Source organism: Ornithorhynchus anatinus, chromosome 1 (genome assembly GCF_004115215.2).
Source record: "Ornithorhynchus anatinus isolate Pmale09 chromosome 1, mOrnAna1.pri.v4, whole genome shotgun sequence".
NCBI lineage: Eukaryota > Metazoa > Chordata > Mammalia > Monotremata > Ornithorhynchidae > Ornithorhynchus > Ornithorhynchus anatinus.
Window position 1 is genome coordinate 32,885,700 of NC_041728.1, and position 142,340 is coordinate 33,028,039.

Below are 142,340 nucleotides of genomic sequence, written 5' to 3' on the forward strand. Positions count from 1 at the left end.
GTTTACCTCACCAGTAAAATGGGGATTGAGGCTGTAAGACCAATGTGGGACATGAACTGTGTCCAATCTGATTACCTTGTATCTACCTCGGAGCGTAGAATAGTGCCTGGCACACAATAAGGGCTTAACAAATACCATTAAAAAAAAGAAAGAAACCAAAAAATTTGCTATGTTGTATTCTCCCAAATGCTTTGTACAGTGCTCTGCATGCAGTAAGTGCTCAGTAAATATGACTGATTGATAATACCCAGGACCAAAGTTGATACAAGGTAATCAGGTCAGACACAGTTCCTGAGCCACTTGGGGCTAGCAGTCTAAAGAGGAGGGAGAATGGATATTTCACCCTCATTTTGCATATGAGGAAGTTGAGGCCCAGAGAAATTAAGGTAACTGCCTGAGTCTACAAAGCACACAAGTGACAGAGGCAGGACTAGAACTTAGGTCCCCTGACTCCTGGGTTCAGGCTTCTTCTGCTAGGTCTTCCTGCTACTCAGAGGTGATCCAGTTGTGGGTGAGTACTTCCCAAGGGTCCTAGGAGCAGCAGCAGTAATGGTATTTATTAAACCCTTACTGTATGCAGAGGACTGTGCTAAGTGCTGGGAAAGAACAAGCAGGTGGGAGTTAGAGAGGGACTGTGTCTCTCCAGGGGCTCACAGTCTATGAATGCAGGTTGGGTAGAGGACTGGAGGCAGACACATCAGAAATAATGAATCAGTCACTTGTATTTACTGAGCACTTATGCAGAGCACTCTACTAAGCACTTAGGAGAGTAAAATATAACAGAGTTGGTAGACACATTCCCTGCCCACAGGGAGCTTACAATCTGGAGGGGGAGACAGACACTAATATAAAAAAATTATGGATAAGACAAATGTGCTGTGGACCTGAGGGATGGGTGAATTAAGGGAGCAAATCCAAGAGCAAGAGTGACATAGAAGGGAATGGAGGAAGAGGAAATGATGGTTTAGGGAAGGCTTCTTGAAGGAGATGTGCCTTTAATAAGGCTTTGAAGGTGGGGAGAGTGATCGACTGTCCTTGGTGTTATGCTTGACTCCTCTCTCTTATTCAATCCTTGTATTCAATCCATTCCTAAGTCCTATCAGTTCCACCTTCAAACACATTGCTAATTTCTGCTTCCTCCTCTCCATCCAAGCAGCTACAATGTTTATTCAAGTACTTATCCTATCCCTCCTTGATTACTGTAACATCCTCCTTGCTGACCTCCCTGCCTCCTGTCTCTCCCCACTCCAGTCCATACTTCACTCTGCTGCCCACATTTTCCTACAAAATTATTCCAACCATGTTTCTCCACTCTTCAAGAAACTCCTGTGGTTGCCCATCCACTTCCGCATCAAATAAAAATTCCTCACCATTGGCTTTGAAGCACTCAATTACCTTGCCCCCCTTCCTCACCTCGCTACTCCTCTACTACAATCCAGCCTGCACACTGCACTTCTCTAATGCCAACCTTCTCACTCTACCTTGATGTTGTCTATCTTGCCGCTGACTTCTTGCCCAAATCCTGCCTCTCGCCTGGAATGCCTTCCCTCCTCATGTCTAACTGACAATTACTCTTCCTTCAAGGCCTTATTAAGGGCACATCTCCTCCATGAGGCATTTCCTGACTGAGCCCTCCCACTCCCTTTGCTCATCTCCACCTCACAGACCCACAGCACTTATGTACATTCTATGATTTATTTATATTAATGTCTGTCTCCCGCTGGACTGTAAGTTCCATTTAGACAGGGAATGTGTCTGTTTATTGCTGTATTGTACTCTCTCAAGTGCTTAGTATAGTGCTTTGCACACAAAAAGCTCAATAAATATGATCGAATGAATGAAAGAATATGAAGTGGGAAGGTGTTTCAGGCCAGAGGCAGGATGTGGTTGAGAAGTCAATCACGGGATAGACGAGATTGAAGTAGAGTGAGTAAGTTGGTATTGTAGGAGCAAAGTGTGTGGGTTGGGTTGTAGTAGGAGAGCAGTGAGGTAAAGTAGGAGGCCATGAGCTGATTGCTTTAAAGCTGTCAATAAGGAGTTTCTGTTTGATGCAGAGGTGGGTGGAGAACCCCAGGAGGTTTCTTGAGGAGTGGTGAAACATGGACTGAATGTAGAAAAATGATTGGGGCAGCGGAGTGAAGAATGGACTGGAGTCAGGAGAGGCAGGAGGCGGTGAAATAATAAAACAGCATAAGAGACAAGGAGAAATACACACCTTGCAAAATAGAAACTAAAGGCAGTAGGGAGCTGAGGCACAACTCCATGAGGCTTTTCCTGACCGAACCCTCCTTTCCTCTTCTCCCACTCCCTTCTGCATCACCCTGACTCAGAATGGGGCAGAATTTAAGGTTATCTGTAATTCAGAGTCCAGGGCATACCCAAAGCCACAGCAAAGGCTATCTGGAGGATATTTGAGACTTCATGCTGCAGGTGGTGTTCTGGTTCCACAGGGTCAGTGAAAAGCAGGACAGGATGGGGGTCTCCTCGATGATGCAGAAGTGAGCCAGCTTGGCTGGCACACCCAATTCACTTGGGCACAGTGGGAGCATAAATGGACCAAGAGCGGGTAGATACCAGTTGTTCATTTGGCTACCGAGTGAAGAGGGTCTATGGATGCCCAGCAGTGGCTCTTAAACCCAACCTGGCATGTGCAGAGCAAGCTGGGACAGGCAGAGAGCTCTTCAGCTATGATCCCTGGAGACCGAGATTGCAGCAGGGGATGAAGCGAAAATTACCAGATGTTTCACTTCGCTTTTCCCGCTTGGCTCACATTGCCTCACTCCCATTAATCCCCTCTGGAACTTCAATTAGTCGATCACATTTATTATGCTCCTACTGTGTGCAGAGCACTGTATTAAGAGCCTGGGAGAGTACAACATAACAGACACATCCCCTGCCCACAACAAGCTTACAGTCTAGAATGGGAGATATTAATAGAAATAAATAAATCACTGGTAAGAACATAAATGCTGTGGGACTGAGGATGGGAGGATTGATAAAGGGAGCAAATAAGGATGATGCAGAAGGGAATGGGAGGAAAGGAAATGAGGGTTTAGTCAGGGAAGGCTTTTTGGAAGCGATACCAGACAGTAATGAAAGCATGTGTCAACCATGAAAGATTTTCAGCTGGGTGCCTGGACTCCTTTAGAAATACAGTGCTTAATTCTCCTCGTGGTACAAGTAGTACGACTGGGCCTTGGTTTTCTTATCTGTAAAATGGTCATTTGATACCTGTTCTCTCTCCTACTTAGTCTGAGAGTCCCATGTAGGACAGGGACTGTGTCCGATCTGATTATCTCTCGTCTGCCCCGGTTTTTAGTCTTGGTACCCAGTAAGTCCTAACAGACACCACAACTATGATGATGGTCATCTTTCAGTAAATTTTCCAGACTGATTTTAAAGATGCCTTTGAGCCTGGAGGTCCCTTTTGGTACAGCCTCCAGACTTATGTTTCTGAGGAGTTTCAAGCTCCTAAGCTCTGACATTTTTAATAGTATTTGTTAAGCACCTACTATGTGCCAAGCACTTTCTTAATGCTGTGGTAGATACCAGGTAATCAGGTTGGACACAGTCCCTGCTTTACATGAAGCTCACAGACTCACAGATGAAGTAAGTGAGGCACTGAGAAGTGAAGTGATTTGGCCAAGATCCCACTGCAGATGAGGCCTTCCCAGACTGAGCCCCACCTTTTCCTCTGTTCCTCCTCCTCTCCCATCACCCCTACTCCCTTGTGTATATTTGTACATATTTATTATTCTATTTTATTAATGATGTGTATATACCCATAATTTTATTTATCTATTTTGATGGTATTGATGCCTGTCTCCTTATTTTGTTTTGTTGTCTGCCTCCCCCTTCTAGATATGAGCCCTTGGTTGGGTAGGGATTGTCTCTATCTGTTGCCAAACTGTACTTTCTGAGCACTTAGTACAGTACTCTACACACAGTAAGCGCTCCATAAATACGATTGAATAAAGTAGTGGAGCCAGGATTAGAACCCAGGTTCTTCTGACTCCCAGGCCTGGACTCTATTCACTAGACCACACTGCTGCTTCTGCTTCTCATGGCTGACGCTTCTCCCCACCACCTGTCGCTTTCCTGGTGTAATTATTTGAAGCAGAGAATTTGTAGAATTTCCAGACACCAAGTTAATTAAATTGGTTTTTAATTTATCAGTGAAAATACTGTAAAAATATAATGTAGGAGAGTTTATCGCCCGGCCAAGGTCAGAAGGAACCATGGGAAACGTTTTACTCGGGAAGCGTCTACCCAGACCAAGCCAGGTGTTCATTTAAGTTGCACAGCTAACCAGAACTTTAGAGGGAAGAACCCAACTACCCTGTTTTGCAATCAGAATAGGCATCTCGGTCATGCAGTGCAAGCTTAGCATGTCTATCTGACCTTCCTAACCTGATGTTGTTTTCAATTACTTGCTTGATCAGTGGTATTCATTGGGTGCTTACTCTGTGCTGTGCACTGAACTGGGTGCTTAGGGGAGTACAGCTGAGCTTGGTAGGCACGATCCCTGCCCTCCAGAAGCTTCCAGTCTAGAGGGGGAGTTGACAGTTTAGACAGAACCAGTTTCTGTATCACAAGAAAATGCCTTAGGAATTTGATGCAAGACGTGGGTGAAAGCTGCACAGTGCATGCACAGAAATTCTGGAGGTTCCCGGGACTATGGGCTAGTTGGGGGCTGGCCAGCAACTCTGGTTCATAACGTTGGTATTTGTTAAGCGCTTACTATGTGCAAAGCACTGTTCTAAGCGCTGGGGTAGATACAGGATAATCAGATTGTCCCATGTGAGGCTCACAGTCTTAATCTCCATTTTACCGATGAGGGACCTGAGGCCCAGAGAAGTGAAGTGACTTGCCCACAGTCACACAGCTGACAAGTGGCAGAGCCGGGAGTCGAACCCTTGACCTCTGACTCCCAAGCCCGGGCTCTTTCCACTGAGCCACACTGCTTCTTGGTTCATAATGGCCTCACCCCAACGGGGGGGCATGGGAAGGGAGCAGCTAAGATGATGAATAGGGAATTTCTTGCTGGAGTTCAATAGGAACAATTATCTCCTCAGAATTGCCAACAAGGATGGAGATGGATAGTGGGCCCAATGGGTGTCACAGAGGAGCCAGGGCACTTCCTGGTGTCTTGTATGGTAACTGTATGATGTAGCATGAGACTGACTGGAAATTCCCCACCCTGGTGCTGCCTCACTCCCACTATCCCCACCAGCCTTTAAGGAACAACACAACACAAGAAGACACATGGAGGCCCTCAGCCACCCTGGCAGCGGGCGAGACTGTGGATGACAAGGTTTAGCTGAAACACATACTTGGAAATCAAATGCAGTCAAAGGAAATATCCTCAGATCTGATTACTGAAGAAAGAACAAATTCTTCCCCTTATCCCAAAGTCCCGAGGAAGAACAGAAAAAAACAAAATTGGAGTTAGAGCATCTTCATTTGGAAAAGAACTCAAGGCTCCGTGGAGGCAGTTTGGCCAAGGGGAAGAGTATGAGGCTGGGAGATCTGGATTCTAAATCAGGTTCTGCTCCAGGCCTGCTGTGTGACCTGAGTTTAGTCACCAAACCTCTCTGGGTCTCAATCTCTTCATCATTAAAGTGGGGATAGAGTACGTCCTCCCCCTCCCTCTCAGACTGAGGGTCCTGGGTTGGATGGGACTGTGTCTGATTCAATTACCTTGTGTTTAAGCTAACATCATCATCGACCATGATATTTATTGAGCATTTATAGTGTGTAGAGCAATAATAATAATGAAGATGATGATATTTGTTAAGTGCTTACTATGTGCCGGGCACCAAACTAGGCTCTGGGGTGGATATAAGCAAATAGACTGGGACACAGTCCCTGTCCCAAATGGGGCTCAGAGTCTCAATCCTAATTTTACGGATTAGGTACCTTAGGCCAGGAGAAATGAGGTGATTTGCCCAAGGTCACACAGCAGACAAGTAGCAGATCTGGGATTAGAGCCCATGACCTCTGGACTCCCAGGCCTGTGTTCTATCCACTACATCACTCTACTGTACAGAAGCACTGTACTAAGTACTTGGGGGAGTACAATACAACGGAGTTAGCAGACACATTCCTTGCCCCTCAACGAGCTTACAGTCTAGAGGTGGAGACCAACATTAATATGAATAATTTTTAATATATAATTTTATGTGCATATATAAGAGCTGTAGCACCGATCACACAGTGAACCCTTAACGAATATCCTAATGAATTCATGAATGCTCTGAATTTCTCCCCCATTTCCTTCCTTAGACTGGCTGGGTCCTAGAGTTGATGTGTGTCCAGAGACGTGAATGACGGAGTCGAGGGTCACTTCCTAGTGCCGAGCAGTCGGAATTCAGATAGAACATGGGCTTTGGGGGCTTGGGCAGGAGAGGGGGGGCTCTCACATTGGGAATTCTGAGGGGTGCAGGATGGGGAAATGCTTAGAAACTCAACCCTCTGTCTTTTGCTGAGTCCTACTAAAGTCAGGATACTTGGATTTATTACTGGTATTGGATAGAGCTTTGTGGTCCTCCTACTGGTGTTAATTTTAATGATGGCCATTTGCTCATGGGGAGAGCCTACTGGTTCTCCACTGGTGTTGGCCTTAATGGTGGCCCTTGGCTCCTGAAGAGAGCCGGGCGGTCCTCTTCCTGTGTTAGCCTTAATGGCGGCCCTTGGCTCATGGAGGGAGACTGAAGGTCTGCTGCTGGTGTTGGCCTTAACAGTGGCTCTCCGCTAATGGAGCGGATTAAATGGGTGGTTTTCTACTGGTGCTGGCCTTAATGGTGGTCCTTGGCTCTGTCGGTGTCAGCCTAAATTGTGGCCTTCCACTCATGGAGGGAGACGACGGTTTGCCCCTGGGCTTAACTTTAATGGTGGTTCTTGGCTGGTGGAGAGAGCCTGTTGGTCCTCTACTGGTGTTAGCCCTAATGGAGGCCCTCCACTCACGGAGAGTGTCTGGTGGTCTATTGGTGTGAGCCTTAATGGTGGCCCTCTGCTCATAGAGGGAGATGAGGGTCTACTATTAGAGTTGGCCTTAATGGCGGCTCTCTACTGACAGAGAGAAACTGGTAGTTGGCTACCAGTGTTAGCCTTAATGGTGGCCCTACTTTCACGGAGAGAGCCTGGTGATCCTTTATGGGTGTTAGTCTTAATTATGGTCCTCTATTTATGGGGATAATCTTGCACCCTTCTACTGGTTTTAATTTTTTGGATGGCCCTCTGCTAATGAAAAGGCAACTAGGTGGTCTTCTACTGACATTACCCCTAAAGGTGGCTCTCCATGCGTGGACAGAGACCCTCTAGTAGATTGTAAGCTCCTTGTGAGCAGGGATGATGCCTATCTACTCTACTGTACTCTCCAAAGTGCTCATTCCAGTGCTCTGCACACGATAAAAGCTCACTAGCATTAGTCCTAATGATGGTCTCCCACTAATGGAGAGAATTAGTTAGGATTAATAGGCTTCAATATGTCCCTTTTCTACACTTCAGAGAGCCTTGGTACTGGGGATAATGAGCCGGCTAGTAGCCACTGTTGCTGTTGTTGGACATTTGTGGTGAGCTGGCACTGCCCAGATAGCTTGTTGAGTGCCTGGAGTGGGGAAAATTGGATGGGGACATCAGGAGGTGAGGAAGTGGGGAAGCAGGGAGACATGGAACCAGGGCACATTCCAATGACTGAAGAAGCAGTGTGGCCTACTGGCTAGGGCACAGACTTGTGAGTCAAAAGGCCCTGGGTTCTAATCCCTGCTCTGCCACTTGTCTCCTCTGGGACCTTCGGCAAATCACTTCACTTCTCTGAACTTCAGTTATTTAATCTGTAAAATGTAGATTAAAACTGGGAGCTCCATGTGTGACATGGACTGAAGTCTCCAAGGATCAGAGTGGGCAGAGAGAAGGAGAGAAGGAAGGTGAGAAAGGGGTCAAGGTGGTTGAAGAAGTCGGAGGTGGGACCGGGAGGGCGGTAGATGACGGCGACAAGTAACTGGAGTGGGTGGTAGAGGCGAATGATATGGGCTTCGAAGGAGGGGAAGGAGAGGGAGGGGGGAGGAGGGATAGTGCGGAAGCGGCAACGGGGCGAGAGGAGGAAGCCGACGCCTCCTCCCTTACCGGTGAGTCTGGGGGAGTGGGAGAAGGCGAGGCCTCCGCCGGAGAGAGCAGCGGCGGAGACCGTGTCTTCGGGAGAGAGCCACGTTTCCGAAAGGGCGAGGAGGAGGAGAGAGCGGGAGAGGAAAAGGTCATGGATGAAAGGTAGCTTGCCTGTAATAGAGCGGGGGTTCCAGAGGCCACACTTGAAGCTGTGGGTGCAAGGGGAGGAGGGGGGAAGGGCGGGGGGAGGGGAGGGTTTGGATGGGAAGGAGGTGGCGGGGCCCTGGACGAGGAGAGGGGGATGAGGGGTGGCGGTGGGACAAGAGGACTGGGATGGGGCGTGGGTGGGGAAGAGAGAAGGGGGGAGGGGGTGAAGAGGGGGTTTGGTGGGGGGAAGAGTAGGGGGAGGGGGAAGAGGGGTAGCGCTGGTAAAGTGGGGTTCTAGGGCGGGAGAGAGGAGGGGGGGAGGAGACAGAGGAGAGAGCGGGAAAGAGCTGAGCGAGAGAGGGGAAGGGGAAGGGGAGGATAGGAAGGGGCGGGAGGGGGGACATGGCGAGGCCAGAGAGGTGGGTGGCAGCACTGACAACAATAAACAGTAATAAACGAAATCGGTAATATAGCAACATGATACAATATGATACAATACAGTAGTGCTAATATAGCAACATGATACAGTATGATACAATATAGTCGTGTTAATAAAAGGGGTGATGATCAGGGTCGGGGGTAGACTCGATTAAGGGGCGACCTGATCAGATTCAAAGTCTGACGACAATAAACAATAAAAAGCGCGATCGCAAATATAGCAACATGCTACAGTAAGGCACACTACAATAGTGTTAATAAGCAGGCGATGACCAGGGTCGGGGGACGAGCCGACCCTACCCGATCAGACTCCAAGTCAAGCGGCCAGCGGCCGAGAGAGTCCCAGAGCTCATGACCAAATAACCCTCAGGGGGGGCCCTGAGGTTGTCCGGGGTGGGTGGCGGCCGTAGGCGGCGGCTAAGGTAAGGTAACATGGTGAGAACAAGGACGTCGTCGCCCGGGGCGGGGGCGGGAGAGATGAATCACCTCAAGAGGGAAGAGGGAGTGAGGCCTTCCCAAAATGGCCGCCTCAGGCAGAGTGGGGGCTTCCCAAAATGGCCGCCTCGGGCGGAGTGGGGGAGCGGTTGGGGAGCACAATGTCCCCGGGCCCGAGCAGGGGGACACAATGTCCCCCGAGGACACAATGTCCTTGGGGCCGAGAAGGGGAGCACAATGTCCCCAGGATCGAGAAGGGGAGCACAATGTCCCCGGGCCCGAGTGGGGGGGGGGCGGTGGACTGGAAGCTGGTGGCTGGGGGTCTGTGCTGCCGCCCGCCTGCTATCCCTCCTCGACTCTGCCGACCTCCTCCTCCACCATACCGCGCCCACTCACCGACTCTCGATCTCGTCATCTCCTACCGCTGCACTATCTCCTCCCTCACCGACTCTGAAATCCCTCTCTCTGACCATAACCTTCTCACCTGCCTCATCTCTCACACTCCCTCCCCCTGCAAATCTTCGCTACTGCCCCACAGAGACCTCCACTCTCGATCCCATCCGGACTTGTCCTAGGTAAAACAGCCAACAAGTGGCAGAGCAGGGATAAGAAACCAGATCCTTCTGACTCCCAGGCCCATGCACTATCCACTTGCCTGCTGTGTGACCTTGGGCAAGTCAGTACATTTTTATACCTCATTTCCCTCATCTATCAAATGAGGATGACATGAGATTAAGGAGGAGGCAGAGAGGATGGGGAACAGGGTGAGGATGAAGGGAGGGGGTGCCCCTGATGAAGCGGGAGGCTTCACTGGCCACAGCAACATGGAGACTTTTGAGGGGAGGGCATTGGACCTCTGGGAGACAGGTCAGCTTGGCAGGCAGCAGTCAGAAAGTGGGCAACTAACTGTATTTGTCAGCGACTTTGGGAAGATCGGTTGGTCAAGAAGGAGAAGAGAGAACAACCCCCATCTCTATGAGCAAAAAATGTCCCAAGGTCACATGAGCTGAAATCTCTATAGCCTCACCTGTACGTCTGCTCTTTTTAGCTGTGCTCCTGAGCACCAGTAAAATCTCTCCATCAGTAACAGCACAGCCTAGTAGGTAGAGAATCAGTGTAGTCTAGTGGATAGAGAACAGGCATGGGAGTCGGAAGGACCTGGCACTGGGGTAGATTCAAACTACCAAGTTGGACACACTACATGTCCCAAATGGGGTTCACAGTCCCCAAATTACAGATGAGGTAACTGAGGCACAGAGAAGGTAAGTGACTTCCCCAAGGTCCCGCAGCAGACCAGTGGCAAGGCTGGGACTAGAACCCAGGTCTTTCCGACTCCCAGGCCCGTGTTCCGTCCACTAGGCCATGCAGCTGCTTAGAACAGTGCTTGGCATGTAGTAAGAGCTTAACAAACACCATCATTATTATTACTAGTTGAGCAGATAATATTAGTTATTAGTAATGTCACCTCTGATTCTAGATTGTAAGCTCGTACACTAACTACTCTGTGAGCTCGTTACGGTCAGAGAACGTGTCTGCTAATTCCGTTGGATTGTACTTTCCCAAGTGCTTAGTACAGTGCTCTGCACATAGAAAGTCCTCAATACATTCCACTGACTGACTGACAGTACAATTTAGACACCTCCCTCATGGGCTTGGAGGGGACGATTCTGCACAGAATAATCTTTTTCCAGGAGACCCCTGGCTTGGGTTGGAATTGGGGTCCGACCAATTCCCTGAAAACAGTTCTCGTCCCCGTGTGCTGGGTTGAGATTCACGCGATAGAACCAGGACCTACTGGCGGGTGGCACATGAGGCTTGGAAAAGGCCGGCAAGGCGCAATCTTAGCCAGTTCCTCCAGAATCCAACAAGGATCAATCAGTCATTTGTATTCATTGAATGCTTACAGTGTGCAGAGCACTGTGCTAAGCGCTTGGGAGAGTGCAGTGCAACAAAGTTGGTAAACATGTTCCCTGCCCACAACGACCATATAGTCTAGAGAGGGAGGCAGTCCATCAGTCAGTAGGATTTACTGAGCATTTACTAAGTGCCGAGCACTGTCCTAAGCACTTGGGAGAGTAAAATATAAACAACTTGGTAGACATGTTCCTTGCCCACAATGAACTTCCAGTCTAGAGAGGAAGTCAGTCAACCGTATTTATTGAGTGCTTACTGTGCAGAACACTGTGCTAAGTTCTTGGGAGAGGATGATGTAACTGAGTTGGTAAACACGTTCCTTGCCCACAAGGAGCTTACAGTCCAGAGGGGGAGACAGACATTAAAGTAAATTATGGATATACACATAATCCATCAATGGAATTCATTGAGCACTTACCGTGTATTGAGTACCCTATTAAGTCCTTGGGAGCAAACCATACAACAGAATTAACAGACACGTTTCCTGCCCAAGGCACCTCCAATCTAGTAGACATCAGTGTAAAGAAATAATTTCTAATATTCAATTTTAAAAAGTACTGTGGGGTGAGGGTTGGGGTGAATAAAGTCCTCTAGACAGTACAGGATCGTGAATTTCTGAATCACAGTTTTGCCCGAATTTCAACCTGGCACTCCAAATTAATGAGTCAAAGCTTGAGGAGGCAGAGACAGGGGAATTCATTCATTCATTCAATCGTTTTTTTTGAGAGCTTACTTGTGGGCAGAGCACTGTACTAAGCACTTGGAAAGTACAGTTCGGCAACAGATAGAGACAATCCCTACCCGACAACGGGCTCACCGTCTAGAAGAGAGAGATAGACAACAAAACAAAAGACAAACAACAAGCAAATGAGTCTCCCTCCTCCTCTGATAGGGTTTTTGGCAATTGAAAAGTCTGGCTTGCCAGGGTGATGCAAGTTTAGAAATCCCCAGATATGGAGAGCGTCAGTCCAAATAGAGTCGCCAAGGGCATGGAAGTCAGAAGGGCCTGGGTTCTAATCCCAGCATTGCCACTTGTCTGCTGCCGTTTGACCTTAGGTAAGTTACTTCACTTCTCTGGGCCTCAGTTCCCTCATCTGGAAAATGGGGATGAAGACTGTGAGCCCCATAGGGGATGGGGACTGAGTCCAACCCGATTAGCTTGGATCTACCCCAGAGCTCAGTACAGTGCCTGGCATAGTAAGTGATCAGCTTTGTTTCTGCCTCAGTGCCTAGTACAGTGCCTGGCTCAGTGTGAGTGCTTAGCAAATACCAGTGAAAACTAAAAAGGAAAAGGAAAGGGTCAGAGAACTGGTGAAAGTGACTGCAAGGCCCAGCTTCTGGCTTCTCAGCAGCGGAAAGCCCTGCCTTTCTGAAGTGTGCAGTTGGCTCATCGCTAAACACCGGATTCAATCGAATACCCTTAGGCATATTGCTTCCAGGGGTCGCAGGTGAGCCGGACATATTGTCTCTAAGCGAAGAACAAAATGTTGACCCCCTCCCCCGCTGCTCCGCGGGGGTCCGGGTGAGAAGTGTTCTAAGAACATAAGACAGTGGGACTGTAATTGGTCCGGAAGAAGCTGGAAGTAATGCTCAACCAGCAGCAGAGTAGAAAGACTGGGGGGAAGTGCCTGTGGCTGCTGCTCCTCGCCCTGCTGGGTAAGGGCAACCGAGTCCACCAGGGCCGAGGAGACCATCCGAGGGGTTTCCTGTGCTGCTCTCAGCCCCTAATTGGCTGCTCGCTAGTCTCCGAAGGGAAGGAAGGCAGGGGGACTGCTTGGGAGGAAGACCTTTTGGCCTGGGAATGCCCGGGCCAGACACTTAAGGCCCTGAACAACTGGACTGATGATCCCGTGGGAGGAAATTCTCAAGATCCCTAGGTTGAGGGCTTCAATAGTGTCAGAGATCTCATTGTCCCTGGGTTGAGGGCTTAACAGAAGCAGGATCCTTTGCACTTGATGTTTCTCTGTATGTTCAGAAATCCTTTCTGTGATACTGAATATTGTGGTTTGTTAATAATAATAATAGTAATAACAATAATAATGGTATTTGTTAAGTGCTTACTATGTGCCAGGCACTGTACTAGAAACAAAATCATCAGGTACAGTTCCTGTCCCACCTGGGGCTCACGGGCTCAATCTCCATTTTATAGATGAGATAACTAAGGCACAGAAAAGTGAAGTGACTTGTCCAAGGTCACACAGCAGGCACGTGGAGGATCTGGGATTAGAACCCATGACCTTCTGATCCCCTAGGCCATGAGGGTTGTTTGGTCTGTAAATCTGAGTCATGAACTGCCCCCCATCACCGACCGTTCCTGTCCCAAATTGACTCTCATCAGGACGGATCAGTCTCCCATCCAATGCCACCTTCACTGGCCTTTTCCCTTTGTGATCTTGCCTTTGTGCAGTGTGTTCATGTTCACTATGGTATTTGCACCACGTGCTCTGGTAGGCACTGGGGTAGGTAGTACACCTGGCATAATCAGATGGAAACAGCTACTTTCAAGTGTGGCCTCTGGAACCCCCGCTCTATTACAGGCAAGCTACCTTTCATCCATGACCTTTTCCTCTCCCGCTCTCTCCTCCTCCTCGCCCTTTCGGAAACGTGGCTCTCTCCCGAAGACACGGTCTCCGCCGCCGCTCTCTCCAGCGGAGGCCTCTCCTTCTCCCACTCCCCCAGACTCACCGGTAAGGGAGGAGGCGTCGGCTTCCTCCTCTCGCCCCGATGCCGCTTCCGCACTATCCCTCCTCCCCCCTCCCTCTCCTTTCCCTCCTTCGAAGCCCATATCATTCGCCTCTACCACCCACTCCAGTTACTTGTCGCCGTCATCTACCGCCCTCCCGGTCCCACCTCCGACTTCTTCAACCACCTTGACCCCTTTCTCACCTTCCTTCTCTCCTTCTCTCTGCCCACTCTGATCCTCGGAGACTTCAACATCCATACGGATGTACCCGATGACTCCTCTGCCGCCCGCCTGCTATCCCTCCTCGACTCTGCCGACCTCCTCCTCCACCATACCGCGCCCACTCACCGACTCGGTCACACCCTCGATCTCGTCATCTCCTACCGCTGCACTATCTCCTCACTCACCAACTCTGAAATCCCTCTCTCTGACCATAACCTTCTCACCTGCCTCATCTCTCACACTCCCTCCCCCTGCAAATCTTCGCTACTGCCCCACAGAGACCTCCGCTCTCTCGATCCCATCCGTCTTTCCAATAGCATCTCGCCTCACCTTGCCGCCCTGTCCTCTCTTCCCACTCTCGACGAGCGGGTCTCCGCTCTCAACTCCACCCTCTCTACTCATCTCGACTCTCTCGCCCCCCTTTCCCTCCGCCGCTCTCGCTCCACTAACCCACAGCCCTGGATCACCTCCTCCGTCCGCCTCCTACGCTCCTATGCTCGAGCTGCTGAGCGCTGCTGGCGAAAGTCCAAGCACCAAGCCGACCTCACACACTTCAAATTTCTCCTTTCCTGCCTTAACTCTGCCCTCTCCTCCGCCAGGCAAAGCTTCTTCTCCTCCCTCATCGACACCCATGCCCGTCACCCCCGCCGATTGTTCCGGACCTTTAACTCTCTCCTTAGGCCCCCTGTTCCTCCCCTCCCCCATCTCTCACCCCTAATGATCTGGCCACCTATTTCCTCACGAAAATCAACACGATCAGGTCTGAGCTCCCCAAAGTCACCCCTCCGCCTCTCCCCTCCCCCCCAACAACCCCCTCCCCTACTTTCCCATCCTTCCCTGCAGTATCCTCAGAGGCGATCTCCTCCCTCCTCGCAAGTGCCACCCCCTCCACCTGCGCCTCGGACCCCATTCCCTCTCACCTTCTTAAAACCATCGCCCCTGCCCTCCTCCCTTCCTTAACTTCTATTTTTAACCACTCAATCTCCAAGGGCTCCTTCCCCTCTGCCTTCAAACATGCCCATGTCTCCCCCATCCTAAAAAACCCCGCTCTTGACCCCACTTCCCCCTCCAGTTATCGTCCTATCTCCCTTTTCTAGACCCCCTCCAATCTGGCTTCCGTCCCCTCCACTCTACCGAGACTGCTCTCTCTAAGGTCACCCATGACCTCCTTCTTGCCAAATCCAATGGCTCCTACTCCATTCTGATCCTCCTTGACCTCTCTGCTGCCTTTGACACTGTCGACCATCCCCTCCTCCTCCATACCTTATCTCACCTTGGCTTCACGGACTCTGTCCTCTCCTGGTTCTCCTCTTACCTCTCTGGCCGATCATTCTCGGTCTCCTACGCTGGAGCCTCCTCCCCCTCCCATCCTTTAACTGTTGGAGTTCCTCAAGGGTCAGTTCTTGGCCCTCTTCTGTTCTCCATTTACACTCACTCCCTCGGTGAACTCATCCGCTCTCACGGCTTTGACTACCATCTCTACGCAGATGACACGCAGATCTACATCTCCGCCCCTGTCCTCTCCCCCTCCCTTCAGGCTCGCATCTCCTCCCGCCTCCGGGACGTCTCCACCTGGATGTCGGCCCGCCACCTAAAACTCAACATGAGTAAGACTGAGCTCCTCATCTTCCCTCCCAAACCCGGTCCGCTCCCAGACTTCTCCATCACTGTGGATGGCACGACCATCCTTCCCGTCCCGCAGGCCCGCAATCTCGGTGTCATCCTTGACTCGTCCCTCTCATTCACCCCACACATCCTATCCATTACCAAGACCTGCCGGTTTCACCTCTACAATATCGCCAAGATCCGCCCTTTCCTCTCCACCCAAACGGCTACCTTACTGTTACGGGCTCTCGTTATATCCCGGCTAGACTACTGTGTCAGCCTTCTCTCTGACCTCCCTTCCTCCTCTCTCGCCCCGCTCCGGTCTATTCTTCACTCCGCTGCCCGGCTCATCTTCCTGCAGAAACGATCTGGGCATGTCACTCCCCTTCTTAAACAACTCCAGTGGTTGCCTATCGACCTCCGCTCCAAACAAAAACTCCTCACTCTAGGCTTCAAGGCTCTCCATCACCTTGCCCCTTCCTACCTCTCCTCCCTTCTCTCTTTCTACCGCCCACCCCGCACGCTCCGCTCCTCTGCCGCCCACCTCCTCGCCGTCCCTCGGTCTCGCCTATCCCGCCGTCGACCCCTGGGTCACGTCCTCCCGCGGTCCTGGAACGCCCTCCCTCCTCACCTCCGCCAAACTGATTCTCTTTCCCTCTTCAAAACCTTACTTAAAAATCACCTCCTCCAAGAGGCGTTCCCAGACTGAGCTCCTCTTCCCTCTCTACTCCCTCTGCCATTCCCCCTTTACCTCTCTGCAGCTAAAGCCTCATTTTCCCCTTTTCCCTCTGCTCCTCCACCTCTCCCTTCCCATCCCCACAGCACTGTACTCGTCCGCTCAACTGTATATATTTTCGTTACCCTATTTATTTTGTTAATGAATTGTACATCGCCTTGATTCTATTTAGTTGCCATCGTTTTTACGAGATGTTCTTCCCCTTGACGCAGTTTATTGCCATTGTTCTTGTCTGTCCGTCTCCCCCGATTAGACTGTAAGCCTGTCAAACGGCAGGGACTGTCTCTATCTGTTGCCGACTTGTTCATCCCAAGCGCTTAGTACAGTGCTGTGCACATAGTAAGCGCTCATTAAATACTATTGAATGAATTGAATGAGTATCTATTGAATGCTTACTGTGTGCAGAACAACACTACATTAACCGCTTGGGAGAGGACAATATAACAGCAGACACATTCCCTGCCCACAGTGAACTTACAGTCGAGAAGCGTAGACAGACATTAACAGAAATAAATAAATGACAGATATGGCTTCACAGACTCCATCCTCTCCCAGTTCTCCTCTTATGTTTCTGGCCGTTCATTCTTGGTCTCCTTTGTGGGCTCCTCCTCCCCCATCCCATCCACTAACTGTAGGGGGTCCTCAAGGGTCAGTTCTTGGCCCTATTCTGTTCTCCACTACACTCACTCCCACTACACTCACTCCCTTGGTGAACTCACTCGCTCCCACGGCTTCAACTATCATCTCTACACAGATCTACATCTGCATCTACATTTGCCCAAATCTACATGTAGATCAGATCTACATTTGCCCAAATCTACATCTCCCCTGTTCTCTCCCCTTCCCTCCAGGCTCATATCTCTTCCTGCCTCCAGTATGTCTCCACCTGGATGTCTGCCCACCATCTAAAACTCAACGTGCCTAAAACTGAGCTTTTATCTTCCCTTCCAAACCCTGTCCTCTCCCTGACTTCCCTGTCACTGTGGATGGCACGACCATCCTTCCCAACTCACAGGCCCGCCATCTTGGTGTCGTCCTTGACTCTGCTCTCTCATTCACCCCACACATCTAATCCATCACCAACACCTGCCGGTCTCACCTTCACAGTATCACCAAGATCCGCCCTTTCTTCTCCATCCAAACTGCTATTGTGCTGGTACAAGCTCTCATAATAGCCCGACTGGATTATTGTGTCAGCCTCCTCTCTGATCTCCCTTCCTCCTGTCTCTCCCCACTCCAGTCTATTCTTCATTCCGCTGATTGGATCATCTTCCTACAGAAACGCTCTGGGCAGGTCACTCCTCTCCTCAAAAACCTCCAGTGGTTGCCTATCAACCTTCACATAACACAAAAACTCCTCTCTCGGCTACAAAGCTTTCCATCACCTTGCCCCCTCCTTCCTCACCTCCCTTTTCTCTTTCTTCTGCCCACCCCGTGCACTCCGCTCCTCTGACGCTCACCTCCTCACGGTCCCTCGTTCGCGCCTGTCCCGCTGTCGACCCCTGGCCCACGTCCTACCGCTGTCCTGGAATCCCTCCCTCCTCACATCCACCAAACTAACTCTCTTCCTCTCTTCAAAGACCTACTGAGAGCTTCGCAACCTTTGCCTTGCAGGTTTGTCCCTGATCCGTTTTCATTCCAGGTTGGGCTCCCACCCTTTTGCCTTGAAGGTTTGGCCAAGAACCCTTTTCATTCCAGTATGCACCTCGCAGCCTTTATGTCAGGTTTGGCCCCGAACCCTTTTCATTCCATTTTGACCCAGCAGCCTTTGCCTTGCAGGTTGATACCTGAACCCTTTTCTTTCCAGTTTGGACCCCGCAGCCTTTGCCTTGCAGGTTTGCACCCCCAGGAATGGGGTTGCAGGTTTGGCCCCGAAACTTTTTTGTTCCAGTTTGGACCCTGCAGCCTGTGCCTTGCAGGTTGGCCCCCCCCAGACTTTGCCTTGCAGAATTGAACCTGAACCATTTTCATTACAGTCTAGGCCCCGGAGCCTTTGCCTTGCAGGTTTGGCTCTGAATCCTTTGGTTTCCAGTTTTGGCCCCAAAGCTTGTGCCTTGTAGGTTTGTCCCAAAACCTCTTTGGTCCAGTTTGGGCCCCCCAACCTTTGCCTTGTGGGTTTAGCCCCGAATCCTTTTGTTTCCAGTTTGGGCCCCACAGCCTTTGCCTTGCAGGTTTGGCCCCGAATGCTTTTCATTCAGGTTTGGGCCGCGCAGGCTTTGTCTTGTAGGTTGGGCCCTGAAACTCTTTTGTTCCAGTTTGGGACCCTCAGCTTTTGCCTTGGAGGTTTGGCTGCAAACCCTTTCGATCCAGTTTGGGCCACCTTGGTCTCATCTTGCAGGTGTGAGCCGGAACCTTTTCGTTCCAGTTTGGCCTCGCAGCCTTTGCCTTGCAGGTTTGTCCCCAAACCGTTTTCATTCCAGGTTGCCCCCCCCCACCCCGTCCCCCCTGCTTTGGCCTTGAAGGTTTGGCCCCGAACCCTTTTCGTTCCAGTATGGGCCCCTCAGTCTTTGCCTTGCAGGTTGGGCCATGAAACTTCTTTGTTTCAGTTTGGGCCCCCCAGCCTTTGCCTTGCAGGTTTGTCCCCAACCCCATTTCTTTCCAGTTTGGGGCTCCGCTGCCTTTGCATTACAGGTTTGACCCCGGACCCTTTTCATTCCAGTCAGGGGACCCGCAGTCTTTGCCTTGCAGGTTTGGCCCTGAAATGTTTTTATTCCAGTTTGGGCCCTCCAGGCTTTGCATTGCAGGTTTGGCCCCGAATCCTTTTCGTTCCAGTTGGGCCCCCCCGGCTTTTGTCTTGCACCTTTTGCCCCGAACCCTTTTCGTTCCAGTTTGGGCCCCCTCACTCTTGTCTTGCAGATTTGAGCTGTAACCCTGTCATTCCAGTTTGGGCCTCACAGCCTTTGCCTTGCAGGTTTGTCCCCGATCCGTTTTCCTTCCAGGTTGGGCCCCCACCCTTTGGCCTCGAAGGTTTGGCCAAGAACCCTTTTCATTCCAGTATGCATCCCACAGCCTTTGCCTTGCAGGTTTGGCCCTGAACCCTTTTTGTTCCAGTTTGGGCACTGCAGCCTGTGCCTTGCAGGTTGCCCCCCGCAGACTTTGCATTGCAGGTTTGAACCCGAACCCTTTTTGTTATAGTCTGGGCCCCGGAGTCTTTGCCTTGTAGATTTGGCCCCGAACCCTTTTGGTTCCACTTTGGGCCACACAGCTTTTACCTAGCATGTTTGGCCCTGAACCCTTTCCGTTCCAGTTTGGGCTCCGCAGTCTTTACCTAGCAGGTTTGGCCCCGAACCCTTTTTGTTTCAGTTTGGGCCCCGCAGCCTTTGCCTTGCATGTTGGGCCTGGAATGCTTTTGGTTCCAGTTTGGGTCCCACACCCTTGCCTTGCAGGTTTGGCCCCGAACATTTTCGTTTCAGTTTGGGTCCCGCAGTCTTTGTCTTGCAGGTTTGGGCCTACATCCTTTTGGTTCCAGTTTGGGCCCCTCAGCCTTTGCCTTGCAGGTTTGTCCCCCCTAACCTTTTCCTTGCAGGTTTGGCCCTGAAACCTTTTCGTTCCAGTTTGAGCCCCGCAGCGTTTGCCTTGCAGGTTTGGCCCCAAACACTTTTGGTTCCAGTTTGGGACCCCTAGAGTTTGCCTTGCAGGTTTGCCCCGCCATCCTTGGCCCCGAACCTTTTTGGTTCCGCTTTGGGCCCCGCAGCCTTTGCCTTGCAAGTTTGGCCCCAAACACTTTTGGTTCCAGTTGGGCTGTGCAGCCTTTGCCTTGCAGGTTTGGCCCCGAACCTTTTTCATTTCAGTTTGGGTCCCGCAGTCTTTGCCTTGTAGGTTTGGGCCTAAACGCTTTTGGTTTCAATATGGGCCCCGCAGCCTTTGCCTTGCAGTTTTGCACCCCCCAGGCTTCGCGTTGCAGGTTTGGCTCCAAACCGTTTTCATTCCAGTTTAGGCACCGCAACCTGTGCCTTGCAGGTGGGCTCCCCCAAGCCTTTGCCTTGCAGGTTTGATCCCGAACCCTTTTTGTTCCAGTCTGGGCCCTGCAGCCTTTGTCTTGCAGGTTTGGCCCCAAATCCATTTGTTATCAGTTTGGGCCCCACCACTTTTGCCTTGTAGTTTGGCCCCGAAGCCTTTCAATCCAGTTTGGGCCCCTCATTCTTATCTTGCAGATGTGAGCCTTTCGTTCCAGTTTGGGCCTCACAGCCTTTGCCTTGCAGGTTTGTTTCCAAACCATTTTCGTTCCAGGTTGTCCCCCCACCCCCACCCCCCCGCCCTTTTGCCTAGATGGTTCGGCCCTGAACTCTTTCCGTTCCAGCATGGGCCCCACAGCCTTTGCCTTGCATGTTGGGCCCTGAAACCTTTTTGTTCCAAATTTGGGCCCGCAGCCTTTGCCTTGCTGGTTTGGCCCCGAACCCATTTCTTTCCAGTTTAGGCTCCGCTGCCTTTGCATTTCAGGTTTGGCCCTGAACCATTTTCCTACCAGTTTGGGTTCCCCCACTTTTGCCTTGCAGGTTTGGTGCCGAACCTTTTTGGTTCTAGTTTGGGACCCGCAGCCTTTGCCTTGCAGTTTTGGTTCCCTTCACTTTTTTTTTCCAATTTGTCTCCCCGACCGCCCAAGAGTTTGCATTGCAGGTTTAGTCTCGAATGCTTTTGGTTCCAATTTGGGTCCCCCAAACTTTGCCTTGCAGGTTGAGGCCCCGAACCTTCCTCATTCCAATTGGGGCCCCCTAGATTTTGCCTTGCAGGTTTGTTCTAGAACCCTTTTTGTCCCAGTTTGGCCCCCACAGAGTTTGCCTTGCAGTTTTGGGCCCTAACCCTTTTCGTTTCAGTTTGGGTCCCGCAGCCTTTGCCTAGCAGGTTTGGCCCCTAACCCCTTTGGTTCTGGTTTGGCTCCGCAAATTTTGCCTTGCTGTTTTGGCCCCGAACCTTTTCATTAAGTTTGGGCCCTATAGAGTTTGCCTTATATGTTTGGCCCTGAACCCTTTACGTTCCAGTTTGGGCACTGCAGCCTTTGGCTTGTAGGTTGAGCCCCGAACCCTTCTCTTTCCTTTTTGGGCCCCACATCCATTGTCTTGTGGGTTTCACCCAGAACCCTTTCCATTCCAGCCTGAGCCCTGCAGATTTTGCCATGCAGGTTTGGCCTGAACCTTTTTGGTTCCAGTTTGTGCCCCCTAGAGTTTTTCTTACAGGTTTGGCCCCGAACCCTTTTCGTTCAGGTTTGGGCCCCACAGCCTTTGCATTGCAGGTTTGGCCCCAAACGCTTTTGCTTCCAGTTTGAGCCCACAGCCTTTGCCTTGCAGGTTTGGCCCGGTACACATTTGGTTCCTGTTTGGGATCCATAGCCTTTCCCTTGCAGGTTTGGCCCCGAACTCTTTTGGCTCCAGTTTGGGCCCCCTAAAGTTTGCCTTGCAGCTTTATCCCCAAAGATTTTTTGTTCAGGTCGGGGCCACGCAGCCTTTGCCTGGCAGGTTTGGCCCCAAACCCTTTTCATTCCTGTTGGGGCCAGGCAGACTTTGCCTTGCAGGTTAGGCCCTGAACACTTTCGTTCCAGTTTGGGTCCCGCAGCCTTTGCCTTGCATGTTGGGCCTGGAATGCTTTTGGTTACAGTTTGGGCCCTGCAGCCTTTGCCTTGCTGGTTTGGCCCCAAACACTTTTGTTTCCAGTTTGGGACCCCTAGAGTTTGCCTTGCAGATTTGCCCTGCCATCCTTTGACTTGCAGGTTTGGTCCCGAATACTTTTGGTTCCACTTTGGGCCCCACAGCCTTTGCCTTGAAGGTTTGGCCCTGAACGCTTTTCATTCCAGTTGGGGCCGTGCAGCTTTTGCCTTGCAGGTTTGGCCCTGAACCCTTTTCATTTCAGTTTGGGTCCTGCAGTCTTTGCCTTGCAGGTTTGGCCCTGAACTCTTTTGGTTCCAGTTTGGGCCCCACAGCCTTTGCCTTGCAGGTTTTGCCCCCAACCCTTTGGTTCTAATTTGGCCCCCACAGAACTGCTTTGCAGGTTTGGCACCAAAGCCTTTTCCTTTCTGTCTGGGTACTGCAGCCTTTGCCTTGCATGGTTGGCCCCGAACCATTTCGTTCCAGGTTTGAGCCCCAGCCTCTTTCTTGCAGGTTTGGCCCCAAACCCTTTTGGTTCCAGTTTGGGCACCTTAGAGTTTGCCTTGCAGATTTGGCACCTAACCCTTCCCCTCGCCTAAACTTTTTCCCCTCGCCTAAGCCTTTCCCCTCGCCTAAACTTTTCCCCCTTCCCTAACCTTTTTCCCCTTCCCTAACCTTTTTCCCCTCGCCTAACCTTTTTCCCCTCGCCTAACCTTTTCTCCTGGCCAAACTTCTTCCCCTAGCCTAACCTATTACACTAGCCAGAACTTTTCCCCTGGCCTCACCTTTTTCCATAGCCTAAGCTGACCCCTAGCCTAACCTTTTCCCCTAGCCTTACCTTTTCCTTTTGCTTATCATTTTCCCGGACCTAACCTCTTTCCAAGGCCTAACCTTTTCCCCTAGTCTAGCCTTTTCAGCCAACCTAACCTTTCCCCTAACCCAACCACTTTCCATAGCCTAGCTTAAACTTTTTTCCTAGCCTAACTTTTTCCCCTAAACAAACCTTTACACTGAACCGAACCTTTTCCTGTAGCCTAACCTTACCCCTAGCCTAAACTTTTCCACCAACCTAACCTTTTCCCTAAAGTATATTTTCCCTTGGCTAACCTTTTCCCCTGGCCTAACCTTTTCCCTTAGCCAAAGCTTTTCCCCATCCTAAACTTTTCACCAATCTTAACCGTTTCCCCTAGTTTAAGCTTTTCCCCTAACTTAACCACTTCCCATAGTTTAAACCTTTTCCCCTAAACTAACCTTTACACCTACCTGAGCCTTTTCCTGTAGCCTAACATTTTCCACCAACCTAACCCTTTCTCCTAGACGAACCCTTTCTCCTAGCCTTACCTTTTTCCCAGGCCTAACCTTTTCCTCAGGCCTAACCTTTTCCCCAGGCCTAACCTTTTCCCCAGGCTTTACTTTTATCCCAGGTTTACTTCTACCCCAGGCCTTACTTTTTTCCTTAGCCTAACAATTTTCCATAGCCTTACCTCTTCACCTAGACTAACCTGTTCCATTAGCTTTAACTTCTCCCTTGCCTAACCTTCTCCCTGGCCTAATCTTTTCCCTTAGGCTAACCTTTCCCCTAACATAAGCATTTCTCCTGGCCGGGCCTTTTCCCCTGGCCTAAACTTTTCCCCTACCTTAACCATTTCCCATAGGCTAATCTTTTCTCTGGCCTAACCTTTACCCTCGCGTAACATTTTCCCCTTGCCTAATCTCTTTGCCGTCTTAACCTTTTCCCCTAGCCTAGCCTTTTTTCCTACCCTAACCCTTTTCTCTGGCCTTAATATTTCCCCCTAGCCCACCCTTTTCCCCTAGCCCAACTTTTTCCCCTAGTCTAACCTTTCCCTTAGTCTAACCTTTTCTCCTGGCATTAACCTTTTCCCCTGGCCTTAACCTTTTCACCAAGCCTAAACTTTTACCTTGGCCTATCTTTTTCCCTAACCTAACCCTTTCACCCAGCTTCAGCTGTTCCCCTGGCCTAACATTTCCCAAGGTCTAAACTTTTCCTTTACCCTAACCTTTTCCACTAGCTTAATCTTCTCCCCTAGCCTAATCTTTTACACTAGCCTAAGCTTTATCCCTGACCTGACCTTTACATCCAGCCTAAACTGCTTTTCCCCTAACCTAACCTTTACACCTAGCCTAACCTTTAACCGAAGGCTGACCTTTCTCCTGGCCTAATTTTTCAGCTAGCCTAACCTCTTCCCCATCATAACCTATTCCCTGACTTTAACTTTTTCCATGGCCTAACCTTTTCCCCTAACCTATCCTTTTCCCTAGCCTAACCTTTTCCCCGACCTATCCTTTTCCCTAGCCCAACCTTTCCCTTAACCTAAATGTTATATCTTGCCTAACCTATGCCTTCCTAGTCTGACCCCGAGCCCTTTTCGTTCCAGGTTTGGCTCACCCACTTCTGCCTTCCAGGTTGGACCCCCAATCTTCGCCTTCCAGGCCCGGTCCCAAACACTTCTTGTTCCAGGTTTGGCCCCCTCGCCTTTGCCTTCCAGGTTTGGCCCTGAACCTTTCTCGATTCAGGTTGGAACCCCCAGTATTGCCTTCCAGGCCTGGCCCCGAACCATTCTCATTCCAGGTTTGGCTCCCCCACCTTTGCCTTCCTGGCCTGGCCCCAAAGCCTTCTCATTCCAGGCTTGCATCCCAGCATTTGCCTTCCCAGCTTGGCCCCGAAGCCTTCACATTCCATGTTTGCCCCCCTAAGTCTTTGTGTTCCTGGCCTGGCCCCGAAGCCTTCACATTCCAGTTTTGGCCCCGCCCTTGCTTTCCCGGCCTGGCCCCGAAGCCTTTGTGTTGCAAGTTTTCCCCCCAACCTGCCTTTACCTTCCCAGCCTGGCCCCAAAGCTTTCTCATTCCAGGGTTGGCCCCCTCAGCCTTTGCCTTCCAGGTTGGGCCCACAGGCCTTTGCCTTCCAGGCCTGATCCCGATTCCTTCCCGTTCCAAGTTGGGCACCCCCTGCCTTTGCCTTCCAGGTTTGGCCCCCCTGCTTTTGTCTTCCAGGTTGGGCACCCCCACCCTCGCCTTTCAGGCTTGGCCCCAAACCCTTCTCGGTCCAGGTTTGGCCCCCCAGCCTTTTCCTTCCTGGCCTGGCCCTGAACCCATCTCATCTGAGCTTGGGAGCCCCCCACATTTGTCTTCCTGGCCTGGCCCCGAACACTTCTCGTTCCAGGGTGGGCCGCCCTGCCTTTTCCTTTCACCCCCCCCCCACCCTTTGCCTTCCAGGACTGATCCTGAACCCTTCTCGTTCCAGATTGGACCCCCCCAGCCATTGCCTGTGAGGTTTGGCCCCTCAGTGTTTGCCTGCCAGGTTGGGCACCCCCCGCCTTTGCCTTCCCAGCCTGTCCCCGAACCCTTCACATTCCAGGTTGGGCCCCCTGCCTTTGCCTTGCAGGAAGGGCCATCCAGCCTTTGCTTTCCAGGTTGGGCCCCCCCGCCTTGACCTTCCAGGCCTGGCCCCAAACCTTTCTCGTTCCAGGTTGGACCCAACCCCCCCATTCCCACCTTTGCCTTCCAGGCCTGGCTCCGAAGACTTCTCGTTCCAGGTTAGGTCCTTCTGCCTTTGCCTTCCCGGTCTAGCCATGAAGTCTTCCCATTGCAGGCTTGCCCCCACTGCCTTTGCCTTCCCAGCCTGGTCCTGAAGATGTCACATACCAGTTTCGACCTCTCAGCCTTTGTCTTCCTGGCCTGGTCCCAAACCCTTCTCATTCCAAGTTTGGCACCGCCGCCTTTCCCTTCCTGGTCTGTCCCCGAAGACGTCGCTTACCAGTTTCTGCCCCTCAGCCTTTTTCTTCCTGGACTGGCCCCGAACCCTTCTCGTACAAGGTTGGGCCCCACCAGATTGGACTTCGTGGCCTGTCCCCCGGGCTTTGCCTTCCTGACCAGTCCCCTAACCCTTCTCGTTCCAGTTTGGGCACCCTGGCCTTTGCATTGCAGGCCAGACTCCATATACTTCTCATTCCAATTTGGGCCCCCCTGCCTTTGCCTTCCAGATTGGCCCCCTCAGCTTTTGCCTTGCAGGCCTGGCCCCAAACCATTTTCTTCCAGTTTGGGTCCCCCAGTATTTGCCTTCCAGTTTAGCACCCCCAGCCTTTGTCTTGCAGGTTTGGCCCTGAACCCTTCTCATTACATTTAGAAGAAGGTTAGGCCAGGAAGAAGGTTAGGCTAGCGGAAAAGTTTAGGCTAGATGAAGAGATTAGGCTAGGGGAAAAAGTTAGGACAGGAGAAAAGGGGAGGTCACCGGAAGAGGTTAGGACAGGGGAAAGGATAGGCCATGGGAAAAGGTTAGGCTAGGGGAAAGAATAGGTTTGGGGGAAAGGTTAGGCTAGTGGCAATTGTTAGTCTAGGCGAAAAGCTTAGTCTAGGAGAAGAAGTTAGGCCAAAGAAAAAGGTTAGGCCAGAGGAAAGGTTTAAGCAAGGGGAAAAGTTTAGGCTATGGCAAAAGGTTAGGTCAGAGGGAAAGGTAAGGCTAAGGGTAAGGGTTAAGCTAAGGGAAAAGGTTAGGCCAGGGGAAAAGGTTAGTCTAGGGAAAAGGTTAGGTTCAGGGAAAAGGCTAGGCTAAGGGAAAAGGTTAGGCCAGGGGAAAGGATAAGCCAGGGAGAAGGTTATGCCAGGGAGAAGTTTAGGTTAGCGGAAAAGCATAGGCTAGGCAAAAAGGTTAGGCTATGGGAAATGGTTAAGTTAGGTCAATCAGGCTAAGGGAAAAGACTAGGTCTAGGAAAGGTTAGGGCAGGGGAAAGGATAGGCCAGGGAGAAGGTTATGCCAGGGAGAAATTTAGGGTAGCAGAAAAGGATAGGCTAGGCAAAAAGGTTAGACTATGGGAAATGGTTAGGCTTAGGGGAAACTGTTAGGCTAATGGAAAAAGTTAGGCCAGAGGAAAAGGTTAGGCCTAGGGAAAAGGTTAGGCTAGGAAAAAGTTTAAGGCAGGGGAAATGTTTAGGATAGGGGAAAAGGTTAGGCTAAGGGAAAAGCTTAGGTCATGGGAATAGGTTAGGCCATGGGAAAAGGTTAGGTCAGGGGAAAGCATAGGCCAAGGGAAAAGTATGGCAAAGAGAAAAGGTTAGGCTAAGGGAAAAGGTTAGGCAAGGGAAAAAGGTTAGGCTGGGGGAAAAATTAGGTCTAGGGAAAAGGTTTAGTCTAGGGGAAAGGTTTGGCAAGAGGAAAGGTTAGACTAGGTGTAAATGTTAGGTTAGGAGAAAAGCTTAGGCTAGGAGAAAGAGTTCACCTGGGGGAAAAGGTTAGGCTAGAGGAAAATTAGGCCGGGGAAAAGGCTAGGTTATGGGAAATGCTTAGGTTAGGGGAAAAGGCTATGATTGGAGAAAATGTTAGGCTAACGGAAAAGGTTAGGCTAACCTTTTGCCCAGGTCAAACCTTCTCCCTGGCCTAACCGTTTCCTCTGGTCTAACCTTTTCCCCTAGCCTAAACGTTACCCCTAACCTTACGTTATCCCCTAGCCTAACCTTTCCTCCAACCTTTTCTTTCCCCTAGCCAAACCTTATCCCCTAGCCAAACCTTTTACCCTAGCCTATTCTTTCCCCTGACCTAACCTTTTCCCTGGGCCTAACCATTTCCCCGGCCAAAACTTTTCCCCGGCCTAGGCTTTTTCCCGGCCTAACCTTTTCCCAGGCCTAACCTTTTCCCCTGGACTAGGTTTTTCCCCGGCCTATTTTCCCTCTCCTAACTTTTTCCCCATCCCAAAAATCCCTATCCTTTTCTCCTATCCTAAGCTTTTTCCTTGACCTAACCTTCTCCCTGGCCTAACGTTTTCCCTTAGCCTAACCTTTTCCCCTAGCCTAATCTCTTCCCCCAGACTAACCTTTCTCCTAACCCAACCACTTCCCATAGCCTAATCTTTTCCCCTAAACTAACCTTTACACCTAGCCAAACCTTTTCCTGTAGCCTAACCTTTACCCTAGCCTAACCTTTTCCACCAACCTAATCTTTTCCCTAGACTAAATTTTCCCTTGGCTAACCTTTTCCCCTGGCCTAAACTTTTCCTTTAGCCTAAACCTTTCCCCTATACTAGCCTTTTCACTTATCCTAACCTTTTCCCCTAGCCTAACCTTTTCCCCTAGCCTATCCTTCTCCCCCATCCTAATCTTTTCTCCTAGCCTACCTTTTTCCTTTAGCCTTATCTTTTCCCCTAGTCTAACAATTTGCCATACCCTTAACTCTTCACCTAGCCTAACCTTTTCCGTTAGCCTAAGCATCTCCCTTTCCTAACCTTCTCTCTAGTCTAACCTTTTCCTTTAGCCTAACCTTTCCCCTAACCTACTCTTTCCCCTGGCCTATCCTTTTCCCCTAGCCTAACTCTTTCCCTTGGTCTAACCTATTCCCCTTGCCTGACCTATTCCCCTGGCCTAAACTCTTCCCCTAGCCTAACCCTTTCCCTTGGCCTAACCTTTTCCCCTAGACTAATCTTTTCCCCTAACTTAACCATTTCCCATAGCCTAATCTTTTCTCCAGCCTTACCTTTACACTCATGTAACCTTTTCCCCTTGCCTAATCTTTTCGCCGTCTTAACCTTTTCCTCTAGCCTAGCCTTTTCTCCTAGCCCAATCCTTTCCCCTAGCCTTAATATTTCCCCTAGCCCAACCTTTCCCCTAGGCCAACCTTTCCTCTAGTCAAACCTTTCCCCTAGCCTAACCCGTTCCCCTACCCTTAAGATTTCCCCTATCCTAAAGTATTCCCCAGCCCAACCTTTCCCCTAGACTAACATTCTCCTGTAACCTAATCTTTTCCCCGAGCCAAACCTTTGCCTTAGTTTAACCTTTTGGCCTGTCCTTAACTTTTCCTCTGCCTTAACCTTTTCCCCTAGCCTAACCTTTCCCATAGACTAACAATTTTGCCTAGCCTAACCTTTTACTTTAGCCTATCCTTTTCTCTGGCCTAACTCTTTAACCCAGCCTCACCTTTTCCCCTGGCCTAACCTTTTCCCCTGGCCTAACTTTTTGCGTTAGCCTAACCTTTTGCATTAGCCTAACCTTTTGCGTTAGCCTAACCTTTTGCATTAGCCTAACCTTTTCCCTTAGCTTAACCTTTCCCAAGCCTAACCTTTTCCCTTTGCCTAACTTTTTCCCTCACCTAAACTTTACCCCTTGCCTAACCTTTTTATTTGGCCTAACCTTTTCCCCTAGTCTAACCTTTTCCCCTAGTCTAACCTTTTCCCGGTCCTAACCTTTTCCCCTAGCCTAACCTTTTCCCCCAGGCGAACTCTTTCTCCTAGCCTAAGCTTTTCTTCTAACCTAACATTTACACCTAGTCTAACCTTTCCCCTTACCAAACCTTTCCCCTAGGCTAAACCTTTTCCCTAGACCTACTTTTTCCCCTAGCCTAATCTATTCCCCTAGCCCTAATTTTTCTGATAGCCTAAACTTTTCCTTTACCCTAACCTTCCCCCTTGACAAATGTTTCCCTTGCCCTATACTTTCCCCTGACCCAACCTTTCCCCAAGGCCTAACTTTTTCTTTACCTTAACCTTTTCCACCAGCCTAACCTTTCCCCCTGGCCTAACCTTTTTCCCTTGATCTAACCTTTGCCCCCAGCCTAACCTTTGCCCCCCAGCCTAACCTTTGCCCCCGGTCTAACCTTTTCCCCTGGCCTAACCTTTTCCCTAGCCTAATCTTTTCCCCCGGCCTAACGTTTTCCCCTGGCCTAACTCTTTCCCCTAGCCTAAGCTTTACACCTAGCCTAACCTGCTTTTCCCCTAACCTAACCTTTATACCTAGCCTAACTCTTAACCGAAGGCTTACCTTTCCCCTGGCCTAACCTTTCAGCTAGCCAAACCTTTTCCCCTATCATATCCTATTCCCTGACTTACACTTTTCCCATGGCCTAACCTTGTCCCCTGGCCTATCCTTTTCCCTAGCCTAATCTTTTCCCTAACCTAAATTTTACATCTTGCCCAACCTGGAATTGTACATCGCCTTGATTCTATTTAGTTGCCATTGTTTTTACGAGATGTTCTTCCCCTTGACGCTGTTTAGTGCCATTGTTCTTGTCTGTCCGTCTCCCCCGATTAGACTGTAAGCCCGTCAAACGGCAGGGACTGTCTCTATCTGTTGCCGACTTGTTCATCCCAAGCGCTTAGTACAGTGCTCTGCACATAGTAAGCGCTCAATAAATACTATTGAATGAATGAATGAATGAATGGCCTGGCCCCAAAACCTTCGCGTCCCAGATTTGGCTCTCCCACCTTTGCCTTCCAGCTTGGACCCCCTGGTCTTTGCCTTCCAGGCCAGATCCCAAACCCTTCTCGTTCCAGGTTTGGCTCCTCATCCTTTGCCTTCCAAGCCTGGCCCCAGGTTTGGCTCCTCACCCTTTGCCTTCCAAGACTGGCCCCGAAGCCTTCGCATTCTAGGTTTGGCTCCCCACCCTTTCTCTTCCAATCTAGCCCCGAAAACTTCTCATTCCAGGTTTGCCCCCTTCCCCCCACCCTTTGCCTTCCAGGTTGGACCCCCCTGCCATTTTCTTCCAGGCCTGGCCCCGAACACTTCTCGTTACAGGTTTGGCCCCAACGCCTTTGCCTTCCCGATCTGGCCCTGAACTCTTCTCGCTCCAGGTTTCTCCCCCCTCCCTCCGCCTTTCCTTTCCCTTTTGGACCACCCCCCCAGTCTTTTCCTTCCAGGCCTGGCCCCGAACTCTTCTCGTTCCAGGTTAGGCCACACCCCCCCCCCAGGCTTTTGTCTCCCAGGTTGGGCCCCCCTGCCTTCACCTTCCAGATTTGGCCCCCCTACCTTTGCCCTCCAGGCCTGACCCTGAACCCTTCTCGTTCCAGGTTAAACCCACCTGTCTTTGCCTTTCAGGTTTGGCCCTGAACCCTTCTCTTTCCAGGTTGGGCCCACCCACCTTTGCCTCCAGGTTGGACGCCACAGCCGTTTCCCTCCAGGCCTGGCCCTGAACCCTTCTAGTTCCTGGTTTGGCCCCCGCAGCCTTTACCTTCCAGGCCTGGCCCCGAAGCTTTCTCGTTCCAGGTTTGGTCCCCCCCACCGCCTCCATTTCCTTCCAGGCCTGGCCCAGAACTCTTCTCGTTCCAGATTGCCACCCCCCTCCACCTTTGTCTTCTCAGCCTTTCCCCAAACCCTTCATATTCAGGGTTGGGCCCCCCGGCTTTGGTTTCCTGGCTTGGCCCTGAACCCTTCTCGCTCTAGGTTGGGCCCCATGCCTTTGCCTTTCAGGCCTGGCTCCGAAGCCTTCTTGTTCCAGTTTGGGTTTCCACCCCTGCCTTTGCCTTCCAGGCCTGGCCACAAACCCTTCTTGTTCCAGGTTTGATTCCCATGCATTTTCCTTCCAGGCCTAGCCCCAAACCTTTCTCTTCCCTGGTTGGGCCCCCCCACCTTTGCCTTCCAGGCCTGGCCCCAAAGCCTTCTTATTCCAGGTTTGCCCCCCCCCCCCAGTCTTTGCCTTACCGTCCTGTCCCTGAAGCCTTCACATTCCAGGTTTGCCCCTTGCTTTCCCCCCACCCAGCCTTTGCCTTCCTGGCCTGGCCCTGAAGCATTCACGATCCAGTTTGGACCCCCAGCCTTTGCCTTCCCGACCTGGCCCGGAAACCTTCTCATTCCAGGTTTGGCCCCCCTGCCTTTGCCTTCCTGGCCTGGCCCCAAACCCTTCTCATTTCAGGTTAGACCCCCCAGCCTTTGCATTCTAATCCTGGCACCGAACCCTTCTCATTCCAGTTTTGGTCCCCCAGCATTTGCCTTCCTGGCCTGGCCCCGAAACCTTCTCGTTCCAGGTTTGGTCCCTCTGCCTCTGTCTTTCTGGCCGGGCCCTGAAAACTCCTTGTTCCAGGTTAGACCCCCCCCAACCCCCTGTTTTTGCTTCCACGTGCTCCCCTCAACCCCCCTGACCTTTGTCTTCCAGGCCCGACCCGAACCCTTCTCGTTCAAGGTTGGGCCCCTCCGCCTTTAACTTCCTGGACTGGCCCCCCAGCCTTTGCCTTCCAGGCCGGCCCCGAACCCTTCTCGTTCCAGGTTGAGCCCCCCGGCCTTTGCCTTCTAGGTTGGACCCTCCCCGCCACCCCCGACCTTTGCCTTCCAGGCCAGGCCCAGAACTCTTCTCGTTCCAGGTTTAGCTCCCTCCCCTGCAGCCTTTCCTTTCCTTCTTGGACCACCCCCCGCCCCCCACCGCCTTTTCCTTACAGACCTGGCCCCGAACTCTTGTCGTTGGAGGTTGCCCCCCCAACCCCACCTTTGCCTTCTAGGTTTGGACCCCCCACCTTTGCCTTCCAGGTTAGGCCCCCCCTACCTTTGCATTCCAGGCCTGCCTTCGAAACCTTCTCGTTCTCGTTTTTCCCCCCACCGCCTTTGCCTTCTATCCCGGACCACCCCGCCTTTGCCTCCCAGCCCTGGCCCCAAACCCTTCTCATTACAGATTGGGGGCCCCCTGCCTTTGCCTTCCAGGGCCTGGCCACGAACCCTTCTCATTGCAGGTTTGGTGCTCCCGCATTTTCCTTCCATGCCTGGCCCCCAACCCTTCTCTATCCTGGTTAACCCCCGCCCCACCAACCCCAGCCTTTGCCTTCCAGGTGGTCCTGAACACCTCTCATTCCAGGTTGGCCCCCTCAGCCTTTGCCTTCCAGGTTTGGCACCCCTGCCTTTCTCCTCCAGGTTGGACCCCTGCGCCTCTGTCTTCAGGCCTGTTCCTGAACCCTTCTTGTTGCAGGTTTCCCCTGCCTAACCGTTCCTCCTACCCTTCATTTTTGCCAGGCCTAATCTTTTCCCCTGGCCTAACATTTCCCCAGTCTAACGTTTTTGCCTAGTTTAACCTTTTCCCTTGGCCTATCCTTTTCTTTCCAGTTTGGGCTCTGCTGCCTTTGTGTTATAGGTATGACCCCGAACACTTTTCATTCCAGGTTGGGACCCCACAGCCTTTGCCTTGCAGGTCTGGCCCTGAAACCATTTTGTTCTATTTTGCGTTATAGCCTTTGCCTTGCAGGTTTGACCCCAAACCCTTCTGGTTCCAGTTTGGGCCCCGCAGCCTTTGCCTTGCAGGTTTGGCCCCAAATCATTTTCGTTCAGGTTTGGATCCCCCAGATTTGCCTTGCAGGTTGGGCCCCACACCCTTCTTGTTCCAGTTTGGGGCGTCTAGGGTTTGCCTTGCAGGTTTGGCCCAGAACCCTTTTTCATTCCAGGATGGGCCCTGCAGCCTTAGCCTTGCAGGTTGGGCCCTGATCCCGTCTCGTTCCAGTTTGGGCCAGGTAGCCTTGGACTTAAAGGTTTGGCCCAGACCCCTTTGTGTTCGAGGTTGGACCAGTCAGCCTTTGCCTAGCAGGATTGGCTCCAAACGCTTTTCATTCAGGTTTGGGCCCCACAAGCCTTTGCCTTGCAGGTTTGGCCCCCAACCCTTTTTGTTCCAGTTTGGCACCCACCAGAGTTTGCCTTGCAGATTTGGCCCCAAACCCTTTTTGTTGCAATTTGGGTCCTGCAGCTTTTGCTTGCAGGTTTGGCCCCGAACCCTTTTTGTTCCAGTTTGGGCCCTGCAGCCTTTGCCTTGCAGGTTGGGCCCCCCAGTCTTTGCCTTTCAGGTTTTGCCCCGAACACTTTTCATTCCAGTTTGGACCCTGCAGACTTTGCCTTGCAGATTGGGCCCAGAACACTCTTGGTTCCAATTTGGGTCCCGCAGCCTTTGCCTTGCAAGTTTGTGCCCGAACCCTTATGGTTACAGTTTGGGTCCTGCAGCCTTTGCCTTGAAGATCTCAACCCGAACCCTTTTAGTACCAACTTGGGCCCCCCAGAATTTGCCATGCAGGTAATGTCCTGAGCCATTTTGGTTCCAGTTTGGGACCCCTAGGGCTTGCCATGCAGGTTTAGCCCTGAATGCTTTTCTTTTCTGTTTTGTCCCACAGCCTGTGTCTTTCAGGTTTGGCCCTTAACCTTTTCCTTCCAGTTTATGTCCCACAGCATTTCCCTCGCAGGTTTGGCCTGAATGCTTTTGGTTCCAGTTTGGGCCACCTAGAATTTGCTTTGCAGGTTTGGCCCCAAATCTTTTTCATTCAGGGTTGGGCCCCGTTGCCTTTGCCTTGCAGGTTGGGCCCCGAACACTTTTCATTCCAGTTTGGGCCCTGCACCCTTTGCCTTGCACGTTTGCCCCCCAAGCCTTTGCCTTATGGCTTTGGGTCTGAACCCTTTGGGTTCCACATTGGGCCCTGCAGCCTTTACCTTGCAACTTTGGCCCCGAACCCCTTTGGTTCCATTTTTTGGGCTCCCTAGAGTTTTCCTATCAGGTTTGGTCCCGAACTCTTTTGGTTGCAGTTTGGACCCTGCAGCCTTTGCCTTGCACGTTTGCACCCCCAGTCTTAGCCTTGCATGTTTGGCTCTGAACGTTTTTCGTTCCAGTTTGGGTCCCCTAGACTTTGCCTTATAGGTTTGGCCCCAAAGGCTTTTGGTTCCAGTTTGGGCTCCGCAGCCTTTACCTTACAGGTATTGCCCTTTCACTTTTGGTTCCAGTGTGGACCCACCAGAGTTTGCCTTGCAGGTTTCTCCCCGAATCCATTTCATTTCAGTTTGGGTCCCAAAGCCTTTGCCTTGCAGGTTTGGCCCAGAATCCTTTTCGTTTCAGTTTGGATCCTGCAGCCTTTGACTTGAAAGTCTGGACCCGAACCCTTGTGGTAGCAGCTTGGCCCCCCTAGAGTTTACATTGCAGGTAATTCCCCGAACCCTTTTGGTACCAGTTTGGGACCCCTAGAGTTTTCCTTGCAGGTTTGGCCCTGAACATTTTGCATTCAGGTTTGGGACCCACAGCCTTTGCCTTGCAGGTTTTGCCCCAAACCTCTTGGCTTCCAGTTTACATCCACAGCCTTTGCCTTGCAGGTTTGGCCCTTTACCCTTCTGGTTCCAGTTTGGGTCCCCTAGGGTTCGCTTTGCAGGTTTGGCACCCCATCCTTTGCCTTGCAGGTTTGGCCCCGAAGCCTTTTGGTTCCACTTTAGGGCCCTCAGCCTTTGCCTTGCAGGTTTGGCCCTGAAGGTTTTTCATTTCAGTTTGGGTACCGCAACTTTTCCCTTGCAGTTCTGTCCCCGAACCATTTTCATTCAGGTTTGGGCCCCGAACCCCTTTCATTCCAGGTTTGACCCACAGCCTTTGCCTTGCAGGTTTGGCCCCGAACGCTTATGGTTACAGTTTGGGCCCCACAGCCTTTGCGTTGCAGGTTTGGCCTTGAACCCGTTTCGTTTCAGTTTGGGTCCTGCAGCCTTTGCCTTGAAAGTCTTGACCTGAACCTTTTTGGTACCAGCTTGGCCCCCCCTCAGAGTTTGCCTTGCAGGTAATGCCCGAACCTTTTTGGTTCCAGTTTGGGACCCCTAGAGTTTGCCTTACAGGTTTAGCCCCAAACTCTTTACTTATCTGTTTTGGTCCCACAGTCCTTGCCTTGCAGGTTTTGCCCCGAACCCTTTTCCTTCCAGTTTGGGCCCCGCAGCCTGTGTGTTGCAGGTTTGGCCCCGAACACTTTTGCTTCCAGTTTGCGTCTTGCAGTCTGTGTCTTGCAGGTTTGGCCCCATACCCTTTGGTTTCAGCTTGGCGCCCACAGAGTTTGCCTTGCAAGTTTGGCACCGAAGGCTTTTCATTTCAGTTTGGGTCCCGCAGCCTTTGCCTTGCAGGTTTACCCCTCCCAGTCTTTACCTTGCATGTTTGGCCCAGAACCTTATTCATTCCAGTTTGGGTCCCCCAGACTTTGCCATGCAAATTTGGCCCAGAACCCTTCTGCTTCCATTTTGGGACCCCTAGAGTTTGCCTTGCAGCTTTGGCCCCAAACCCTTTTGGTTCCAATTGGGCCCTGGGAGCCTTTGCCTTGCAGGTTTGGCCCTGAACTCTTTTTGTTGCATTTTGGGTCCCACAGCCTATGCCTTGCGGGTTTGGCCCAGAACCCTTTTGGTACCAGTTTGGCCCCCCAAGAGTTTGCCTTGCAGGTTTGACCCGAACCCTTTTTGTTCAGGTTTGGGCCTTGCAGCCTTTCCCTTGCAAGTTCGGCCCCGATCTCTTTTCGTTCCAGTTTGGGACCCCCAGCCTTTGCCTTGCACATTTGGGGGGTGATGACACCCTCTGTTTCTCCTTCCCGTTCCCCCTACCCAGCCTCAGGGTCGCTAGAGGAATGTAGCTCCAATGGGCTGGAGGGTCTCAGATTTCTCCCTGCCCCTATTGACTTTGGTGGGCAGGGCTAGGGCAGAAGGCAGGACCCCCTAGGCCCGAGAGACACGGAGAGGCCAGCATGGGTTGGAGGTGGGCAGGGACTGAGTTTGGAGGTTGTCCCAGGTTCCACTATCCAGTCAGTCTAGTGAATCAATCTGTCATATTGAAGTGACTTAAGTGACTTGCTGTGTGACTTAGTGGTGTACCTCAATCTTTCTGGGTCCCTGCTTCCCCTCCCCTTTTTCTAATAATAATAAGCACAATAATTATGGTATTAAGTGCTTAAGTGCCAGGATGTCCATCATTTATTTATTTATATTCATGTCTGTCTCCCCCTCTAGTCTGTAAACTCCTGGTGGACAGTGAATGTGTCCTCTAACTGGGTTTTTAATAGCAGTGGTAATAATAATAATTGTTGTATTTGTTAAGCAGTTAGTATGTCAGGCACTGCAGCAAGAGTTTGGTAAACAGCACAGCAATTGGGATTGGACACAGTCCCTGTCCCGTACAAGGCCACCAGTCTCCATCCCCATTTTACAGATGAGACAACTGAGGCCCAAAGAAGTTGTCATCTGCCCAAGATCACACAGTAGCAAGTGGCAGTGTTGGGTTTAATTGTGATATTTAAGTGCCCACGATGTGCCAAGCGCTACATCAAGTGGTTGGGGAGGCTAGAGGAGGGGTGGAACACAAGCAATTTAGGTTGGACACAGTCCCTGTCCCAGATGGGGATCTCTGTCTTAATTGCCATTTTACAGATGAGAAAAGACAGAGTGGAGTGACTTGCCCAAGGTCACATAGCAGCTAAGGGTTAGAGCTAGGATTAGAACCCCTGTCATGATTCCCAGGCCCATGACAGGGAATATTCACCAGGCGCGCACACACACACACACAGGGAACGGAGACACCATACTTGGGCATATGCATAGACAAGTACCCCAGTGCAGACAACTCAAAATACACAAGTACACACCCCTGCAGAGATAGCGTTCAAGGGCACACGTGTGCAGATGCCTGCTCACACACAAATGCTATTGTGCCTCAGATATCCTGCTTACCTGTAATTTTCTTTTACTGTCTGCCTCCCCCACTAGCAAGTAAGATGCTCAAAGGGAGGGATCTTGTCGACCAGATGCATTGAAGTCTCCCAAAGGCTTGGAAAATTGGTCTTTGTAAAATTCATTCGTTAATTTTTATTGAGTGCTTACTGTGAACAGAGCACTTTACTAAGTGCTTGGGAGGTACAATATAGCAGTAAAGAGAGACAATATCTGCCCACCACACACTCACAGTAAGTGCGTGTGTATGTGTGTGTTTGTGTGTGTGTTAGGAGGGCGGGAGGCAAACATCAATACCAGTAAATAGACATCAATGTATATAAATGAAAATATAGATATATATATAAAGACTGTGGGGTAGGGAGAGGTGGGAAAGAGCAAAGTTGTGCCAGTCACGGTGACACAGAAGGGAGTGGGAGCTGAGGAATAGTGGGGCTTAGTCTGGGAAGGCCTCTTGGAGGAGGTGCACCTTCAGTAGGACTTTGAAGGGAGGAAGAGCGATTGGCAGATTTGAGGAGGGAGGCCCAAATCAATCAAGTGAATCAATCGGTCATATTGAAGTGTTCCGGATGCGAGGTAGGATGTAGGCCAGGGGATTGGCAGTGAGACAGGGGAGATGGAGGCACAGTGAGAAGGTTAGCACAGGAGGAGCAGAGTGTTGTGGCTGTGATGTAGAAGGAGAGAAGGGAGGTGAGGTAGGAGGGGTCAAGGTGTTGGAGAGCTTTAAAGTCTATAGTGAGGAGTTTTTGTTTAATATGGAGATAGATAGGCAGCCACTGAAGATTTTTGAGGAGGGGGGTGACATGTCCAGAACGTTTCTGTAGAAAAATAAACCCTATTGTTTAATCTCCCATGTGGCCTCTTTGGCAAGGTCCAGTCTGTGGAGCCAAACCACCCTCCTCTAGTTAACAAGGCAGGAGAAGGAGAGAGAGGACAAAAATCTGTTGAGAAACCAGCTGGCTCCCATCCCCACTTGCATAATAATGATTGTGGTGGCATTTGTTAAATGCTCACTATGTGCCCAGCACTGTACCAAGCCCTGGGTAGATTCAAAATTATCAGGTCAGGCTCAGGTCCTGTCCCACATGGAATTCACAGTATAAAAGAAGGGGGAAGAGGTACTGAATTAGCATTTTATTATTACTATTTTCATTATTAATAATAAGGGGATTAGTTAAGCACTTACTATGTGCCAGGCACTGTACCAGGAGGTGGGGTGGAAGTAAGCAAATCAAGTTGTACACAGGCCCTGTCCCATGTGGAGCTAATACCGTGACTTCCGATTACTTTTTTTTTTCCAATTTTGAATGGCAAAATATCCCTTTTAGTCACTTTTCTGGATGCTGCAGAGAGTGGATCCAAATCTTTGTTATAAATGTTATAAAATCACGATAGGTTCACAATCAATCAGTGGTATCAAGTGCTTACTGCGTGCAGAGCACTGTACGAAGCACTTGGGGGAGTCCAATACATCTTAGTTGGAAGACAGGTTTCCCACTTAGAACGAGCTTACAGTCTAGATGGGGAGACATTAATATAAATTATAGAGAGAGGAAATAATAGAATGGAAGCATAATTACTTGATGTTACTGTTCGGAATGAAGAAGCTTTTCCCAATCTCACGTGGCAGATGGAGAGATGGATTTGGGAGTCATTCATACTGACGTGGTAGCTGAAACCATGTCTTTATTGTTATTATAATGCATTTAAGTGCTAAGCAGTGTGGCCTAATGGAGAGAATCTGGGTCCGGGAGTCAGAAGGACCTGGCTTCTGATCCCAGCTCTGCCGCTTGTCTGCTGTGTGACCTTGAGCACGTCATTTCACTTCCCTCTACCTCAGTCACCTCATTTGTAAAATGGGGATGTGGACTCAGCCCCACAAGTATATGTGGACTGTATACAGCCTGATTAGCTTGCATCTACTCCCGTGCTTAAAACAGTGCATCATACGCGATAAGCACTTAACAAATACCATTACAACTACAGAACTAAATGCAGGGTTAGGTGTTGGTTAATCCAGTCCTGTATTCCTTGCCCTCAACAAGTTTAAAATAGGGATTAAGACTGTGAGCCCCATGTGGGACACAGACTTTGCCCAACCTGATCAGTTCATATCTGCCCCAACAACTTAAAACAGTGCCTGGCACATAATAAGGGGCTTAACTAATACCACCGGAAAAAAAAGGAGCATTCATAAAGGTGGAATGAGAGTCTTACTCCTCACTGAAGAGAACTTCCAAGTCATGTCTCATTTTCTTTTCTGCTACAAACATCTGGGTAAGCTAATTGTGGGCAGGGAACATATCTACCAACTCTGTTGTATTGTTCTTTCACATGAGCTCAGTCCAGTGCTCAACACACAGTAAGCAGTCAATAAGTACTGCTGATTGACTCTAGACCATCCCTCTAAGCCATAAGGTCATTGTGGGCAGGGAACATGTCTACCGACTCTGTTCTATTGTCCTCTCCCAAGCTCTTAGTCCACTGCTCTGCACACAGTAAGTGCCCAATAAATTTCCTCGATTTGATTGATCGAGTGGTTAAAACCTGGGCGAATTGTGTGTCTGTTGGACTCCCCAAGTGGAGCTCATCACTGCTTAATTCACAGGAAGAGTCTGTGCATCTTCACCTGGTCGACTCCTCCATGAACCTGAAGCCAAAGGACTTTTCCTGATGTTCATGGCTTGTTTGCTGCAGAGTCAGGGCCTGTTTGACTTTAGAAAACTGATGCTTCCCAACCCATCTTCTGTCAGCAGAAGCATCCAAAGCAGCAGAATCAAAATACCCAATGACCCGCTAAGTGCAGTGCAGGGGGAAATTAACTGGCATAATTCATTAGCTGGATGGATGGTTCCAATGTCACCTCTCTCTCATGAGACTGAGCATCCTCTTCCCCATCTTCAGAGGAGACATTTATGGTGAGTTCCAAGACCCCTGATTCTGGGCCCAGTTGGGTCTACGGCCTGAGAGGAGGAAAGCCCCACTATCTTCTCCTCCAGAGGTCTGCAGGTTGGGGCTGGATGACTATGGGGAGAATCCTACTGGCTACTGCTCCCTCTGCGGTTGCAGCTCATCACAACTCTCCAACCTTGAAGTTTATCCCCTTGCACTTGCGCAGTCACATGAATTCCCAAATGCACCCCACCACTGAAAGATGGAGCTCTGTAATTCACTCCCACTCAGAGTGTGTGTGTGTGTGTGTGTGTGTGTGTGTGCTTGCATGCATGAAAGATGGGGTTAGCTTTGGGGAGAGTAATGAGGAGGGGGCTGCCACAGCAAGAAAGCTGGTTCTGGACTCATGAACTGGGGCTCCATGCAGGGAGCTAGCTCTGGCTTGACCAACTGAGCAGACCTGGAGCCCAGCACACCCCTGTCCACGTGTGATAATGGTAGTTCCTATCAAACTGGGGACCCCCTCCGTGTCCACCACAATGCATTTCCCAACTCTAATCCTCATGAAGAGTGAGAGCCAGGAACTGTGCCACCACCTCTAAGGGAAGGTGTTTGTGGTTGTTGAATATGTTTGCGTTTGAATTTCCATGCTTCCAAGTTCATCTCTGGAGGTGAAGAGAAGAGGAGAGGGCTGCCACCCGCAGCACAGAGGCTAGTACTGGAATGGGAACTGGGACTCTGTGCAGAGAACTGGTTCTTTCTGACCTAACTGGAACGGAGAAGACTCGGGGCCCTTAATTCTCTAGATGGATCAAACTTCCCATTGCCCTCAGTCCTATCTTCAGGCTCAGAGAATGGGTGTTTGTGGCCTTGACAGTGGTGGCTTCTGGACAGTGGGGGGAGTGAGAAGTCTAGTGTCAGGAGTAGGACTGGGTGGCATTAGCATATCACCCTTGTTCCTCTTTGAGGATCAGAGCCATGTGGACTCCGGTTCTAGAGCAGGAGTGCATGGACTGAATTCTGTCCAGTCTTTCATTGTTCTGGGCATCCAGTCCATGGAGAATGACTAACGGACTTGGGAATATGAAGATCGGGTTAGTTAAGGGTTTTGAGATGCAGAATTTAGGAGTTTGCTTAATAATAATCGTAATTATGGTATTGGTTAAGTGTTTCCTATGTGCCAAGCACTGAGATAGATCCAAGGTAATCAGGTTGTCCCACGTGGGGCTCACAGTCTTAATCCCCATTTTACAGATGAGGCAACTGAGGCCCAGAGAAGTTAAGTGACTTGCCCAATGTCACACAGCAGACAAGTGGCAGAGATGGGATTAGAACCCACATCCTCTGACTCCCAAGCCCGTGCTCTTTCCACTAAGCCTCACTGCTTGGGAGACAATAATAGTGATGGTATATGTTAAGCACTTAATATGTGCCAAGTATTGTTCTAAATTCTGGGATAGATACAAGGTATTCTGGTTGTTCCATGTGGGGCTTACAGTCTTCATCCCCATTTTACAGATGAGGTAGGTGAGGCAAAGAGAAATTAAGTGACTTGCCTGAAGTCACACAGCTGACAGGTGGCGGAACAGGGATTAGAACCCATGACCTCTGACTCCCAAGCCCGTGCTCTTTCCACTAAGCTACGATGGCATAGCTGCAGTTGTCAAATCTCACCCCTACTGGGCAATACACATTTCAGGGAGATTCATGTTTGTAACCTAGATGGTTTTTGCCTCCCTATCTCTCCCTTTCTATCAGACAGATGCCTATCCTGGAGTCTGAAGTGTCGAACAGATGTGATTCCTAGTGGGCGATGGAGGGCAGGGCGAGAGACTTGGGCGTCCATAGTCACTCACTCAGGCGACTCTTCCGGGACCAGATCTCATAATGCCTGATCTCACAGTGCAAGATATGGTGGATGGCTTACTGTGTACAAAGCACTGCACAAAGCACTTGGGAGAGTACAATGGGACAGACACATTCCCTGCCCGCAACCACAAGGCCTAGTGGCAAGAGAACCGGCTTGGAAGTAAGAAGATGTGGGTTCTCATCCCATCTCTGCTCCTTGTCTGCTGTGTGACCTTGGGCAAGTTGCTTAACTTCTCTGTTCCTCAGTTCCCTCATCTGTAAAATGGGGATGAAGACTGTGAGCCCCATGTAGGATAATCTGATCACCTCGTATCTACCCTAGTGCTCAGAACAGTGCTTGGCACATAGTAAGTGCTTAACATATAGTATAATAACTCAGTATCGTACTCCTCCAGCACAGCCTACTGTTCTCAGCACACAGTCCATGCTCAATAATCCCCAGTATGTTTTCACCTCGTTCTCTCCTTAGTGGCTATAGCACAGGTCTTGGAGTTTAAAGGTAAAGGTTCTAATCCTGGCTCGGCCATTTGTGTGCTGTGTGGCCTTGGGCAAGTCACTTCACTCCTCTGTGCCTCAGTTACTGAATTTAATTAATGGATCTTAAGACTGTGAGCTCCACGTGGGCCAAGGCCTGCATCCAACCCAATTTTTTTTGTATTTGCCCCAGTGCTTAGTACAGTGCCTCACATATTTTAAGCACTAAAGAAATACAACAATGTTTATTTATCATTGTTATTATTATTGCCATTAACTACCCCCTCTGTGCTCACACCCACTGTACTTCTGTACCCAGAGTGCGTAGTTTGTAAATATGCACATAAATGCTGAAGGGCAAATAGCGGATGTCTAAAAGTTACAGATACAAGGGTGTTGATGCAGAAGGGTGAAGAGGCTGGAGGGGAAAGTGGGCCTTAATCAAAGAAGGCCTGTTGGCGGAGTTGAGACCTTCATAATGATTTAAAGAAAGGGAGAGTGGTGGTCTGGCCTATGTGGAGAGGGAGGGAGTTCCAGGCCAGAGAGAGGCCATGGAAAGGGAGGCCATGGAAAAGGAGTCAGAAGCGACCTAGACGAGATGGAGGCCCAAGGAGATAGCTGGCACTGTTAGAGCAAAGTATCACCAGGCAGCAATAGAGAGGCGTGGCTGCCCAGGATCACCATCTAGGAGAGAGGGCACCGCCGCCTTGTGGGTACAGCTCGGGCTTGGGCGTCAGAAGGACCTAATAAGGTTGGTATTTGTTAAGCGCTTACTATGTGCCGAGCACTGTTCTAAGCGCTGGGGTAGACACAGGGGAATCAGGTTGTCCCACGTGGGGCTCACAGTCTTAATCCCCATTTTGCAGATGAGGTAACTGGGGCACCGAGAAGTTAAGTGACTTGCCCAAAGTCACACAGCTGACAAGTGGCCGAGCTGGGATTTGAACCCATGACCTCTGACGCCAAAGCCCATGCTTTTTCCACTGAGCCACGCTACTTCTCTAGGTCTTTAGGACCTGGCTCCTAAACCAGACCCCGCCACTTGTCTTATGAGGGACCATGGGCAAGTCATCTCACTTCTCTGCGCCTCAGTTACCTCATCTCTAAAATGGAGATTAAAACTTGTGAGTCCCATGTGGGACATGGACTACGTCCAAACTGATGGGCTTCTTCCTATCCCAGTATTTGGTAAAGTGCCTGGCACATAGTGAGAGAGAGGCGAAGCCTCATACAACAATAGCTAGTTTTATCGTGGGGCTATTGAGAAGGGCAGCCTTCCAGGCCAATGCCTGTTCCCACCAGGCAGTGATAGGCACAGCTGCCCAGAATTCCTATTAGTGTCACCAGGCTGGCCGCTGCTCTGGTTCTTGTTCCAGGGACCAGGGACATTTCTCCAGAGCAGTTATTCAGTGCTTCTCTTTGGCCTCGAGGATCATCTCTCACGCTGAGGGAAGATTCAACTCCCATATTTTCCCTCTTACTGAATAAACTGCATTGCTACCCCAAAGAGAAGGGGGGTGGTGTGTGTGTGTGTGTGTGTGTGTGTGTGTGTGTGTGTGAGAGAGAGAGAGAGAGAGAATCATGGGAAGAAGAGTGATGAGGCGGATGCCACTCAGGAGAACAGGGCCCTGGGCTCTGTGCAGGAAGCTAGTTCTGTTTGATTTGCCTGGGACTGAGAAGACCCAGGGCCCTTAATTCTATAGATGGGTCAAGCCTTTCTGGGACTACAGTCCTGACTGCAGGGTCACTGCACAGCCTCACTCTCCAGAGAAGGGACACTTTTGGGCTCTTTGTGGAAGTTTGTGGTTTCTAATATCTGGAGATCAGGGTCTCTGAGAAGCAGAGTTGTGCAGGTTCCTGCATGAAATCGAGTTCATAGCGGTGTGGGCTGGGAGGATAGAAGGCAGGTATTGTCCCAGAAACTGAATTCTCTCCAATGGGATAGAAGGCAGGTATTGTCCCAGAAACTGAATTCTCTCCAATGTGCATGCAGTTCTGCACTTCCAGTCAATCATTTGAATTGATGGAGAGACTCTTGTGTCCAGAGCACTATAGTAAGTGCTTGGGAGAGTACCCATAGGACAGACACATTCCCTGCCCATAACGAGCTTACAGCCTAGAGGGGGAGGCAGACATTAATTTAAATAAATACATAAATGAATAAATGAATAAATAAATAAGGGCAGATTGTTGCAGTCATCTTAGTGAGGTGGTTTGCCTATATGCCTCACCTCTCCAGATGATAGATTTAATGTTTGGTGGAGGAGAGGGAAAATGGTGTCAGCCAAAGAAACCTATGTTGTCTGCAATCTCCTACCCCTCCTTCTCCAGTTATGAGACATCAGAATCTGCGGAAGACTGAAGGGTTGGGCCACAGAAGCAGAGGACAGGGCAAAGGTCAGGGTGAGGGAACCTGGCCCCTTACTAATCCACATGTCTCTCTTCAGGTCAGATTCCACGACTCCAGATGTATTTCAGTCAGGCCTGGTGGAGAAGGTGCAGTGACATTTTCCTTCCATTAGACCCAAACCATACTGCCTCCTACCCAGAGGAGAGCTCTGACATGAGTCCTGTGTTTTGGATGGAGCAGGAGGTGAGTGTGAGTGAGAAGGGCAGGACGAGTCTGTCCTGTTGGCTCAGACATAGAAACAGTGTTTGCCCCCAAAACCCCCTCAAAAAAAAACTAGGCTGTCTGCAATCTTCTATGCCTCCTTCTCCAGCTCTGAGAAAGACTAGAGAGACACGTTAGGAGCAATGAAACTTTAAAACACAACATACATGCACAAAATAAAACCAAAATGATATCTTTTCCTCCTCTCTCACTCCCTTCTGTGTCAAACAGTGGAGATGAGGCCTTAGTTGGGGAAGACTTCTTGGAGGAGGTGTGATTTTAGGAGGGGTCTGAAGGTGGGGAGAGTGATGGTTTTTCTGCTTTACAGGGCCAGGCTGCTCTGACTACTCCTGGGGTCCAGTGTCAGCAGGTCGGATGTGGGGGCTGTGAGGAGGGAACTCAGGAAAGAAAGGTGGGGTGGGGATCAGGCCAGAGATGAGACCCCCTGGAGAGCTGTTTGGAATTTGTGTTTCCCTGGACAAATCCTTTCATGCTAGAGATTCAATCCAATCCTATCCCTTATCCCCTATCCCATCCTACCCTATCTTTCCCAAAGCCATCCCCTCTTCCAGTGAAGTTGCTAAAGCTTCCTCCTGGGACACCTGATATCTAACCCAGCTGCTTCCAATCAGGTGGATGACTGACGTCAGGTCGGGCCGCCCCCTCCCCACCTCTAGAACCTGGTGGGAGTTGAGTGTGTTGGCTTTAATGGGAGGGCTTATGGAGTTTAGGAGGATAACGTTTTGGGGTAACTTTGAATCTGCTTTCTGGCTTGCTTGTAGGGGCTCTACTGGGCCAGATAATTTCTTTAAAGGTGTCTTGGCCAGCTGTTATGTGGAGGTATAATCTTTCCCCTTTCCTGACCTTATTCGTGCTTGAGGGAAGTGGGTAGTGGGGTGAAGGGCCTAACACTCCATTTCAGAAGGCTTCTTGACCACTCAAACTGCCTCTTTGTTCTCCAGCCTATCTCTGTGGCTGTGGAAATTCCAAGACACTTCCTTCTTGCAATTAATCAGTGGTGTTTACTGAGTGCTTACAATGTGGAGAGCACTGTACTACACAGTTAGGAGAGTGCAGTACAACAGAATTAAGAGACATGTTCACTGCAGCCCTTACTCACCACTTTAACAGACCTGTCCCCACTGTCTGCTCTCCTTCCCTTATACCTCCAAGATTTGTTTGTCTCCCACATACCACCAGAGTTCCCTTTCAATCTTATAGGTCCAGCATCAGTTGAATGAGGAAGACCCAAAAAATACAATAGAGGTAAGGTTCTAAGTGGAAGGATATATACCTAATTGTTGTGGGGTGTGTAGTTCAGTACTTGGTGGGTGAGCCTAAGTGCATGGGTAAGTTGAAAGGGTAAATAAAGTGCGTGGTGGGGTTGGACTTGGGGAGGATGTGAGTTTCGGTCAGGGAAGGCTTACTGAAGAAGAAACAATTTCATTAGGGCTCTTAATGTTCTGGGAGACCACTGTAAAAGTCTCCCACTTCACCTACATCCCACTATATAGGTGGGAGGCTGTGTGGGGGTGGGTAAGGATGGATGTGGTCCACATGAGACAGGATGAGCAGGCTGGATCTTGCAGGAGCTTCCTAAACTCAACTCAAAGCCATCTGGATGTGGATGTCTAAGGGATCCTGGTGATAGGAAGAGAGGGACCAGCCTCTTTGCTTGCCAGAAGCTTCTTATACTACCTGGCTGTGAAGACTGGTCTTCCTTTAAGGAGGGTGCAGAGGAGCTGAGTTTCCATCTCTAAGGGAAGGTGATGGGGGCATGTGTGGATGATTAAAGGTTATGGCAGGAGAGGAAGGAGGTGGTGAGCAGAGGGGCCTATCACTCTCAGCACTGAGGCTGGTCCTATAAACTGGGGCTAAAGCTCTGTGGACGAAACTGGTTCTGTTGGGCTTGACTGTGGCGCTAAGATCCAAGACCCTTAATTCTATAGATGGGGTAATCCTCCTTGAACCCACAGTCCTGTCCACAGGGTCACCATGCACATCCTTAGTCCCTCCAGAGCTGGAACTCCTCAGTGGTTGTCTCTGAGGGAGTTGGGCGGGTGCAGGGGATGGGGTCAGTGTAATGTTAAGAGTGAATCTGGCTAGGTGCTTTCTGGCTTGGTAGCTGGGAGAGTTTCTATGTCAGGTAATTTCCCTAATGACCTCCCTGCAGGTTCTTGTGGAGAGGGCGGTAATCATCCCTCACCTATCCTGACCTCATGTCCCTGTCGTGGGTGGGAGGATGCATAGTGTCACTTAATGGAAAGAACACGGGCTAGGGAGCCAGAGGATGTGGGTTCTAGTCTCAGCCCCACCACTCGTCTGCTGTGTGACCTTGGACAAGACATTTAACTTCCCTGGGCCTCAGTTACCTCATCTGTAAAATGGGGGATTAAGACTGTGAGCCCAACATGGGACAGAATTAGCAAACACATTCCCTGCAGCTCTAACACACTACCTCAGTATACCTGTCCCCACTTTTCTGCTCTTGTTATGGTGCCTCCCTTCCTAATACCTTCAGGTGTTCTTGTCTTCTGCATGCTCCAAGAATCCCCTTTCAATCTTAGAGGTCCACCATCAGTTTTATGGGGTGGACCCAGATGATACAGTACAGGTAAGGGAAGGATCTGAATATAAGAGTACATACCTAATTGCTGTGATGTGAATATTTCAGTGCTTAGTGGTTTGGACCATATGCATGGGTGAGCTGGAAGGAGAAATAAAGTGAGTGTGTATATGTAGGTCACTCTTTCCATTCTCTTTTCCCAGGGAAGAAACCCTGTTGTGAGTGCTGGTGGCTTCTGGCAATATAGTGCTAGGTGGAGGATACTGCCCATCAGTGTGTCCTCCCCATTCTTCTCTGAGAAGAGTTGAGTGGGCTCCACGTGAGTGATGAGGGGTGAGGGTGGGAAGGACAAAGTAGCCATTGTATTAGAAAGTGAATTATCCCTTACATAGCTGCTGGACATCCAGACCCTTGAGGAAAAGGCATCATCATCACTTAACAAATAACATCATTATTATTATGAAATAGAGGAAATATGGGTCTTAGTTGGGGAAGATCTCTTGGAGAAGATGGGAATTTAATAGCTCTCTGAAGGTGGGGAGAGTTGCGGTCTGTCCGCTTTGAAGGGCCAGGTTGCCCTGACTGTTCCTTGGGTCCAGTGTCAGCGTGCTGGCCATATGGGCTGGGAGGAGGGAACTGAGACAAGATGGGAAGGTAGGGTGGGAGTCAAGACGGAGATGAGACCCACTAGAAAGCTGTTTGGAATTTGTGTTTCTATGGACAAACTCTCATATTAATAATGATGGTATTTTTGAAGTGCTTACTATGTGTCAGGAGGTGCTATATTAAGCAGTGGGTGGACATAAGCCAATTGGGTTGGACACAGTCCCTGATGGATCTGGGCTCACAGTCTCAGTGCCCATTTTACAAATGAGGTAACTGAGTCACAGAGAAGTGAAGTGCCCAGGCTTACATAGCAGATAAAGGGCAGGGTTGGGACCAGAACACGTGACCTTCATGCTAGAGATACTTTCCCCCTAAGCTTTCCCCTAACCTAACCTTTGCCCATCTCCTAGCCATTTCCCTTGGCCTATCCTTTCCACCATAGCTTATCCTTTTCCCCTAGCTTAACGTTTTCCCCGGCCTAACTTTTTCATTAGCATAACCTTTTCCCCTGGCCTAACCTTTTCCCCTGACCTAATCTTTTCCCCTGACCTAACATGTTTCCCCTGGCCTAACCATTTCCCTTAGCCTCACCTTTTCCGCTGGCCAAACATTTTCCCCTAACCTCACCATTTCCCCTAATCTCACCATTTCCCCTAACCTCACCGTTTTCCCTAGCCTAATCTTTTCCCCTAGCCTAACCTTTTCCCATAGCTTAAAACTTTTCAGTAACCGAACCTTATTCCCTGCCCCAGTGTTTTCCCATAGCCTAACCTCTCCCCAGCCCAATCTTACCCCTGGCCTAATCTTTTCCCTTAGCTTAACCTTTTCCCCTAGCCTAACCTTTTCTCCTAGTGCAAACTTTTTCTCTGGTCTGCTCTTTTTCCCAGGCCTAACTTTTTCCCTTAGCTTAACCCTTTCCCCTAGCCTAACAATTTGCCACAGCCTTACCTCTTCACCTAGACTAACCTTTTCTGTTAGCTGAACCTCCTCCCTAGCCTAACCTTTTCCCCTAGCCTAAACCTTTCCCCAGCCTAATTTTTCCCCTGGCCTAACCTTTTCCCCTGGCCTAACCTTTTCCCCTGGCCTAACCTTTATCCTAGCTTAACATTTTCCCCTATCCTTATCTTTTCCTCTGGCTTAGCCTTTTCCACTAGCCTAACTTTCCCTTAGCCTGATGCGTTTTGCCTAGCATTACATTTTACCTTGGCCTGTTCTTTTCCCTGACCTAACCCTTTAACACAGCCTTACCTTTTCCCCTGTCCTAAACTTTTCCCCTGACCTAACCTTTTCTCCTGGCCTAACCTTTTCCTCTTGCCTAACCTTTTGCCCTGGCCTAACCATTTTGCATAGCCTAACCTTTTTCCCTAGCCTAACTTTTTCCCCTAGCCTATGCTTATCCCCTAGCCTAACCTTTTCCGTTAGCCTAAACTTCTCCCTGGCTTGACCTTCTCCCTTGCCTAACCTTTTCCCCTCTCCTAAACGTTTCCCCTCACCTAAACCTTTTACTTGGCCTAACATTTTCCCCTGGCCTAATGTTTTCCCCTGACCTAACCCTTTTCCCTAGCCTGTTTCCCCTAGCCTAACCTAGTCCCCTAGGCTAACCTCTTCCCATGGCCTAAACTCTTCCACTAACCTAATCTGACCACAAGCCTTACTTTTATCCTAGTCTAAACTTTTCCCCTAGCCTAACCTTATCCCTTGGCCTATCTTTTCCCCTGACCTAACTTTTTCTTCTGGTCTAAGCTTTTCTACTAGTCTGTTTTCCCCTAGCCTATTCTTTCCCTTAAACTAACCTTTTCCCCTAAGCTAACCTTTTCCCCTCTCCTAACCTTTTCTCCTACCCCAACATTCTCCCCTAGTCTAATCTTTTCACCTAGCCTAACCCTTTTCCCTCACCTATCCTTTTCCCTGGCTTAACCATTTTCCCTTAGCCTAACCTTTTCCCTTAGCCTAACCTTTTCCCTTAGTCTAACCTTTTCCCCTAGTCTAACCTTCTGACCTGGCCTAAACTTTCCCCCTAGCTTAACCTTTTCCCTTAGCCTAAACGTTTCCCCTAGCCAACCCTTTTGCCTTAGCCTAACCTCTTCCCCTGGCCTAACCTTTTCCCATAGCCTAACCTGAACCCTAGCCTATCCTTTCCCCAGCCTAACGTTTTTGCCTAACTATCCTTTTCCCCTGGCCTATCCTTTTCCCCTAGCCTATCCTTTTCCCCTGGCCTAACCTTTTCCCCTGGCCTAACGTTTTCCCACGGCCTAACCTTTTCCCACAGCCTAACCTTTTCCCACAGCCTAAACTTTTCCCCTAGCTTTAACTTTTTTACTAACCTAAACTTTTCCCCTACCCCATCTTTTTCCCCTGGCCTAACCTGTTTTTCCCCTGGCCTAACCTGCTTTCCCCCTAACCTTACCTGCTTTCCCCCTAACCTTACCTGCTTTCCCCCTAACCTTACCTGCTTTTCCCCTAACCTAATCTGCATTTCCCCAACCTAACCTTTGCACCTAGCCTAACCTTTTCCCAAAAGCTTACTTTTCCCTCTGGCTCACCTTTCCCCTGGCCTCACCTTTCCCCTTGCCTAACCTTTTCCTCCAGCCTAACCTTTTCCTCTAGGCTAACCTTTTCTCCTAGCCTAACCCTTTTCCCTGGCCTACCTTAATCCCCAGGCCTAACTTTTTCCCCTAGCCTAACCCTTTCCCCTAGCCCAAGCTTTTCCCCCAACCTAACATTTACACATATCATAATCTATGCCCTGACTTAAACTTTTCCCATGGCCTAACCTTTTCCCATAGGCTAACCTTTTCCTTAGCCTAACCTTTCCCCTAATATAAACATTACACCTTGCCTAATCTTTTCCCGTACACTAATCTTTTCCCATAGACTAACCTTTCCCCTCGCCTAACCTTTTGCCCTAACCTAACTCTTCCCTGATGTAACATTTTCCCCTACCCTAAACTTTTCCCCTGCCCTAATCTTTTCCCCGTTCTAAGCTTTCCCCCTAGCCTAACCCTTTCTCCTAGGCCAAGCTTTTCTCCTAACCTAACATTTACACCTAGCATAACCTATGCCCCGACTTAAACTTTTCCCATGGCCTAACCTTTTCCCCTGGCCTGTCCTTTTCCCTAGCCTAACCTTTCCCCTAGTATAAACTTTACACCTTGCCTAATCTTTTCCCGTAGACTAACCTTTCCCCTTGCCTAAACCTTTGCCCTAGCCTAACCTTTTCCCCTAGCCTAACCTTTCCCCGAGCCTAACCTTTCCACGAGCCTAAGCTTTTGCCCTAGCCTAAAATTTCCCCTGATGTAACATTTCCCCTACCCTAAACTTTTCCCTTGCCCTATACATTTCCGCTGGCCTAAGCTTTTTCTCTAGCCTAAAGTTTGCCCCTAGCCTAACCTTCTCCCTGGCCTAACGTTTTCACTTAGCCTAACATTTTCCCCAAGCCTAACCATTTACCATAGCCTAACCATTTCCCTGACTTAAGCTTTTCCCCTAGCCAAAACATTTCCCCTACCCGAACCTTTCCCTTACATAATCTTTGTCCTGGCTTAAGCTTTTCCCCTTGCTTATCCATTTCCCATAGTCTAACCTTTTCTCTGGCCTAACCTTTTCCACAGCAGAAATATTTCCCCTAGCCTAACTTTGTCCCTGGCCTAACCTCTTCCCCTAGCCTAACCTTTTTCCCTAGTGTAACCTTTTCCCCGAGCCTAACAATTTACCATAGCCTAAGCTTTTCCCTGACCTAACATTTTTCCCTAGACCAACCATTTTCTATAGCCTAACCTTCCCCAGCCTAACCTTCTCCCCTAGTCTAATCTTTTCCATGATCTAAGCTTTTCCCTGGCCTAACTTTTCTCCGACCTAACCTTTCCCCCTAGCCTAACCTTTTCCCCTAGGCTAAACCTTTCCCCTAGCCTAAACCTTTCCCCTAGCCTAACCTTTTCCCCCTGCTAACCATTTCCCTTTCCCCAACTTTCCCCCTTAGCCTAATATTTTCCCCTAACCTAAATGTTTCCCCTAGCTTAACCTTTTCCCCTAGTTTAACCTTTTCCCCTAGCCTAACCTTTTTCCCTAGACTAAACTTTTCCCTTAGCCTAAGCTTTTCCTTTAGCCTAAACTTTTCCCTTAGCCTAACATTTTCCCTAGCCTTACCTATTCCCCTAGCCTAACGTTTACCCCTATCCTAACCTTTTCTCTGTGCCTAAACCTTTCCCCTGGCCTAACCTTTTCCCCTGGTCCAAATCTTCCCTAGCCTAAACTTTTCCCCTGGCCTAACCTTTTCCCCTGGCCTACCTTTTCCCCTGGCCTACCCTTTACCCCTGTCCTACCCTTTTCCCTTAGCCTAACATTTTCCCTAGCTTATTCTTTCCCCTAGCCTAATCTTTCCCCTAGCCTTACCCATTCCCCTGGCCTAACCTTTACCCCTATCCCAACCTTTTCCCTGTGCCTAAACCTTTTCCCCTGGCCCAAATTTTCCCTGGCCTAACCTTTTCCCCTTTTCCCATGGCCTAACCTCCTCCTTGGCCTAACCTCCCTGGCCTTACCTTTTCCCCTGGTCTAATCTTTTCCCCTATCTTATTCTTTCCCCTAGCCCAACCTTTTCCCCTAGGTTAACTTTTTCCCTCTCCTAACCATTTCCCCTTCCCCAACATTTTCCCCTAGCTTAAAATTTTCCCCTAACCTCACTTTTCCCCTAGCCTAATCTTTTCCCTCATCTAAACTTTTTCCCTTGCCTAACCCTTTTCTCTAGCTTATCCATTTCCCACAGTCTAAGCTTTCCCCTTGGTCTAAGCTTTTCCCCTAGGCTAAGCTTTTCCCCTAGGCTAAGCTTTTACCCTAGCCTAAGCTTTTCCCCAGCCCAACCTTTTCCCTTAGCCTAATCTTTTCCCATAACCTAAACTTTCCCTTTTCTAATCTTTTCCCTGGCCTAACCTTTTCCCCTAGCCTGAAGGTTTCCCCGAGACTAACCTTTTCCCCTAGCCTAATCTATTCCTTTAGCCTAAACTTTTCCCCTAGCCTAACCTTTTCCCCTGGCGTATCCTTTTGCTCTGGTCTAAACTTTTCCTTTAGCCTAACCTTTTCCCCTAGCCTAACCTTTTACCCTACCTAAGCTTATCCCCCAGCCTAAGATGGTACCCTAGCCCAAACTTTTCCTTTAGCCTAGTCTTTTCCCGTAACCTAACCTTTCCTTTTCTAATCTTTTCCCTGGCCTAACCTTTTCCCCTAGCCTAAACATTTCCCCGAGACTAACATTTTCCCCTAGGCTAATCTATTCCTTTAGCCTAAACTTTTCCCCTAACCTAACCTTTACCCCTGACCTAACCTTTTCCCTGAGCCTACCCTTTTCCCTTGGCCTACCTTTTGCCTGAGCCAACCCTTTTCCCTTGGCCTATCCTTTCCCCTGGCCAATCCTTTACCCCTAGCCTTAACTTTTCCTCTATTCAAACTTTTCCCCTAGCCCAACACCCTTCCCAAGTCTAACCTTTCCCCTAACGTAGCCATTTCCCATAGCCTAACATTTTACCCTAGCCTAACCCGTTATCCTAGCCAAACCTTTCCTCCTAAACTAAACTTTAGACCTTGCCTAAACTTTTCTGGTAGCCTAAGCTTTTCCCCTCACCTAAGCTTTTCCCCGTGACTAAACTTTTACCCTCGCCTGACCATTTCCCCTTGCCTAACCTTTTCCCCTCACCTAACCTTTTCACCTGGCCTAAGCTTTACCCCAGCCTAAACTTTATCCCACGTAACCTTTTTCCATATCCTAACCTTTCCCCCTAGCCTAACATTTCCCCTAGCCTAACATTTCCCCTAGCCTGACATTTCCCCTAGCCTGACATTTTCCCTAGCCTGACATTTCCCCTAGCCTAACATTTTCCCTAGCCTAACCTTATCCCATTACTTAACCATTTCCCATAGCCTAATCTTTACCCTTGGCCTAAGATTTTACCCTGACCTAACCCTTTCCCCTAGCCTAACCTTTTCCCCAACCTAAACTTTTCACCTTGCCTAACCCTTTCCCCTAGCCTAAGCTTTCCCCCTAAACTAAACTTGGCACACTGCCTAACCTTTTGGTTTGGGTTTGGCCCTGAACACTTTCGTTCCAGTCTGGGCCCCACAAATTTTACCTTGCAGGTTTGGTCCCGAACCTTTTTCATTCCAGGTTGGACTCCCTGCTCTTGCCTTTCAGGTTAACCTAAGCATTTCCCCGAGACTAACCTTTTCCCTTAGCCTAACCTTTTCCCCTAGTCTAACCTTTTCCCCTAACCTAAAATTTTCTGCCTACATAAACTTTTCCCCATCTTAAACTTTTCCCCTAGCCTAGCCTTTTCCCTAAATCTAACCTTTTCACTGGTCTAACCTTTTCACTGGCCTAACCTTTTCACTGGCCTAACCTTATCCCCTAGTCTAACCTTTTCCCCTAACCTAAACTTTTCATCTTGCCTAAGCTTTTCCCCTAAACTAATCTTTGCACCCTGCCTAACCTTTTCCCCTAGCCTAATGTTTTCCCCAACCTAATATTTCCCCTAGCCTATCTTTTCCCCCTAGTCTAACCTTTTCCTTTAGCCTAACCTTTTCTCCTACCCTAACATTTTCCCCTAACCTAAAATTTTCTCCCTGCCTAAACTTTTCCCCTAGCTTAAACTTTTCCCTTAGCCTAACCTTTTTCCTTACCCTAACCTTTTCTCCTAGCCTAATGTTTACCCCTAGCCTAACCTTTCCCCTCGCCTAACTTTTTCCCGTAGGCTAAACTTTTCCCATAGCCTAACCTTTCCGATAGTCCAAACCTTTCTCCTAGCATAATCTTTTTCATGGCCGAAACTTTTCCCTGTCCCAACCGTTTACCCTGGCCTAACATTTTCCCCTAGCCTGGTCTTTTCCCTGGCCTAACATTCTCCCTAGACTAATCTTTTCCCCTTGCCTAACCTTTTCCTCTCGACTAACCTATTCCCCTGGCCTCAGCTTTTCCCAGCCTAACCTTTTCACCTAGCCTAATCTTTTCCCCTAGTCTTACTTTTTCACTTAGCCTAATGTTTTCCCCTAGCATAACCTTTAACTCTACCCTAACCCTTTTCCCGAACCTAAAGTTATCCCCTAACCTAACCTTTATACCGAGACTAACATCTCCTGCCCTAACCTTTTCTCCTAGCCTAACTTTTTCCCCTAGCCTAAACTTTTCCCCTAGCCTATCCTTTTTCTCTAACATAACCTTTAAACTTATCCCATGGCCTAATCTTTTCCTTTGGCCTAACCTTTTCCCTTGGCCTATTTGGGCCCCGCAGCCTTTGCCTTGCAGGTTTGCCCCTCAGCCTTTGGTTTGCAGGATTGGCCCCAAACTCTTTTGGTTCCAGTTTGTGCCCCGCAGCCTTTGCTTGGAGGTTTGGCCCAGAACCCATTTAGTGCCAGTTTGGGCTCTGCAGCCTTTGCCTTGCATCTTTGGCCTCGAACCCTTTTGGTTCCATTTGGGGTCCCCTTTGCCTTGCAGGTTTGGCCCCAAAGCCTTTTGGTTCCACTTTGGCCCCACAGCCTTAGCCTCGCAAGTTTGGCCCGGAACCCATTTTATTCCAGGTTTGCCGCCCCAGTTTTTGTCTTGCAGGTTTGGCCCCCAACCCTTTTCATTCAGGTTTGGGCCCCGCAGCCTTTTTTTTTTAAGTTTTAGCCCCGAATGCTTCTCCTTGCCAGTTTGGCACCTAACCATTTTGGTTTCATTTTGGTCCCTGCAGCCTTTGCCTTGCCGCTATGACCTTGAACCCTTTTTCGTTTCAGTTAGGGCCCCACAGCCTTTGCCATAATTGTTGGCATCATTCCAGTTTGGGCCCCACTAGAGTTTGCCTTGCAGGTTTGGCCCCGAATCCTTTTCATTCCAGTTTGGGACCCCTAGAGTTACCCTTGCAGGTTTGGCCCCGAAACCTTTTCGTTCCAGTTTGGGGCCCCCAGGCCTGTCCCTGAACTCTTCTTGTTCAAGGTTTGCCCGCCCCCCCTCCACCTTTGCCTTCCAGGTTTGGCCCCGAACCCTTCTCGTTCCAGGTTTGTCCCCCACCCCCCCACCACCTTTGCTTTCCCTGCATGCCCTCCTGGCCTTCGCCTTCCAGGCCTGGCCCTGAACCCTTCTCATTCCAGGTTTCCCTCCCCGTTTTGGCCTTCCCGGCCTGAGCCCCCCTCTTTGCCTTCCAGGCCTGGCCCTAAACCCTTCTAATTCCAGGTTTGCCCACCCTTCCTTTACCTTCCCAGCCTGCTCCCCTTCCCCCTCAACTTTTGCTTTCCTGACCTGGTCACAAACCCTTCTCTTTCTCTTTCCAAGTTTGGTCCTCCTACTTTTTCCTTCCAGACATAGCCCCGAACCCTTCTCATTCGAAGTTGGGCCCGCCCGCCTTTGCCTCCCCGGCCTGGCCCCAAACACTTCTCATTCCAGGTTTTGCCCCCCGGCCTTTGCATTGCAGTTGGGGCCCTCCGCCTTTGCTTTCCAGGTCTGGCCTCCCCGTCTTTGTCATCCAGGCCTGGCCCCAATTCCTTATCCTTCCTGGTTTGGCCCCTCCGCCTGTGACTACATGGCCTGGTCCCCCCACCTCTGCCTTCCAAGCCTGGCCCTGAACCCTTCTCATTCCAGGTTGGGCCCCCCCACCTTTGCCTTCCAGGCCTGACCCCGAACCCTTCTCGTTCCATGTTGGGCACCCCCCATCCCCAGCCTTTGCCTTCCAGGCCTCCCCTGAAACCTTCTCTTTCCAGGTTTGTTCCCCCTGTCTTTGCCTTCCCCTTTCCCCTAGCCTAACCTTTTCCTCTAAACTAACCTTTACAACTAACCTAACCATTTTCTGTAGCTTAACCTTTCCCCTAGCCTAACCTTTACTCCTAGCAGATTGCCACCCCAGACTTTGCTTCTCAGACCTTCCTCCAACCTATCTCTTTCCAGACCTGGACCCGAACGCTTCTCATTCCAGTTTGGGCCCACCCTACTTTTGCCTTGTAGGCCTGGCCCCAACCCTTCGTGTTACAGACCTGGCCCCCAGCCCTTCTAGTTCCAATTTTGGCTCCCCATTTTTTGTCTTGCAAATTTGCCCCCCCAGGACTTTGACTCGCAGACCTAGCCCCCAACCCTGCTCTTTCCAGGCCTGGCCCCAAGCCCTTCCCGCCTTCTCGTTCCAGTTTTGCCCCCCACCGTCCACCACCTTTGCCTTGCAGTGCTGACCCCCAACCCTTAGCGTTCCAGTTTGGGCTCACAACTTGTTACCTTGCAGAGTTGCCCCCCATCCTTTGCATTGCAGGTCTGGCCCCCAACCCTTCTCGTTCCAGGCCTTGGCTCGAACCCTACTGGTTCCAGGTTGGGCCCCCCTGCCTTTACCTTCCAGATCTGGCCCTGAATCCTTCTCGTTCAAGTTTGGGCTCCCCCACCTTTTACCTTGCAGGCCTGGTCCCCAACCCTTCTCATACCAGATTAGGCCCCCTGCCTTTGCCTTGCAGACCTGGCCCCAAAGCCTTCTCGTTCCAGTTTGGGCCCCGCAAGCTTTACCTTGCAGGCCTGGCCCAAAACCCTTCTCGTTCCAGGCCTGGCCCCGAGCCCTTCTTGTTCCAGTTTGTGCTTCCCCGCCTATTCCTTGCAGACCTGGACCCCAACTCTTCTCATTCCAGGCCTGGCCCTGACCTCTCCTGTTCCAATTAGGGACCCCCGGTCTTTGTCTTGCAGGCCTGGCCCCCCGACCTTTTTGTTCCAGTTTGGGCTCCCCAGTTTTTGCCTTGCAGATTTTCCCACCATCCTTTGCCTTGCATTCCAGTTTGCATTCCAGTTTGGGGCCCACCGCCTTTGCCTTGCGGAGAAGCAGCATGGCTCAGTGGAAAGAGCACGGGCTTTGGAGTTAGGGCTCATGAGTTCGAATCCCAGCTCTGCCACTTGTCATCTGTGTGACTGTGGGCAAGTCACTTAACTTCTCTGTGCCTCAGTTCCCTCATCTGTAAAATGGGGATCAAGACTGTGAGCCCCACGTGGGACAACCTGATTCCCCTATGTCAACCCCAGCACTTAGAACAGTGCTCGGCACATAGTAAGCGCTTAACAAATACCAACATTATTATTATTATTAGGTATGGCCCCCAACGTTTCTCATTCCAGGCCTGGCCCCCAACCCTTCTCGTTCCAGTTAGGGCTCCCCAGTTTTTGCCTTGCGGATTTGCACCTCCAGACTTGATCTCTTAGACCTGGCCCCCAATACTTCTCGGTCCAGGCCTGGCCCCGAACACTTCTCGTTCCCGTTTGGGCACCCCTGCCATTGCCTTGCAGTCCTGGCCCCCAACCCTTCTTGTTCCAGTTTGGGTCCCCCCGCCTTTGCCTTGCAGGCCTGATCCCCAACCCTTCTCATTCCAGTTTGGGGCCCACCGCCTTTACCTTGCAGGCCTGGCCCTGACCCCTTCTTGTTCCAGTTTGGGCTCCCCAATTTTTGCATTGCCAATTTACCACCCCATCCTTTGCCTTGCAGGCCTGGCCGCGTGTCTTTTCCTAGCAGGTCTGGCCCCCAACCCTTTTGGGTCCAATTTGGGCCCTGCAGCCTTTGCCTTGCAGGTGTGGACCTGAATGCTTTAGGTTCCAGTTTTGACCCCCTAGAGTTTGCCTTGCAGATTTGGCCCCGAAAGTTATTTGTTCAGGGGTGGGCCACACAGCCTTTGCCTTTCAGGTATGGCTCCGAATCCTTTTCGTTCCAGTTTAGGCCCCACAGCCTTTGCCTTGCACGTTTGGCTCCGAATCCTTTTCATTCCAGTTTGGGCCCCACAGCCTTTGCCTTGCAGGTTTGGCCCCGAACCCTTCTCATTTCAGGTTGGGCCCCTCTGTCTTTGCCTTCCTGACCTACCCGAAAACTTCTCATTCAAGGTTTGCCTCTCCAGCCTTTGCCTTCCAGGTCTGGCCCGAACCCTTCTCATTCCAGTTTGGGCACTTTCGCCTTTGCCTTGCAGTTCTGGCCCAGAATGTTTCTTGTTCCAGGCCTGGCCCTGACCCATTCTTGTTCCAGTTTAGGCCCCCCCTGCCTTTGCCTTGCAGGCATGGCCCCCAACCCCTAGTGATCCAGTTTGGGCTCCCCAGTTTTTGCCTTGCAGATTTATCCTCCCCCACCCCCTGCTGCAATCCTTTGCCTTGCAGCCCTGGCCCCCAACCCTTCTCGTTCCAGGCCTGGCCCCGATCTCTTCTTGTTCCAGTTTGGGCCCCCAGCCTTTGCCTTGCAGGCCTGGCCCCCAACCCTCTTGTACTAGTTTGGGCACCCCTGCCTTTGCCTTGCAAGCCTGGTCTGCAACCCTTCTCGTTCCAGTTTGGGCTCCCCAGTTTTTGCCTTGAAGATTTGCCCCCCCCCATTCTTTGCCTTGCAGGCCTAGCACCCAGCCCCTCCCGTTCCAGGCCTGGCCTCGATCCCTCCTATTTCCAGTTTGGGCCCCCCTGCCTTTGCCTTCCAGATCTGACCCCGAGCCCTTTTCGTTCCAGTTTGGGCTCCCCAGTTTTTGCCTTGCCGATTTGCCACCCCATCCTTTGCATTACAGGCCTAACCCCCAACCCTTGTTGTTCCAGGCTTGGCCCCCCACTCTTCTCATTCCGGTTTGGGACCCCCCTGCCTTTGCCTTGCAGGCCTGGCCCCCAACCCTTCTCATTCCAGGCCTGGCCCCAAATCCTTCTGGTTCCAGTTTGGGCCCCGCCACCTTTGCCTTGCAAGCCTGGCCCCCAGCCCTTCCAGTTCCAGTTTGGGCCCCCCGCCTTGGCCTTGCAGGCATGGCTCCCAACCCCCTCATTCCAGTTTGGGCCCCCTCCCTGCCTTTACCTTGCAGGGCTGGCTCAGAACCCTTCTTGTTCCAGTTTGGGCTCCCCCACCTTTGCCTAGCAGGCCTGGCCCCCAACCCTTCTCATTCCAGGCCTGGCCCTGAACTCTCCTCCTTCTAGTTTAGGCCCTCCAACTTTGCCTTGCAGGCCTGTCCCGCAACCCTTTTTATTTGCCCTGCTCCCCACCCCCTGGCTTTGGCTTGCAGGCCTGGACCACAACACTTCTCATTCCGGTTTGCCCCCCCACGCCTTTGCATTGCAGACCTGGCTCCCAGCCCTTCTCGTTCCAGGCCTGGCTCCGAAATCTCCTCGTCCAGTTTGGGCCCCCCTGCCTTTGCCTTCCAGATCTGGCCCTGAGCTCTTTTCGTTCCAGTTTGGGCTCCCCAGTTTTTGCCTTGCCGATTCACCACCCCATCCTTTGCGTTACAAGCCTAACCCCCAACCGTTCTTGTTCCAGGCTTGGCCCCCCCCAACCCTTCTCATTCCAGTTTGGGACCCCCTGCCTTTGCCTTGCAGGCCTGGCCCCAAATCTCGTTCCAGTTTGGGTCACCCTCCACCCCTCACCTTACAGGCCTGGCCCCCAACCCTTCTCGCTCCAGGACTGTCCCGAACTCTTCTTATTACAGTTTAGGCACCCCCTGCCTTTGCCTTGCAAGCCTGGCCCCCAACCCTTCTCATTGTAGTTTGGGCCCCACTGCCTTTCCCTTGCAGGCTTGGTCTCCAGCCCTTCCAGTTCCAGTTTGGGTCCATGGCTTTGGCCTTGCAGGCCTGGCCCCAAACCCTCTCATTCCAATTTGCCCCCTCCCCCCCCCCCCGGCCTTTACCTTGCAGGCCTGGCCCAGAACACTTCTCGTTCCAGTTTGGGCTCCCCAGCCTTTGCTTGGCCCCAACCCTTCTCATTCGAGGCCTGGCCCGAACTCTCCTCCTTCTAGTTTAGGCCCCCCAATTTTGCCTTGCAGGCCTGGCCCCCAATCCTTCTCATTTTCCCCACCCCCCACCCCCCGGCTTTGGCTTGCAGGCCGCAACTCTTCTCATTCCAGTTTGCCACCCCCCCACCCCTTTGCACTGCAGGCCTAGCTTTTGCCCCCTCCACCCCTTTGTATTGCAGGCCTGGCTCCCAGCCCTTCTCCTTCCAGGCCTGGCCCCGAACCCTAGCCTAACCATTTTCCCTAGCCTAACCTTTTTCCCTAGCCTAACCTTTATCCTTAGCTTAAGCTTCTCGCGGGCCTAACGTTTTCCCCTAGCCTAATCTTTTCCCCTAGCCTAATCTTTTCCCCTAGTGTAACCTTTTCCCCTAGCCTAACCATTTACCCTAGCCTCACCTTTTCCCCTAGCTTAACCATTTTCCTTTGCCTAACCTTTCCCCCGGCCTAAGCTTTTCCCCAAGTCTAACTTTTTCCCCAAGTCTAACTTTTTCCCCTAGCCTAAACTTTTCCCCTGACCTTTCCTTTTCTCCTGGCCTAACCTTTTCTCCTGGCCTAAGCTTTTCCCCGGCCTTACCTTTTCCCCTAGTCTATCCTTTCCCCCTAGCCTAACCTTTTCCCCAGACTAATCTTTTCCATGACCTAAGCTTTTCCCTGGCCTAACCTTTTCCCCTGGCCTAATCTTTTCCATGAATTAAGCTTTTCCCTGGCCTAACCTTTTCCCCTAAACTTTTCCTCTGGCCTCATCTTTTCACCTAGCCTACCCTTCTCCCTGACCTAACCTTTTCACCTAGCCTAACCTTTCCCCTCGTGTAACCTTTTCCCCTAGCCTAACCATTTACCCTAGCCTATTTACCCTAGCCTAACCTTTTGCCCTAGCCTAACCTTTTCCCCTGGCCTAACCCTAAACTTTTCCCATGGCCTAAACCTTTCCTCTGGCCTGACCATTTCCCTAGCCTAATCTTTCCCCTAACCTAAAGTTTACACCTTGCGTAACCTTTTCCCATAGCCTAACCATCTCCCATAGCTTAACCTTTTCCTGTAGCCTAACCTGTTCCTCTAGCCTATCCACTTCCCCTAGACTAACCTTTTCCCAGTAAGCTCAGTACAGAACACTTACAATACCAAGTAATATTACTGAGCAATACAGAGGAGCAGCATGGCATAGTGTAGAGAACCTGGGCCTGGAACTCTGCAGGTCATGGGTTCTAATCCCAGCTCCACCGCTTTTCCACTGTGTGACCTTGGGGAAGCCGCTTGACTTCTCCAGGCCTCAGCTTCCTCATCTGTAAAATGGCGATGAGACTGTGAGCCCTATATGGGACAACTTGATTTAGTTATGCCCATCCCAGCGCTTAGTACAGTGTCCGGCACATAGTGAGTTCTTAACAAATACCATCATTATTAAGAGAAGCAGCATGGCTAAGTGGAAAGAGCACAGGTTTGGGAGTCAGAGGACGTGGGTTCTAATCCTGTCTCCACCACATAATAATAATAATGATGACATTTGTTAAGTGCTTACTAGGTGCCAAGCGCTATTATAAGCACTGGGGTGGAGAGAGGGGCAAGCACTATCTCCTCCCTCACCAATTCTGAAATCCCTCTCTCTGACCATAACCTTCTCACCTGCCTCATCTCTCACACTCCCTCCCCCTGCAAATCTTTGCTACTCCCCCACAGAGACCTCCGATCTCTTGATCCCATCCGTCTTTCCAAAAGCATCTCTCCTCACTTTGCCGCCCTGTCCTCATTTCCCACTCTCGATGATCAGGTCTCCTCTCTCAACTCCACCCTCTCTACTCATCTCAACTCTCTCACCCCCCTTTCCCTCCGCTGCTCTCACTCCACTAACCCACAGCTCTGGATCACCTCCTCTGTTCGCCTCCTACGCTCCTATGCTCGAGCTGCTGAGCGCTGCTGGCGGCACCAAGCTGACCTCATACATTTCAAATTTATCCTTTCCTGCCTTAACTCTGCCCTCTCCTCTGCCAGGCAAAACTTCTTCTCCTCCCTCATTGACACCCATGCCTGTCACCCCCGCCAATTGTTCCGGACCTTTAACTCTCTCCTTAGGCCCCCTGTTCCTCCCCCGCGGTCCTGGAATGCCCTCCCTCCTCACCTCAGACAATCTAATTCTCTTCCCCTCTTCAAATCCCTACTTAAAACTCACCTCCTCCAAGAGGCCTTCGCAGATTGAACTCCCCCTCTTTGTCCCTCTGCTCCCTCTACCCCCCTTCACCTCTCTGCAGCTAAACCCTCTTCTCCCCCTTTTCCCTCTCCGCCTCCCCCTTTCCCCTCCCACCCCCTCAGCACTGTACTCGTCCGCTCGACTGTATATATCTTTATCACCCTATTTATTTTGTTTATTTTATTTAATGAGATGTACATCACCCTGATTCTATTTAGTGGTCATTGTTTTTATGAGATGTTCTTCCCCTTGACTCTATTTATTGCCATTGTTCTTGTCTCCCTGTCTCCCCCGATTAGACTGTAAGCCCATCAAAGGGCAGGAACTGTCTCTATCTGTTGCCAACTTGTACATTCCAAGAGCTTAGTACAGTGTTCTGCACATAGTAAGCGCTCAATAAATACTATTGAATGAATGAATGAATGAATGAATGAATGAGAGGGGAATACAAGGTAATCAGGTTGTCCCACGTAGGGCTCACAGTTTTAATCGCCATTTTACAGATGAGGTAACTGAGGCCCAGAGAAGTTAAGTGACTTGCCCAAAGACACACAGCTGACAAGTGGCAGAGCCAGAACCAGAACCCATGACCTCTGACTCCTACGCCTGGGCTTTTTGCACCAAGCCACACCACTTCTCCTAACACTCACACCTGTCTGCCATGTGACCTGGGGCAAGTCACTTCACTTCCCTGGGCCTCAGTTCCCTCATCTGTAAAATGGGGATTCAAAGTGTGAGCCCCATGGCGGACAAACTGATGACCCTGTATCTTCCCCATCGCCTTGACCGGTGCTTGGCACCTAGTAAGCCCTTAACAAATACCCTGATGATGAATCTTAATGATGTGTAGGACTGAAGGAGGAGGGGGTGAGGAGGCCGGAGGGAGGCAGAGGGTCAGTATGACCCAGATGTGGGTGGGGTGGGGGTGTGTCCCCCCAGCGCCCCTGCCCCTCCCCACCAGGACCGGCCCAGACCCGGGATTCCCAGGCCCCCAGACGATGCCCCTGCAGGGAGAAGCTCCACCCTCCTGCTCCTGCCCTCTTGCTCGCCCTCCTGCTCGCCCACCCCTTGGCCAGTCCTTCTGTCCGGCTCCATGGGGCCGGTGGACTGACCAGCCCGACCCGAAGTCCGGGGCGATGGCAGCCAGACGCATCTTCCACCTCCAGCCATGTGGTGAGGGCGGGGCCCGGGGGTCCTGGGGCCGGGGGAGAGGGAGGAAACTGGGCAGACACTCCCCCAGCCCCTCGCCCTCTGGACCCGGCCTGAACTGGAAGCTGGGCTGGGCTGACCACAGCGGGGCCGGACCGGGATGGGGTAGGGCCGGGTCGTGGGCTGGTGCTAGGCTGGGCTGGACCGGACCGGACCGATGATGGACTGGCCCTGGAGAGCTCCACCCGGGCTGGGATGACCACAGCGGGGCTGGGTTGGGACTGGTCTGGAGCGGTGTGCTTTCCCCCTTCCCCCCGGCCGGCGCCTGCTGGACCTTATGGCGCCAGCAGATTCCCATTCGAATCCCAATCGAATCCCCCTCAATCGGGAAGCGCCGCGTTACAGTAACGTCATCGTTTCCGGCCCTGGGGTTGGGGTCGGGATCCACCCGAACGGAGGTCCCAGGCCCCGCCCACCCCAGGTTCCCCTTAAATCCCCCCCAAACCTGTCTGGGCCATGTCCAGTGGTTGCCTATCGACCTCCACTCCAAACAAAAACTCCTCACTCTAGGCTTCAAGGCTCTCCATCACCTTGCCCCTTCCTACCTCTCCTCCCTTCTCTCTTTCTACCGCCCACCCCGCACGCTCCGCTCCTCTGCCGCCCACCTCCTTACCGTCCCTCGGTCTCGCCTATCCCGCCGTCGACCCCTGGGTCACGTCCTCCCGCGGTCCTGGAACGCCCTCCCTCCTCACCTCCGCCAAACTGATTCTCTTTCCCTCTTCAAAACCCTACTTAAAAATCACCTCCTCCAAGAGGCGTTCCCAGACTGAGCTCCTCTTCTCCCTCTACTCCCTCTGCCATCCCCCCTTTACCTCTCCGCAGCTAAAGCCTCATTTTCCCCTTTTCCCTCTGCTCCTCCACCTCTCCCTTCCCATCCCCACAGCACTGTACTCGTCCGCTCAACTGTATATAGTTTCGTTACCCTATTTATCTTGTTAATGAATTGTACATCGCCTTGATTCTATTTAGTTGCCATCGGTTTTTACGAGATGTTCTTCCCCTTGACGCTGTTTATTGCCATTGTTCTCGTCTGTCCGTCTCCCCCGATTAGACCGTAAGCCCGTCAAACGGCAGGGACTGTCTCTATCTGTTGCCGACTTGTTCATCCCAAGCGCTTAGTACAGTGCTCTGCACATAGTAAGCGCTCAATATATACTATTGAATGAATGAATGAGAGAGGAGGGTGAAGCAAGATGTCCGGGACAGAAGGTGGGAAACGGGCGGGACTGGGCACAGGTGGGATGAGTGCATGTGGAATGATGTGCGTGCATGCTTGTCCATGTGTGGGCGTGTGTGCGTGTCAGGGCGTGAGTGTGTGGTATCCTCGGGGTTGTCTTGTGTCCACATGCAGCCGCGGCCTTGTATGTGGGTGGCTCCCCGGAGGTCACTGTGTGCCTTTCATTCCTTCAGTCATATTTATTGAGCACCCACTGTGTACAGGGCACTGGCCTAAGCGCTAGAGAGAGGACAGGACAGCAGTAAGGAGAGATCATCCCTACCCACGATAGGCTCATGGTCTGGGGAGGCGGGATGGGGGAGGCAGACATCAAGGCCAATAAACAAAGTGACAGCTAAGGACATAAGTGCTGGGGGGCTGGGAGGTCTGGGGAAAGAGCAAAGGAAGTAAGTCAGGGCGACCCAGAGCGGGGGCAGATGAGGAAAGGGGGGACTTAGTCTGGGAAGGCCTCTTGGAGGAGGTGGGCCTTCAGTGAGGCTTGGGAAGAGGGGAGAGGAACAGGCATGGTTGTCACTGTGCATATACATGCCTCTTTGGAACAGCTGGGAGTGTGTGTGTGTGTGTGTGTGTGTATCTGTGAGCAACATCTGGGAGGCAGGAACTCATGTCCCCCACGTCCAGTCCGTACAGCCCAAGCCCCCAAGAGTCTCCTACCATCCCGCCCCGCCCCCGGCAGGAGGACAGGCCCTGGGGCCTGGTCTCCCTGGTGAAGCCGGCAGGCTCCTGCCGGGCAGATCTGCGAGGCGTTCCTGGAGGAGGCGGGCGGACCGCAGTCCAGGGGTGGATGGGGGTGAGTAGGCGGCAGTCCCGGGCCCTGGAGCCCCCCGGCGCTCGAGAGACGCGCTCCCGTCTCCTATATATGGAGTGCTTACTGCATGCAGGGCACTGTACTAAGCGCTAGGGAGAGGACACTACCTTGCCTCTCTGACCCCAGCAGCTGGACGGGATTCTGCCCCCCGGTGGAGGGCGGGGGACGGGCCCGAGAAGGCACAGATGCCACCGTTGCACCTGTCGAAGCCCAGGACCAAGGAGTCCTGGCTTCCCGCTTTTGTGGCCGGCAGAGACGGGAGGGGGAGCTGGCTGGTGACTGGGTGTGGAGGATGGGGGCTGTATCCTCCTGACCCCATGACCCCTCCCTCTCTTTAGGCCTTGGGACCTAGGCCGCTCCAGAAGCCCCTTCCCCAGTGTGGGGGCTTTTTCCCCTGGCGTTTCTGTCACCCCTTGGGCCCCAAGCCCCCTGGCCCCGGACCCCCGGGCCGGCAGGGAAACAAGGGGCACGAGCAGGAAGGGGCGGGCCCAGGGGATGAAACAGATTTAGGTTGGTGGCATTGCCTCTGCTCAGTTGTTTTTCCACTGAACAGAGCGTGTGCAACTATTTAGGTGTGTGTGCTTGTGTATCCAGCAAGCGAGGACTGACCCCATTGTACCCTTTGTAGAAGCCGCCAACACCCACAGCTTCTCCAGCCACCCAACTGTGGGCATCGACCTTGGGCGCCGGAGATCAGGACTGACCGCACCCGCCCGACCCAATCCCAAGGACAGAACGTGGAGGTGAGCACCCCCAGGGGAAGGGGCCATCACCTTGGGCTGGAGCCGGACCTCCCCAGTGCGGGGGGACTGGCATTTCCCACTAGGGCTCAGGCAGAGGGGGTGTCTGATCCAAGACTCCTAGACCTCTCCTCCCTCCCCCACCCCTCTTCCCCTGGGAGCATTTTCTCCTTCTCTTCTCCTGGGATTCCATCTCAAGTCTACCCTCCTTCCCTCCTGCTGCAAGGTCTGTCGTTCAGTCAGTCGTACTTATGGAGCACTGACTATGTGCAGAGAACTGGACTAATTTATTTCTATTAATGTCTGTCTCCCACTCTAGACTGTAAACTCATTTTGGGCAGGGAATGTGTTTATTGTTATATTGTACACTCCCAAATGCTCTGTACAGTGCTCTTCACACAGTAAGTGCTCAATAAATACGATTAACTAAGTGCTTGGGAGAGTTCAGTATGGCAATAAACGACACGTTCCCTTCTCACAACGAGCTTACAGTCTACAGTCTATTTCCTCTACTACTACTAATAATAATTATGGTACTTGTTACATGTCTAAAACTGAGCTCCTTATTTTCCCTCCCAAATCCTGTCCTCTCCCTGACTTCCCTGTCACTGTGGATGGCACGACCATCCTTCCCGTCTCACAGGCCCGCAACCTTGGTGTCATCCTTGACTCAGCTCTCTCATTCACCCCACACATCCAATCTGTCACCAGTATCTGCCTGTCTCACCTTTACAATATCGCCATGATCTGCCTTTTCCTCTCCATCCCAACAGCTATCGTGCTGGTACAAGCTCTCATAATATCCCGATTGGATTATTATGTCAGCCTCTTTTCAGGTCTCCCTTCTTCCTGTCTCTCCCCATTCCAGTCTATTCTTCATTCCGCTGCCCGGATCATCTTCCTACAGAAACACTCTGGACATATCACTCCCCTCCTCAAAATCTTCCAGTGGTTGTCTATCAACCTTCACACGAAACAAAAACTGCTCGCTCTTGGCTTCAAAGCTCTCCATCACCTTGCCCTCTTCTACCTCACCTCCCTTCTCTCTTTCTACTGCCCACCCCATACATTCCACTCCTCTGTCGCTCACCTCCTCATTGTTCCCCCTTCATGTCTATCCCACTGCCGACCTCTGGCCCACGTGCTACCACTGACCTGGAATGCCCTCCCTCCTCACGTCCGCCAAACTAACTCTCTTCCCCTCTTCAAAGCCCTACTGAGAGCTCACCTCCTCCAAGAGGCCTTCCCAGACTTAAGCCCCCTTTCCCTCTGCTCCCCCTTTCCTCCCCTCCCCCCATCCTCTGTTCCTCCCCCTTCCCCTCCCCTCAGCACTGTGCTCTTTTGTATATATTATTTATTACCCTATTTATTTTGTTAATGAGGTGTACATCCCCTTGATTCTATTTATCTTGATGATGTTGTCTTGTTTCTGTTTTGTTCTGTTCTGCTTTGCTGTCTGTCTCCCCCATTTAGACTGTGAGCCCGTCATTAGGCAGAGATTGTCTCTATCTTTTGCCAAATTGTACATTCCAAGTGCTCAGTACAGTGCTCTGTACATAGTAAGCGCTTAATAAATACATTTGAATGAATTAAGTACTTAATTTGTTTCGAGCACTGATCTAAGTGCTGAGGTGGACACAAGTTAATCAGGTTGAACATAGTCCCTGTCCCACAAGGGACTCACCCTCTTTATCTCCATTTTACAGATGAGGGAACTGAAGCCCAGAGAAGTGAAGTGATTTGCCCAACATCACCCAGTGGACATATGGAGGAATCAGGATTAGAACCCAGGTTCTTGTGACTCCCAGGACCTGGCTTTCTCTATTAAGCCACACTGCCTCTGCTCCCTCTTTCCCCCCTTCCCTGGCTCAGGGTCCCCCACATTTCCCTGAAGGTGCCAGGCAGGGGTTTGGGTGCTGTGTGAAGGAAGAGGAGTGGCATTGTCTCCCCACAACCCAGGTAAACTCCCAACATGCCCCTCACTGCTGTATATGCAAATGAGCTCTCCTCACCCCACTCCCCCGCATCCAGTGTCTCTGGTTTCTACTCATTGTCAGTGAGAAAGCAGCATGGCCTCAGGGTTAGAGCCCGGGCCTGGGAGTCCCAGCTCTTCCACTTGTCTGTTGTGTGATATTGGATAAGTCACTTCACTTCTCTGGGCCCCAGTTATCTCATCTGGAAAATGAGGGTGAAGAGTGTGAGCCCCATGTGGGACAGAGACTGTGTCCAACCCGATTTTGTTTGTTTCCACCCCAGTGCTTAGTACAAAGCCTGGCACATAGTAAGCACTGTACAATTACCACAATTATTAAATACCACAGTGATGATTATTATGAGAGGATTTGGGAAGGGAGGCTTAGCATATAGTAGGTGCTTAACAAATGCCACAATGATGATTATTTGGAGAGGGTTTGGGAAGGGAGGTGAGTGCTTTGTACAGTGCCTGACACATAGTAGGTGCTTAACAAATACCACAGTGATGATTATTAGGAGATTTGGGAAGGGAGGGAAGGTGAAGTTCAGTTCGGGGCACGTCAATTCGAATTGCCCCTGCTGGAGCCTGAGCCAGGGGGGCAGGGCGTCACCGGGCCCATACCAGTGCCTCCTGCCAATCCCAGTGTCCCCACCGACCCCACAGGGTACCTGAATTGTGACACGGACGATGGGGGTGAGGCCAATGAGGGCAGCCCCGGGGATGAGCTCTTCGACACGGTCAACTCTTCCCTCGTGTCCGGCGACAGCATCTGCTTCTTGGTCGACGTCAACCTGGAGGTCCAGCAGAGCCTCGCAGGTGCGGCTAATCAGGAGGCTGCCGGTGCCCCCCATCTGCCCCACTTGTCCCCCAGTTCACTCTCCAGGGGTTGAGGAGTCCACCCACTGGGGCTTCTGTTTCCTTGCCTGACTCGGGTTTATCGGGAGTGGCAGTATTGTCAGGGGCTAACTAGGCCTAGAGTGGAGCAGTAGTTTGCCCCAGGTCATGGAGTGAGGAGGGGAACTGGGTGAGAAAATGGGGGCCCTCTAGGCTGGCCACCTCCTGCCTTTCTTACCTCCACAGCCCCCTCCCCTCCTTGGCCTGTCCAGGGTCTCCACCGTCTTCCCAGTGCCCTGTTCTTCTCCCCACAGACAGTGAAGGGTCCGGCTGTGTGCTGCTGCACACATCCAGGAAGGTGAGTCTGGCCTGTACCCTCATATGCCCCGATGCCCCATGGTCTGCCCCTGGCTCCCACTGCCTCACCATCACTCCAGAGCTGCCTCGAACCTCACCTGGGGGGATAGCTTGAGACCCGTGGGAGTCACATGTCTGTCTGTCTCCCCCTCTAGACTAAAAGCTCACTGTGGTCAGGAAATGTGTCTGTTTATTGTCCTATTGTCTTCTCCCAAATGCTAGTCCAGTGTTTTGCACACAGTAAGCGCTCATTAAATATGACTGACTGACTGAGTGACATGAAAGCCTCAAGTAAGGGTCTGGTGTGAGCTTGTTGTAGACAGGGAATGTGTCTATTTATTCTTGCATTATCATCTCCCAAGTGCTTAGTACAGTCCTCTGCACAGTAAGTGCTCAATAAATACGATTGAATTAATTAATGAATGCTGGGGTGGAATGCTAACCCCTCCTGCCCCCCAGGGTCCTTCCTGTGGTCTGACCCGCATTTCTCTCACTGCTGCACCAGCCCATCCCCCAACACGCAAACGCCCTCCGGTCACTCTGGCTCAGGCCCATCTGGCCGAACCCCGCTGTGGACCGGGCCTGTCAGAGCCACCCTCAGGTGCTCTGCCCTGGCCTCCCACCTCCTCTGTTCCTCCCCTCCCTGACCCTGTGCACCCAGTACCTGAAGCTGAAAGACTTTGAGGAGGAGATCCGGGCACACCGGAAACTGGACGGCTTCCTGCCCTGGGCCAGCATCCTCCTGGGCGAAACGGCCACGCCCCTGGACGATGTCCTGTGCAAGTTGCTCAGACATTTCACCGAAGATGCCGACAGCACCGAGCCCAACTGCAACTTCGACAAGATCATGAGCACCCTGATCACCGACTTGAGCACCCACTGTGAGGGCAACGGTAAATGGGCCGAGGCGTGTAGACAGACAGACAGACACACACACACGACCCCCTGATGTGCTCACAGGCCTGTCCCTCTGGACATACGGGTCCACTCCTGGCAGCAGGGAGTATAAGGAGAGGACAGATGAAGGAAGTGGGGAAATCCCAGAAGACTTCTTAGAGAAGGTGGCCTTGGCCCAGGACATAAAGGAGGGAGGCAGTGAACTGTGGGGTCTCAGAAGATGAGTGTGTCTCAGTTCTGTCTCGCCAGTGGAAATCAACCAGTCAATCCATCAATGAGAAGTATCGAGGGCTTACCTCTAGAATGTAAACCTCGTAATGGCCAGGGAATGTGTCTGTTGTATTGTTGTTTTGTTCTCTCCCAAGTGCTCTGTCCACAGTAAGAGCTCAATAAGTATGATTGATTGATTGCAGAGTACTGTACTAAATACCTTGGAGAGAACAACACAGTAGAATTGGTAGACATGATCCCTGCTCACAAGGATTTTCCAGATTAAGATCAGGGATCGCAATACCTGCTCTTCCTCTTTCTGCTCCTCTCCTCTTTCTGTTCCTCTTCCTCCTCTTTCTGTTCCTCCTCCTCCTCTTCCTTCTCCCATTGCTGTTCTCCCCAGCCTCAGTCCCCGAGGGAATCCCTGGCATTCAAGCAGTCAATCGATCATTGGTATGTACTGAGCACTTATTCTGTGCAGAACACTGTACTTAGCACTTGGGAGAGTACAGTAAAGCAGAATTAGCAAACACATTCCCTGCCCATGATGAGCTTACTGTCCAGAGGGGGAGACAGACATTAACGTAAAACAATATGTACTTTATAACATGTAATTTAAATATACGTACATAAGCGCTGTGGGGTTGGGAGTGGGGCCAATACCAAATGCCTAAAGGTCACTGATCCAACGGCACAGATGATGCAGAAGGGAGAGGAGGCATGGGAAGAGAGGGCTTCGTCGGCCGAGGGAGGCAGCGAGAAGAGGACAGTGTCAGTGTCAGTCACTCATATTTATTGAGTGTTTACTGTGTGCAGAACACTGTACTAAGTGCTTGGGAGAAAACAATATAACATTATAGCAGACACAGTCCCTGCCCACCGTGAGCTTACAGTCTAGAAGGGGAGGCAGACATTAATGTTATTATTATTTAAGTGCCTTCAATTCGTTTTTGATTTGTAGTGACTCCATGGCTGTACTTTCTCTAGAACGTCCTGTCCTCTGCCATAATCCGCAGCCTTTCTAACGGTTCTTCCGTTATTGTTGTTATGGTCTCTATCCATCTAGCTGCTGGTCTGCCACTTTCATATTTTCCCTGGAATTTTTCTAGCATTAGAATTAGTCCTCCTGATTATGCAAATCTAAGTTGAGTCATTTAGCCTTCCAAAGACTGCTTTGGTTTAATTTGCTTTGTTTAATTTGTTTGTCTTTCGGGCAGTCCGTGGTATTCGCAAAAGCCTTCTCCGGCACCACATTTCAAAAGAGTCAATGGTCTTTCTATCCTGTTTTTTCACTGTTCAGCTTTCGGGTTCCATAGACTGTCACTGGAAACACCAGAGAGTTGTCAATGTAATAAATTAGGAATATGGACAGAAGCTCTGTGAGGCTGGGAGATGGGGATGAATAAATAGAGCAAGTCAGCATGACGCAGAAGGGAGGGGGAGAAGACAAAAGGAGGGCTCAGTCGGTTCTCCACTTGACACCGCATGTCTTTGTCTCCCCGGTCCACCTTCTCTCATCATCCAGGGGATGACGGCCACGGTGATGGGGGTCCAGTACCAGCAGTCCTGGCTGTGCATCGTGTATGTACCTGTCCTTCCACGACCCCCCCAGCCTCCAGCCCCATCCCCCAGAATGGGGTCCCCAGGCCTGCCCAGGGGCCAGGCCCTGGGCTCTTCCCCATCTGGGGGGGAACATCTCCATAGCCCCGAGTGGGGTGCTTCTTGGACCGTTTCCCCAGGGGCAACAGGGAGGCCCCAGGATACCACCAACACTGGGAAGCAATGAGGCCTAGTGGATAGAACCCGGGCCTAGGAGTCCGAAGGACCTGAGTTCTAATCCCGGCTCCACCACTGGTCTGCTGTGTGACCTTGAGCAAGTCACTTCACTTCTCTGGGCCTCAGTTCCCTCGTTTGTAAAAATGAGGATTAAGACTGAGCCCCATGTGGAACAGGGACCATGTCCAACCTGATGACCTTGTACCTACCCCAGCGCTTAGAAAAATTCCTGGCACGTAATGATGGTATTTGTTAAGCGCTTACTATGTGCCAAGCACTGTTCTAAGCATGGGGTACATACAAGGTAATCAGGTTGTTCCACGTGGGACTCACAGTCTTAGTCCCCATTTTACAGATGAGATAACTGAGGCACAGAAAAACTAAGTAACTTGCCCAAAGTCACACAGCTGATAAGTGGCGGAGCCAAGATTAGAACCCACTACCTCTGACCCCCAGGTCTGGCCTCTTGTCACTAAGTCCCGCTGCTTCTAGTAAGTGCTTAACGAATGCCATAAAAACAAACCAAACCAAGGAAAAGGGGGTTGGATACTCTGTGAGTTTGTGTTGTCCGTGGGTTTGTGTTGCCTATGGGTAACTTGTGATGTTTCTCCTCTGCCCCACTCCCCCAGCTGCACCATCAAGACCCTGCAAAGGTGCCATATTTGTATCAGCCGACTGGAGCAACCTCAGAACTGGGGAGAGAACTCCTGTGAGGTGAGCATCGTCATCCTCATGCTGGCACCGCCCGAGATGGTGAGTGCCCCCATGGGTCCGCAAAGCGGGAGGACTGGACACTCCGGCCCAGCCCGGCCCCAGCCCCTTGCCATGGGCCCAGGGGGGCCAGGTGGAGTAGCTCAGAGGGGAAGGCACGAGAGGAGCCAAGGCCTGCAGTCGTACCCTCTGTCTCTTCCTCCATCCCCCCCCCCCCCCCCCGTGCTCGGGATGCTCCTATACATGTGTTTATGTGTGTTTCTGTTTGTGTGCACATGCACATATGAGCCGTTTCTCCTCCATTAGAGGGGGAGGCAGCATGACTTAGCAGAAAGAACACGGGCCTGGGAGTCAGAAAGACCTGCGTCCAATCCCGGCTCCACCACTTGTCAGCTGTGTGATCTTGGGCAGGTCACTTCACTTCCCTGGGCCTCAGTTCCCGCATGTATAAAGTGGGGATGAAGACAGGGAACCCCATGTGGGACATGGACTGTTTTCAACATGATTAGCTTGCATATTACCCCAGCACTTAGTACAATGCATGGTACATAGTGAGTGCCTAACTAATACCATTAAAAAAAAGAAAATTGTGAGTCAGGAGACCCGAGTTCTAGTCCCAGCTTCACCACTTGCCTGACAAGTTTCTTACCCTCTCTGAACCTCAGTTTCCTCCTCTGCAAAATGGGGATAAAATATGTCCTCCTGTCTCTTCCTTAGACTGTGAACCCCAGGTGGGCAAGGATTGGGATAGATCTGATTACCTTGTATCCGCCCCAGCACTGAGCATGGTGCTGGACACATAGTAAGCGCTCAAGAGACATCCTTCTTATTACCATCATCAGATTTCCAGTTAATCAAGCACAGAGCAGTTAGCAAGTGGAGGGTGAATTTCCCTCCCAGGCTCACAGTTTCAGCACAAGCTGGTGCTCCTCCAAAACCCCCTATTTCTGCAATAACCATCCCCCTTCCCTCTTTTTCTTCATCTCCCCATCCCCGGCCCCCACAGAAGAGCACCAAGACAATAATAATGTTGGTATTTGTTAAGCGCTTACTATGTGCCGAGCACTGTTCTAAGCGCTGGAACGACCACAGAGGTGGGACGGAACTTCGCCACCGTATTTTTCGACATCACCTTCCACCTGAAGCTGCTGGAGACCAAGACGGAGGAGGAGTTCAAGGAGGCCCTGGTGCACCAGCCATATCTGCTGACCATGGTCAACCAACACCTGCCGGCCGGCTTCAGCGAAACCCTCAAGGAATCCGGCCACAAGGCCCTCCGGGTGGGTCTCCGGGGGGACCAGCCTTGGGATCCAGAGAAGCAGCGTGGGTCAGTGGAGAGAGCACGGGCTTTGGAGTCAGGAATCATGAGTTCAAATCCCAGCTCTGCCACTTGTCAGCTGTGTGACTGTGGGCAAGTCACTTCACTTCTCTGTGCCTCATTTACCTCATCTGTAAAATGGGGATTAAGACTGTGAGCCCCACGTGGGTCAACCTGATTCCCCTGTGTCTACCCCAGCACTTAGAAGAGTGCTCTGCACATAGTAAGTGCTTAACAAATACCAACATTATTATTATTATTATTATCCAGGCAGACGGGGCAGATGGGGAGCGGGGCCATCTGCCTCTGGGTTGTCCACTCTCAAGGGCCAGGCCTGGAATTGGTGGCAAACCCTTTTGTCCCCTGGAGGCTGGGCGGTGGGCTCGGGTTTGCCCTCTAGCCCCACTGCCACTCTCCCCACAGCGGGCAGACACCTGGAAAAGCCCAGTTGGCTACTGTCCCATCGGGGAAAAACCCAGGGCCTAACGAGTTCTCCCCATCATGCCATCCTTTTCTGAGGCCTTGCAACCGTGGGCCCGGGCTCACCCTGCCAGGCAGGCTCCTGCACTCGGAGAAGAAACGTAAGGTTCTGCAGCATGATCTGGTGGTTAGAGCCCAGATCTGGGTTCTAATCCTGGCTCTGCCACTTGTCTATTGTGTGACCTAGGGCAAGTCACTTCACTTCTCTGGGCCTCTGTCCCCTCATCTCTAAGATGGGGATGAAGACTGGGAGCCCCATTTAGGAAATGGACTGTGACCAACCTGATGATTTGTTTCTACCCCAGAGCTTAGTACAGTGCCTGACACCTAGTAAGTGTTTAACAAATACAATAATGATAATAATTGTGGTATTTGTTAAATGTTTACTAGGTGCCAGGCTCTGTACTAAGAGGATATAAACAAATAAGGTTGGAGAGAGTCCCTGTCCCACATCGGGCTCACAGTCTTCATCCTCATTTTACAGATGAGGTCACTGAGGCTCAGAGAAGTGAAATGACTTGCCCAAGATCACACAGCAGACTGGTAGTGGAGACAGGATGAGAACCCAGGCTCTTCTGACTCCCAGGCCTGGGCTCTATCCACGAGGCCATGCTTGCTCCGGGAACAAAACAAAAGGAGTTGGTTTTAAATGGCAGCGGAAAGGATGGAGATGAGACAGACGGAAGGGCTTCCTGGTGGAGGGAACCAGGGAATGAGGGACCGAGAGTGATTGTGGCATCTCCTTCCATAAAGAGTTCTCACAGCCCCTTCACTTGCCGACACCTCCTTCATTCTGGTTTATCTGCTCCTGTACGTTATCGGCACCTCAGCCGTCGGAGCAGATAAGAGACGGTCGAGATTGCATTCTGGGAGCAGCTGGGGGAATGGGTGTGGATAAAGGGGGCTGCTCTTCAGGCCCTCCTGGCCCTGACCCCTACGCCTCCTTCCTCCCACAGTTGAACGACTTCTTCTGGGTCAGGAAAGGCATCCTGGATGACATTGCCCAGCGATTCCCAATGTTTGCGCTGGACTTGACCTATGTTAGGCAACCAGAGGGTCAGCCGGGCTCTCGCTAGGCTCTGGGGGCCTTGGATGTGGTGGGAGGGAGGGCCTGGAAACTGGCTTGTGCCTCTGGGGCATTGGCAGCTGCCAGTTGGCTTTTGTGGAACAAAGAGAGTCAGGGGCAGAGCCAAGCCCGGTGCTCGATATACCGGCATGAAGTTCTGGGTTCCCACTGAAGACAGGGGACGTAAAGGAGAGCCACCTATAGCCACATACCGAGGTGTGGTGGGGGGGGGCGGGGGCAAGAGCGGGGGCTGTCATTGCTTCCCTCAGAAGTCTTTTTGTCCATCCCCTCGTCCTCTGAGACTGCCTCAGTCCCAGCCCACATCAGTAAAATTCACCCTGATTTAGACGGTTGAGGTGCATCTTGGAAAATAATAATAACAATTGAGGTATTTGTTAAGCATTTATTATGTGCTAGGCACTGTTCTAAGCACTGGGGTAGATACAAGATAATCCGGTTGGACACAGCCTCTGTCCCACAGAGGGGTCACAGTCTTAATAGTCATTTTACAGGTGAGGGAACTGAGACCCAGAGAAGTGAAGTGACTTGCCCCATGTAACACAGCAGACAAGGGGCAGAGGTGGGATTAGAACCCAGGTCCTTCTGACTCCCTGGATCCTGCTCTATCCAGTAGTCCATACTGCTTCTAAAGACTTCTCAAGTCCCGCTGGGTTGGAGCTGCCTCCTGCACAAAATCAGGGGGCTAAACCTAATGACTTCGTGAGGAGCCAGTGGTTTTGGCTCGGGTGGGTTGCTGTATCTCTGGGGTTCCAAGGCCCTCACCCCCAACTCTCAGAAAGCAGAATTCACAGCCATCGGTCACTCTGAATCTTCCCTGTCTTGGGGCAGATCTTAGCCCCCTGCTCTGGGCCGCCCAACCATGGCTTAGTGAATGGAGCCCGGGCCTGGGAATCAGGACCTGGCTTCTAATCTTGGTACCGACACCTTTCTGCTGTGTGACCTTGGGCACTTCTCTGGACCTCAGTTACCTCATCTATAAAATGGGTATTAAGAGAGTAAGCCCCATATAAGAAAGGGACTGTGTCCAACTTGATTACCTTGTATCTACTCCAGTGCTCAGAACAGTGCTTGACACATAGTAAGCACTTAAGTACCACTATCATTATTATTATTATTATTATTAACTAAACACCTTTTTTCCCTCCCCCTTATGCTGTGAACCCCGTGTGGTACGGAGACGGACTGTTTCTCATCTGCTCCTACCTATCTCAGTGCTAAATACAGAGCTCGACACATAGAAAATGCTTAGGTTATATCACAGCGATGAACATTTTTGTTGTCGTGATTCTCCTTAGGCATCATCAGAAGCAACAAGGCGGTGGGGAAGTACATCACCACGATGATGTTCCTGTACTTTGACTGCCTTTTGCCTACCATAGCCTTTGGCTCCCTCAATGACGAGAACACACACGGTTCCATAGGTAAAGCTCTGCCCTCACCTTGGGACCCGTGATGCCAGTGGGTGAAAGGGGGCAGGGGCCAGCCTGTCCCAATCCCCCTCCCTCCCCATCAAGTTGGCGGGAAGTGGGGGGCTGGGCACAGAGCCAGGCCAGACCCAATCAGGTTGCTGGTCCAGGTTGGGATGGCCTGAGGGGCCACAACCCTGGGGTTCGGATCAGTCTGGGTCATGCCTTGGGAAACAGCGCAGCCTACTGGGTAGTGCTAATAATAATAATAATATAATAATAATAATAATGATAATAGAGGTATTTGTTAAGTCCTAACTGTGTGCCAGATACTGTACGAAGCACTGGGGTAGAGACACAGTTGTCAGGTTGAAGCCATTCCCTGTCCCACATGGGGCTCACAGTCTCAATCCCTATTTTAAAGATGAGGTAACTGAAGCCCAGAGAAGTCAAGTGACTTGCTCAAGGTCCCACAGCAGGCAAGTGGCATGGGCCTGGAAGTCGAAGGACCTGGGTTTTAATCCTCTTTCCACCTCTTGTCTGTTGTGTGACCTTGGGCATGGCACTTCACTTTTCTGCCCCCAGGGACCTCATCTGTCACTTTACTTCCCTGAGCCTCAGTTCCCTCAACTGTAAAACAGGGATGAAGACTGTGAGCCCGATGTGGTCAGGGACCGAGTCCAACCTAATTAGCTTGTATCTACCCCAGCGCTTAGAACAGTGCTTGACACATGGTAAACACTTAACAAATATCATCATTGTTATCATTATGTCTCCTCTCGTGAGGTCCAGTGGGTCTGCTTGGGACCCCCAGGGAGGGGCTAGGGACTCCCAGTTGGACCAACCCGTCCCCCTGGCCAGCTGTCCGATTCCGACCCTTAGAGTCCGGCCTGCTCTGGATAGACCCCGCCCCCAGGAAGCTAATGCAGCCCCCTTGTCATCCCCCTAAGTTCTCCCGCGGGCTGTCCCGGGAGCGGTGGGGCTTCCATCTACCCACCTGTCCATTTTGCAGACGTGCAGAAGACTATCGTGGGCCAGTGCATCAGCGGGCTGCTATACGCTCTGTTCACTGGGCAGCCCCTGGTCGTGCTCCTGACCACCACCCCTCTAGTGCTCTACATCAACGGTGAGGGCAGGGCATGCTGGGCCGGGCAGGGGGATGAGGGTCCAGAGGGAGGACCCGATGCCCAACACAACCGGCCCCCCATGGGCCCACGTCCGCCCCTCATACCGCTGAAGCTCCCGTGGATGCCAGGGGTGGGATGCCACCCAGGTGGGCCTGAACTCGAGACTGTAAGCTCACTGTGGGCAGGGAATGTGTCTGTTACTCTCTTCTATTGGATCCTCCCAAGCACTTAGTACAGTGCTCTGCACACACTATGTGCTCAATAATTACCATTGACTGACTGACCCTTTTGGAGAGGGGCCAAATCAGGGCCAGGATGACTCCACACAAGGCAGGGCTGATCCTGTGCCATGCAACTGTTTCATGAGCCAGTCTATGCCCTTCTTTTGGGCCTGGGTGGGCTGCCTCTCTCAGATTCCCCCCCCCCCCCCAGTCTCTTCCAGCTCCCTCCTCAACCCCGGGCAGCTGGAGGTTGACGCTATCGGGATTGGGGGCAGATCAGGCCAAGTCTCCCAAGCTTCCATTGTGGTATCAGCCTGGCCCTGCTGCTGCCACTGCCTTTCCCTGTCCCCCCCCCGCGTTCAGGGACCTTTCCTTCATTTATTCAATCATATTTATTGAGCATTTACTTAATGCAAAGCACTGTCCTTAGAGCTTGGGAGAGTACTCACAACAAGCTTACAGTCTAGAGGGGGAGACAGACATTAATACAAATCCATGTGTGACAGATATGGAAGTAAGTGGTGTGGGGCTGGGAGAGGGGATGGATAAAGGGAGCAAGTCAGGGCGATGCAGAAGGGAGAGGGAAAAGAGGTAAGGAAGGCTTCATTCAGGGAAGGCCTCTTGGAGGAGATGTGAGTTCAATAAATCTGTGAAGGGGGCCTCTGAGTTTAGATAGGAGGCTGAGGGAGGAAGAGAAAAGAGGAACGAAGGGCTTATTCAAGGAGGGCTCCTTGGAGGAGATGTGCCTTCAATAAGGCTTTGAAGGGGAGCCTCTGAGATTCCAGAAAGGCTGTGGACTCCTGTAGCGATGAAGAGGAGAGGAAGAGGGGTCCTGTCTCAGACCCACAGGCCCCTAGGGGAGCTCCTGTGGCTGGCAGGGTGGGACTGCTAGGGGACTGCTGGGGTCCGGGCAGGGGGACTGACTAGAGGGGCATCTGTGGGTTCGAGTGTCCTTCCCGCCGGTGAGCAGCTGGTGACTTTTAGTGATCCAGGGCATCTGTGATGACTACAGCCTGGACTTCCACATCTACGCTTGGACAGGGCTGTGGAACAGCTTCTTCCTCATCCTCTACGCCGTCTTCAATTTCAGCCTGCTCATGAAACTCTTTAAGCGGTGGGTTCCCGGGAGCGGGGGCGGCTGGGATCTGGGCTGAGCAGACCCCTCGCAAGGGAGGAAGGGAGCCCAGTCCCAGCAGGGTCCCCTGGGGTGGGAGCGGAGCCCCTGGTGGCTGTATCCCAGGGCTGTGGACCAGAAAAGGGGTGAGATTCCCCAATTTATTCACAAGGCCCCAGTGTGGCCTAGTCGGCCACTCATGTTTATTGAGCGCTTAGAGTGTGCAGAGCATTGTACTAAGCACTTAGGAGAGTAGACTATAACCACAAACAGACACATTCCCTGCCCTCAGTGTGGGCAGTCTAGAGTTAGTCAGTGGTATTTATTGAGCACTTGAGCACTTATTGTGTGCGGAGCACTGTACTAAGCTCTTGGGAGAGTACGCTGCAACCACAAACATAATAGGAATAAAAGGGGTCCGTTAGTCGGGCCCGGGATGGCGAGACATGAGATGCGAGGCCTTATGTCTTGGCATGCGCTGTGGACTGTGACCGACTGCTGTCCATCTGTCCATCCATCTGTGCCCCCACCCTCTGGTCCTCCTGCCTCCCCGGTGCCTTGCCTGCCGGCCTCAGATCATCGCCCTGTTCATCTCCATCACCTTTGTACTCGACCCCATCAAGGGGATCATCACAAGTGAGTCCCGACCCCCTTCCCATCTGCAGTGCCTCCATTCCCCAGGGCTCTGCAAGGGGGCAGGCCTCTCCCGGAGACCCGGGAGGTAGCGTGGCCAACCAGGCAACTGGGATGGCTGGCCCGGACGGGCGGTGCCAAGACAGGGTTCTGAAAGGGGCCCTCCCGCATCCAAGCTGGGCAGACCAGGGGCTTGGGGAGTGCACAAGAAGTGATCACACCCGAGGTTGCTCCTCCCCAGCCTCCAGTCCCTCGTTCCCAGCGCTTGGAGCCGCCAGCCCATCATTTGATCTTGACCTTCGTCCTCCCCAGAAGTGGTTGGTGACAGGACAGGCATCAAAAGTGCCCGGGGAATGGTTGAAGACTGTAGGGGTCGCCCTGCCAATGGACCCCCAGGCATGGTGACCCTCCCCCACCTCCCATCCCCCAAACCCACAGTGCTTCTTCAGGGGCACCTGACAACTCTTCCCCCTAGAATCAGCTCCTCCAGTGTCCCGGAAGTCCCTTACCCTGCTGCCCCTTCCCAGCCTCTGGCTCTGGCTGGCATCAAAACAGCATGGCATAGTGTCTAGAGCACAGGCCCTGGAGTCAGAAGGTCATGTGTTCTAATCCCGCCTCCGCCAGCTGTCTGCTGGGTGACCAGACTCACGTCACTTCTCTGGGCCTCAGTTATGTCATCTATAAAATGGGGATTGAGAATCTGAGCCCCACAGTCAGACAGCGACTGGGTCCAACCCGATTTGCTTGTTTCCACCCCAGTGTTTCCACCCCAGCGCTTAGTACAGAGTCTGGCACATGGTAAACACTTAAGAAATGCCACAATTATAATCATCATTATTATTATTATTGAGGGGAACATGGTTAAGGCCAGGAAAGTAATCTGACTCGAGACAAAGGTACTCAACTGCACCCTATCCTTGACACCCAAATCTGCTTCAGACCCATCCCAGCCCCCTCCCCAGACCTGATCCAGCTGGGCCAGAGAAAGGCTTTGAAGGTCTCCCCTTCCCACCTGGGTTCCCTTCCCTCCCTGATTCCATGTACAGAGTCCCAGGCAGAACTGGGCTCCTGCCGGGGCCAGGCTGAGGTTGGTGCCCAGATGGGCCCTTTGGGTTTGAGATCATGAATTGGGAGTTCAGACCCCTCGGGGACTTGGAGATTTGAGGACCTGCTTGGCTCACTGAGTCCTTAGCAGTGAACCCATGTTCACTGTGGAGGTTGGGTTATGTGAGTGAATCAGAGAGAGAAAGAGAGAGAGTGTGTGTGTGTGTGTGTTTGTGTGCCTGCGTACATGGGCATGGGTGTGTGTGTGTGATGAGAATCTGATTTCTACTCGATTGCTTCCCCTAGTATAGTTCATTGCAATGCCTGTCTCCCTCACTAGACTTTGAGCTCCCTGAGGGCAGGGATCATGTCTACTTAATAATAATAAATAATGATGGTATTTGTTAAGTGCTTACTATATGCCAAGCACTGTTTTAAGTGCGGGGGAAGATACAAGTAATCAGGTTGTCCCAAGTGGGAACACAGTCTTAATCCCCATTTTACAGATGAGGCAACTGAGACATAGAAAAGTTAAATGACTTGCAGAAAGTCACAAAGATGGCAAGTGGTGGAGCCGGGATTAGAACCCACAACCTTTGACTCCCAAGCCTCTGCTCTTTCCACTGAGCCGTACTTCTGCTGTAGTTACTTTAGTATACTCTCCCAATCACTTAGTATAGTGCCTTGCACATAGTGAGGCCTCAATAAATACCACCGAGTGATTGATTGTTTGTGCTCTGTGATCATGAGGGTGTATTTTTGTCTATGTGCACAGGGGCACACTCATGTCGGTGTACATGCCTGTATGTGTCTGTGTATCTCTGGAAGCTGTTCTATAAAACTGTCGGGTGACCACCCCGGGACCCCCACATACAATTTTGGTGACTATGTCTAAGGCAACCAGAAGGTGGGACAGAGAAGGGCGGCCGGGGGGGATGGATGGAGAGATGGCCTGAAGGGGCCAGGATTCTGCAGGCTGAGAGGGTGCAGAAGTAGAGTTCACAGATCCAGGAAGGGTGCTAACAGGTGGGACCCAGCATTGGTTTACCCCAACCAACCCCAGCAACATGGGGACCCGCAGTTGTAGCTGGACAGTGGTAGGTGTAGAACCAACAAGCATCAGGAAATGCTTTCGTCGGGGCGGAGAGCAAGCACACGGAATGGGTTCCATTGGGAAGCCAGGCAACAAGTGGGCCAGCCCCAAGGCTGAGCCCATCGGTCACTGGAGAGTTGGGGGGGGGGGCTGGACGGTCCATCCCCTGACTGCGAGGGCGGGGGTCCAGGAGGGCCACCAGCACCCGGTTCGAAGACGGTGTCCTGATAGGCCGGACCGTGATAGCATGTGTGGTTGCTTGCTCGACACCTCCCCTCAGGTTTCAAAATAAAAAAAAAGCAAAAATGTAGTTCTGAAGTATTAAGTCTCTTGTGTTCCCAACTTAGCAAGTTTCATTTTAATTCATTTAGCATTAAGGCATTTTTAAAGATGCTAGAAAATTTAGGAACTAAATGAATTTTAAGACACTTTAAAGGGTGATAGGAGTCATTGGTAGAAGACTGTCATAGAAGTCAAAGATTTTTTTTTAATGGGTGAAGCCTACCCATCAGAAAGTGCTTCCTCATAGGCAAATACTATTAAGGCGAGCCCTAGGGCAGCCACCCCTGCCCGACAGAAGCATCCCGTCGCCTCCCTAGCCTCAGCCTCAACACGACCCTTGTGGTGAACTTGTCATTCGGCGGCTCGTTGTGCCCTCAGAACCAGACCGGCGGGCATGAGCTGGCACACTACAGGCAGGAGACAGCCGTGCTGAGCCTCATGAATATGCTGGGGACCCTCTGGCTGGGCCACACCCTCTACCAGTTCAAGAAGAGTTGAGCAGGCGGATAATAATAATAATGTTGGTATTTGTTAAGCGCTTATTAAGTGCAGAGCACTGTTCTAAGCGCTGGGGTAGACACAGGGGAATCAGGTTGTCCCACGTGGGGCTCACAGTCTTAATCCCCATTTTACAGATGAGGGAACTGAGGCACAGAGAAGTTAAGTGACTTGCCCACAGTCACACAGCTGACAAGTGGCAGAGCTGGGATTCGAACTCACGAGCCCTGACTCCAAAGCCTGGGCTCTTTCCACTGCGCCACGCTGCTTCTCTTATGAACCAGGGCGGCTGACCCGGGCCCAGCCGGACAGTGCACGGGGCCCAGGACCAAGGGAAAGGATGGGGGGACGGAGGGTGGATGGTCTGCATATGGAAAAGGCCCCTCCCCCACCCCCGGTTCCTCCCACACACACTTGGATGTTGGGGTAGAGGCAGAGGAAGAAGATACAGTCCCTGCCTTCAAGGTGTGATGGGGAAGTAAGGGCACACATTCACACACAGACACACACACACAAGCACACACTCACAGAATCTCAGCTGGACTGACTGGAGTTAGGCAAGGTTACACACACACACAATCGGAGTGACTGGAGTAAGGCCGAGGGTCAATCCAGGCTGGCTCCTTGGCGGAAGCAGTGGTCAACTTCGGAAGGAAACAGTTCCCGGTATGCTTTCCCTCCGCAGCCCCTACCTGCATGCACGCCCACATTCGGGAGATCCTGTCCGACTGCGCAGTGCTCATCTCGGTGCTCACCTTCTCCCTTGTAGGCTCCTATTTCTTCCAGGAGATAGAGAGTGAGTGTGCCCTGGGGGTGCCCTGCGTTATCGCCCACCCACCCCTCCCTGCCCGAGGGCATCTCTGCCAAGCTGAGGCCTCTTTTCCGACCGCCCGGGTTTGGGGCCCACCTTCTGGGCCCTGGCCTGAGTCTGAACTGGGCCGGATGGGTCATCCAAACCATGCTGCAGATGTCTGGTGGACGGGGGGGGAGGGCGGAGGGGCCGGGGGGAGAGGAGTGGGGATGTCTGGATGGGGCCCAGCCACGCAGATTAGTATTTCCATCCCCCCAACGATGGGGGCAGGAACTACATTGCCGGCTGATGTTAGCGGCCTCGGGAGAAAGCATGGGGGCGGGCGAGGTTGGCAGGGGGACCTTCTGGCCCACTCCAGGTGGGAAGAGGGGAGGGCTACACAGCGACCAGGGGAAAGTGTGCCATTCGTTCTGCTCAGTGCACCAACTTGGCTGTGGCACTTGCCCCTTCCCCTGGTGGGGGAGACCAGAGCCAGGATGGGAATGGGGAAAGAACCAGGATGGGAAAGGAGTGGGCTTCTCATGGCCCCTCCCCACCCCCTGGTAGTATCCAAGTTCAGCTACAACCCCAGTGAGAACCTGCTTGAGCTGGCTCCGGTGCACTTGCTGTCCAGTGGTGTGGCCCTGAGAGCCATGGGCCTGGGCTTCTTGATGTCCATGTTCTTTTTCATCGAGCAGAACATCGTGGCATCGCTGGCCAATGACCCCAAAACAGGTACGGCTTCCCCCCGCCCACTCCCCCGCCCCCTCCAGGCCTGCCCCGACTTCCCTCCGCATCATCTTTGGGATTCGGTCAGAGGAGGCAGTGCCAGGGACCGGGGACCCCAGGCCTAGAGAACCAGTAAAACCTAGTGGAGAGGGCCTGGGAGTCAAAAGGACCTGGGTTCTAATCCCGGCTCCTCCACTTGTCTGCTGTGTGACCTTGGGTGAGTCCCATCACTTGGTTGTGCCTCAGTTACCTCATCTATAAAATGGGGATTAAGAGTGTTCACTTCATGCGGGATAGGGACTCTCTCCAACCTGACAATGCTGTATGTACTCCAGCACTTAGAATGGTGTCTGGCACATTGTAAGTGCTTAACAAATGCCATTAAAAAAATAATAATAAGGGGAATGAGCCTAAGAGGCAGTTGCAGCCAGCCACTCTGGGACCCTGGGACAGGACTCTCCTTCTCTGATCTGCCTCCTCATTTAGTAAGGGAGAGAGGGGCTCAACTCAGTCCCTCCTTGTATTATCATAATTACTGGTGATATTAGTATTAGTATAGGTGTTAAAGTGTTAAGTATAGGTTTCAAATAGAAACCTATACTGCCAAGCACTGTTCTAAATACTAGGGCATTTGAAGTTAATGAGGTTGGAAAGAGCCCCAGCCTCACAAGGGGCTCACGGCCTAAGTAGGAGGGAATAGGATTTAATTGCAATTTTACATATGAGATAATTGAGGCCTAGAGAGGTGAAGGAACTTGCCCGAGGTCACCCAGAAGACACGGAGGGGGGAGCCAGGATTAGAACCCACGTCCTCTGACTCCAAGGCCTGGGCTCTTGCCACTATTCAATAGTATTTATTGAGCGCTTACTATGTGCAGAGCACTGTACTAAGCGCTTGGGATGAACAAGTCGGCAACAGATAGAGACAGTCCCTGCCGTTTGACGGGCTTACAGTCTAATCGGGGGAGACGGACAGACAAGAACGATGGCACTAAACAGCGTCAAGGGGAAGAACATCTCGTAAAAACAATGGCAACTAAATAGAATCGAGGCGATGTACAATTCATTAACAAAATAAATAGGGTAACGAAAATATATACAGTTGAGCGGACGAGTACAGTGCTGTGGGGATGGGAAGGGAGAGGTGGAGGAGCAGCGGGAAAAGGGGAAAATGAGGCTTTAGCTGCGGAGAGGTAAAGGGGGGATGGCAGAGGGAGTAGAGGGGGAAGAGGAGCTCAGTCTGGGAACGCCTCTTGGAGGAGGTGATTTTTAAGTAAGGTTTTGAAGAGGGAAAGAGAATCGGTTTGGCGGAGGTGAGGAGGGAGGGCGTTCCAGGACCGCGGGAGGACGTGACCCGGGGGTCGACGGCGGGATAGGCGAGACCGAGGGACGGCGAGGAGGTGGGCGGCAGAGGAGTGGAGCGTGCGGGGTGGGCGGTAGAAAGAGAGAAGGGAGGAGAGGTAGGAAGGGGCAAGGTGATGGAGAGCCTTGAAGCCTAGAGTGAGGAGTTTTTGTTTGGAGCGGAGGTCGATAGGCAACCACTGGAGTTGTTTAAGAAGGGGAGTGACATGCCCAGATCGTTTCTGCAGGAAGATGAGCCGGGCAGCGGAGTGAAGAATAGACCGGAGCGGGGCGAGAGAGGAGGAAGGGAGGTCAGAGAGAAGGCTGACACAGTAGTCTAGCCGGGATATAACGAGAGCCCGTAATAGTAAGGTAGCCGTTTGGGTGGAGAGGAAAGGGCGGATCTTGGCGATACTGTAGAGGTGAAACCGGCAGGTCTTGGTAATGGATAGGATGTGTGGGGTGAACGAGAGGGACGAGTCAAGGATGACACCGAGATTGCGGGCCTGCGGGACGGGAAGGATGGTCGTGCCATCCACGGTGATGGAGAAGTCTGGGAGCGGACCGGGCTTGGGAGGGAAGATGAGGAGCTCAGTCTTGCTCATGTTGAGTTTTAGGTGGCGGGCCGACATCCAGGTGGAGACGTCCCGGAGGCAGGAGGAGATGCGAGCCTGAAGGGAGGGGGAGAGGACAGGGGCGGAGATGTAGATCTGCGTGTCATCTGCGTAGAGATGGTAGTCAAAGCCGTGAGAGCGGATGAGTTCACCGAGGGAGTGAGTGTAAATGGAGAACGGAAGAGGGCCAAGAACTGACCCTTGAGGAACTCCAACGGTTAAAGGATGGGAGGGGGAGGAGGCTCCAGCGTAGGAGACCGAGAATGATCGGCCAGAGAGGTAAGAGGAGAACCGGGAGAGGACAGAGTCCGTGAAGCCAAGGTGAGATAAGGTATGGAGGAGGAGGGGATGGTCGACAGTGTCAAAGGCAGCAGAGAGGTCAAGGAGGATCAGAATGGAGTAGGAGCCATTGGATTTGGCAAGAAGGAGGTCATGGGTGACCTTAGAGAGAGCAGTCTCGGTAGAGTGGAGGGGACGGAAGCCAGATTGGAGGGGGTCTAGGAGAGAATGGGAGTTAAGGAATTCTAGGCATCGATTGTAGACGACTCGTTCTAAGATTTTGGAAAGGAAGGGTAGTAGGGAGATAGGACGATAACTGGAGGGGGAAGTGGGGTCAAGAGCGGGCCCCACTGCTTCCCGCATGGCTTGTAGAGTGGGGGGGTGTGTGTTTGTGTCTTTGTGAGTGTGTTTTGGGGGTGCCTGACCCTGGATGTCCGAGTCCAAACCACAGGTTGGTAAAAGGCACAGCTTACCACTGGGACCTGCTGCTGGTGGCTCTAATCAACACGGGGCTGTTCCTGTTCGGTCTGCCTTGGATCCATGCTGCCTACCCACACTCGCCCATGCATGTCCGAGCCCTGGCCTTCGTGAAGGAGCACGTGGAGAATGGGCACATCTATGAGACGTGAGTGCCTCCGTCCCTCCCCCAACCCTTGTCCTCACCCCTAACCCCTCTCTACCCCAGTACCAGCTCCCCCAAAGAGGCCTGGGCAGGTGGATTGGCAGGGGATAGTTACGGGGCAGCAGCACCCTCATTCATTCATTCATTCATTCATTCATTCATTCATATTTATTGAGCGCTTATTGGGTATAGAGCACTGTACTAAGTGCTTGGGAGAATCCAATAGGACAATATAGCAGGCACATTCCCTACCCACAAAGAACTTACAGTCTAGGGGGGAGGGGGGAAACAGACATTAGCCCACAAAGAACTTACAGTCTAGGGGGCAAACGGACATTAGTAGAAATGGATAAATGGCAGATCTGGACATAAATGGTGTGGGGCTGGGAGGGGGGATGAATCAAGGGAGCAGCATTAGCCCACAAAGAACTTACAGTCTAGGGGGCAAACGGACATTAGTAGAAATGGATAAATGGCAGATCTGGACATAAATGGTGTGGGGCTGGGAGGGGGGATGAATCAAGGGAGCAAGTCTGGGCAACGCAGAAGAGAGTGGGAGAAGAGGAAAGGGGGGTTTAGTCAGGGAAGGCCTCTTGGAGGAGATGGGCCTTCAGTAAGGCTTTGAAGTACTGGAGAGTCACTGGCAGATTTGAGGAGCGATATGAAGATGAAGATTGTTTGGCCAGGCTGGACCTCCCTGCCCCCTTCCCCAGGACCATGAGTGTGAAGGAGACTCGACTGACCATCCTGGTGGCCAACGCCCTGGTGGGGTTGTTCCCCCTGCTGCTGCCCTTCCCGCTGCAGTGGATCCCGTGGTCTATGGCCTGTTCCTCTACATCGCCCTCACCTCCATCGATGGCAACCAGCTGTTGGAGCGGGTTGCCCGGCCCCCTCCCGCTCCTGTGTCCCAGTCTCCCACCTTGCCCTGGCCTTGTTTGAGGGTGGAGGGGGATGCTAACCTCAATCCCCCTGAGCCCTCGCCCCCGGGGCCAGGTTGAGGTCTGGTAAACCCGACTCGTGCCCACCCAGTGACCCCCCGCTCTCTCTCTCCGCAGACGGCCTACTCTCCAGTGCATTGCATCTGGCGGGTACCCCAGCGAACCATCCACTACTTCACCGTGCTGCAGGTGCTCCAGCTGCTGCTCCTCTGTATGTTCGGCATGTCTCCTCTGCCCTACATGAAGATGATCTTCCCCCTCATCATGATTGCCATGATCCCCATCAGATGCCCACCTCTTCCACCTCCACGGGGCACCTTCCGATCTCTCCCCCGGGGTTGGGGGGCCTTTGGGCCCATCTCTTTCAGTCATTTATTCAATCTTATTTACTGAGTACTTATTGTGTGCAGAGCACTTACTAAGCATACAAAACAACAATAAACAGACACATTCCCAGCTCACGAGTTTACAGTCTAGAGACTGCATGGGAAGCATGGTAAGTGCACATTAAATACGAATGAATGAATGAATGAGGTCAGCCTGGAAATGGGAACTCGGGCCCCCAGTGGCCCCCAGTGGGTCAATCGTATTTATTGAGCACTTACTGAGTGCAGAGCACTGTTCTAAGTGCCTGGGAGAGTACAGTCCTACAATGCAGTGGACACATTCCCCACCTTTAATGAGCCTACAGTCTAGAGGAAGACATAGTCTTGTTGATGATGTTTGAAAACCTCCAGGGGCTCACCCTGCCGTCCACCCTTATCAGAAGCAGCATGGCATAGTGGATGGAGCTTGGGCCTCGGAGTCAGAAGGTCGTGGGTTCTAATCCCAGCTCCACCACGGGTCTGCTGTGTGACCTTGGACAAGTCACACGCTGAGAAGCAGCGTGGCTCAGTGGAAAGACCCTGGGCTTTGGAGTCAGAGCTCATGAGTTCGAATCCCAGCTCTGCCACCTGTCAGCTGTGTGAATGTGGGCAAGTCACTTAACTTCTCTGTGCCTCAGTTACCTCATCTGTAAAATGAGGATGAAGACTGTGAGCCCCACGTGGGACAACCTGATTCCCCTGTGTCTACCCCAGCGCTTAGAACAGTGCTCTGCACATAGTAAGCGCTTAACAGATACCAACATTATTATTATTATTAAGTCACTTCACTTCTTTGGGCCTCAGTTACCTCATCTGTAAAGTGGGGATTGAGACTGTGAGCCCAGTGTGAGACAGAGACAGTCCAACCCAATTTGCTTGTACCCACCCCAGCGCTTAGTACAGTGCCTGGCATATAGTAAGTGCTTAACAAATACCATTATTATTATTATTATAAGGGGAGAACAGTGGAGTTCAGCAGGGACTCCCCCTCCCAATCGAGTCTCCCTTAACTGTCGGTCTCCCCTCTCAGCTCTGCCTCCCCACCTGCAACTCCCCCCGCAACTGTCTGTGTCTCCCCTAGGTACAATCTGCTGCCCAGGATAATCAAAGCCAAGGACCTAGTTGCCATGGACGCAGAGCACTAGGTATGAACATGTGCCGGCCCAGCTTAGTGGCACCCTGGCCTCCCTGCCCCCCAGGCTCTTCCTGCCTCCAGCCCGGTCATGGCACCTCGGAGAGTTGTGGGCACTGCCTAATGAGGAAGCCCGGCCTTGGCTGGCCCTGGCAGGCCCCTGGGATTCCACTGGACCCCCAGACCCTCAAAGGCCCAGGCTTCTAGACCCCCAGGGATCTGGTCATCAAGCCACCACGCCTCTGGCCATACCCGTTGTCAACCTGGAGTGGTCTGGGCTGCTTGGGGGCTGGACACCAGGATTCTTCTCTTCCCCTGCCACCCTCTTTCCCCAGTACTGAAGTCGGGGTCCCACTCATCCCCTAGAGCACATGTGAGCTGAAGGTCACACCGAATTGTTAAAGTCCCACAGCCAGAAGTGTCCAGACCCAGCAGGACAACCTCCCCCCATGCGACTCTGGCCAGGAGTCGGGCTTCCCTAGTTCAGGCTGTCACAGCTGCACTGGTCAGGCTTCAACCATGCCAAGGCTGGCACATACCTGGTACCCGGGACACAGATGAACAGACAAATCTGGATGTGTGCCAGTGAGAGCCAGCCTGCTGGAGCATGGCCAGCCTGCTGGAGGGAACTCTGGTCCTCTGCCCCCCCAGAGACAGGTCTTTTTGGCTCCAGAGATCTGCACCCTGCTGCAGATCTGGGGTTCTTCTCTGACCCCTATTTCTGCCTTCAATCTCCACCTCCAGGCCCTCCTACCTACCCAGCTGGTCCCCTCCTTGGGGTCCTCTCCGCCCGGTTAATAACCATGGGGGCGGCACTTGCCGAACTCCTAGACCAAGCACCCTCTTGCTTTAGCCAGGAAAGGAAAGAGTTTGGGGTGGGAAGTGCCAGTGCCCACAGCCTGTGGGGGGGCAATTTCCTCTCCTCTGACAGGATCAGATTCCACAATCCCCTAGCTTTGGGAAGATTTAGTCCAGGTACTGTCTCTCCCTTAGGGAGAGGGCAGACTAGGAGTTGCTGACTTTGCCCCCCATGCTCCCTCACCCAGATATTTTGGAGAGTGAAGGGAGAAGCCCTATGGGTTGAGTTTGTCTTTGTCATGGACTTCTCCTCTCGGGGGCTACAGCGGTGGGGGCGGGGGGGAGGTGGAAGTCTCCAGGGGCTGCAACCCCTCCCCAGCTGGTGTTTTGAATTCTGGAGATCATCCCAGTGGGGAAGAGAAGACAGGCAGACAGGCGAGGTTCCAACAAAGCCCAGGATTGGAGTTAATGGGGGTGGTGTAGGGGCTAGAGGGGAGGGAGTCACTGAACCCAGAACTGGGTTGCGGGCGGGGGGGGGGGGTTGACTCTCAGTGGTCAGCCGAGGGGGGGGCCAGGGGACTTGGGCTCAAATGCTTCCCCATCAGCCAGGCACTGTCCCAGGGCCTCCCAGTCTGGACCCTGGGGCCACCAAGTCACAAGGTCCGGGGGAGGGTCTGCTTGCCCAGAGGGAAGGGCCAGTGGTATCTGGACCCCCTCCTCACTGAATGGTGGTAGCTGGGCATAACCTCTGTCTTTGGGGTCAGGAGTCATAGAGGGAGAGAGAACAAGTCCTGAGGCTCTGGGGGACAGGTGGAGCTCCTGTCATTGCAGCGGGGCGGGGGGGTGGGTACGCCAATATTCTCATCCCTTCTGGACCCATGCCCCATCTGGACATTCTCTGGCACTGCCCCCAGACCCTTATGCCCTGTGGCCAGGCTCCATGCACAGAGGCCCTGCCCATCTCCTGCTCTCAAGCAGGCCTGGGGAAGAGGCCTGAGGGTTCTCCGCTCTCCTCCACCTCCTCTTCCCCCACATACCTCCCACCCCCCACCCCCCACGAGGGCCTTGGGGCCAGAGATGTTTCAGGGAGATGGTTGATGCGCATTTTCTTTTGATAAAAGAGTCGCTGCTGAGAAACCCCAAATTCCTTAATTGTCTAAGGAAAGAACAGAGCCTGCAAAAACCAACAATAAACCATTTCTACAACTGTCCTGCATTCAGAGCTCCCTTCCCGAGTCCTGCCTGGTGTTAGGGGGTGGCAGTGAGCAGCCCCTCCCTTCATCTCATCTCACAGATACCGCAGCAGGGTCCCCGAGATCCCAGCCCCCGCTACTGCCGATCCATCATATGTATTCAGCACTTACTGTGTGCAGAGCACTGTCTTACACACTTGGGAGAGTACGATAGAACAGACACAATCCCTGCCCACAATGAGGTTACAGTCTACTAGCCCTAACTGACCCGGCCTCTGACCCTGAAAAGGTAGGGAAGACCCTCCGCTTCAGGGTCTTCTATCAGACTACAGTTCTGGGGTTGGGAATTCCAGGTAATAAGATGAAGAGTGATATTTACTAAGAGCTTACTGTGTGCCAAGCACTGTAATAAGCACTGAGGTAGATACAGGATAAACAGGTTGGCCCTAGTCCCTGTACTGCATGGGGCTCACAGTCTGGGAAGGGGAAGCGGCATGGCCTAGTGGATAGATCACGGGCCTTGAAGTCAGAAGGACCTGGGTTCTAGTTCCAGCTGTGCCACGTGTCTGTTGTGTGACCTTGGGTAAGTCACTCTACTTCTCTGTGCCTCAGTTGCCTCATCTGTAAAATGGAGATTGATTGTGAGCTCCATGGAGGCCATGGATTGTGTGAACCTGATTAGCTTGAATCTATCCCAGGTATGGTGCCTGTCACATAATGCTTCACAAATTCCAGAAAAAAGAGAGAAAAGAGATTGAATTCCCATTTTACACATGAGGAAACCAAGGCCCAGAGAAATGAAGTGACTTGCCTAAGGTCACATAGCAAACAACTGGCAGAGCTGGGACTAGAACCCAGGTCCTCTGACTCCCAGGCCCAGGCTCTTTCCATTAGGCCATGCTGCTTCCCTAGTCAATGACTTCTGTTCCCTGGAGTTCTCCTGCCAACCTTCAGTTGGTTCTATCTCCCTCTCGTTCCCTGAGACCCACTGGGATACACCTAAGTGCCGAGGCAGGCCATTTAAAAAGCCTTCTGGTTCTGACTTGGCAGCAGTCATTGCCCTCCCCGACAGGCCTTGTGGATTTCTACAGTTGGTTTCACCTGGGGTCATCCCCTGGCAGAGATTCCAACCCTTCCTGTTCTCAGGTCTCTAGACTCTTGCTCGTTATGGGCAGGGAACATGTCTACCAACTCTCCCTGTGGCTGCCAACACCACCAGCTCACCAGGTTTGTGCTTCTGTTGTCTCAGCAGAAACATGAGTGCTGGGGTTGCAGGGTATTGAGGAGGAGGTGCAGTTGTCTTGTGGTTCAGATGGTGCCACACTTCATTCAGTTCATTCAGTCGTATTTATTGAGTGCTCACTGTGTGCAGAGTGCTGTACTAAGCGCTTGGGTGAGTACAATATAACTAAACACATTCCCTGCCCACAACAGGCTTACGTCCTAGAAAGACAGACATTAAATACAAATAAAATTTCAGATGTAAGTCCTGTGGGGCTGGGAGGGGTGGGCAGGATGAATAAAGGAAGCAAATCAGGGTGAGGCAGAAGGGAGTGAGAGAAGAGGAAAAGGGGGCTTAATCAGGGAAGGCTTCTTGGAGGAGGTGGGCCTTCATTCAATAAGGCATATGGTGGTCTCCTGCCTCAGCTTCCCCCCCCATCCTGGTGGTGTCTCCTACCATCAATCGATCCCCTGCTCCACAAACTGAAAACCTGGTCTTTGCTAACCATCCATTCCGCTGCCTGAAGGCTTTTTGCTTAAATTGTTGGTTTCTTGAATAGCTGGAAATATTGACTGTCAGCCCTATCCAACCCTATTTGTTTGTATTTATCCTAGTGCTTAGTACAGTGCCTGGCACATATTAAGTGCTTAACAAATACCACAATTATTATTATTATCTTTATTACTATTATCATTAACTACCCCATCAGTGTTCACACCCACCCACCACATTTCTGTACACATAGTGCATAGTTTACAGATAGGCATATAAATGCTGTAGGGAAAATAGCCAGTGTCCAAAGGATGTAGGCGATGCAGAAGGTGGCTCATTGGAAAGAGCCGGGGCTTGGGAGTCAGAGGTCATGGGTTCTAATCCCGGCTCTGCTGATTGTCAGCTGTGTGACCTTGGGCAAGTCACTTAAACAGTGCTTGGCACATAGTAAGTGCTTAACAAATACCAACATTATTATTATTATTAGAAGAGAGAAGGAGCAGGGGCGGAGGCGTGGGAGAAAAGGGCTTAATTGGAGAAGGCCTTTCAGCGGAGTTGCGACCTCAATAATGCGTTGAAGAGGGGGCGAGTGGTGGTCTGGCCTATGTGGAGAAGGAGGGAGTGACAGGCCGGGGGAGGCCGGGGGAAAGAAGTCGGAGGCGACATAGAGAAGCTGGAGGCTCAGGGAAGAAGCCGGCGCTGTTGGAGCAAAGTACCACCAGGTGGCAATAGAGAGGCGCGGCCGCCCAGAGTCACCATATAGCAGAGAAGCAGCGCCGCCTGGTGGCTACAGACCGGGTCTGTGCGGCAGAAGGACCTGGCTCCTAATCCAGATCCCTCCGCTTCTCTGTTGGTTGACTTCGGAGAAGTCACTTCATTTCTCTGAGCTTCAGTTCCCTCATCTCTAAAATAGGGGATAAGATTTGTGACACCCAAGTGGAACGTAGACTGTGTCCGACCTGATGAGCTTCTTTCTTATCCCAGCGCTTAGTTCAGGGACTGGCACCTAGTACATGCTTCACAAACACCATGAAAAAAAAAACACCCAAAAAACAAACCATCAGTGCCACCCCGGAGCAGGGAGAGAGATAGGGAGGCGCAGATTTACAGAGCAACGCCTAGTAACACCATGGAACAGTAGAGAAAATCAGCCTCCCCAAACAAGCCTAGTGCGGTACCATTCTACTACAATTCCAAGCGCCTAGTACAGTGCTCTGCACATAGTAAGCGCTCAATAAATACTATTGAATGAACTACTACTAATAATGATGGCATCTCTTAAGCACTTACTACGTGCCACACACTGTTCTAAGCTCTGGGGGAGATATAATATTAATGTTGGTATTTAAGTGCTTACTATGTGCCAAGCACTGTTCTAAGCTCTGGGGGAAATATAAGGTAATCAGGTTGTCCCACATGGGGCTCACAGTCTTAATCCTCATTTTACAGATGAGGTAACTGAGGCACAGAGAAGTTAAGTGGCTTGCCCAAGGTCACACAGACAAGTGGAGGAGGTGGGATTAGAAACCACCTCCTCTGACTCCCGTGCCCAGGCTCGTTCCACTAAGCCATGCTGCTTTTCTACTATTATTCTATACTAAACTGTACTGTACTGTACTATACTATATTATACTATACTATGCTATACTATACTATAGTAACATCAGGCGGCGATAGAGAGATGCAGTCTCTCAATATAACGATTGGTGGCACCAGGGGGCGATAGCGAGGTGCAGTTCCACTAATAATAATACTTATTATTACTATTATCATATATACACTATTACTGGAGAGATACCTAGTACCAGCAGTGAATGATAAAAAGGTGCAGGCTCCCTGAACAAGGCTGCTGACACCAGGGGGGTGATAAAGAGGCACAGCCTCCCCAGATACCTGTTAGTGCCCCAAAGGGGGCCTGGGGGCCAGGCGGAAGGGGGCAAGTCTTAGTAGGACATAGCAGCAGTCAGCTACATCTCTCCGCATACATCCTTTCTTGGAATTAGGGTCAGTGTTTTAGGATATGGGGAGATTAGTGTCTACCCCAAACTAAGCTGTCTACAATCTGCTACCCAGCTCTTTCCAGCTCTGATACTGCTGGTTTCTTCGCCTCCCAGCCCTGAGACTGAAATGTCTGGTAACAAACACGGTTCTCAGCTTTCTCCAGAAGGTAGGATGGGAGACGCTGGACCCCCATATCAGTATTCCACTCATCTCTCAAGATGGGTTCCACAGCTCTAGCTGAGGATTACAGACAGAATTTTGCCAGGGACACGGGTATCCATCCGGACAGGCCCAGGCTCGCAGGCCAGCGGCCATCTGGGTCCGAGAGAGGGATGAGGCCGAGGGCATCTCCTCAGGGCATGGGGGGCCGAGGGGCAGAACGGGCCACCCATGGTCACCCACAGCCTTGGACCCAGAGCCTCATATAGTAGCTGGGGCATCACTCCCCCCAGGCTCAGAGTATCTGGACCACACACTCGTCCACGGCCACGCACGGTCACCGGTGAACTCGACTCCTGACTGACTCACAGAGCGGGACCCTCATGGCACGAGTCACACAGAGTATTGGGGTGGGAGGAAAATGGATGGAGTCAATCAGGGCAGGCTTCCTGGAGGAGATGAGCTTGGATCTGAGCCAGAGTAGCAATAGCAGTCATAGTAAAGGTATTACGTTCTTACTGGGTGTAGAACACTGTACTAAGCTTGGGGAGAGAAGGCATAGGTGGTAATTAGACTTGGGGGCTCACAATATAAGAGCACAAGTGGGGAGCAAGGGATGCTGAAACATGAAGACACAACACCTTCTGAACTTAAAATCTAGTTGGAGAGATGGACACTACAATACCTCATAAGCAGAGGGAAGAAATGAAGTTTAAAGATGAGCTACAGAGAAAGGGGGGGAAAGCAGGGGAGGGAGGGTGTGTGTGGTTGTGTGTGTGTATTCCCACTCCCCACAACTGTCCCATGTGTCTGCAACAGAAGCAAGGTGTGTATGATAATGACGGTATTTATTAAGCACTTTCTTTGCACCTAAAAACTGCACCTAGGATGGACAAGATAGAAGAATTCCTTTTGCTTCACACTTGCACTTAGATTTGCACCCCTCCCTCAGTCCCACAGCACTTACGCACATATCTGGAATTTATTGCTTTAGATTAATGTCTGTCTCCCCCTCTACACCTTAAACTCCATGTGGCCAGGGAACACATCTAGCAACTTTGCTCTGTTGTCCTCTCCCAAGGGCTTAGTACAGTTCTCTGCCCACAGTAAGCATTCAGCCCTTTCCTCTCCACCCAAACGGCTACCTTACTATTACGGGCTCTCGTTATATCCCGGCTAGACTACTGTGTCAGCCTTCTCTCTGACCTCCCTTCCTCCTCTCTCGCCCCGCTCCGGTCTATTCTTCACTCCGCTGCCCGGCTCATCTTCCTGCAGAAACGATCTGGGCATGTCACTCCCCTTCTTAAACAACTCCAGTGGTTGCCTATCGACCTCCGCTCCAAACAAAAACTCCTCACTCTAGGCTTCAAGGCTCTCCATCACCTTGCCCCTTCCTACCTCTCCTCCCTTCTCTCTTTCTACCGCCCACCCCGCACGCTCCGGTCCTCTGCCGCCCACCTCCTCGCCGTCCCTCGGTCTCGCCTATCCCGCCGTCGACCCCTGGGTCACGTCCTCCCGCGGTCCTGGAACGCCCTCCCTCCTCACCTCCGCCAAACTGATTCTCTTTCCCTCTTCAAAACCTTACTTAAAAATCACCTCCTCCAAGAGGCCTTCCCAGACTGAGCTCCTCTTCCCCCTCTACTCCCTCTGCCATCCCCCCTTTACCTCTCCGCAGCTAAAGCCTCATTTTCCCCTTTTCCCTCTGCTCCTCCACCTCTCCCTTCCCATCCCCACAGCACTGTACCCGTCCGCTCAACTGTATATATTTTCGTTACCCTATTTATTTTGTTAATGAATTGTACATCGCCTTGATTCTATTTAGTTGCCATTGTTTTTACGAGATGTTCTTCCCCTTGACGCTGTTTAGTGCCATTGTTCTTGTCTGTCCGTCTCCCCCGATTAGACTGTAAGCCCGTCAAACGGCAGGGACTGTCTCTATCTGTTGCCGACTTGTTCATCCCAATCGCTTAGTACAGTGCTCTGCACATAGTAAGCGCTCAATAAATACTATTGAATGAATAAATACCATTGATTGATCGATTTGAGTGCATCTAACAACTCTATCCTATAGTTCTCTCCCAAATGTTTAGTACATTGCTCTGCATATAGTAAGGGCTCAGTAAATACCCTTGACTGATAGACTTTTTAGTGACAAGCAAGGCATATACATGGATTTGAGCTGGGACTGACATCCCAGAGGTCAGTTATCAGTGCCGCAATTCCTGGATTGGTTTCAGCTTAGTGCCAAAAGCCCCTAGCAATTTTTCAGCGTAGCTGGATGACCAAATTCTCCCAGCTGAAAAAATTACTTTCAGTGGAATTAGTTAAGCCACTTCAAAGAAATAGCAACCTAACCACAAATTGCAGACATTTCTGCACACGATGAGGGGCGAGATAAATGGGGTGGTCTCTAATATATTAAGTTTTTAGATCAGAAGACAATCACCTCAAAGTTTCTGACCCACTTGGGACCCAGAAACTGTCACCCAGCATTGAGGTGTTTGTTGGCAGCACAAGAAAGCATCATGGGACAATGTCCAGGCTCCAGGCTTTCAATCTAAGAGCCAATCAATCCATCAATGGTATTCATTTAAAGCTTTCTGTGCGCAAAGAACTATACTAACCGCTTGGGAGAGTACAGTACAACAGAATTGGCTGACACATTTCCTTCCCAAACAGAGCTAACAGTCTAGAGGGGGAGACCAACATTAATATAAATAAAGCAATTATGGATATGGACAAAAGTGCTGTGGGGCTGAGGGAGGGAGTGAATAAAGGGAGCAAGTTAGGATGACACAGAAGGAAATGGGAGAAAAGGGAATGAGGGGTCAGTCAGGGAAGGCCTCTTGGAGGAGATGTGCCTTAAATGAGCCATAAAATTCCCCCATTTTCCCTAAATTCCACCTCCCTAAAATGAGGAGCGCAGATGAAGGGTGAATTTCAGTAAAATAGTGGCATGCTGAAGAATGAGTGGAAAGGAAAGGGTCACCACTGTGAAGTTCAAAAAAGTCAATCATGCATGGGCCTGGGAATCAGAAGGTCAAGAATTCTAATCTTGACTCTGCCGCTTGTCTGTTTTTGTGTGACCTTGGCCAAGTCACTCCCCTTCTCTGGGCCTTGGTTCTCCTGATCTCTTTCCTACTTAGACTGTGAGCCCCATAAGCGACAGGGACTCTGTCCGAACTAATTCACTTTGTTCTATCCCAGGGCTTAGAACAGTATCGAACACATAGTAAGCACTTAACAAATAGCATTAAAAAAGTGTTCCGTGAGAGGCATGACAGCCTGGGCAACAGGGCTTAATGCCGTGCTTGCTACAAAGTAAGCTATTAACAAATACCATTATTATTATTATCTGTCGGTCCAAGATCTGCAAGGGCCATCAGGGGCCACCCAAGTGTCCAGCCTGAAAGCTGACCCGTCCTTCCTTCCTGTCTTCTTCACCTTCCCTGCCTTTTCCCTCCACTTTCTCCAGGCTCTTGCATTAAGAGCCCCCCAAACTTGGCCTCCTCTAATGACTTCTTTCACCAAAAGTCCTTCCCCAGACGCTAAAAGGAACAGAAGCAGGGAGGAGAGAAGCAGTGTGGCCTAGCGGAAAGGGCCTGGGCCTGGGAGTCAGAGGACTTGGGTTCCAACCCCACCTCCACAACCCATCTGCTGTGTGACCCTGGGTAAGTCGTTTCACTTCTCCGGGCCTCGGTCACCTCATCTATAAAATGGGGGATGAAGAGGGCAAGCCCCACGTGGGACAGAGACCCTGTCCAACCTATCTTGTATCCACTGTGGTGCCCAGCACAGTGCATGGCACACAGAAAGTGCTTAACAAATACCATTAAAAAGGAAACAAAAAGGAGAGAAAGAGTGGAGGGGACAGTGAGGCCTGGGGACTGAGGAGAGCTCAGGGAAGAGCTTGAATTTATTGACTGATTGATTCATTCATTCATTTGCTCATTCATTCTTATTTATTGAATATCCTTCTGGGTGCAAAGCACTAGGCTCTGGGATAACCTTGGATGAGAATTAGACCCCATCCTTGAGGAGTATGTAAATGGATTGCAGGTGTCTATAATTAAGGATGTTTTTCCAGATCCTTTTTAACAGTGAGCAGCTGAAAGTCCTCTTCTCTTTAATAGCCTTCTGCTTCTTTTTCTTCCTTGCTCCTACAGCTCCTCCCCCACCCAACCCAGCAACCCAGTCTCTCCTTTAGGTGCCCTACAATGGGTTAAGTGGCACTGCCCCTTTAAAGCCCCAGAGGCTGGTGGGTCTTTCTTTACCTTAGGTAATGCCTGGGGGCTTTATTTGCTGTAGGTTGTGGAAAGAAGGCAGAGTGTGTTCTTCTGGGGTTTTGGTGAGCAGGGCTTGTGTTGCTCTCTTGGTTAGCATGTCTTTTGTTTAGCTGTGGTAGTTGATGTATTGGACTAAAAGCCTCCCAAAGTTGGCTTTCTCTATCTATTTTTTTATACCAGTGGTGCTGAGGTGGGTAGGGCAAATGGTTTGGTTTTGCTGGTTCAGGATTGAGTTGGGTTGTTGCTTTAAAGGGACAACTTAGGGCTAGACTAATTATTGTTGCTCCAATGGTGATGCAGTGGTTGATGAAGGGAGTTGGTTTTATATGGATGACTCAACAATGGCTTGCATGTTTTAGGTTTGGGATAGTGATTTTATTGATTATGGTGATGGAGGGGACTGAAGAATGGGTTGGGCTCAAAGTTGGAATTGAAGGGGTGGAGAAGGGAGACCCAAGTCTGGGATAGTTGATATAATGGTAGTGGCCCTTTAGAGGCTGTAGTTAGAAGTTAAATTGTACTCACTCTAGTGCTTATGACAGTGTTCTGTCCTCAGTAAGTACTCCCTAAATATGACTGACTTTGTATTATTTGTAAAAATAATGGTACTTGTTAAATGCTTATTATATGCCAAGCACTGTACTGACTGCTGGAGTGGATACAAGTAGTGATAGCAATGACTCGACTTGATAATCTAGGGTTAAGATAAGAGAGACCTCCTGTACTGAATTATCCACGAGGGGGTGCAGGAAGCTGGAGTTATGTGTGTGGTGGGGCAGGCAGGAGACTAGGGCTGGATAGTCGGTGTCAATTGGATTAATAATGTGTATACAGTGAAGAGGCCTGAGGTTGGTAGGAGAAAGTTTGATACCATTTACTTGTTTGATCCTGTTGATGAGATGATGGTATGTGATAAGCAGTTAATGTGTTCCAAGTGCTGGGGTAGGTGGAAGATAAGCAGATTGGACCCATGTGTGTGGCTAACAGCGTTTGTAGCCGAGCCTCTGATTTGGTTCTCGGGAGCAGAGGAAGTTGAGGGGATGTGATGCGATGAAATCTTGTTTTAGGGGGGAATGATTGCTGCTCTGGGTCTAGAGGTGAAGGTTTTTAGGGGCAGAAACTATGGGGTGCATGGGTGTGCATGCTCACTGTCTGTGTGTGTCTCTGTGTGTCTTGTGTGTCTCTGTCACTGAGCTCTCTTCCTAGGCTTGGTCCAGGTCCTTTAACTAGTATTGCCCACTCAACTGTAAAATCATCCAAGCCAGTAACCTTACACAACTTCAACCCGGAACATTGTGCCTGGAATGTGCTGGAAGGTGAAGGGTTGTTTCTGCAAGGCTTGTACACTTCCCCTCCAAAAGGGGAAGTGTACCATTATCCAAAAGGGGGTGCACCTCCAGCCCCCATCCACTGGAAATTTTCTCCCCCACCCCACTCTCCACTCTCCTCAGTGAATTGAGAGCTATGGGTCGGTCCTGGCAGTGTCAATATGGGAGTATCAGAATGTGAGCCCCCCCCCCGGGGCAGGAAGCAAGACCCGCCGAGGGGGAAGGAGTGGGGTGGTGGTACTGTCACGTGCCCCTTGAGGGCAGTTTTGCGCCGAACTCAACTGGACGTCGGGGGACTCTTTTTGGGTTTCCCAATACCTCTACCCTGAGATAGTCTTCTGTTCCGTCGCCGTGGGACTCCATAACAGCCCCATAAAAGCCGAGCAGTGAGTTGGGGTTCAGTAGTTCCACGGTGTGGAATAAACTGTAAACTCGTTGTAGACAGGGAATGTCTGTTAAATTGTGCTTAATACAGTATTCTGTGCTCCGTGGCAAGAACCCGGGCTTGGGAGTCAGAGGTCATGGGTTCTAATCCTGGCTCTGCCGCTTGTCAGCTGTGTGACCTTGGGTAAGTCACCTAACTTCTCTGTGCCTCAGTTACCTTATCTGTAAAATGGGTATGAAGAGTGTGAGCCCCACGTGGGACAACCTCATTACCTTGTATCTATCCCAGGGCTTAGAACAGTGCTTGTCACATAGTAAGTGCTTAACAAATACCGATGTTAATAAATATGCCGGCCTGACCCATAGCACCACCAACACATGCGTGGTTCGCATGTGTTCGTTGAGTATTTGTTGAGTACTTCATAGATGAGCGCCTGGGAGACGGAGTTACCAAGTGCAAATCTCTCGTTGAGTTGGAATCTAGTATACAAGAATATTTCCTGATGACTTCTCCATCCACTTGTCATGGCTTCTACTCAAATGGATGTAATTTATTCATCTTAATGTCTGTCTCCCCCTTTAGACGGTAAGCTTATAGTGGGCGGGGAATCTGTCGATGGTTATATTGTGCTCTGCAGTAAGTGCTGGATAAATAAGATTGACTGAGGCCTCTTTCCTCCACGTCGTACTCTTAGTAGGGTCCTCTGTCAAATGGTATTCAATAAACATTATTGCTGTCTTAATGCAGCACCGCCACCCTTCACTCTACGTATTGATTTACTTGTTTTTTATGCCGATTCAAACTTATCATGGGTTTAGAGTGTACAACTTCATCTACTGAGCTTGTATGTGCTCTTCCACCTGTACGTAACTCAATTTTAATGTCTGTCATGTGGACTGGAAGCTTCTTGAGAACAGGTGCCACACGTGCTATGTAATGCTAAAGTACTTGAAGTATTCTCACCATGCTGTTCCAAAGTCAATGCTTCCCTCTGTAGGCTGTGAGCTTGTTTTTGGCATGTTAATTACATGGTTCTATTTTAACTGTGCCAAGGGGTTAGTACAGTGTTCTGTCCATGGAAAGAGCTCCAGTGCAATGGACTGGCAGACTGACTTAGATTGTAAGCTCCCAGTGGGCAGGGACTGTCTCCTACACCAAGTTACCCAAAGAGTGTGATTAAGGGGGTGTGGTCTCGCTCCAGGCCAAACTTGATGTCGGTTGCCCCATCCAGGCCTACTTTTGGTGGACTGAAAGAGGACCGGGGGTGAAGAACCAGCTTGGCACTGGGTAAGTGTTCAGGGACTTGGCTGCCTGAGAGAAAGGGCATCAGCCCATCTTCTTTCTGCACCCTAGAGAAGTTTCCCAGACAATCCTGCTCACAGGTAAGACTCTGGGGAATTGGGGGTGGGTAGGTGTGGTGGGGAGGGGGTCTGCAGGGTCTGAGTCTGTTGGGAAAACTCAGACTTTCTGGGGTAACAAAGCCAGTCAGGGCCTCTCCTGCAGGGTGTGTGAATGGCAGCCTCTCATGTCTCAGGGGTCGCCCCTCATCTCTGGTTCTCTTTCTCTCGCTCTCCCTCTCTCTCTCTCTCCCTCTTTCTCTTTCTCTCTCTCTCTCTCTCTTGCTCGCTCTCTCGGTCTTGCTTTCGCTTTCTTGCTCTATCTCACTCTTGCTCTTTTGCTCTCTTTCTCTCGCTTTCTTGCTTGCTGCCTCTTTCTCGTGTGCTCGTTCTCACTTCTGGTGTGAGTGAGCCTGCAGGGGATAGTCCAGTGGCAACATGGGGACACAGATGGGGCTGGGCCCTGGCTGCAGCACCCCCGACCAGAGCAGGAGCACAGAGCGAGATTACCCTGAGACCTGACTAGATTTATCCTAAAGGCCAAGGAAGGAGCCTGAGCCCCAGGTGCATCATGGAAGATCTGGCCTCCGGTCCAACCCTGCTTCCCCAAGGACATGTTGGTGCTGACAGAACTGGACAGGATGGTGAGTTTTATGTTTTAAGCTTGGGGCTCTTTGGGTTCTGTGTCGGGGCAAATGGAAGGAATCAATGGTCTTGATTGAGCACTAGGCAAAGCGCTTGAGAGAGTATAGTGAAGGGAACCTTATCTCCCACTACACATATATACACACACCATCCACTGCATCCTTATAGTCCACAAACCAGAACAGTGACCGAGTCCCCCAGGGCTCAGTAGTGACCCTTGACGAGGCTCCTACCCAACATCCGACTTCCTGCTCCCTGCCTGGAGGAAGTGGATCCCCACTAGAGACCTATCCAAGTCTCCCCCACTCCCAACTGTGATAGGCTGGCTCTCTCCCCATGGGTGGCCTGGGGCACACCTCATCAGTCAACCAACGGTCACCTCTGTCCCCAGAGAGCCATGGCACTACCCCAAACTGGACCACCCGAACCTGTGGACAGCAGAGGCCTGACCAGCTACTCACCGGATGCTATGGACACTGATTGCGCCGGCCCCACTGTTGGGCAATTGGTTAGCACTGGGCTGCTGCCCTTGGGCCAGCGTGGCTGCGCCCTGGACACCCCCTCCCTCTTTCCCCCAAGCCCACGATTGTATTCCAGAAAATGCCATTTCCTTTGGGGGTCAAGGGTCAAACACTGCATCAGGGGTGCCAAACCAGTCCCTTGTAACTCCAGGAGAGGATGGAGGGGTGTGTGTGTGTATATGCCTTGTGTGTGAAAGCGAGGGCTGGGACCAGAGCAGGGTCAGAGGGGCTGCCCCTCTTTGGATGGGTAGAGGGTTATGGAAACAGAGGTCTAGAGCTTCAGGTAGGTGCTCCGTGGAAGGACCTGAGCGCGGGTGTGAAGTTGCCCTGGGGCCCTTAATTCTATAGTCAGTGTGACTTCCTCCTGGCCAGGCCCTTCCGTTGGGAGCTATCTGCCTAGCTCTGGCTTCAAGAGTACAGACTCCCTCTCCCGCCTGAGGGGGGTGCCCCTGGGGGAGGGGGGTACAGGGACAGGAGTAAGGGGAGTGTGTGTCTATCTGTATGTATGTGTGACTATCCTCTGTCCTCCATCCCTCCTGGACATGCAGAATGAGGGGTGGCGGGGACTAGCAGCAAATGCTAGAGTGGGAAGATGCAAAGTGGTTTTTTTTCCCCCCATCCTACCAACAGAAATGGCATGATCTGGCCCCCTCCTCTCCTCCTTCCCTCTCTGTCCCTTTGGCGGCCGGGGCTCTGTAAGCCCAAATGCATCTGTATGGAATAAAATGGATATGTTTTTCCTCTTTCCCGAGTCCCTTGATCCACTGGCAGCTGCCCCTGCTCCCCAAAAAGGTTATAATTTGGGGGTATCGACTATTACTCAAAGCAGGAGGATGTCACCAGCTTCTAATTTGTAGAGTGACAACCTAGCATTCTCCCTCCTCCATCCCTCCCTCCACCTTTCATTCAGTTTCACCCAGTCAGGGTAAGGGGGCTGGAGACTTGGGAGTGCAAAAAGAGGGGGTGATGACACCCTCTTTTTCTCCTTCCCTCTTCCCCGTACCAGCCTGAGGCTCTTAGGAATGTGGCTCCCGAGGGTGGGAAAATCTCAGATTTCTCCTGGCCCCTATCAACTTGATCAGGTGGGGCTAAGCCAGAAGGCATGACCCTCTTAAACCCAAGAGACAGAGAGTGGGCACCAAGGGTTGGAGATGGGCAGTGGCTCAGACTGGAAGTTGTCCCAGGTTCCACTCCCCGGTCAGTCAGTGAATCAATCGGTCATATTGAAGTGACTTAAGTGACTTGCAGTGTGACTCTAGTGGTGCTTTCCCTTCCCCCTTTTCTAGTAATAAACACAATACTTGTGGTATTAAGTGCTTAAATGCCAGAATATGCATTATTTACATGCATGTATGTCTCCCCCTCTAGTTTGTGAACTTCTTGTGGGCAGGGAATGTGTCTACTAACTCTGCTGTAATAGTAGTAATAGTAATGATAACTATTATATTTAAGTATTTAGCATGTCAGGCATCACAGCAAGAGCATGGGTAGACAAAAGGCAGTTGGATTGGACACAGTCCCTGTCCCAGACAGGGACTCAGTCTCCATCCCCATTTTACACATGAGGCAATTAAAGCCCCAAGAAGTCAAGTGACCTGCCCAAGGTCCCACAGCAGACAAGGGTCAGAGCTGGAAGTAATCAACTGTGGTAGTTAAGCACCTAAAACGTGCCAGGTTCTGTACCAAGAACTAGGACGGAACATAAGCAAATGAGGTTGGACACCCTCCCTCTCCCACACTGGGTTGACTGTCTTAATCTTCATTTTACAGATGAGGTAAGTAATGCACAGAGAAGGGAAGTGACTTGACCAAAGTCCCACAGCAGGCAAGGGTGGAGCTGGGATTAAAACCCATGACTGACTGATTCTGAGGCCCATGACAGGGAATTGTAACATCATAGGTGGGCACATGCAAGAACCCCCAAGCAGACAATTCCAGTACATTCACACCCATGTATAGGTAGCCCACCTGCATGGTGCACACGTATGCATGCCCCCCTCCCCCCCACACACCCAAATACACTTGTGCCCCAAATATTCCACCTACCTGTAAATTTATTTTACTGTCTGCCTCCTCAGGTAGAATGTAAGATGCTTGAAGGCAGAGAGTGTGTTTAACAGCTCTGTGGAAGGCACCCAAGCACTTAGTAGAGTGGTCTGCATAAAATAAGCCTAAATGATTAATCTCCCATGTGCCCTCCTCAGCAGTGTCCGGGCTGCCGAGCCAAACCACACTCTTCTAGTTTAACAAGACTGGGGCAGGAGAAAGAGAGAGGACAGAAATCTGGTGAGAAACCAGCTGGCCCCCACCTCTTCCTGCATAATAATAATTGTGGTGGCATTGTTAAATGCTCACTATGTGCCAAACAGTGTACCAAGCACTGGGTAGATTCAAGATTATCAGCTCAGACTCTGTCCCCGTCCCTCAGGGAATTCACAGTATAAGAGGAAAGGGGAAGAGGTATAGAATCCCCACTTTATTATTATTGTCATAATTAATAATGGTATTTAAGCACTCACCAGAGGCCAGGCCCTGTACCAGGAGCTGGGGTGGACACAAGCAAATCAAGTTGGACACAGTCCCTGTCCCTCCTGGAGTTAATACTGTGACTTCTGATTACTTTTGTTTTTCCAATTCCCGAATGGCAAAGTCTCCCTCTTAAGATCTCTCTTTTGGGTGCAGGTATTTCTGGATGCTGCAGTGAGTCTAAGTATTTGTGGAAGTGGTATAATTGTTATATAATCATGATGAGCTCATTAATGGTATCAAGCACTTACTGTGTGCAGAGCATTGTACAAAGCGCTTGGAGTCCAGTACATCTTAGTTGGAAGACACGTTTCTTCCCGGCAAGGAATTCATATAATAGTCCTTTTAAATATAATAATATAAATTGCAGAGAGGGGAAATAAGTTGAGTGGAAGCATAATTGATGACTCTGACACTGTCCTGAAAGAAAAAGCTTTTCCCACTCTCACAAGGCAGATTGTTGGAGAGATGGATTTGGGAGTCATTCATAGTGACATGATAGCTGAAGCCATATCGTTATTATTATTATTATGGCATTTAAGCGCTAAGCAGTGTGGCCTAGTGGAGAGAGCCTGGGCCCCGAAGTCAGAAGGACCTGAGTTTTAATCCCTGTTCTGCCTCTTGTCTGCCATTTGACCTTGAGCAAGTCACTTCACTTCTCTCTCCCTCAGTTACCTCATCTGTAAAATGGGGATGAAGATTGAGCGCCCCACATGGGAGATGGACTGTTTCCAACCCGAACAGCTTGTATCTGCCCCAGTGATTAGAACAGTGCCTGGTACATACTGCTCAGTGGAGAGAGCCTGGGCTTCGGAGTCAGGGGTCATGAGTTTGACTCCCGGCTCTGCCACTTGTCAGCTGTGTGATTGTGGGCAAGTCACTTAACTTCTCTGTGCCTCAGTTACCTCATCTGTAAAATGGGGATTAACTGTGAGCCTCACATGGGACAACCTGATGACCCTGTATCTAGCCCAGCGTTTAGAACAGTGCTCTGCACATAAGCGCTTAACAAATCAACATTATTAAAGGTCTTAACAAATACCATTTAAAAAAAGGAGCATGCAGAAAGATCTTATTTCTCACTGAAGAGAACTTCCAAGTATTGTCTCATCCTCTTATCCACCTCAAACATCTGGGGAAGCTCACTGTGGGCTGGGAACGTGTTTACCAACTCTTTTGTATAATCCTTTTCCAAGCAGCACTCAATACAGTGTTCAGCATCCAGTAATGTTGCATGTAAAATTAAGGCTGTTTGTTGCTCTGTAAGGTCATTGAGACCGTGCATGGTTCTTATGGTCTCCAAATTTTATTCTGCAGAATGATCAAACACCAGGCCTCCGGGGGTGATTAGTGTAAGACCCCAAAGACACTTTTTCGGTTACATTTAGACCCACACAGTAGCCCTTCTGGCCTTATATGCACATTTCAATCACTTCCGTAGACATCTTGATTCCTAGATAAGGTCATCTTAGGCCCCAGACCTTATTGACACATTCTCAAATGGTGGATAGTAAAATTCAGCAAGTTACAAAGGATTTTCTAAACCTTTTCTCACTGGCATTTTAAAAGTTCTCTTCCCTGTTGCTCAAAACGGTTTCACTTGTGCTAAGGCTCAGTTTCCACCAAACAGCTCAATTATTGCAATTTCATTACATCACCTTCTACAGTAAGCATTCGATCAATACCACTGATTGACTCTAGGCAGTCCTTTCTAGACAGTAAGCTTCTCTGGGCAGGGAACATGTTCATTCATTCATTCACTCATTCAATCACATTTATTGAGTGCTTACTGTGTGCAGAGCACTGTATTAAGCGCTTGGAAAGTACGATTCAGCAATTAAGAGAGACAATCCCTGCCCACTCTGGGTTTACAGTCTAGAAAGGGGGAGACAGACATCAAAACAAGTAAACAGGCATCAATGTAAAAAATAGAACTATAGATATATACACATTAAAATGAGTAAACAGGCATCAGTGTAAATAAATAGAATTATTACTATGTACATATAAGCACAAGTGCTATGGGGTGGGGAGAGAGGAGTCGAGCAAAGAGAGCAAGTCAGGGCGACGCCGAGGGGAGAGGGAGCTGAGGACGGGGGGCTTAGTTTGGGAAGGCTTCTTGGAGGAGGTGAGCCTTCAGGAGGGCTTTGAAGCGGGGAGGTGTGATTGTCTACCACATTTGTCTACATACCTACCAACTCTGTTCTCTTGTCCTCTCCCAAACAGTCCAGTGCTCTGCACACTGCAAGAGCTCAAAAAATTCCATCGATTAAATCAAGTGGTTAAAGCCCGGGTGAACTGTGAGACAGTTGAACTCCCCGAGTGGAGCTCATCCCTGATTCATTCATGGGAAGAGACTCCGCATCATCACCTGGTCGCCTGCTCTGCGATCCTGATTCCAAAGGGCTTTTCCTGATGGTCACGGCTAGTTCTCTGCAGAGTCAGGGCCTGTTTGACTTTAGGAAACTTATGTTTCCCAATCCCAACTGTCAACAGGAGCATCCAAAGCGGCAGAATCAAATTACCCGGTGAGCTGCTAAGTACAGTGCAAGGGGAAATTAGGTGGCATAACACATGAGCAGGGAGGATGGCTCCAATGTGTCGCCTCTCTCCCATGAGACCAAAGAGCCTCTTTTCCATCTCCAGAGGAGGCATTTACAGTGCGTTCCAAGACCCCTAATTCTGGGTCCATCGGCTCTAAGCTCTGGGAGCAGGAAAGCCCCACAGGTCTTCTCCTTCAGAACTCCGCCGGTGGGGGCTGGATGACCAACGGGGGAACCCTACTGGCAACTGCTCTCTCTACAGTTGCGGCTCATCACAACCCCCACCCCTGAAGTTTATCCCCCTGCACTTGGGCAGTGAGGTCAATTCCCAAATGTACTCCACCATTGAAAGATGGAGGTCTGTAATGCAGTGCCATTCAAAGGGAAGGTGGGGTGTGTGTGCTTGCATGCATGAAAGATGGGATTAGCTTTGGGAAAAGCAATGAGGAGGGGGCTGCCACCGTTAGCACGAAGCCTGGTTCTGGACTCAAGAATTGGGGCTCAGGGCAGCGAGCTGACTTTGGCTTGACCAAATGAGCAGACTTGGAGCCCTGCACACCCTTGTCCACAAGTGGGGAGCCCCTCCATGTTTGATAGTGGTAGCGCCTATGGAAGTGGGGACCCCCTCCGTGTCCAAAGCAGTGCATTTCCCGAGAGAAGCGACATGGTGTAGTGGATAGAGCACAGGCCTGGGAGTCAGAAGGTCATGCGTTCTAATCCTGGCTTCACCACTTGTCTGCTGTGTGACTCTGGGCAAATCACTTTACTTCTCCGGGCCTTAGTTCCTTCATCTGTAAAATGGGGATTTAGATTGTGAGCCCCGAAGGCCAGGCACTGTGTCAGAAGCAGCGTGGCTTAGTGGAAAGAACACAGGTTTGGGAGTCAGAGGACGTGAGATTTAATCCTGGCTCCTCCACTTGTCTGCTGTGTGACCTTGGGCAAGCTGCTTAACTCTGTTTAACTTCCCCGTGCCTCAGTGACCTCATCTGTAAAATGGGGATTAATACTGAGCCTCACGTCGGGCAACCTGATTACCGTGTATTTACTCCAGCAGTTAGAACAGTGCTTGGCACATAGTAAGTGCTTAACCAATACCATAGTAATAATCCTAGGGGAGAGATGGAGTCAGGAGCTGTGCCATCACCTCTAAGGGAAGCTGTTGTTTGTGGTTGGTGAATATGTTTGTGTTTGAATTCCCATGCTTCAAGTTCATCTCTGGAAGAGGAGAAGAGAGGCGGGGGGCTACCACCCCCAGCACAGAGGCTGGTACTGGAAACGGCGACTGGGGCTCTGTGCAGGGAACTGGTTCTGACTGACCCGGCTGTGGAAAAGGACAAGACCCAAGGCCCTTAATTCTCTAGATGGATCAAACCTCTCTTTGCTCCCAGTCCTGTCTGCAGGGTCATTTTGCACAGCTTCAGTCCTCTAAGAAGGGACACTTGTGGCCTTGACAGTGGTGGTTTCTGGGAGGTAGGAGGAGAATCTAGTGTCAGGAGTAGGGCAGGGTAAGATTAACACATCCAACCTGTTCCTCTTTGAGGAGCAGAGCCGTGTGGACTTCAGTTCTAGCTTATTTCAGCAGGAGTGCCAGGACTGAATTCTGCCCAGTCTGTAGTAGTTCTGGGCATCCAGTCCCTGGAGAATGACCAGTGGACTTGGTAATATGAAGATGGGGTTAGTTAAGGGTTGAGAGCTGCGGGATGTAGCAGTCTGCTTGATTGCAATTGTCAAACCTCTCCTCTGAAGGGGACTCCATGTTTTGGGGGAGACTCAGGTTTGCAAAGCTAGTTTGTTTTCATCCCCCGTCTCTCCCTTTCTATCAGACAAATGGTTCTCCTGGAGCCCCAAGTGTCTAATAGATGTCTTTTTTAGGTGGTGACAGAGGGCAGGGCAGCAAGACCTGTGCCTCCACAGTCGCTCATCCAGGCGTGTCTTCCAGGGCCAGATCTCACAACGCCAGATCTCACAATGCCAGACATGATGGTGCACTTACTGCATGCAGAACACTATATGAAGCTCTTGGGACAGTACAATAGGACACACACACTACCTGTCCACAACAACATGGCCTAATGGCAAGAGCATGGGCTTGAGAGTCAGAGGATATGGGTTCTAACCCCATCTCTGCCACTTGTAATAATAATAATGATAATGCTGGTATTTGTTAAGCGGTTACTATGTGCAGAGCACTCTTCTAAGCACTGGGTCATACAGGGTCATCAGGTTGTCCCACGTGGGGCTCACAGTCTTCATCCCCATTTTACAGATGAGGGAACTGAGGCACAGAGAAGTAAAGTGACTTGCCCACAGTCACACAGCTGACAAGTGGCAGAGCCAGGATTTGAACCCATGACCTCTGACTCCCAAGCCCATGCTCTTTCCACTGAGCCACGCTGCTTCTATTTGTCTACTGTGTGACTTTGGAGAAGTCACTTTGTAAAATGGGGATTAAGACTGGGAGCCCCATGTGGGATAACCTGATTACCTCGTATCTACCCTAGTGCTTAGAACACTGCTTGGCACATAGTAAGTACTTAACGAATACCTTAACAATAACTCAGTATCCTACTCCCCCAGGACATCGTACAGTACTTTGTGCAAAGTATATGCTCAATTATCCCCAGAGTATTTTCACCTCATCCTCTCCTTAGTGGCTAGAGAACGGGCCTGGGAGTCAAAAAGTAATGGATTCTAATCCTGGTTCTGCCACTTGTCTGCTGTGTGGCCTTAGGCAACTCACTTCACTCTTCTGTGCCTCAGTTACTTAATCTGTATAATGGGGACTGGGACTGTGAGCTCCACGTGGGATAATGACTGTGTCCAATCCAATTTTCTTTTATCTACCCCAATGTTTAGTACATTGCCTGACATATTTTAAGTGCTAAAGAAATGCTACATTACTATTACTAATAATTATTAATAATATTATTATTATTAACTACCCCTTCTGTGTTCACAACCATTGCATTTCTGTTACACAAAATGCCTAGTTTACGGATATGCACATAAGTGCTACAGGGAAAATAGGGAATGTCCACGGGTCACAGATCCAAGGCTGTAGAGGATGCAGAAGCAGGGGCGGGGGGTAAAAGAGGGCTTAATCAGAGAAGGCGTCTTGGCAGAGTTGCATCCCTAATAATGCTCTGAAGAGGTGGAGAGTGGTGTTCTGGCCTATGTGGAGAGGGAGGTAGTTCCAGGCTTTGGGGAGGCAGGGGGAAACGAGTCACAGGCGACTTAGAGGAGCTGGAGGCCCAGGGAGGAAGCTAGCGCAGTAGGAGCAAAGTGCCCCCAGATGGCGATAGAGAGGCGCGGCCGCCCAGAATCACCGTCTGGGAGAGAAGCAGCGCCACCTGGTGGCTGCAGTCCGGAAGGACCTGGCTCCAAATCCAGCCTCGGCCACTTGTCTGCGGGGTGACCTTGGGCAAATAACTTCCCTTCTCCGAGCCTCAGTTATAACATCTCTCAAATGGGGCTTAAGACTCGTAAGTCCCATTTGGGACTTGGACTGTGTCCAAACTGATGAGCTTCTCTCTATCCCAGCGCTTAGTACAGTGCCTGGCACCTAGTGAGTGCTTCATAAATAACAACAAAAAATGGTCAGTGTCACCCGGGGGATGATAGAGAGGCGAAGTCTCATAAAATAATAGGCAGTACCACCACGAGGCTATTGAAAAGGGCAGCCTCCCATGCCAACGCCTGTTGCCACCAGGCGGCGATAGAGAGATGCAGCCACTCCGTATCCCAACTAGTGCCACCAGGGGGCGGGCTGCTACTCTCAGGCCCGAGGGTGGTTCGGATTCCAGGGCTCAGGGGCATCTCTACAGAGCAGCTGCATGCAACTCAGTGCTTCTCCTCGGCCTCGACGATCATCTCTTTTACACTGTAGGCAGAGTCAACTCCCAGATTTTCCCCCTCACTGAATGGGCTGCACTGCTACCCCAAAGAGAAGGGTGTGTATGTGTGTGAGTTTGTGTGAATAATAAGGAGGTAGAAGAGTAATGAGGCGGCTGCCACTCATGGAAGGACAGGGACCTGGACTCTGTGCAGGAAGTTAGTTCTGTCTGACTTGCCTGGGACTGCAAAGACCCAGGGCCTTGAATTCTATAGATGAGTCAAGCCTCCCTAGGACTATAGTCTCATTCATTCTTTCAATCATATTTACTGAGTGCTTACTGTGTGCAGAGCACTGTGTGAAGCACTTGGAAAGTGCAATACAGTCCTATCTGCAGGGTCACTTTCCTGCCTCAGTCCCCAGAGAAGGGACCCTTTTGGGCTTAATGTGGAAGCTTATGAGATCTAATGTCAGCAGGAGGACAGGGTGTCTATCTGTGTCTCCGCCCTATTTCTCTCAGAGAAGCAGAGTTGTGAAGACTCCTGCCTGAGACCAAGTCAACAGGGGTGTGAGCAGGGAGGACAGAAGGCAGATATTGTACCAGAAACTGAATTCTATCCAGCATGCATGCAGTTCTGCCCCTTCAGTCAATCAGATTGATGGAGTGTCTTCCGTGTGCAGAGCATTGTACTAAGCACTTGGGACAGTACCCATAGGACAGACACATGCCCTGCTCAACAAGCTTATGGTCTCTAGGGGACTGGATTTCGTGGAGTAACAGGATTGGGGATCTGGGGGTGAGGGGGATCTTGGGTAAGTCTCAATAGGACATTGCAGCAGTCAGCTGCTTCTCTCTGTATACATCCGCTCTTGGCATTAGGGTCAGGGTTTTTAGGGGATGGGGAGACTAGTGTTTGTTCCAAACTAGGATGTCTCAAACCCCCTACCCATCCCTTTCCTGCTCCAATACCGCTGGTTTCTTCCTCCCAGCCACGAGACTGATATGTCTGATAACAAACACAGCTCTCAGCCTTTTCCAGAGGGCAGAATGGAAGACCCTGGACTTTGGGATTGGTAATCCTGTCATCTCTCCAGATCAGTTCCACAGCTCTAGATGAGGATTTCTGTGGAGCTGGTGGTGAGTCATGAGTCCTTCTCTTTCTCCCCCCACCCCTCGATCCCCCAGGAGTGCACAGGATGACCAAGTTTAGACCGCCCAACTATTACTCTCTCTACCGACACTGGTCAGCGTATCTCCCCGGCTTGGAGGACTGTCCACTGAAGTGTGGGTTCATGGAGGTCAATTCACACAATACACAACCAGTTTTCTAAGCCTAATGGACAATTTGGGGGAAGTCAAAGAAAATCATGCCAAATTCCCAATCATCATAGAAAATTGTTAACTTGATACTATGACTAGTAAAAGCTTCACTTGTATAGAGGAAATGTTTACACCTCTGCTTTATTTAATACTCCCTTCTTACTGCTCTGGATTTCTTCAAAATATGTGTTTTTGTGGGACCAGTGCCTTCCTTTTGGGGAGAGAAGGGGGAAGGGGAGAGATGCAGTGTCAGCAGTAAGGTGGGGACTGTGACTGTGTCCACTCCATCCCCTTTTCTGAGAGGCAGAACCATGGGGGCGTTTAGGATGAGGCAGTCAGCAGGGGGGACGGTTGGGGAATCCAGGGAGCAGAGAAGGCAGGCGTGGTACGGGGAACAGATTTCTGCCTGGTCTGCAGCCTTCCTGGGTATCTAAGATCCCAGGAGTACTGATGGTTGTGAGGTTCTTTGGGGGTCCAGTGTTAAGTGTGAGGCAAAATGTAGCAGTCAACCTGTCAGGGGAAGCCAGTGGTGGGGAGTTTTGGGGGGGTGGGAGGGAGTGTGAGAAAGGAAAAACTGCACTGTCTGCAATTCCTTTCTTCTTCTTTCTTCTCCTTTCTTCTTTCTTCTCCTTTCTTCTTTCTTCTTCTTTTTTTCTCCTTGGCTCGAAATAGGATGAAGAAGGCCTTCCCTTATGAGGGCCGCTGTAGCTTAGAGGAAAAGTAACCGCCCCGAGAGGCTGGAGACCTGTGTTCTACTCCTGGCTTTGGTGTTAGGATCTTAAAAAGATTCTACTTCCACAGGTGCAATTAGAACTCACAACTTTGTCTGAGGCAAAACACTTTGCCCTAGTCCATTGAGGACCCCTACAGTTTTGTCAAGTTTTATTTTACTTTACTGTTTCTAAGGTAATGAGCTAATTAAGAAAAGCTGAAATCAATTAACAGTAAGATTGTGATAGGAAAATTCTTTCTTTTTTCTTCTTCCTTTCCTTCTTTCCTTCTTCTTTTCAGCTCTGAGATCACTAGGGTGCCATGGATAACTAAAGGGAGAGGCTCACTGGCTGCTCAAGGCACCTCCATGATCTCAAGTCCTCCTGTCCCACAGCGAGGGCACATGTCACATTTTCAGTGAGCAGGGCGGTGGTTTGGGAGGACCAGAGTAATCAGGCTTGGGTCTAGAAGTTGACTTGTGCAGTTGTGCTGGACCTTCGGTCTCTGGAGAATGAGGCCCTCCTGGAGTAACAGAGCTGGGGTATTGAGGAACGGGCCTCTCAGCATCAATAGAGCATTCATTCAATCAGCCATATTTATTGAGCACTTACTGTTTGCAAAGCGCTTCGGAGAGTACAGTCTAACAACAAATGGACACATTTTCTCCTGAAAACAAGCTCACAATCTAGAGGGGGAGGTGGCCATGAATATAAATAAACAAATAATAAATAAAGGCAGAGTGTTGCAGTCAACTTAACTGAAGGGGTCTGTCTGTACATCTCTCCTGATGATAGGTTCAGTGTTTGATGGGGGAGAGGGAAAATGGTGTCTGCAAAAGAAATGCATGTTGTCTGCAATCTCCTAAACTTCCTTCTCCAGCTTTGAGACAACAGAATCTGCTGGAGACTGAAGGGTTTGGCCACAGAGGCAGATCTCAAAGGGCAGGGTGAGGGAACCTGGCCCCTCAGGCTCACTGATCCACATGTGTCTCTTTAGGTCAGATTCCACAACTCCAGATGCGTTTCGGTCAGGACCGGTGGAGAAGGTCCACTGACACCTTGCTTCCATTAGACCCAGGCTCTCCTGCCTCCTACCCAGAGGAGAGCTCTGCAGTGAGTCCTGTGTCTTGGAGGGGGTGGGAGGTGGGTGTGGGGAAGGAGAGAACGAGTCTGTCCTGTTGGCTCAGAAATAGAAACAGCGTTTGTCCCCCAACCCTCCCTCAAAAAAACTAGGTTGTCTGCAACCTTCTATGCCTCCTTCTCCAACTCTGAGAAAGACTAGCGACAGACACATCAGGAGCTATGAAACAGTAAAACACAACACACATGCACAAAATAAAAACAAACTCAGCTCCTTTCCTCTTATCTCACTCCCTTCTGTGCTTAGTCAAGTGCCCGGCACCTAGAGAAGCAGCATGGCTTAGTGGAAAGAGCACGGGCTTGGGAGTCAGAGGATGTGGGTTCTAATCCCAGCTTGTCTGCTGTGTGACCTTGGGCAAGCCACTTCACTTCTCTGTGCCTCAGTCACCTCTTCTGTAAAATGGGGATTAAGACTGTGAGCCCCTTGTGGGGCAGCCTGATTATCTTGTATCTACTCCAGCGTTTAGAACAGTGCTTGACAGATAATAAGAACTTAAATACCATAATTAATTATTATTATAGTAAGTGCTTAAACACCATAATTATTGTTATTAAATAGAGGAAATGAGGGCTGAGTGGGGGAAGACCTCTTGGAGGAGATGTGATATTAGGGAGGCTCTGAAGGTGGGGAGAGTGCTACTCTGCTTTTAAGGTCCAAGCTGCCCTGACTGTTCCTTGGGTCCAGTGTCAGCGGCCCGGACGTGGGGGCCATGAGGCGGGAACTCAGGACAGGAAGGTGGGGTGGGGGTCAGGCCAGAGATGAGACCCCCTAGATAGCTGTTTGTAATTTGTGTTTCCCTGGACAAACCCCTTCATGCTACAGATCCAATCTCGTCCTCTCCCCTATCTCCTTTCCTATCCTACCCTATCTTTCCCACAGCCATTCCCTCCTCCAATGAAGCGGCTGGGGCTTTCTCCCGGCACACCTGATCTCTAACCCAGCTGCTTCCTATCAGGTGGATTACTGACGTCAGGCCGGGCCCCACCCTGACCTAGAGAAGCCTCCAGAGCTTGAGGCCATTCAGAGCCAACTTGAGTTTGCCTTAATGTAAGTGGCTGATGAATTTAGGAGGAGAAAGCTGTTGGGGCAATGAGGTGCTGAGTTTTGGATAACTTTGAATCTGCCTTTGGGCTTGCTAATGGGGGGCGGGGGGGGCTCTTCTGGGCCTGGTAACTTCCTTAAAAGCCACCCTGTCAGGCTGTTGTGTGGAGGTATCATTCTGACCCCTCTCCTGATGTCCTTCATGTCTGTCAGGGCCATGGGTAGTGGGGTTAAGGGCCTAACACTCCAACGCAGAGGGCTTCCTGGCTCCTCAAACTGCTTTGTTCTCTAGCCTCTCTCTGTGGCTATGGAAATTCAAAGAGACACTTTCTTACTGCAATCAATCAATGGTATTTATTGAGTGCTTACTATGTGTAGAGCACTGGACTACAAGGTTGGGAGAGTATAGTACAAGAGAATTAAGACATGTTCCCTGCAGTCATGACTCATCACCTTATTGTACCTGCCCCCACTTTTCTGCTCTCCATATGGTGTCTTCTTCCCCTACACCTTCATATACTAACATAGTTCCCTTTCAGTCTTATAGGTCCAGAATCAGATGAAGAGGACCCAAACAATGCAGTATGAGGAAGGGTCTGAGTAGAAGAAGAATAATGATAATGGTGGTATTTGTTATGCACTTTATGCCAAGCACTGTTCTAAACACTGGGGTAGAGACAAGGTAATCAGGTTGTCCCATGGGGGACTCACAGTTTTAATCCCCATTTTACAGATCATGTAACTGAGGCCAAGTGAAGTGAGTTGCCCAAAATCCCATAACTGACAAGTCGTGAGTTGTGGGGTGCATACTTTAGTGCTTGGTGGGTGAGCCAAAACGCATGGGTGAGCTCAAAGGGAAAATAGTATGTGTATTTGGTTGGGGATGGGAGCATGTGAGCTTTAGTCAGGAATGGCTTATTGCAGAAGAAACGATTTCGGTAGTGGTCTTTTAATTTTGGGAGACCACTAGCATGTCCACTATGTAGATGGCAGGTTGTGGTCCACATGAGACACCACGATGGGGCTGGACTTCGAAGGGGCTTCCTAAGCCCCACTCATGAGTCATCTGGCGGTATATGTCCAAGGGTTCCTGGTGAAGGGAAGAGAGGGACCAGAAGCTTCTCACCACACTTCTTGGCCATGAGGACTGTTCCCCCTGCAGTGAAGATGCAGAGCAGGTGACTCCCATGGAGGTGTAAAATCAGGAGCCATTTCTGGAGTGACACAGTTGGATCTGAGGTTCGGGTTGGCATTTGTTTAATGCAGAGTGAAGCAGTTTGCTTAAGCATGGTCTGTCTCTGCACCTCTCTGTTAAGGGCAGTGTCTTGGGAATGAGGGGGCTGGAGGAGGGCCAAGTGCTTGCAAGAAAACTAAGCTGCCTATAATCCACATGTATCTTAAGACCAGGTTCAGCCCCGATGGGTTTTAGCCAAGACAGGTGGAGAAGCTTTAGTGACACCTCACCTTCATCAGACCCATGCTCCAGGCTCTACTGCCCCTATCCACAGGAGGCTTTGGTAGTGGGTCACAAGTTTCCTATCCTTCATCCCCTGCACTAGATCTGTGTCGCATTGGCACCTGTGCAGACAGGAGTCCCAGAGCACCAATCCCCTACAGTACACAGCTCAAGGTAGGATGACTTGAGGGAGAATCTGACCAGCTATTACTTTCTTGACAGAGACTGCTCAACAGCTCGCCCTGGACTTGAGTACCATCCCCTGTGCGGTGTGGATCCGGTCACATCAATTCTCAGATTTGCCCACCCTGGATAAATGGAGCTGTGGATCACGTCGCTACTGCAAAAGGAAGGTATATATTTGTTTGGGGGGGGGGGGAGAGAGGGAGACACAGAGAGACTGGTTAGTTTTTGGGATAGAATAGGGAAGCGGGGGCTGCCACCCTTGGTACAGAGGCTGGTTCTGGACGCTGAAGCTCTGTGCAGGGAACTGGTTCTGTTAGATTTGACTGCAGGATTTAGAAGACCTGAGCACTTTAATCCAAGAGACAGGTCAAATCTCCCTGTGTCCTCAGTCCTATATGTAGGGTCACCATACCCATTGAGTAATCCCTGGAGAAGGAACTCTCCTTTGTCTTTGGTGGCTTCTGGGATTCTAGTGTCTGGAGCAGGAAAGGGTGGCATCAGGGTGTCCGCTCCATTCGACTCAGAGAAGCAGAACCTTGTGGGCTCCTGTCCGAGACCACCATCATGGGTGTGGTTTGTGAGGAGCAGAGTAGCCAGGCTTGGTAGTAGAGGTTGACTTGTGCAGTTGTGCTGGACCTCCAGTCTCTGGAGAATGAGGCCCTCCTGGAGTAACAGAGCTGGGGTTCTGAGAAGGGGGCCACTAAGTATCAATAGGGCAGAGCGTTGCAGTCAGCTTAGCTGGGGTCGTCTGTCTATACAGCGCAGTTCTCCTGATGATAGGTTTAGGGTTTCATAGGGGAGAGGGAAATGGAGCCTGCCAGAAAACCCTAGTTTATCTGCAACCCCTCCCTCTCCAGCTATGAGACAACTGAGTCTACTGGAGACTGAAGGGTTTGGCCACAGAGGAAGACTGCAGAGGGCAGAATGGGGGAACCCGGCCCCTCAGACTCACTAATTCAGACTCCCTTTAAGACCAGGTTCCACAACTCCAGATGGGTTTCCGTCAGTACTGGTGGAGAAGCTCCAGGGACACCTTGCTTCCGTTAGACCCAGATTCTACTGCCTCCTACTCAGAGGAGGGCTCTGCAGTGAGCCCTGTGTTGTGGAGGGGGTAAGGGGTGAGGGTGGGGGAGAAGGGAAACGTGAGTCTGTCCTGTGGTCTCAGACACAGAAACAGTGCTTGCCCCCCACCCCCCAGCCACCCCCCAAAACTAGGTTGTTTGCAATTCATTCAATAGTATTTTTATTGAATAGTATTTATTGAGCGCTTACTATGTTCAGAGCACTGTACTAAGCACTTGGAATGTACAAATCAGCAACCATTGACGGGCTTACAGTCTAATTGGGGGAGACAGACAAAAACAATAGCAATAAAAATAAATAGTTCCATCAGTCACACGGGCTACACTCCATGTCACGTGGCAGGACAGGATGACAAAGTGCAAAGCCCCAGAACAAAGCTTGGATTCTAGGATCGAAGGTATACGCGTCTTTTCACAACGGGGCTGGGTGCCATAAGTGAGGAAACGGGGCCCCAAGCGGGCCACCCCAACGGCTGCTGTGTAAGGGGCCGAAATGGGGACACAAAGCGAGGAGAGCAGAGGAAGGTTTTCTAGGATATAGCAAACAAAACCTCAAACGTTGCTCAATGAGCTGAAAACCCGGAGTCAATTTTTCTGGATAGAACAGTGCTTACTATGTGTCGAGCGCTGTTCTAAGAACTGGGCTAGATACAGGTTTAGAAGCAGCGTGGCCTAGTGGACAGAGCACAGGCTTGGGAGTCAGAAGGAGCAGGGTTTGAATCTTGGATCTGCCACTTGTCTGTTGTGTGGCCTTGGGAAAGTCACTTAAATTCTCTGTACCTCAGTTAACTCGTCTGTAAAATGGGGATTAAGACTGGGAGCCCCATTTGAGAAATAGGCTGTATCCAACCTGATTAGCTACCCCGGGATCTACCACAGTGCTTAGTACACAGTATATATATATATTTATATTTACAGATAGACATAGATATGTATATCTATGTATATATTACACACACACATGTATATTAAAAAAATTTACAGTAGGCAGTCAGAAAATACTGTTGAATGACTGAATATATATAACATACATGTCTAGATCTGTGCTATTATGACCTTGTGGATCAGCATTCTTTAGCTAGGTTCTTAGCTGTTTTCTTTTTATTTCTTGTCCAATAGGAACGGTAGATCAGATCAAGAAACTAAGCTGTCTCCTCCTCCTGTCTCCCTGTGGGCAGAGAGCGTGTCCACCACTGTACTAAGCACTCCTATTCTTCCAAGCACTTAGCACGGTACTCTGCACACAGAACTCAATAAATATGATCGATTGATTTTCCCTCTAGAAATTGTTTTCAAACAGGATTTTTCAGAGACTAAAGTCAAGTTTTGCCCCAAGTTGGATGATATTTCATAACGACCAAAAGAACGTAACAACAATGGCGTTTGCCAAGCACTTACTCCGTGCCAAGGACTGGGGTAGATACGGGATGGTCGGTTTGGACACAGTCCCTGCCCACATGGAGATCACTGTCTAAGTAGGAGGGAGAGCAGGTTTTGAATTCCCATTTTACTGACCAGGAAACAGGTACAGAGAAGTTAAGCGACTTGCCTAAAATCACACAGCAGGCAAGTGGCAGAGCTGGGAATAGAACCCAATTGTTCTGTCTCCCAGGTCTATGCTCTCTCCATTAATCATAATAATAATTATAATATTAAGCACTTACTATGTGCAGAGCACAGTTCTAAGCGCTGGGGTAGATACTGCACAATCAGATTGTCCCACGTGGGGCTCACATTTTTTAATCCCCATTTTTACAGATGAGGTAACTGAGGCATAGAGAAGTGAAATGACTTGCCCAAGGTCACACAGCAGACAAGCGGCAGAACTGGGATTAGAACCCATGAAGCTGGAGTTCAGCTCGAAGGTCGCTGGTCTGCTCTGTTGGCCCTTCTGGCCCTGACAGAGTGGGTGGCCACTGCTGAGGGACAAAACCTGGCTTTTCAGCTGGGGCTCCGGATCAAGTCCCACCCCAGTGAACAAGCAGATCTATGCTTATATTATTAACGACAACATTGACTATCCATTTAAGAGACTCTTAGAGAGGGCCCACAGGCTGCTGGGGAGACAAAGATCAGCTCTGGCTCCTCTGTTATTTGGTCACTGGTAGCTTTGAGGGAAATTAATTCCTCCAGCTAAGGTGACTACTTAATTGTCCCCTTCTCCCTGCCCTGCTTGTCCCTCCCGTTCAGAGAAGAGGAACTGGAGAAATCACCTGGGGGGGTGAGCTCATGCTCCATGGGGGACTATGCTGCTCCTTCTGGCCAGTGCCCGTCTCCCAACGCTGCCCCCAGAGGAGCTGCTTGGGATTCAGAAACCCAATTCTTTGGGTTTGATTCACATATTACTTGCTAGGCTGGGAACAGAACCCAAACCATTGGCCTTTCCCAGAACTGCACAGATCTCAGTATGTGGAACCTTCTCATTACAGCTTCCACCCCCACCTCTCTTACCGTGGGCCTACTACTATTCTATTCTAGGGCTTTTCTTGCTCTTTTCTAGCACCAGTCTGGCTGTGTCTGTGGCTTGCCCTTCACCAAATACCCTCACCTGCAAGGATTCTACATTTTGCACCTCTTCTTGATCCACCCCAAGAGCCTATTTACCAGATTTTCAACTTTGCTGGAGATTGCCAGTATTTAGGTCTCTAGTCCCAGTCCCACAAAGCCAAATAAACCCTAGTAAAGTTGGTGTACCTACAAGGAGATGGAAACCTCAAAGGAGGTGAATTAGAATCCTCCCTGCCCCAACCCAATAATAAAAATTTTAGGCTTAAAAATTCTAAACATTTTGTTCTTTATCCCGGACTGTGAAAGGCAAAGCAAACCAAAGCACTGTCTTCAGAGGAAGATGATATGATACTTGCATTTCTCCTGTGTTTCATTAGAGGCATTTTGTCTGCACAATTGATTTTCTATTAATTTTCATTTTTAAAACGTTAAAGCAGTCTAAGAACAGACAGGAATTGAAATAATGCATAAGTAGTGACTGAGGTCATACCCAATGGATATTTCTGCAGTAGTATTTCTTTGCTCCTCTTCCTTCAATTTTTTCTGTTTCTCTTTCATCTTTAGCTCTTGCTCCTTGAGTTTTTCTTCCTTTCTTTTGCATATCCTAGCTGCTGCTGCTTCTCTTCTAGGCCTCCTTCTCCTGCTCTGAGAGACTGGGAACAGACACATCAGGAATGATGAAACAGGAAAACACAACACACATGCACAAAATAAAACCGAAATCAGCTCTTTTCTTCTTCTCTCACTCTCTTCTGCACTTAGTCCATTGCCTCCAGTGCTTAGTAATGGTGTCTGGCGCATAGTAAGCACTTAACAAATACCATTATTATTAAATAGAGGATATGAAGGCTTAGATGGGGAAGACCTTTTGGAGGAAATGTGATTTTTAGCAAAGCTCTGAAGGTGAGGAGCGTGATGCTTTGAAGGGCCAGGTTGCCCTGACTGTTCCTGGGGTCCAGTGCCAGCTGTCTGGATGTGGAGACTGTGAGGAGGGAACTGACAGGACAGGAAGGTGGGGTGGGGAATCAAGCCAGAGATGAGACCTACTGGACAGCTGTTGGGAATTTGTGTTTTTCTGGACAAACCCTTAAATAATAATGATAGTATTTGTTAAGCACTTACTGTGTGTCAGGGACTGTACTGAGCCCTAGTGGATTCAAGCCACTTGGGTTGGACACAGTCCCTGTCCCACATGGGACTCAGTCTCAATCCCTATTTTAGAGATGAGGTAACTGAGGCTCAGAGAAGTGAAGTGACTTGCCCAGGGTTACACAGCAGACAAGTGACAGAGCTGGGATTAGAACCCCTGACCTTCATGTTACAGATCCTTTCCCCCTTCTCCCCTTCTTCCCATCCCCCTCCCCCCCCACCATCTTTCCCACAGCCACCCCCTTCTGCAGTGAAGCAGCTTGGGCTACTTCCCAGGTCATTTGATGTCTAACCCAGCTGCTTCCATTCAGGGGGATTAGTACCATCCCTGTCCTATATAAGCCTTCAGGGCCTCACTCTACTTAGAGCTGCATGTGTTTGTGTTGTTGTAAGTGTTTAGTGAGTTTAGGCAAAAAAACAGGAGGAGGTGTTGAGTTTTGGGTAACTTTGAATCTGTTTTCTGGCTTAATAATAATAATTATAATGGCATTTGTTAAGTGCTTACTATGTGCCAAGCACTGTTAGCACTGACTTGTGAACTGGAAGCTCTTCTGGGCAGGGTAATATTTTCACAGCTCTCCTGGCAGGGCTGTTGGGTTGAGGGTATCACCTCTCACCTGTCCTAACTTCATTAATGCCTGTGTTGGGGGTGAGGGGTGAATAGTGGGGTGAAGTGTCTAAAACACTATCTCAGAAGGCTTCCTGGCCACTCAAACTGTTTTTATATTCCCCAGCATTTCTCTGAGGTTGTATAAGTTCAGAAACACTTCTCTCCTGCAAATGATGGTATTTGAGAGCTTACTTTGTGTACAGTACTGTATTCCATGCTTAGGAGGGTGTAATATAACAGAATTAGAAGACGTTACCTGCAGTCCTGACATATCACTTCAGCCCACCTGTCCCCAACTTTTCTGTTCTTATGGTGTTTTCTTCCCTTATACCTTCAATATGCTTGTCTTCCACAATGTAACATCGTTCCTTTTGAATCTTTTAGGTCCAGCGTCAGTTGAATGGGGAGGACACAGAGGATACAACAATGGTAAGAGAAGGATATAAGGATATGTGGTGAATCCTTCAGTGCTTGGTGGATGAGCCTAAGTGTATGGGTGAGGTGGAAGGGAAAATAAGGTGTGTGGTGAGGTTGGTTGTGGGTGGGGAGGATGGGAGCTTTAGTCAGGGTAAACTTGGAGAAGAAAGAATTTGTGAGGTTTTCCAAGTTTTTGAAAACTGCTGGCATGTCCACTATGGGGGTGAGGGGTGGGAGGATGTGTGAAGATGGGTTGGGGGTGGAGGTGAACCAAATGAGAGACAGTGAGCAGGCTGGAGCTTTCAGGGACTTCCTAAATCCAACTCAGAGCCTCCAGATTGGGAAGTGGATGTCCAAGGGGTCCTGGTGAGGGGAAGAGAGGAACCAGCTCACTTCTCCTCCCATAAGCTTCTCACCACACTTCCTGGCCATGAGGACTGTACCCCCTCCAGTGAAGATGCAAAGCAGCTGATTGCCATAGAGAGGTAGAATCAGAAGCTGAGCTACCATCTCTAAGGGAAGGTGATGGGGGTAAATGCGGATGATTAGTGGTTACAGCAGCAGCAGGAGGAGGTGGTGGTGGTGAGGAGAGGGACCTGTCATTCTCAGCACTGAGGCTATTCTGCAAACGGGGGTTAAGCCCCTGTGTAGGGAACTGGTTCTGTTGGATTTAACTGTGGGACTGAGAAGATCTTGTGCCCTTAATTCTATAGATGGTTCCATCCTCCCTGAACCCCTGCTCCTGTCCTCAGGGTCACCCTTCACATCCTCATCCCTTGCAGAACTTAGAATGCCTCTGTGACTGCCTTTGAGGGAGTTGGGGGAGGTGGGGAAAATAAAGTGTTATGAATGTAGCTGGCTAGGTGCTTTCTGGTTTGCTAGCTGGGAGCTCTTCTAGGCTAGGTAATTTTCCCAGGGCCTCCCTGCAGGGCTGTCCTGAGGGGGTAATCATCCATCACCTATCCTGACATCATTCATGCCTCCTTTGGTGTGGGGTGGGTAGAGGGGTGAAGGGCCTAATTCTCCATCTCAGAAGGCTCCCTAGCCACTCGAACTGCATCTTTGTTCCCCAGCCTCTCTCTGTGGCTGTGGAAGTTCTCAGAGACCCTTCCCTCTTGCAATCAATCAATGGTACTTACTGAATACTTACTATGTGCAGAATACTGTTCTAAGTGCTTGGGAGAGGACAATACAGTGGAATTAGCAGACATGTTCCCTGCAGCCCTCACTCCCCACCTCAGTATACCTGTCCCAACTTTTCTGCTCTCATTCTCCCTTAGACATTCAGATGTACTTGTCTTCTGCATTCCCTAGTAGTCCCCTTTCATTCTTAGAGGTCCAATATCAGTTGAATGGGGTGGGTCCAGATGATATACTGCAGTGAAAGGAAGGATCTGACTATAAGGCTATGTACCTAATTGCTGTGGTATGAATTCTTCAGTGCTTAGTGGATGAGCTGGAAGAGAAAATAAAATATGTGTTTGAGGGGGGTTGGGGTGAGGAGTTGTGTGTGTGAGTCTGTCATTGGGCAGGGATTGTCTCTATCTGTTGAATTGTACATTCCAAGCGCTTAGTACAGTGCTCTGCACATAGTAAGCGCTCAATAAATACTATTGAATGAAAGTGTGTGTGTGTGTGTGTGTGTGTGTGTGTGTGTGTGAATCAGGATCACTCTTTGCATCCTCTTCTCCCAGGGAAGGAACAGTTCTGTGAGGACTGCTGGCTTCTGGCAATGGAATGGTAGGTGGAGGATAGTGCCCATCAGTGGATCCACCCCATTCCTCTCTGAGAAGAGTTAAGTGGGCTCCCTGTGAGTTATCAGGGGTGTGGGTGAGGAGGGCAGAGTAGGCATTATATTAGAAAGTGAATTATCCCGTGCATAGCTGCTGGCCCTCCAGTCCCTTGAAGACAAACCATTTCTGGAGTTAAACAGTTGGATCTGAGGTGCAGGTAGGTATTGGTTTAGGTTCACAAGTCAGTGTTAACAGTGCTTGGCACAAAGTAAGCGCTTAACAAATGCCATAAACCCTTAAGCATCTGGCTTAAGGGTGGCTTCTCTCTATTAGGGCCAGTGTCTTGGGGATGGGGGTGGAGGGCCAAGTGCTTGCCAGAAAACTAGGTTGCCTGCAAATTCCCTCCCCCTCCCCCCACCCAGCTCCTTCTCCAGCTGAGACCACTGGCTGTTGTTAGAGGGCCGGGTGGGGCATCCAGACCCCTCAACATTACCAATTCAGATGTGGCTTTCAAGACCAGGTTACACAACTCCAGACACAGACCTCATTTCAAGTGCTCCATTGTGACACCCAACTCGACTGGGTAGGGGCTCTTTTGTGCCATCCCCAGAGCAGGCTTTGGTGGTGAGTCTCAAATCCCCCCGGTGGCATGTCGGCTCAGTCCCGGCAGTACACAGCTCAGGGCAGGATGGTCACAGGGGGAATCTGACTTATCTGTTGCCCTCTCTAGCGAGACACCTCAGTGCATTAACCTTGCCTCATTGGACCATCTCTCTAATGTCGACAGAAGCCAATTCTCAAAAATGTCCTGCTTGTCAAGATGGTCACGGTGTGTAGGTAGTGTGTTGGGCGGGGGAGTTGGGGATGGGAGGGTTAGTGAGGACCACCACTCTCAGCACAGAAGTTGGTTCTGGAAGCTGAGGGTCCGAGCAGAGCACTGGTTCTGTTTAACGGTGGGACCGAGCAGACTTGAGGCCCTTAATTCTATTGATGGGTCCAGCCTCTGGGCGCACAGTCCTGTCTGCAGGGTTACCCTACCTGTCCTCAGTCTCCAGAGAAGGAACCCTTCTCGACTTGACAGTGGTGGCTTTTGGGGTTCTAGTATAGGACAGAGTGGCATCAGTATATCCATCCTAATCCTCTCTGAGGAGCAGAGGCTTGTGGACTTCAGTCTCAGAGTAATTTAGCAGGGGTGCTGGTGGAAGGGAACAGATAAGGCTGAATTCTGTCTAGTCTACAGTTGGGCTGGGTCTCTCATTCAATCGTATTTATTGAGTGCTTATTATGTGCAGAGCACTGTACTAAACGCTTGGAATGTACAATTCGGCAACAGATAGAGACAATCCCTCCCCAGTAACGGGCTCACAGTCTAAACGGGGGAGACAGACAACAAAAGAAAACAAGCAGCCTGGCATCAATATCAAGATAAATAGAATCATAGATATATAAACATTAACAAAAATATAAGTAATAATATATACAAATATGCACAAGTGATGTGGGGAGGGGAAGGGGGAGGAGTAGAGGGAGGGAGCGGGGGGAGTGGGGAGGGGAGGAGGAGCAGAGGGAAAGGGAAGGCTCAGTCTGGGAAGGCCTCCTGGAAGAGGTGAGCTCTCAGTAGGGCTTTGAAGAGGGGAAGAGAGTTTGGTGCATGTGAGGAGGGAGGGCATGCCAGGTAGGACGTGGGCCAGGGGTCGACGGCGGGACAGATGCAAACGAGGGAGGAGAGCTATAGAAGGAGAGGAAGGAGGTGAGGTAGAAGGGGGCTAGGTGAGGGAGAGCTCCCTGGAGAATGAACTCCTTCTGGACTAACAGAGTTGGATCGGAAGGTGGAGGTAAGAAGTGTGTAATGTAGTAAGAGGTGCGTAATGTAGCTATGCTGAACTGTGCCTATAAACCCCACCTCTCCTAGGTCATCCATGTTTTGGGAGAAACTCTAGTTTGCAAAACTAGATTTTTTGCAACCCGCTCTCTTTTTTCCTTTCCATCAGACAGATGTTTCTCCTGGAGACCAAGTATCTGATAGATGGGACTTTCGACTGCTGACAGAGGCCAGGATGGTGAGACTTGGGCCTCTCTGATCACTAATCCAGGTGTCTTCCAGTCAATCAGCTGTATTGCTGTGCACCACATTGCATGAAGAGTCCCATTACCTGCCCCCGGAGAGCTTAGAATATAGAGGCGACAAACGTTGATATCAATAATAAATTATCTCTATATACATTAGTGCTGGGAGGGGGGCAGGGGAGAGACCCACTTAAAGGAGTGGAACAAAAGGAAAAGAAGGCTTAGGCAAGGCCTTTTGAAGGCCATGTGTCTCCACTAAGGCTTTGGAGCTTGGGGGGAGTCATTCTGGATAGGATATAAAGACTGAGGGTGTTTGAGTCCAGAGGAGGGACCTGGGCAAGAGGTCAGTGGCAAGGTAGATGAAGTTGCGATAGACTGAGTAGGTTGGCAGTAGGGGAGCGAAGTGTGTAGGCTGGAATGTAATAAGATAGTGAGGTAGGAGGGGGCAAGGTGACTGCGTGCTTGAAAACTGATGGTAAGGAGTTGCCCTTTGATGTACAAGTGGATGAGAGACCACTAGAGGTTCTTGATCCTTGAACTCTCTCTCTCTCTGGACAATCTCACATTTCTTCCTGCCTACTCAGAAGTCCTCCTGTCACCTCATATTAACATGTCAAAACCAGAACTTTTTATCTTGGCACCCAAACCTGTCCTCCCTTTGACTTTTCCATCACTGTAGATGGTACCACCGTCCTTCCTGTCTCACAAGCTCATAACCTGGGCATTGTCCTCCACTCATCTCTCCCATTCAATCCATCACTATATCCTGATAACATGGCTAAAATCCTCCCTTTCCTCTATCCAAACTACCATGTTAATCCCATGACTTATTCTATCCCGCCTTGATTATTGTATCAGCCTTCTTGCCAATTTCCCTGACACCTGTCTCTTCCCATTCAACTTGACACTTCACTCTGCTGCCCAGATCATTTTTCTCCAAAAACAGTTAAGTCTTGTTTCCCCTCTCCACTGACTGCCCATCTGCCTCTGCATCAAAAGGAAACTCTTACCATTGGCTTTTCCCAGCTCTGCCTCTTGTCTGCTGTGTGACCTTAGGCTAGTCACTTAACTTCTCTGGGCCTCAGTTCTTTCATCTGTAAAATGGGCATTGAGCCCCATGTGGTACAGGGAATGTGTCCAACCCAATTTACCTTTGTCTACCCCAGTGCTGTGAACAGTGCCTGGCACATAGTAAGCCCTTAACAAATACCATTATTATTATTATTATTTAAAGCACTCAATTACCTTGCTCCCTCCTACGTCACCTCACTATTCTCCTACTACAACCCAGCCCACACACTTGGCTCTAATGCTAACGTTCTCACTTTATCTTGATGTCGTCTACCTTGCTGCTGACCTCTCACTGGGGTCCCGCCTCTGTCTGGAAGTCCCTCCTTTCTCGTAGCTGACTGACAATTACTCTATCTGCCTTACTGAAGGCACATCACCTCCCAGAGACCATCCCACAATAAGTCCTCCTTTCCTCTTCTCCCATTCCCTTCTATATCACCCTGACTTGCCCCTTTCATTCATCACCACCACCCCTCAGTCCCACAACACTTACATACATATCAGTAATTTATTTCTATTAATGTCTGTCTACTCCTCTAGACTGTAAGCTCACTGTTGGCAGGCAATATGTCTGTTGTACTCTCCTAACCACTTAGTACAGTGTTCTGCAAACAATAATAGCTCAATAAATACAGTTGACTTACAGGTGAGGGGGGTGGGGCGGGTGGTGGTAAGTGGAAGTATTTGAAAAAAAAAAAATTGTCTGCAATCTCCTACCCCTCATTCTTCCGCTTTGAGACAATTGAGTTGGTTGGACACTGAAGGGTTTAGCCAGAGAGACCTTAAAGGGCAGGATAGGGGACCAAGGACTCTTCAGTTCTGTCATCCACATGTGTCTTAAGGCCAGGTTCCACAATTCCAGATGGATTTTAGCCAGGACCGGTGAAGAAGCTCCAGGGACAACTCGCTTCTGTGAGACTCATGCTCCAGGCTCTACTGCCTCTTATCCAGAGAAGGCTTTGGTGGTGAGTCACAAGTCTCCTCCCCCTTGCCTCCCACAACAGGTCTGTGTCCTGTTGGCTTGGACACAGGCAAAAGTCTCACATCACCAATCCACTGCAGTGCACATCTTGGGGTAGGATGTGTCGAGGCAGAATCTGCTAGCTATTACTCTGCAAACAACTCACCAGGCCTTGAGGAGCAGCGCCTTCCAGTGTGGATCCAGGCAAATCAATTCTCAGATTTACTGCACCCTGGAAAGCTGAAGTTGTGGGTCATATTAACACCACAAAGGGAAGATTGTGTGTGTGTGTGTGCGCACGCGCGCGCATGAGAGCGAGAGAGAGAGAGACACTGAGAGACTGGTTAGCTTTTGGGATAGAATAGTGAGGTGGGAGGCTGCCACTCCTGGTACAGAGGCAGGCTCTGGAAGCTGAGGCTCTGTGCAGGGAACTGGTTCTGTTGGACATGACTGCGGGACCGAGAAGACCCAGATCCCTTAATTCTATAGGTGGGTCAAATCTCTCTGTGGTGATAGTCCTATATGCAGGGTCAACCTGTATATTCTCAGTCCCTGGAGAAGGGACCTTTCTGTGTTGGGCAGTAGTGACTTCCAGAGGTATAGTGTCAGGAGCAGGACAGAGCATCAATGTGTCCGTTGCATGTGTCTCTGAGAGGCAGAGCCTTGTGGACTTGCGTCCGAGAACAAACAGGACAGGTGTGGTTTGGGAGGGCCAGAGCTGTGAGGCTTGGTATTAGAAGTTGATTTAGACAATTGTGCTGGACCTCCAGTGTGTGGAAAACAAATTCCCTTTGAATTAACGAAGTTGAGTTTCTGAAAGTGGGCCACTAAGTATAAATAGGGCTGAGTATTGCAGTTGGATTAGCTGTGTTATGTCTATACACTTAATTTTTCCTGATGATAGGTTCAGTGTCTGGTGGGGGAGTGGGAAAATGGTGTCTGAAAAAAAAAAACAACCCACCAAAAAACCTAGGTTGTCTGCAATCTCTCTCATCAACTATGAAACAACTGAATCTGCTGGAGACTGAAGGGTTTGGCTCCAGAAGTGGACCTCAGAGGGCAGGATGGGAGAATCCGTCCACTCAGACTCACTAATTCCCATGTGTCTTATGCCCAGGTTCCACAACTCCAGGTAGGTTTCAGTCAGAACTGGAGGAGAAGTTCCAGTGACACCTTGCTTCCATCAGATCCAGGTTCTGTTTTGTGCCCAGAGGATGTCTTTGCAGTGAGTCGCATGTCTTGGAGGTGGTGGGGAGTGGGTGTTTGGGGGTTTGTGGGACAGAAAGGTGTATGAGTTTCTGCTGTTGGCTGAAACCCAGAAAGCAGTTCCAAGTCCCCAGCCTCAGCATTGCACAGCTCAGGGTAGGATGACCCGAAGGAGTCAACAGTGGTGTGGTAGGGAGGAGTGGAGTGGCTTTCTTTTAGAAATTGACTTGTCCAGTTGTCCCAAATATCCAGTCCCTGGAGATAGAGTGCTTGCTGGGGTTCTGAGGAAGGGGCTGCTAAGTATTAATAGGCTAAAGTATTATAATAATAATGATAATTATGGTATTGATGTGCTTACTATGTTCTAAGCACTGTTCTATGTGCTGGGGTAGATGCAAAGTAATCAATTTGTCCCACATTGGGCTCACAGTCTTAATCCCTATTTTACAGAGGAGGTAACTGAGGCACAGTAAGTTAAGTGGCTTGACCAAGGTCACCCAGCAGACACGTGGCAGAGCTGGGAATAGAACTCATGTCCTCTTAATCCCAAGACCGTGCTCTGTCAGCTTAAGCTGTGGTGGTCAGTATTTGTGACCACTGTCCCCCCAAGCCCTCCCAAAAAATCAACCCAGAAAGCTAGGTTGTCTGCCACACCTTACCCCTCTCTCTCTAGTGGTGAAAAATGATGTTCCTGGAGGCTGAGGTGTTTGGTAACAGACGAGGACCTCAGAGGGCAGGATCCTGGCCCCTCAGGCTCACTAATCCACGTGTGTCTTCCAGGGCCAGTTTCCTCAACCCCATCTGGGTTTCAGCAACAATGGGTAGAGAAGCTCCAAGTAACAATCGACTTCCATGAAGGGAATGCTCCGAGGCTCTTCCTCCAGACACCGGGAGGAGTTTTTGGTGATGAGTCCCAAATTTTTGCTCACACCCTTGCTGGCTCCACGTCTTGCTGATTCAAGACACAGACAGAAATCCCACGGTGCACAGCTTGGGGTACTAGGGCCAAGGGTGGAATCTCAGCAGGTATGTCTGTCCAAACAGATGCTGCTGAATGTGTCTCCCTGACCTTGAGGACCATCCCCTTGCAGTGTGGGCATAGTCAAGTCAACCTCCAAACCTGCCCCACCAGTTAGAGATTGAGCTGTGGACCATGTTGCCACCACAAAGGAAAGGATTTGTGTGTGTGTGTGTGTGTGTGTGTGTGTGTGTGTGTATGAATAAAGATGTGAAGCTTTTGGGGAAGGATAGTTAAGACAAGGCTACCACTCTAGGTGTGGAGGCTGGTTCTGGAAACAGGTGCTGGTGCTCTGTGCAGGGAACTGGTTCTGTCTGACTTGACTGTGGGACTGAAAAAACCTAGGGCCCGTAAATCTATACCTGGGTTAAACCGCCCTGCACACACAGTCCTGTCTGCAGGGTCAACCTACACATTCTCAGGGCCTGGAAAAGGGACCTGTCTTGGCCTGGCAGCAGAGTCTTCTGGAAGTTTAGTGTCCAGAGTCAGGCAGGAAGATGATCAGTGTATCTACTCTATTCGCCTCTGAAAAGCAGAGTAGTGAGATTGAGCTGTCAAAGGTGTGGACAGCATGCATGGAGTGCCAGCACTGTAGCCCAAACTGAACTTTGTTCAGTTTGGATTGAACCTCCAGTCCTGGGACTACAAGCACCTCTTGGGCTAAGATTTGGAGGGGGTGGTAAAGTATTAGTAGGGCAGAGTTTTCTCTTAAACTTACTGATGACTGTTTAGGTCTGTAGATTTCACATCTCCTGGTGGTAAGGTCATTTGGAGGAGGGAAAACTTAATGCTTACTTTTTTTTTAAAAAAAAAAAACACTGAAACCCTACCCTTTTCTCTCCTGCTTCGAGACCACTGATCCTCTTGGAGGCATGAGTGTCTGGCGATGTGGTGTTCAGCTTTAGATAGAGAGTACTCTGAGAAACGATTATCTTCAGGATCACTAAGCCAGGCGTCCTTGCCAAGGTTTCAGATGTACTTTGGCAAGGACCAGCTGGAGAGCTCCATTAGTACCCCACCTCCTTTGGACAGATGCTCCAAGATCCTTTGTTGCCAGACGAGGCCTCGACAGTGAGTCTCTCTTTCTAGTTCCTTGTCTATACAGTTCTGAGACCCAGCAGGATTTCCCTCAGCCTCAAAGTCTGGCAGTGCATAGGTTGGGGTTGGATGACAGAGGGGAGAATCTGACTAGCTATTAATTGCTGTACAAAGGCAGCTCAATGCACTTCCCTGACCTTCAGGATCATCCCTCTGTTTTGTGAACAGTCTGGTCAGTTTTCAGACTTGTCCAGCCATTGAGATGGAGCCATGGGAAGGTGCTGCTATTTCATAGGGAAGGTGTTACGGGAGTGTGGGTGTGTGTTAGCGAATGCCTTTGCCTGAAACAAAAACTCCTCACTCTTGGCTTCAAAGCTCTCCATCACCTGGCCCCCTCCTACCTCACCTTCCTTCTCACCTCCTACAGTCCACGCCATACACTTCGCTCCTCTGCCTCTAACCTCCTCATGGTGCCTTGTTTTCTCGTCTGTCCCGCCATCAACCCCTGGGCCACATCTTATCTCTGACCTGGAATGCCCTCCCTCCTCACCTCCGCCAAACTAATTCTCTTCCCCTCTTCAAAGCCCTACTGAGAGCTCACCTCCTCCAGGAGGCCTTCCCAGACTGAGCCCTCCCTTTTCCTCTGCCCCTCCCCCCCTCCCCACAGCACTTGTACTTATTTGTATTTATTATTTATTACTCTATTTTATTAATGATGTGTACATGTCTACGATTCTATTTGTCTTGGTGGTATTCATTCATTCAATTGTATTTATTGAGCACTTACTGTGTGCAGAGCACTGTACTAAGCGCTTGAAATGTACAGTTTGGCAACAGATAGAGACAATCCCTCCCCAGCAACGAGCTCACAGTCCAAACGGGGGAGACAGAAAACAAAACAAGTAGTCAGGCATCAATACCATCAAGGTAAATGGAATCATAGATACAGAGACCTCATTAATAAAATAGAATAATATATGCAAATATGCACAAGTGCTGTGGGGAGGGGAAGGAGGAAGAGCAGAAGGAGGGAATGGGGAGGGGAGGAGGCGCAGAGGGAATGGGAGGGCTCAGTCTGGGAAGGCCTCCTCGAGGAGAGGAGGAGACCAGCGCTCAGTAGGGCTTTGAAGAGGGGAAGAGACCTAGTTTGGAGGATGTGAGGAGGGAGGACATTCCAGGTCAGTGGTAAGACATGGGTCAGGGATCTACTGCGGGACAGGTGAGAACGAGGTACCGTGAGGAGGTTAGCAGCAGAGGAGTAGAGTGTACAGAGTGGGCTGTAGAAGGAGAGAAGGGAGGTGAGGTAGGAGGGGTCCAAGTGATGGAGAGCTTTGAAGACATGAGTGAGGAGTTTTTGTTTCATGCGAAGGTCAATAGACAACCACAGAAGGTTTTTGAGGAGAGGAGTAACATGCCCAGAGCATTTCTGTAGAAAAATAATCCAGGCAGGGGAATGAATAAAAGACTGGAGCGGGCAGAGACAGGAGAATGGGAGGTCAGAGAGGAGACTGATGCAATAATCCAGTAGGGATATTGTGAGAGCTTGTACCAGCACGGTAGCGGTTGGGATGGAGAGGAAAGGGCGCATCTTGGCGATGTTTTGAAGGTGAGACCGGCAGGCTTTGGTGATGGATTGGTTGTGTGGGGTGAATGTGAGAGCGGAGTCAAGGATGACACCAAGGTTGTGGGCCTGTGAGACAGCAAGGATGGTAGTGCCGTCCACAGTGACTGGGAAGTCAGGGAAAGGACAGGGTTTGGGAGGGAAGATAAGGAGCTCGGTCTTGGATATGCTGAGTTTTCGGTGGCAGGCAGACACTGATACCTGACTACTTGTTTTGTTTTGTTGTCTGTCTCCCCCGCTTAGACTGGACCCCATTGTTGGGCAGGGATTGTCTCTATCTGTTGCCCAGTTGTACATTCCAGGTGCTTAGTACAGTGCTCTGCACACAGTAAGCACTCAATAAATAGGATTAAATGAATGAATGATGGATGGGGGTGGGGGGCATTAGCTGGGTGGGAAGTCAGAAACATGAGGAAGAGGATGCCATTGTTGACAAACACGCTGGTTTTGGAAAGTGTGCCTGGGGCTCTGTGGAAGGTGCCGGTTCTGTTTGGCTTGACTGTGGGACTGAAGACCCAGGCCCCTTAATTCTGCAGCGGAGTCAAAATCCTGCTTCCCAGTCACCCTGCACATTCTCAGAAGCCAAAGAAAGGGACTCTTCTGTGTCTGACTTGGGCTTCTGGAGAAACCAGGTAATGGTGCTTTGTCAGGAGTAAGGCAGGGCTGGTCCCTGTCTATTTCAACATTTGCAGAGAAATTGAGTTATGGGGATTTTTGGAAATGGATATTAGTGGTAAATGTCACAGTGAACCACAGTGGAGGAGGTGCATTGTCAGTCAAGTATACAGGCTGGGGAACTGAAAATGCAGGCGCTGTACTAGAAACTGAGTGCTGGCCAACATACAAATATACCAGCTATCTCTGGGCTCAGGAATACAAGTCCTATAGGCCTGATGGTTTTGTGGGGGGTGGAAGGTGGTGTGGGAAGGGGTGGGCTGGGGAGTTGCTTCTTGGACAGAGAGTGGTTTAGTGTGAAGAGTAGGGTTAGAGCATATTAGTGAACAGTCCTCTCGTTGGCACTGCCTTGCACATCTCTAACTCTCCAGAAGGGACTTGGCATATCTGTTAGGGGATGCTCCCAGAGGAGTGGGAGACAAGTTTCAAGACTGACAGGGGATTGTGTGTGTGTGTGTTCCTGTCTGGCTGGCTATCTCTGGTATTAACTCCTTGCTTCTCTGAGGTCCTGTAGCCTCGAACCTGAGACTTTATAGGGAGCATAGAATGATTTGGTTCTGGGGACTACAGGCCTTGCCACCCCCCCTGTTTAATCTGCTATTACACTGGAGACCTCTTGCCCTCTTAGTCCAGCTCTCTCTTATTCTGGAAGTGTGGGAATCAAATGGCAGGGGTAGGGAAGAGCGGAACATCCCGGGTGTCTGTGACTGTCCTCTCGTGTCTTTTGAACAATAGTTCATTCAGTAGTATTTATTGAGCACTTACTATGTGCAGAGCACTGTACTAAGAGCTTGGAATGTATAATTCGGCAACAGATAGAGACAATCCCTGCCCAATAACAGGCTCATAGTCTAAACAGGGGAGACAGCAAAGCAAAACAAAACAAAACATCATCATCAAGATAAATAGAATCATAGAGATATACACGTCATTAACAAAATAAATAGGGTAATTAATATGTACAAATATGCACAGTGAGGGGAGGGGAAGGTGGAAGAGCAGAGGATGGGAGAGGGGGGAATGGGGAGGGGAGGAGGAGCAGAGGGAAAGGGAGGCACTCAGTCTGGGAAGTCCTCCTGGAAGAGGTGAGCTCTTAGTAGGGCTTTGAAGAGGGGAAGAGAGTTTGGCAGATGTGAGGAGGGAGGGCATTACAGAAAAATAGAGAATGCTTCACGAATTTGTATGTCATCTGGGGGGGGGGGGGTGAGGAGGTGGGGGAGGTGGAGCAATGTCCTTATTTTCTGCGTTCGTTGCATCTCCTCCCATTTGCTTCTCAACTTTGAGGAGCACCAACAGACCACTCATGCCAGGGAGCCCTGTTGGGGGGAATCCAGGTGGTAGGCCCCCCTCAACCATCTCACAGCTGGTGAGAATGAATTTAATTTTATGCTCAGCCAAAAGGATTTCCCTTCCTCATCGACTCCCATGCCTTTTTCCTTCATCCTCTGTTCTAGACTTTTAACTAGTGTCAGGGAAAGAGCAAGAGCAACTTTCTCCCCCAGCTCCCTCCTTGTCCTGGAGGCAACTGGCAGTGCTTAATCCAGTGTAGTTCTGTTGCTACTATTACGACAACTATGCTATTACTAGCACCAAAGATTCTAATGAGACTGAAGCCACTGGATCTGCCCTGTCCCCAAGCAGTCCTCATCCTTCCCAGCAATCTCTCATCTGCCTGATTTCAAAATCAGTCCCATCGAACTTGGCCTCTGATTTCTCTTGCTTCTCACTGCCTGAACACTTCCATCCACTATTTCTCACCTTCCTGATGACCATTTAAAACGAGTCCCACTGCTGAATCAATTCTTTCCTCACTGCTTTTCACATGTGCCCACACCTCAGCAAGTCTTACACACAAAAAAAGAACCTGCCCTGTACCCCTTAAACCTGCCGCACTGCTCACTTTAAACCCTTCCTACCATTCTTGTCCAAAACTCTAGAATGGGACATTTATAACAGCTGTCTCTTGTTCCTTTTCAACCACCTTCTCAATCCCTCTAAAATGGAGCTCCACTTGTTTTCGACTGCAGATTTCCTCCTTATCCTTGTCCTCCTTCACTTCCATAGTAGAATTAATAATAATAATAATGATGGTTTTTACTAAGTGTTTACTGTGAATCAAGCACTGTTCTAAGCACAGAGGGAGATAGAAGCTAATTAGATTGGACACAGTCCTTGTCCTACATGAGGCTCATAGTCTCAATGCCCATCTTGCAACTGAGGTAACTGAGACTGACAAGTGAAGTGACTTGCCCAAGGTCTCACAGCAGACAAGTGGTTGATTAGTTGATTGGTGGGGATTAGAACCCAAATCCTCCTTATGCACAGGTCCCCACTTTTGCCACTAGACTATAATGCTCCTCCTGCCTAAATCTGTCAGGATGCTCTTCTGTCCTGTCTTTTTTGGCCTGTCAGCTGCTTGTGACATCGGGGACCACCTTGTTCACCTGTAAACACTACTTCCTGGCAATTTCCCCAACACATCCCCCTCCTGGTTTTCTTCCTCTGGCCTCTCTTTCTTGCTTTTGCTTTGACACTTGCTCTACCTCCCTCCTCTAACCTTTGGGTGGCCCCCAGGGTTGGATCCTCTTCTCTTCTCATGCTCTTCCCCTTTCCTTGGGATTCAGATGGTACCACAGATATCCCCAACCTAGCCTCACTCTCCTCCCCATCCAACCCAGTCCACCCGCTCGACTCTTGAGGTAAGCTACTCATGAGGCTTCTCTCTCTATTCCGCACTCTTAGGCTTTCACTATCCTCCTGCTTATCCCTTTTCCTTAGATCCTCAAATTCCTCCCCAAACTTTTCATGCGGCAGACCATTGCCTTCCATCTTGAAGGATCTTCTGAGATGATGCAGGAGGCGGCGTGTGCTGAATTTTTCACCTCTCCATCCTATTTCGCTCCACTCCTCCTCCCCACCCCCAAAACTGCCACTTTAATGCTCTTGTGGTTAAGAGATGTGGGCATTCACTAATCCTAACCTGAAGTGTCACCTAGACCCTAGGAAGGAGTACTAGAAATAACAGGTACCTGTTTCTCCTACTAGAATTTAATATCGCAATGGGCAGTTTAGCAGCATACAGGATGATGGACTGCAAGGTCTGTAACTAATTCATGTTACATTGGTTCATGTTTGGGCCCTGCTCCCTTTGCCTTGCAGGTTTCCCCTGAACCTTTATCCCTCTTACTGAATGGACTGCATTGCTACCCCTAAGAGAAGGGGGTGTGGGGTGTGTGTGTGTGTGTGTGTGTGTGTGTGTGTGTGAATGATGGGGAGAAGAGTGATGAGGCAGATACCACTCATGGGAGAACAGGGGCTGGAGCTCTGTGCAGGAAGCTAGTTCTGTCTTACTTGCCTGGGACTGAGAAGACCCAGGGTCCTTAATTATATCGATGGGGCAAGCCTCTCTGGGACTACAGTCTTGACACTGCACAGCCTCTCTCTCTGGAGAAGGGACCCTTTCGGGCTCTTTGTGGAAGTTTGTGGTTTCTAATATCAGGAGGAGATGAGGGGGCCTCCCCTATTTCTCTCTGAGAAGCAGAGTTGTGCAGATTCCTACTAGAAATCGAGTTCATAGCAGTGTGGGCTGGGAGGATAGAAATCAGGTATTGTACCGGAAACTAATTTCTCTCCAGTGTGCATGCAGTTCTGCACCTTCAATCAATTGGATTGATGGAGTGCCTCCTGTGTGCAGAGCACTGTACTAAGCGCTTGGGAGAGAACCCATAGGACAGACACATTCCCTGTCCATAACAAGATTACAGTCTCGAAGGGGAGACACATTAATTTAAATATGTAAGTAAATCAGTGAGGGCAGATTGTTGCCATTATCTTAGGGAGGTGGTCTGCCTATACCCCTCTCCTCTCCAGATGATAGGTTTAATATTTGGTGGAGGAGAGGGAAAATGGTGTCTGCCAAAGAACCCTATGTTGTCTGCAATCTCCTACCCCTCCTTCTCCAGCTATGAGACAGCAGATTCTGCAGAAGACTGAAGGGTTTGGCCACAGAAGCAGAGGGCAAGGCCAAGGGCAGAGTGAGGGAACCTAGCCCTTCACTAATCCACATGTGTCTCTAAAGGTCAGGTTCCACAACTCCAGATGTGCTCTAGTGAGGATTGGTGGAGAAGGTGCAGTGATATTTTGCTTCCATTAGACCCAAACTATAATAATAATGTTGGTATTTGTTAAGCACTTACTCTGTGCTGAGCTCTATTCTAAGCGCTGGGGTAGATACAGGGTCATCAGGTTGTCCCATGTGGGGCTCACACTTTTTTAAATCCCCATTTTACAGATGAGGGAACTGAGACACCGAGAAGTGAGGTGACTTGCTCAGAGCCACACAGCTGATAGGTGGCAGAGCCGGGATTAGAACCCATGACATCTGACTCCTAAGCCCGGGCTCATTCCACTGAGCCAAGCTACTTCTATACTGTTATACTATAGTATACTATACTATGCTATACTTTTCTATACCATACTATACTGCCTCCTACCCAGAGGAGAGCTCTGCAGTAAGTCCTGTGTTTTGGAGGGAGCAGGAGGTGGATGTGGGGGAGAAGGAGAGCATGAGTCTGTCCTGTTGGCTCCGACATAGAAACTGTTTGCCGTCCAACCCCCTCAAAAAACTAGGTGGTCTGGAATCTTCTATGCCTCCTTCTCCAGCTCTGAGAAAGACTAGAGACAGACATGTTAAGAGCAATGAAACATTAAAGCACAACACACATGCACAAAATAAAATCCAAATCAGCTCTTTTCCTCTTCTCTCACTCCCTTCTCTGTCAAATAGAGGAAATGAGGGTGTCGTTGGGGAAGACTTCTGGGAGAAGATGTGATTTTAGGAGGGCTCTGAAGGTGGGAGGAGAGTGGTTTTTCTGCTTTACAGGGCCAGACTGCTCTGACTCCTCCTGGCGTCCATTGTCAGCAGGTCGGATGTGGGGGCTGTGAGGAGGGAACTCAGACAGGAAAGAAAGGTGGGGTGGGGGTCAGACCAGAGATGAGACCTCCCTGGAGAGCTGTTTGGAATTTGTGATTTCCTGGACAAATCCTTTCATGCTAGAGATTAATCCAATCCAATCCTATCCCTTATCCCCTATCCCATCCTACTCTATCTTTCCCAAAGCCATCCCCTCTTCTAATGAGCTGCTAGGGCTTCCTCCCGGGACACCTACTCTCTAACCCAGCGGTTTCCAATCAGGTGGATTACTGACGTCAGGCCGGGGCCTGCCCTGTGCC

At 50.5% G+C, this 142,340-nt stretch overlaps 1 protein-coding gene across 1 annotated transcript; it reads left to right on the forward strand.

Annotated features, from left to right (window-relative positions):
* Nucleotides 1–12,626: 12,626 nt before the first annotated feature.
* Nucleotides 12,627–90,842, forward strand: LOC114809177 (sodium bicarbonate transporter-like protein 11). Its single transcript, XM_039911288.1, is given in 30 exon segments — nucleotides 12,627–12,696; nucleotides 19,143–19,151; nucleotides 20,162–20,190; nucleotides 20,960–21,016; nucleotides 33,495–33,620; nucleotides 33,718–33,731; nucleotides 35,354–35,408; nucleotides 66,085–66,198; nucleotides 66,811–66,959; nucleotides 69,575–69,747; nucleotides 70,080–70,123; nucleotides 70,784–71,003; nucleotides 72,693–72,810; nucleotides 73,635–73,758; nucleotides 74,723–74,749; nucleotides 74,811–74,996; nucleotides 76,471–76,570; nucleotides 77,897–78,022; nucleotides 79,020–79,133; nucleotides 80,340–80,473; nucleotides 81,045–81,105; nucleotides 81,415–81,503; nucleotides 83,900–84,014; nucleotides 84,705–84,815; nucleotides 85,377–85,541; nucleotides 88,220–88,397; nucleotides 89,108–89,199; nucleotides 89,202–89,296; nucleotides 89,450–89,616; nucleotides 90,776–90,842. Coding segments are annotated over 30 exon segments (3,129 nt in total).
* Nucleotides 90,843–142,340: the final 51,498 nt, after the last annotated feature.